Genomic DNA, 144179 nt, shown 5'->3' on the forward strand with positions numbered 1-144179 from the left:
TGATAGTCAAAGACAGTTTCTGAAACTTGTAACAAAAAGTGCCACGGAATTTTTTTTATTTTTTTAAGATCAGAAAAGAAACAACCCTAACCACATTTAGTGATGACACCAACCACTGCGCAGGGCTTCTATTCTACATATTGAGTAGGACATGAGGGCAATGCAGAATTCTTAATTAGGCCTTATCTTCTGGGGAGAACGAAAAGCCCAGGTTGAACGGGAAACCAGGTGTGAATACTCACACGTGCACCTGCTGTTATCTTGACAATGGCATCTTGTGGTTTGTGGGTGGAGGAATGTATTTATCTCTGTCGAAAACTGGTCCTGAGTCCCACATTTGTGCGGAGATATTCGGATGCTTAGGAATATGAATGAAGATCTCAGGACAGAGAGCCGTCCTGCTGTGCGGTTTAAAATGAACGGCAAGGAAACAAAACACTTGTGCAACTCATTTAGTGTTACATTTGTTATTTTATTCAGTTATCTGCGTTGCATGAATTTAAAATATAATGTTTAAGACCCGCAGGATTTTGTGACACAATTTATTTTGTGAAAGATACAACTATTAAAGGAGAAACAATGCCTTTCAGTGACCATATAATAACATTCGGTGTTTTGTAATTTCATACCATTATTTCACAAAACTTTTGGGTAATTTATCCATTCCTTTTCCTCACGGAAGTGACGTCACTGGTAGCCCGTCATTTTCACTAGGGTCGGGTACCTGGTGCGATGGGTCATGCACTTCTCCCTGTCAATGAACAGACTGTTCTCCTTGATCGCTATCTCCTTCACAAAAGACAGTCGTGTGTCTTCCATGTTCATCAGCGACTGCTCCGCCTCCTCCAGCTGCTGCTGCAGGCAGCGGATGGATTCCGTCAGCTCCTCGACTTCGTTGACCAATCTGAGTTTTGAAACACACAAAAAACATTTGAAAACGATCTAACAAATCCTTTATGACTCTGTATCAAAACAATGCATCAGTTCGCCCATGTGAAGCGTCCTCTCATCACTCCAAGACTTTACACACAACTACATTTACAGTTCTCCTACGAGGTATCTCCCTCCACTAGCCTTCAGTGATCCAGTGCCCAGTACACTGGCCGATGGGGCTGCCTTTATCACCATTTAAGGTGGATTACATTGGTGTAGAGTGATAAGGGCTAAATACTTGGCATTAGCACCTTTTCCATCTTCAATGTTACAGTTCTCATTTATTGAAGTGAATCTATTGCAAGGCAGCACTCATTTGTTTATAACCAGCCTTCCTAAAGCCCTCTCCTAATAGGAGGGTATCATTATTCTCACTCACTCCCCATGGCTGCCTAGTTTGTCTTTTCGGCACACTTAGCTATTTCTACGTCTTGAGTATTAAACAGCACATGCATTGACTGATGCATGATATATTGTCAGCTTACATTGGAATTAGAGTCCCCCCCAGCTTATCATTTGTTGGCTTCATTATTACTCTCATTTGTTTTATTCTTATTCATAAGCTTGTGAGAGTTTTACTTCATCTAAGTGCATTTGTCCCTCTCCTTGAGCATTGACACATTATCTGTTTCCTTCCACTACCCACTTTTCAGCCGCTACAACTTTCTAAGAACTCCCCATGAGTTTTTCAACCTGTCTCGATTGTGTACTCCTCCCCTCCATCGTATTTGTGCCACTCTTTCTCTGCCCGTAACTTCTCCCCACCCTCACTCTGTAATGCCCTTGTGTGCTTCTCTCTCACATTGCTTTCTCCTATGTGTGCTTCTCCCTACAACTCCACATTGTGCTTTCGCGTCCATTTGCTTAGCCCATACCACATTCCTCTGTTTGCTTCTCTTCCTCCACCCTCCATGTTGTTTGCCCTCCTACGCTACAGTGTTGCTTCATCCGCCCCTATATTGCTTCCCAACGTCTTCCTGTTGCTTCCCCACCCTTGGCCTCTATGATTCCAACCACCCCCTCCGTGCTGCTTCTCCGTACCTGTGTTGCTTTCCCAAACCCATTTGTGCTACCTTATTTTCTTTTTGTATTCCAATCAAACTGAGACAACCCTAAACAAGTTAATCTTTCAAGATTTCTAAGGAATGTGGTGATCTTAGGGCTCCATGAAGGATGAACGGTTTGCAGCTTTCCGAATCACTGTTGTAGAATTTCATAGATGTACCCCAGCCTAACAGTACAAGTTATTCGCAGGTGTGGCTACTCTATAGTAACATGATGTAGAAGAAATTGGTTATTGAGTGTTGGGGTAGAACCTGTTTAGGGATTCTCTGTTACTTTGAGTTTCCTTCTGGTTGGCTTACCGTGTAGAGTTACTGATTAATGCAGCGTTCTACACATTTCACACTCATTTCTCCATTAGAGAGAGAATGGGATCCATACTGATGCCGCAGACCATGAGGGACATTGTGATGGCAAAGGAAGATCATCCCTTATGCCTCCTAAGGGGAGAGCAAGTGATAACACTGACAAGTATCAGAACTAAGGCCACTGCACTTGTTCAAGAGGGTCATTTGGCCTCAAAAAAAGAAGGTTAGTTATTATTATTGATGGCTGGGAATGAACTTGGAAATTGATAATTCTGGGTCATATGTGCAAAGCACTTTTTTATGTAATATACGGGCCATTTCTCAGAATTGGGCCATTTACGACCTCAATTTTTTTTTTTAAATGTACAAACACCAAGCTGCAATTCAGTAACACATTACCAAATCGCAATTTGGGCTTCAGACCAAATATCGATTTGGTATTTGGAAAGCACTTGTTTAGGGCGTCCCTTCCAAATTTTCAATTAATTGTGAAAGAAATGCTGTTGCAAAACATTAATACTTTACTAACACCACAAAAGAGATGGTAACTCTTTTACAAACAGGAAGGGGACCCCAAGGACCTACTCCTAAAAACTTAAGGTCCAATGGACCACTTCCTACTCTTAAAAAATAAAAATGTATCTTTTTTTTTCTTTGAAAGCATCAAGTTTTCCTTTAAGACAAATGGGTTGCATTTAAAGAAAAACATACTTTATTTAAAAGCCACCGTAGACATGGTGGCCGACTTACCTCACTGATATTCATGAGGTAGGTTGAATGGGACCTACTACAAATAAGTAATTTGGAAACCAACCTCACATAGGTCACTTGGAAGATTATCAAACTGGTCGAAAAAATACTGGTCATAAGCTGCGACCAGTATTTTGTGAACAGTTGTACGTACATCTGACCCCCGTCATGTTTACCTGACTATAGTGCCACAAGTGAAGCTTGTTGAAATTCAAGATATTATTTGTGTTACACAAAATTTATGTTGGGTCTTGCGGATTATTCCTTGCATAAAGATGCTGTACGTTTTGCTAATGGGTTTAATACAATGTTCGATAACGAGTTGTTCTGAAGGTGCCCCCACCACACCCCTCTACCCCACCCCCTGATTTTAGTGGTGGACAATGGAATCCATTTTGTTGAGATGGAATTAAAGCAGGGCTTAATTTGTGCTTGTTGTTTCCGGTGCAGAATACCGGCACTTATTTTTGAGGGCCGGCACTTATTTTTCTGCCTCAAGCATTTACTGCGAGCAAAATACACTTATGGGAAAGACGGAAGAAGAGAACAACGAAAAAGCGTTACAAAGGGAGAAAGAAGAAAGCTGCCAGACTGAGCTGAAGGGGCAGGGAGTGGCTTTAAATGGTTGGAAGAGGCCCAAGATGGCTTCAGGATTACGCTGTCTCAGTATTCCTGTTCGCACATTGCAGCAGACGAGTGTTTAAGAGGAGAGCTTTGAGCACCGGCACCTTTTTATTTACAAATTAAGCACTGAATTAAAGATCTTGAAAAATATGACTTTGTGCATCATCATACTCTGTGGTGCAGATGCTGCGGTGGCACCAAAGCAGAGAGGCATGACGAGCCCCAGCGTGCCTTACACTGACAGTTCATTTCTGAGACACAGTATACTTTTTGTTTTTTGACAAGGGCCTGTCCGAGGCCCAGAATTATCTTTACACTGGCATGGGTAGTAAAGGAAAAGAAGAAGAAAGGAAATGGTGTCGTTAAGGACAGAAGTAAGGAGATGAGCCAGAGTTTGGGAGAAATCAGTGAAGAAGATCTGGATGGATATGGATGGGAAAGAGGAAAGGAGTGAGGGGGCAGAGAGCGCAAGGAGTTTAAACGGAGGTCTGAAGAAATAGTACGAGGCTGAGGAAGGAGGGAGAGGATGAGTTGGCAGTGGGAAGAAAGGGAAGGGGGAAAAGAAGGTAAAGAGCAGCAAAGAGATGAGACGAAAAGTTGAGGAAGGATACCAGGAAATAAGGACAAGTGAGAGAATGGGATCTAGAACACGTGGGCGGGATAGGGAAGAGAGAGTAAAAGCAAAAAAGGAGGGATGAGGAGAGACTGATGACGTCAGGCACAAGAGAGGAAAGACAAGTGGATTGCTGTCTTGTAAACCTGCCTTGGAATGTTAACTGGGTCCACTTTGTTCTTGCTTGCGTTAGGGCCCATTACACCCTAGGACCATGCACGCCAATTCACCGAAACAGGGGTAACGAAAGTGACATCACATGCCCTTTGACCTCCACTTTTACTCACACATGCTTACACATACAGACAAATTCACACTCGCATACACTCTCTCTCATGAGCACACTCTCATCCGCAATCACGCACACAACATACATTTAAAAGCATTTTTTGCTTACCGGATCTGCAATTGGATATCCCAGCTAATTGTACCCCAATTTGTTTTACACTGATATTGAATAATATATTATTATTCACTATTAATTTAATATAAAATTTGACAGAAAACAAAGAGAGTGGAGCCTCAACTGAAGTCCATAATGAAGCCACTGTGCTTCTGGCACTGAATTTGCCACCTCTGAGGCCAGTGGTTGCACAGGCAGTGCCATGGGTAGCAAAGGGCAAGCCAAGGGTCGCAGCTGGGACCCCTGGCAAACCCTTAATGTTGTCCATGGCCAGGACTAAAGTGATAAGTAACGCTTGCTTGCAGTTTGGATTGACAGGAAGTGGTCAACAAAATACTTTACGTGTGTCAACATCACTAAACCTTCAACCGTGGGAAAAATTCATTTGAAGTCATGCATGGGAGACTAATGGGTTCTCAGGTAGCTTTCTGCAGCTTGACTAAGAGGATCTAAGGGAAAGTAAGGAAGCCTTTTACCAAGAGCCAAGAACTCTGATACCTTGTAACCAGTACCAAGAGAATATTATAATATATTATTAATTGAGTTTGTTAACATTACACATTTTGGCCCAGATTTAAGAGGACCTAGTGCCTCCTTGCACCACATTAGCGTAATTTCTTATGACCTAATGCAGCCCAACAAGGCCAAATTCACCACACCACTTTGCAACCCCTTGCCCCACATTATGCCTGTGCCAGGCATAATGTACGCAAGGAGGGGGTGGGTCCCTCACCAAAATGTTGGTGCTAATCCTGCACAGTACATCAATAGCATCAAAAATTTTGACACTATTTGCCCCACCCTGCGCCATGGTGCACTGTATATTAAATACGGCGCACACATGGTGACATTAGGGGGGCGCTAAGGGGCGCAAGAAAAGTGGCACTGCATTGGATGCAGTGCTACTTTTCTTAAATCTGGTCCTTTATTTCACAGGGAAACCCCCAAACCACTGTCTCGCTACACAGGCCACATACCAGTGCCGACCATATCTTGGTCAATCCGCTCCCAAAAAACTATTGTACTTTTCTTGGTAATTGGTTTGAGATGATGTATTTCTTGTTATTTAGTATATGTTTTCACCCAATGCCAGACTGAAGAAGGGGTCATCTGGATGCTCATGTTTTGCTAGTCTTGACGAAGGAGAAAAGTGTGAAGGCCCTCATGGAAGTGTGGGTGATAATGGGGCAAGTGCCAGGAATTAGTGGATTCCCTGTGTGCCCACCTCTTGGTGCCCAGAACTCCTTTATTGGTGTAGGAACAGCTTAGTTTTCACATGTGGAACCTCTGCTCCCAGAAACTCCTTTGAGGCAGGTTAGATGCTGCAGGTGCACTGACTGAATAGCGCCACAGGCTATATTTATGGCTGGGCTTCTATCACAGTTTTTTCCCTGCCTTTTTCTGCCGCATATGGCATGGCAGGGACACTGGGAGAAAACTCATAAGAAAACTCTTAATGCAAATAGGCCATTAATTTCTTTTTAGAAACCAACCACTTCTTTGAGGGGAGATCCTTGAAAATGAAAAAAAATGCTGAACAGTCCATCATGCCACCATGACAAGGTGGAATGGTCAGCATTGACCTTTCTGCAAAACCCGTTTACTATACTGGCTGGAGTACTTTTGGCAATGAAATCCTCAGTAGCGCAGCAGGGATCTTCAGATGTGGTGGCTAGGCTTGGTTAGTCAACCTGTCAACATCTGAATGATCCTCTTAATCCTATTATGACAACAGGAAAAGGGGTAAAAGAGAAGGTGAATGTGCAAGGATGTGCTAAGATGCTGTATGGGTAGGTCGGTATTTTGAAAACCTGTAATTCTGTGAGAAAGCCTTGGTTGGTTTTGTAACATGATGGAAGGTAGGATCCATGTATGTGCAGTTGGTTGCCTTATTGATGCAGACTCCTTTTTTGACTCTGCTTAGGGCATAAGTCGGTGTTTAATTTGAGCCGGTGGTTTCCTGTGCATACCACCGGGGCGTAAGACAGTCTGCCACATGGTGGTGCTGCTTGTCTAATTTATAGCTGACAACAACAATTATTCATTCATTATATATTCATAAAATTGTACTGATACCTGATGGCCAACCCATTCTTATAGCTTTGGGGCATGGAATGGTCTGAATCATCACACCTGTAGGAGTCTGGTGGTTAATAGCCGGGTTGACACTGTCATTGGCAGCGATGTCAAAGGTAATAGGTGGTGCAAGCTGGAGTGACCTCCTGATGAGGGCCCTGGCACTTATTGTTTATGAATTAAACATTGGACACAGTTCCTAGAATATATTGGGATTAGCGCTATTGATTATGTGGGTTATGGCTTTTGTAATTACATATTTGTTGTCTCAGGTACATTTGTCATCTAGAGTATAGGTTTTAGCATAAGTGTTAGAGTGTGTTGGCTACCAACCTGCTTCTTGTCTATAGTGTTGAATGTATCGTTACAGGGGAGCAGACAGTAGGAATAAAATGGTGTGGCGGAACCTTGGGTGTCAATCAGCACTGGCCAATGCTACCATGGGGTTTGCTAATAATACATGTGGCATTCATATTTATGCCTCTGAGCCATTTGTCATGTATGAGCAACCACAACCCGATAAAGGAGACTGAAGCATTTTTCCAAAGTACAAAACATACTGTGAAGGGACTTTTTATCTTATCCGCTCTGTGCTGAAACTGGGTGAACTCCTGCAGATAAATTAGCAGTGCCATGCTAGCTATGATAACATTAAGTCCTTAAGAGCTGTACTTATTCGAGGGTGAAGCAGTGTCCAAGTGTCCACAAGGGTCACCAGGTACATGAAGATGTATTCTGCATTTACCTGAACTGTACTGCGTCCTTGCAGAGCTCCACATTGGGCCTGAAAGATCTCTGATACAGCCTGGTCTGGGCAACTTTTAGCGGGGCCTCCTTGTCCTTGATAGCCTGCTTCAACGATGCAATGTTCAGCTCCTGCTTGCCGATCTCTTCCAGGGTCTGCGGTAATAGTAAATATTAAGCACCATGTTTAGCAATCAGCAGTGAGCACAAGTCACAGAAATGTAGGTGCATTCCATGGTACATCCAAGCATGGGGAGGATAAAGAAGGATTAACAGACATCAAAGGACTATATAAATTGCTTCTTTTTCATAAACACATTTCTAATGATAACAGGTGAGCTATCAGCCTGTAAAATGCCCCTCCTGTTCGTCAGGCAAGATTTGAGCCTCATTCAGGGTACCCAAGTAAAGTGGGGAGGTAATACTGCTACTGGTAATACCAGTACTGCAGGGTGGTGCTGTGCTACTTCCCCATTATGAGTTCCAATGACCAGAGTGAGTCTGCACACAGGATCACCACAGACCTTCCCTGATTTGAGAAATTTCTCCCCATTCACAATGCACCGGGTTTTTCCTGACGAAATGTGAAGGGAGAAAAATTGCAAAGGTGCAGAATGAAGGATTCTTTTAATATGTTCTAACAGAAGGTAGATGAAAGGTTTGAGCCCTCTCAAGCCTTTCCCTCTACATTAAGTTCCACTCCTTTGTCCCCTGTCACCACAATGTCTAAAGCCAGCACATTATGGACATCATAGGTGAGTCCATAATCTCCTACCGCTCAGTTCGTGATGTGCAGTCATTCCTGAGCTAGTCATTTTTAAACTGTATTGTATCACTTATAAAGTGCTTACTACCATTACCTGGGGGGCCAAATCACTTTCATACGAGTAGTATCTTGCACCATGTAGCCTGTGTGTTTGGTAGAGTGCTGTCTTTATTTTGGTCTCGTGTGGGGAGTGTTTCCATGTTATGTAATATGAACACGTTGTAGGAGGCAGCGCTTAGCACTGAGATGGATGACATATAGATATACAGATGAAATATATGGCTGTCTATAGGCTGGCAGCTTTGAACAGCTCTGCAGACCCCTTTATAATATGTCTTTCGATCATTGTCCATTTAGTTGGTTACCGCACTGGGTTATCCATTCTGAGATTCTTGGCTGAAAGTTTATTGGCTGAGCAGGCAAAGAATGGAGGAAGAGCTGGTGGAGATATTTGCTTGTATGGATTGTGTTACCATCATCCCATATATGATTGTCACTGTGAGATGTCATGAAGTGGCTGTAGTATGTAGCTGTTTGGGATATGAGGTGGTGGACTAAATGAAGTCCTTTGCAGGCCGGCAATATGTGGCAGATCTTTTCATGTAATCTATACCTTTTCAGTTAGTGATGGGTGGTTAATTGCTGGGCATGAACACAGTACTGGGTGATGAATATGACCTGTAGGGGAGCAGTCTTTTGTGAATATAAGAATGTCAAGCAGAATAAGGGGATTATTTGAAGCTTTTTTGAATTGTAATTACTTTCCCAAATGCTGAGTTTTATGGTATTAGTGTGACCCAGGCGTGTTATATATATGAATTGACATTACTATGTAATGTCCAGGCTAGACATAGGTCAGCCCTTCATAATTTACCTAGACACAGAAAGTTGTGTGCAGGTTGGGCTATTCTATATCTGTGGATTGTAGACTGAAGATCGTACTTGAAAGAGCAATTGTTATTCCAGTATTCTGTCCCAGGGTTCTGGAATGAAGTAATTATCTTAGAAATGACCATGCTTTTACCTCTCTTTTGAAGTGTAAATGCTCCAGAATGCTTTAAATCTTGGCTTGCATGAGTTTCAGAGCTTGGAGGGATGTACTCAGAAATCCGTGCCTCCTATGTATTTCTTATAATAAGGTCACATGAGCTGCCAGCCTAGAGCGCAGTGTCCTATTTTGTATGTATTTTGGATGTGAGCTATATTTGTTTGATAAGGATGAGGCAGTGGCGGCCGGCAGTTTTAGGAGGGAGGGGAGCGGGCAGCACACTTGCACTCATTCTTTCACACACACGCATGCACGCATGCACATCCATTAACACCCATCAACATTCAAACATGCACGCATGCACCAAACATCCAGTTAAGAAGATTATACACACAAACACACACACACTTACCTTCAGCCTCGGTCCCAGGAGGGTTGGGACTGCTGCCTTCCCTCACTGGCTGACCTTAGGTCAGGCAGCAGTCCCAACTTCGTCACAGAGTGGGATGGGGTCAGTGAGACTGCTGACCCCACCCCACTCTGTGACGAGGTGTCACGATTGACACTAGCCCTGGGTGCTTCAGGGCTTAAACCTGAAGCGACCAGGTCGAAGTCAATGGGTGACGCTTTCCTCGTCACCTGGGGGAGGGCCTCGAGGCACCTTTGCTGAGCCGAGGAGGTCACGCCCACAGGAGCTGTGACTTCTTCAGTCCAGCAAAGTTCATCTCAAGCAGCCAGGAGTCTGCGCTAATCGCACATGTCTGCTCCTGGCTGCCAGACAAGAACATGAAGAGTGTCTGTCAGGCTGACCTTTGTTCAGCCTGACTGACACACTTCATAGGGGAAAAATGGGAGGGCCTGGCCCCTCCGCCCTAAAGGACGGGCTGCGCCTGGGATGAGGTCTAGCGTGATTTCTGAGAATAGTTGAAATATGCTGAAGCAGTTTTGTTCATGGCTTTTTCATAGAACAGAAAGCATTTTAGTTGTTGGATCTCTGTTCTCTTAACCTGATGGTGCTTTGTGGAGGTATATCTTAGTAAAGGAGGAGGAGCAAAGGCATATGGTGTATCGGTTGGGTGGGTTAGGGGTAGAATCTTACTTAGTTTGGGCAAGAAAATGAGATTAAGTTGTTTGGTTAGAGAAGTCTGGAATTTGAGAGTAGGGCGAAGGGGGGTGTTGTGGAAGGTGGAGGTGATTTACCTGCAGCATTGTATGGTGGTCTAATTGTAGTGTAGCGAGTTTAGAGGGAATGCAAAATCAGGTAACCAGGAGATCATTTGGTTGCACCTTTCCTTGATTTTGAAATTTCTCCTGTGAAGTTACCTTGTGTGTGTCAGTTGTTTCGGTTGTGGTCTTCAGTTAGTGTACTGTTTGTGATAGTCTGAGTAGTTTAGCTGTGGGTGGTTGGCTTCATTGTGGATGAAACTATACGGTTGGTGTGGGTATTGGATTTAGTTCCTTAAGTCCATGGGGAGTGTTGCTGATTATATCTGGGGGTGAATAATCTTGTTTTATGGAGCTGCCTGTTGGTACATGTGGCTGCTGCTGGTAACTGAATGGTGAGATAGTGGTCTGGGAGTAATTTTATGGAGTTGGATGTGGGTTGCTCCTGTGCTGAACTTCTGGTTAGTTAATGTATGGGGAATGTTAGCCAAGTTAGTAATATTTGTTTAGTGGTTAGGTGTGATAGTCACCTGTAGATCAGTATTAGTTACATTAACCCTGTGAGTGTATATGAGGGTTGGTACTTAGGATTTGGTAGCATTTAGGAAGTGGTTGTTGATACTGAATGTATTGATGAGTGTTTGCTTACCTTAAATTTGAGGATGGAGATGAACAGTTTCTGATCCTAGGACCTTTTTAGGGCCTAAAATTCTCAAATGTGCAGCACGCTCAACCCAAAGCACATCACCTGAACTTGGGAACTTATGCATCAACCAGTTTCCAAGGGTGATTTAGTCTGACTCATGGATCTTTTGTTCTAATGATAATAACCCCAAAGCGCTCCAGCCACTCAAATGACAATAACACTTACCTTTGCCAACTGATTTTCAAATTTGTGCCTGGCATCTTCCACCTCCTCACAGCGCTTGGCAAAGGCCCTGTCCACGGTGGCGCACTGCTGTCGCATGTCTTCCGCTGTGTCTTGGAGAATGTTGTCGATTAGGGTCCGGAGATTAATGGAGGCCATTCTCTCATGCTCTGCTTTACAGATGTTGTTGTGACTAAACTCGGACCAGGATTCTGGAGTAGAGGCACTGGATGAATGGAAGAGGGCAGATCAATATACAGTCTTGCGTGACTGTGAACAGGTATTTACCATCTATGTCCTGTTTCATCAAGAGGACTTTGAAATTTGAGAACACATCTGCTCCCTTATATGATCTTTAAGCTGCCTAGGGGGCTAATTTCATGATCCCAGGGTTTACATGTTAAAAAACATTCTAGTACAATTTGTTGGCTGAAAATTGGTATCTTAGTTAAAAATTTAGCATTGATTCATCATCTGTAAAATCTGCTCTTTTTCCATCTTTTTGATTCAAGAAGTCTCCCGCCAGCCTTTCCCCGTATTTAAATGTACGAGGCTGCTCTAGGTGCTAGGATCCCCCGTACATGTTAAAAACATCTGTAAGGACCTGCATTAAATGAGTTTTTCAAGCATGTGTTCTTAAAGTGCACAGGAAATTCTGCCCTCTTCAAAAAGGTGCACTGAAAATATTGGAGATGGTCTGTGTCTCTAAAAGATATAAGTAAAAGGGGTAAGACTGTGTGTGGCCAGAGTGCGGCAACAGACTGTTTCCCATCATGGAGTGTATCTCTGCTTGCAAAACAGTCCAGAAGAAAACAGGTCTGGAGTGTGTGGACGAGATGTAAAAAACAAATATGTCATTATAAAACTTTTTATATTATTATACAATCAAACAAGAAATGCACATTTAAGACATGCTTAAAATATATACATATGAATAATAGTAAAACAGCACAGGCATGCACAAAAATGGTTATGTATTTTTAACTTAGTAGCAAAGAATCTATGTATTATGTCTAAAAGTAGCCGTAAAACACGAAATGGCACATTGCCTTCCATGAAGATGCGCTGTTTCACTTCGTGGAGATCTGGCCCATTATGTACACTGTTTGATAATCCCAATATAGACTTTTTTACGTACTGGCGCTGGAATGTATAGGACACAGCGGAGATGTGATCCAGTATGAAAAAAATAATTGTGAAATAGAACCTGCCGAACCATTGTGCGCTGTGAGCTGCGGAACCTTTATTATTCCTTGCAGGAGTATTGAATCGAATGCAGGTCGCAGCTACAAAGGATTTCACGAATTATGAATATGTAAAAGGCAGCATACATCCCACGTTTTACTGCAATCTCCTCGGGCACAACAGCTATGAATTGAACAAAAGATACTACAACCGATGACACATAATTACACTTCTCGATTGGGATATTATTTTGAAAAACTGCTGTTCACTACAATTGATATCCGGAAATTAAACCGCCGCCCACATGTTGCATGAAGAAAAGAAATGGAAAACAGACAGGTAAGTAATGTTTTGAATATTTATTCAGAGTACAGGCGCCCACGCCAAGAGGATCCGCTCTGCCACAGAGCAACAGCTGGGTACCCGTCAGGTCTGAAATGCAGGAACCAAGCCGCCTTTCCAAACTGGCAGAGATAATCTGCGCTAGCCAGACCAAGGGAAACTGGCCATTGTGTTGAGGCCTGCAGCTGACTGTCCAGTAATGCTAATGGAAAGTGAATTGGGAACAGCTGCTAATATTTCAAAGAACTTCAGTGAAGCATTTGATGATAGAACAGGATGCGTGAAAGGGTTTGAGCAATGCCTTAAAGTTTATGTAAAGGTGCAGTACGTGATGAGCACAAAGTTTAGGGATGGGCTATTAAGTTCACATAAAGAGTTGGAAGATTTAGAGAAATAAATGAGTGCAGGTAAAATTATCCATCGGGTGAACCCATGTCAAAATAGGTTTTAGCAGTGGTGATTGTTTAAGTGGTGATCTTCACTCATTCATTAAAATATCATGATAAATGGTCGCCTTTTACCAAAGATCCAGAAAATGTTGGCCTAACTTGGTAATGCAAGTTTTTCTTTTTACCAATATTGGCTTGAAAGCGACCTACCACAAGGTAGTTGTGTCTTTCGACTCGCAAGCATACGTCAATTTTGTTGCACTGTTTGGGGCTTAATAATGTTGTGCTTCCATTTGGTCTTGATTCAGCTGCTAGTGTATTGCAGAAATTAACAGATGTTTTATTTAAGGATGTTCCTGGGCTTCACATATTATTTCTTCAAATATGCAGCAAGAGCATAATGTTAGGTTGAAAAGTTATAAACATTTCATTTGACTGCATGCATGGATTTGGAGTCCATCCTCATTATGAAAAGTTGCAGGTTGAAATGACAAGGGTTTAAATAAGCAAGTAATTTTTTTTAATGATTTATTGAGTGAACAAGCCCCCATGCCAAGACGATCCACTCAGTCGCAGTGCACCAGCCAACAACCTTCTGGTGTGGACACCGGATCCAAGCTATCATTCCATGCTAAAGATTCCAGAATGTGGCTCACATATACCAAGGCAAAAATTAAGCATTACTAAGAATACCACACTGTACACCCTCCATACCCAGCAACCCATGGTAGAAAGAAACCTGTTTCTGTGTAGTCAAGGTATTACCAATTCAACCTACGGACATACAATTAGTTGACTAAATATAGGCTTCTGCCTTGTGTTTTCAGTTCATAACGATCTACGATGGTTAGCCGGCTCTGGGTTAGCCCATGAAAATCTTGGTTCTCTTGAGTAGAGGTATGGGAACCACCTTGCTTCTGATGTTTGCCTAACACCATCCTCAGGGATACCCCAGTTTCTTGGCGGCTGGCTCAAGAAGGGCTAAATGAAGCCCTACAGATCCAGTCATTCGCCTGGGACCATGACTGCATCTACATTGATATTCTGTGCAGCTTAGAGGACAACTGAATCAACGAGGCTTGCCAATTTCAACTGCATAAAGCAACCTTTCTTGATTGTGGCTGTATGTTGGTGTTACCACAACTATACAAATATTGGTGTAGTTTCAGAACATGGATTATGCTCACTCTGTCATATGCATAGCTCAATATATCAACATAATTCAGCAGTTGAGAGGTTATATTGTCAAGTCATTCATTAAATGTGACATCATTAGCTGTATGAGCGTATTTGATGCTCATTCCAGAGATCCCATAGGAATGGTATTAGTGATAATGGACTGTGGAACCATTTGGTCATCGGGAATCCCAGAGAGCAGGATTTCATGTAAAGGAACATTGTCATCTGAAATCTAGTACTTGGTTAGGAGACTCTAAAGAGGTCATGTTCCCAAGAATTAACGTACACTTCCGAAATCAGCGAGCTTTCAAGTACAAGAATCTTCCATGTGTGTGCTCTAAGAGGACACAAATACAACACAGATTTTTGTCGTTCAAGTAGTAGCAATGACCCTATTCCTCTATACTGGCAAATTGGAAATTTTCATTGGGAGTCTCATATAAATGTCGCTGGGAGTCACACATGTTTACCTGTGGTCATGAGGAAGATGAAGCACTTTGTGTCAAGTAGAGTGTTCTCAATACATTTCAACTGTGATTCGGTGGAGAAACATAGCTAAAAGGCATTTTAAATGACAGTGGCAGGCCATTGGCTGTTGTCATTCACATTTTTCTTCCACCCACTACAACAATGCTGGGGCATAGGGAAGCCCACTACAGCCATTGGAGAACTACCCTGTGAGTGCCAGCATTCTGCTCTTTAACAGTGACTCCCCCCATCACACAATGTAGCTGCATTTGGCGCCACGGTCTACTTTGGCAGTGCATGCTTTTTGAAATCAAAAATACTTTTTTTGCTTTTAGCTAATGTTTTTTGTATTGCTGAGGCCCATTAGATCCACCTATAATAAAGTTTTACAAAAAACATGACAAGCATTGGTAAAATCAAAAAGTTAGCAACCAAAGCTAGACTAATTGGCTTTACCAATGTTTGTTTATTTTGGATAATCTGACAAAAGGCAAGAGTACAAAGGAGATTTTCTTTTTGTGTGATGAACCAAAATAGATTTGAAAGTTTTACTGTAAAGGGTAAACACCAGGGCCTACATCTTTCTTATCAAATAGCTTTGGGTTTTACAGTACTAATCCCTCATGGGACAACATTGAAATTGTAAGTTAAGGTGGACAGTTTCAAACAATACATATTTACTCAAGTCTCCAGTCAATCCTTTTTATGATAGAGAATTTAATCAGGGATCTAAAGGTTCTTAACAGATCCTAAATATGCCCATTCATAATGGACCATTAGTGTGCCACCTTTTTTTTTGCCTCCTTATGGGGCGCAGGCTTGAGGCCTTTTCAAGGCTTTGCACATATAAGAGCAAGAACAACCAACATTATAAAGATATTCATACCAAAATTCAGCAATAAGGGAAATAAAAGCCATTCCAGTAATCGAAATAAAATAAGATGAACAATAACACAAATAATAACTAATTACATAATAATAATTGTAAATATCAACAAGAAACAACAAGCACAAATAGTATTTAAGATCAACTAAAACAAGGGACAAATGAAAAAGACAAAACGCACCATTATTTTAATAGAAAATTGGAATTGTCGACATTTAGTGATTATTCCTATTTACTAAGTAACTTGCAAATCTTTTAGAAATTCAATTGTTGCTATATTTACTTTAACATTTAATGTAAAAGTCAGAGGGCCCTTATTGTGTGAAAAAGACTGCACTTCTTAGTGGGTATGACAAATAAATCATACATGTGCCTTGTATGAGGCTAAATGATAGGTGCGAAGGATAAAGGAAAATAATTTTGAGAGGTACCCAAAATTATTATGTATACCGTCCGGTACTATAATTGAATCTGTGAAAAATAAAGTGCGGTTTTAAGGAATCATAGAACTCGAGGCAATTCGGTGTAGGAAAGTAAATGCATGACTAATGAGGTCTTACAAGGCTAAAAAAGAGCATTAATCATCTGAAATGAGAAAACAAAGAGAACCGCAAGGGGAGATTTGCCTATGCATCAGCACTTAAAACGTATATTATCATGCCAAATTGAGACGTAGGACGGCAAATGTACCTCAGAATAATCAAGAACAGGTGTGACCTCTGAGGTCAGAGATGGCAACATTAACCAAGTGGTTCCTGTGGTACTCTGTGGGCAGCTCGGAAAAAAAAATTAGTTGTGTCCAAAAAACGTTAGCAAAGTCATATGACTTCGTGAAACAAACACAGCGGACCACACACACACACACACACACAGATATATATATATATATATATATATATATATATATATATATATACAGTCCAAACGAGTATTATAAGTTTCAAAATAGAAATCTAGTTGAATTTGAGACCCAAATGGATTAATATTGATACTATTTTTAATGTAAAAGGTCCTGATAGAACTAATTTAAGAAGAAAACTAAGGGAGCCGCTTTGATAAGACTGCCAACAAGAGGTCACGTGACTTCGCATAAGAAACACAACAGCCATCTTAGGATATGTATAATGTTCAATGAAATCCTAATGAAGGAAATAGTTTTTATCACATATTAGTCATCCAATGATTTGGTTATATCTTAATAGTCATTGTAGTACTATTAAAAGGATCTATTTACTGGCCAATACAATAAAAATAGCTAAATGACAAGGGTTGGTCATGCCTTGTCATATGCATCAGTCATGTGACCTTGCTACACCATGTAAGGGGTTGATAACGTAAAGTTAAAATAGAAATGTGGAGATGATGAGATAAGGATGAAAAACTACGGCAGCCATTTCTAAAAGTTTGTGTTTAATAAGTAGAAGAGAGAGACAATACGGTATCTGTCCATATTTTAAGTATATGGTAAAGCAGTAGAATGGGGAGATAAAACAAAAAGTATATGATTAGATTACTAAAACAAAGTAAATACTAGGTAGATAATGGAATTAATAGCAATAATTGAGCAAAGATAGCACTCAGCAGGCAAATTGGAAAGTGCCTAAGAAAATTTAATGGAAGATTGAAATAATGAAATGAGTGATGGTAAATACTACACTGAAAAATTATAGTAAGTAAGTGGCAGTATTAGTACGTGAGGTACCCTCTAGGAGAGGAAAAAAAAGAGAGAGGCACAGTGAAACAAAGACAGTGGGAACGTTTGTTTGAGAACCAGTGTTAGAAAAAAGTAATTCCATGAAGAGAATATAGTGAATGAAGTCTCATAACGTGATTAATATTATGTAGATCTATAGCATGTTTAAAAAGTATTAGTCAGAGTGTCTGGTTTAGGTTGTCACAATCACCTTTCACCTCAACAGGTTTGGAGTTTGGCTGAGGCACGGCAAGCTAGCCAGGAGTTAGGCCGACAGCTATCAAGCAATGTGGGCTGCACTCAGTCTTCCACACTCCGTGGAACTGCCGTCCTAAACATGCAGTCCTTATTACCAAAGTAAGAACCACATAACATGGCACCACAAACGTATCAAGGGCAGGTATTATTTAATGGATCTCCTGAGTAGTTCCCTTGAGTAGGCCTGTTAGAAATGGGGTTTCTGGTTGGCTAGGGTATGCATCTCAGCCAGGCAGAACTTACCCACTCTAGTCAGGGCAAGGGAGTTACACGTCCAAGATAACCCCTGCTCACCCCCTTGGTAGCTTGGCGCGAGCAGTCAAGCTTAACCTGGAGGCAATGTGTAAAGCGTTTGCACAACATACACAACACACGTGACGCAATATCCCCACCACAAAGGAAACACAACACCAGATTATATGAAAATATACTGTATTGTACACAAGGCAAGTATCAGACCAAACATCACATATCAGTACTATCCTGCTACCTTAGCAGTTGTCAGAACGTTACACATTAGTTACTCTGCAACCTAGCAGTAGTCACACATAACACACAGGTTACTCAGTATTCTGCAACATAAGCAGTAGTCAGGAAAACACGTTATTACATCACAGCACTTGTCATAAGAATATCTTAAAATGCCCATAGTAGGAACATTAGAAAACACATGGCAAGTTAGAAAAACATATTAGCAAGCATGTCCATAAAAGGAACATTTGCAAACACATATGTAAAAACATCAAACACAGGTAGGTAATATATGAATCAAACAAAAGTCTGTAGAAAGAACTTTGGATTGCAACTATATTGGTCCTTTAAACAGTACCTGGTTGGATGAAGGCACCTCCAGTGCCTAGAAGGCGAACAATGGGGCCCCCGGCGCTCCTATGCGCAAAACAGGGGCCTCCCTTATACTCTGGGGTCAGAGGAGGGCGACATGCACCTCCTCTCTTTTATAGACAGGCCCCTCTGGGGACCGTGATTGCTGGAGTTCCCCCAGGGCCTCAACCGGCCCTCACGAGGGGGGCCAAAGCCAGCAAAAACAACTTAGAGCAGGAGGGGGCACCACGCATCCCCTCCGGTTTAAGGACAGGCCCCTCCCGGGACACGCGATCTCTGGGGGCCCCCCCGGGCCTCCACTGGCCCTTCCACCAAGGGGGGGGGCACAATAATGCCCGTTTTTCCTAACAGCAGAAAAGGAGCGTCCTGCTCCTAACGCAGAGGCCAGGGGGAAGGGGGCACTCCCCGCGCCTTCCCCTGGTCCTGCCGTGAAGCCACAAGGAGATCGGACCCCTCCTGGGGCCCGAGCAGACACTCGCCTGCACCCGATGCGGTGCGTGAGTGTTCTTCCAGCTTCCCAAGCCGCTGAGGTGATCTTATTTAAAGGGGCACAATGCAGCAAGGAGCCTACGTGCTCCCAAGGCTCCATAAGCACGCTGCAATCAGTGCTATGGCAGCCGCAACCACGGAGAAGCACCCCTCGTGAAGAAATGGATGCAGGGGTCAGGGGCCACAGCACCCTGCCCCTGGGGAGCAGAATCTTAAGACAAGGTCCTCAGGTGGAGGGCCCAGCTACAGGCCAGCACAAGGGAAAGGCAGCAAGTGGCAAGTCCTTCACAGTGACCAGGCAGGTCACAGGTCAGAACAGCAGCAGCAGTCCATGGAAGTTCCTGGTGAGTCCTTTCAGCCTTTGGTGTCCAGTTCCAAGATGATTCCAAGAGTCTCCAAATTGTGGTGAAAATTCCCCTGTACTTATAGTCAGTTCTTACAATGTTTTACAATGGTAGGGAGAGGAGGTTCCAGCCAGTTACAACTGGTTCTGGGATTGCCCTCTCTCTCCTTTCAGCACAGGCTCCAAACATCAGTGGGGGGTTAACGACCCTATTGTGTGAGGCCAGGGCACAGTCTTTACAAATGCAGGTGTGCCCCGCCTCTCCCTTCTCTCAGCCCAGGAACACTATTCAGTATGCAGATGCACCTCTGTGAAACCTCCACCCTCCCTGTGTACAGGCTGTCTGAAAAGTATGCACAAAGCCCCAACTGTCACTCTGCCCAGACGTGGATTTGAGTCAAGCTGCAAAAAAACACCAGAGTCATAAGCACAGATAAATGCGCACTTTCTAGAAATGGCATTTCTGTGATAGTAGTAAAAAATACACCCACACCAGTAAGCAGTATTTATTATCACCATCACAACCATACCAAACATGCCTACGCTACCCCTCATAAATCAGACAATACCCTTTACACATAAGGCAGGGCATTTCTAATGCAATCCTATGAGAAGGCAGCACTCACAGCAGTGAGACACCAAGTTAGGCTGTTTGTCACTACCAGGACAGGCCATGTAATATGGCACATGTCCTGCCTTTCTACATACATGGCACCCTGCCATAAGGCTAGCTAGGGCGTACCTTAGGGGTGACTTACATGTAGTAAAAGGGGAGTCCTGGGCCTGGCAAGGAAGTTTAGATGCCAGGTCCCTGTGGCAGAAAACTGCACACACAGGCCCTGCGCTTGCAGGCCTGAGACAGGTTTTGAAAGTTTACTTCAGTGGGTGGCGCAAGCAGCGCTGCAGGCCCACTAGTAGTATTTAATTTAGAGGCTCTGGGTATAGAGATACCACTGTACAAGGGACTTATAGGTAAATTAAATATGCCAATTAGGTATAAGCCAATCATACCAACTTTAGACGGGAGAGCACCTGCACTTTAGCACTGGTCAGCAGTGATAAAGTGCTCGGAGTCCTAGAGCCAACAGCGAGAGGTCAGAAAAACCAGGAGGAAGGAGGCAAAAAGACTGGGGATGACCCTGCGTAAGGCAAAAAGTCCAACAAGGCCTAAGGTACCCTATTCACCTTTGTACAGAGACATCTGTGGTGTTAGGGAAAATCCTCCTCAGCTATAGGTAGCACCTATATTAGGCTGTGGGTCACTCAAGCTTGAACCTTAAAAGGATACCCCATTTGGTGTTTCTTCTCTGAATTCAATTTAAAATGGAACAACCAGTAGTAATTCCAGTAAATTATAGACATGCTGTCACACAACCTTTAATTGCTAATGGGGGTGGAGATGTTACATTTGCGGTTCTGACACATAATGCATACAGAACAGAAACATTTTATTCATGGTTCAATTATCCCGCATTTGATTCTAATACAAACACATTTCACACATACACAGTGGCTAACACACCAGCACAATACAGACCATACAATTACTTAGAAATACGATGAACATACCAGGAACATCAAAATAGGTTCCAAGGCACCCTTTCCACACGTTATTGAAAACGTTAGATTGGGTCCCCCCAGTAATGACGGGGTCTCGTGGCCAGTTCTGGCCATCTACACACTATATCCAAATACACAAAATTTACAGGCAACATACTTCCACCAATTATATAATTATTTAGTATGATTATACAGAAGCCTAATGAACAAGTTATTTACCTTCAGTAACAAATTATTTGGAAGAGACATATTCTAGTTGCAGATTCCTTATCTTAGAATTTCCCCCCGGAGTTATCTCAAGAAACTATACCTTGTGCCCTAAGGTAATTATAACTCACGACCCAACCATGCACTGGTTTGTCATCAATAATTTATTGGAAATGTTGCAGTGATATTATCAATGATGTCATAGAAGATGTCATGACTGATGTGGGGTAATTAGCAGTGCATTGTGAAGGTGCAACTTATACTTACCTGAGGGCATGAGTTATAGTTTCTTGAAATATGTATAACTAGTGTCTATGGGTTTGTGTGTGGAAAATCAGAACAAAACTATAATGCTCCTGTTACCTTTGTTTTTTTCAGTGAATTTCTACTTTTGTAATGCTATTTCCTAACTATTACGCCCCTATAATCTTTGTTTTTTTTCAGTGAATTTCTATGGTTTTTAATGTAAAATAATAGTTAATTACCAAATGTTAATCCTATCGCTGCCGCGCATGGCCTTTGAACAACTGCAGCATGCAGTCAACACCACACCGTTGACGGCAGGTAGTTGTCTGCAGGGCCTAGCCAGCATCCAGGCCCTGTGGCCAACCTCCACATGCAGCCAACCCTACACTGCACACAGTTGAAGGCCTTTATGGGTGTGGGTTTGACCACAGTGCTTGCGGCCAACCCCACGCATGCAGCCAACCCCACACTGTGGACAGCCTTAGGCAGTGTGTGGCAGGAAGCTGGCTGCAAGACCTGGCCAGGATCCAGGCCCTTTGGCCAATGCCCCGCATTCTGCCAACCCCATGCCAAACACGGTCAAAGGCCATGCACGCCGTGGGTTTGATCACAGTGCCTGCTGCAGCCCGACACATGCAGCCAACCCCATGCGGTGCATGGCCGGGGTGTTGGCCGCAGGGCCTGGCCTGTGGACAGGCCCTGTGGCCAGGTCAGCTTCCCACATGCAGGCAACCCGGGAGAGGGACAAATAGCCCCTGTCTACAGCCTTATTTTGTCCCTGGGTACCCCATTGCCCGGGGCCTAGCTGTAATCAGAAAAGGGGAGAGGAATATGCTGCCCTCATACCAGGCTCCTTTCAGCCCCAGGGTACCTATCAACCAGGATTAATCCATGTAAAAAAGGGAGATAGGGCATGCGGCCCCCATCCTGGGCCATCCCCTGGGGCCTAGCCATGTATGAATAGAGGAGGGGGCCTCTATCCCAGGGTTGGGTCATGTGCTATGTCCTGGGGTGCCCACACCCAAGACATAGCGGTTTCCCTGCCCACACTGGCGCAGACAGGGGAACCTGTGTTGCTCTTGTTTGGCAGGAGCAATTGCAATCCCACCAAGTGAGAGCAATCACAACGTTCACTCACAGGGGGGCGGGAGCTTGAAAAAATGAGAGATTATAAGATTGTTCCTGCCCATTGGGAGCAGCATTTTTAGCTGCCCCCTGTGGATGGGATCAATGCTGGCTCGCACTGGATGCAGGGAGCCAGCTGGAGCCTCAGGGGTTTTAGGGCTTCCCTTAGATCACACAATGAAAGTGTAGTGGGTGCCCTGGGTAGGCGTCCACCTTTTGTTGGCTGAGCTCCAGGTGATGGGTCCCTGGGAACAAAATTAGCCTGGGGAGTGTGGCCACGTGCCCTCTGCCCCTTATATATGTTGCCAGGTCCCTGAAGATGGGGTCCTCAGGGGCCAAAAGTGGCCCTTGGGGGTTAGCGTCCCCATCCTCCCAAAATGAGCCAAGCCCAGGTGGGCCGAAATCAGCCCCAGGAGAGGGTGCCACATATCCCCTCCCCTTAATTTTAATTAGTGGCTGGGGGGATGGAGTCCCCAAGGCTTTAATAGGTTTGAGGGGGGGGGCCATGTGGCCAACCTCCCCGCTGTACAAAGCGAACCCTTCACTGCACACGGAATTTGGCAGTGCACAATGGGAGTTTGACTGCATGCAAGTGGTTGGTCACAGGGCCTGGATGCATGCCGAGCGTTGGCTGCATACGAGGGTTGGATTATCTTAAGGTAATTAAATATTTCTTCATGGTAAAAAAAACCTAGAAATTCACTGAAAAAAAACAAAGGTTAAAGTAAAGTTATAGTTAGGTGAAATGTTCAGTTTTAAACTAAAAAACTGAAATTCACCAGTTATAGTTAGAGTTATCTAAAGTAACTATAAATTGTGCCCTAAGGTAATGATAACTTGTGCCTCGTCGTACACTGCTAATTACCCTAGATATTACATCACTCATGACATCTTCTTTGACCTCATTGATAATATCAATGCATGCATGTGCATGGGTTTGCATGAGTTATAGTTACTTTAGGGCACACGTTATAGTTATTTGAGATAACTCTAACTATAACTGGTTAATTTCAGTGGTTTTTAGAGTTTAAAACTGAAAATTTCACTTAACTATAACGTTACTTCAACCTTTATTTTTTTTCAGAAATATTTGCATGGCCCTCTGACACAACAGAGGTTCTAGACACATCAAGGTCTGCATCACAATTAGGATATTGCAGCATTTTGCATTTATTGGGGGATGGAGCTGTTAGACATGTAAACGTCACAAATATTTGTACTGCTGTGTTACACATTGCTCACTCATCCTCGTCCTTCCAATAGCTAAGGATGTAAAGTGAAAAATATATAAAAGATGTTGTGTCACAGATGGATGAAACAACATGACACACAAAACGCCGTGTTGTGAAAAGGATGACCGTAGATCAAGAGTGTCCAACACTTATTCCGGAAACCAGAATCCATGCAATATTTTCTGAATGTCCACATAAATTAAATAAACATACAATTAATGTAAACTGAAATTAATCCATAATCGTCTGTTGTCCTGAAAATAGGTATGAATCTGACCACAAAGTCCTATTGTGTACAGCTGCGCTACAGATTAAAAGGATAAGAATACAAAAAATGTGATGGATGGAATGCTTGAAATAATGTCTGGTAATCACTTAGAGCCGCATTCCAATCCATCATTATTTTGCATACCACGTCACCTCAGTTTGGACCCAACCATAAGCAAAATCACACTGTTCACCCTGCTCCAGAAAGGAACAGTCCAGTCCGAACTGCCAAGCCAGGTCCTCCCTCCTGAACCAGAACACAGGCATCCCAGGACCTGTTTCACCTTAGTTATTGGCTTATCAGCTGGGTACAGCTTAGTTCCAGTGACACAGTGTGCACAGGACCCACATCTGGGCATACCCGTCCCACTTAGGGTGACACAATACGTATACAAAAACAGTGATGGATGGAAGGCTTGAATTAATCTCAGCCACTGGTAATGGCCGCAACCCAATCTGACTGATTTGCATATGGCTGAGTCCAAACTGAGGTGGCACGGTGAGCCGAAAAACAATGGACTGGGATCGAGCCAGAGCAATTGCCAGTGGCTGAGATTAATTCAAGCAATTTATCCATCACCTTGTTGTTTTTGCACAGATTAAAAGGAAGCAATGATCTTTTCTATGGTTTTGGAGATATTTAGACAGAATAATGGAAAAAGAAATATTGTGAGCCATAATATTGTGTCAAGAATATCGGGAATACAAATATCATGAAGGTAAGATTCTACACGTAAGCAAAGTTTTGCTATATATAACTCCAAATATATGTGCATTGACTATATATATTTACCCATTTGCACTTACCTTCTCAATATTTTGGTCCTCAATATTTTTGACACAATATTATGGCCCTCATTCTGACCTTGGCGGTCTTTTCGCAAGACCGCCGAGTTACCGCCGCGGTGAAGACCGCCGACCGCGGCGGTGTGCCGCTGTGCGCATTCTGACCGCTGGGAGCGTTCCGCCGGAAAACCGCCAGCAGCCACACTGGCGGTCGGCGGGAAAGTGGAGACTGGTCAACCTCCACCGCCACGCCAGCAGAACACCGCCCACAGAATTACGACCCACATTTCTGTGTGGCGGTCTTCTGTTGGCGGTCTTCTGTTGGCGGTCACGTCCCTATGGCTCCCGTCGCCTCCCGGAGGACCAACGCACAAGGTAAGTTGATCGTCCGTGAGGGGAGGGGGTGGGGGGGTGTTGTGTGATGTGTGCATGCATGGGGGTGTGCGTGTGAGTGTGTAGAGGGGGTGTGTGAGTGCGTGTATGCGGGCGGGGGGTGCTGCTGTGTCTATGGGTAATGTGTGCTGTTCGGCAGGTGCGCATGTCGGCATGTATGTGTGCGGGTATGTGTCCCCGTTGTGTATGTGTGTGTAGGGGGTGTGTATATGTGCATGTTGGGGGTGTGTGCATGTCGGGGTACATGTATGTGCATGTCGGGGTGGGGGTGGGGAGGGGGTTCGTACCACCTCTGGGGGGTGGCAGGGGGGTGGAGGGTGTGGGGTGAGGACTCGGGTGGGTAGTGGGGGGTGGGGGAGACCCCTATCAGTGCCAGGGAAGGAATTCCCTGGCCCCGATAGTGCTTACCGCCATGGTTCGCACGGCGGTTCCCGCCCGCAAGAAACCGCGGCGGTAGGCAGGGTCATAATACCCTTGGCGGTCTTGGGACGACCGCCGGGCCGGAGTGCGCAAACTCCAGCCCCGCGGTCATGACCGCCGTGGCGGTCGGAGTGGAGAAGTAGCGGTCGGTCGCGGCGGGGACCGCCATGGTCAGAATGCCATTTTTAATACCGCCGGTCTGTTCGCGGTCCGACCGCCGTCTCTCCGCCGACCGCCAGGGTCAGAATGAGGGCCTATGTCCACTCAATTTTTCTGTTTCCGATAACCTGTCAGTGATCGGAGTTGGCAAAAATAACATCTTCCCTGAAGTCAGGACATTTTTAGATTTTGCCTGCACAGCGCTTGTGCTGTGCTTGTGAAGTCTCTTGTATTAAAAAAAAAATCTTAGAAGGGGCTTAGAACCCATCCCTTACTTCCTAAACTTACCATTTGTTTGTTCAAGCATTGCGCTATTTACATGCTTCTGATTGACCAGCACATCATCTGCTTTCACTTCCTGCTCCTCTTTGCTGTCCATGCTGTCTTGTGGAGCCTGGACCAAGTACAGCTTCTGCTCAAAGGACATTGGCTACTGGATAGTTTCCTTCCACTAGCTACTCACTGTGAAGGTACTTTTGTTCCATTTATGACAAGCAATCCGTATGCGTGCATTTGCAGGCTGTCTCTCTCTCTCTCTCTCCTCCTAGCTTGTTGTCACCTTCCCTACCCCGTGTGCCTGCAGAGGGACTTAATTTTTAATCATAATTTTTTGCACCTTCCCGTAAATCACCTTGGGCCAGATGTAGCAAACCATTTGCGACTCGCAAACGGCGAAAATCGCCGTTTGCGAGTCGCAAACGTGGGTTTGCCATGCAGAAATGCATATTGCGAGTCGTTACCGACTCGCAATATGCATTTCCGACTCGCAAATAGGAAGGGGTGTTCCCTTCCTATTTGCGAGTCGCAGTGGGATGCAATACCATTTGCGACCGCGTGCGCGGTCGCAAATGGCATCACAGTTACCATCCACTTCAAGTGGATGGTAACCCACTCGCAAATTGGAAGGGGTCCCCATGGGACCCCTTCCAGTTTGTGACTGGACCCAAAAATATTTTTTCAGAGCAGGGAGTGGTCCAAGGGACCACTCCCTGCCCTGAAAAAATACCGAAACTAAAGGTTTCGTTTTTTTTTTAAGTGCAGCTCGTTTTCCTGTAAGGAAAACGGGCTACACTTAAAAAAAAAAAAACTGCTTTATTTAAAAGCAGGTCACGAACATGGAGGTCTGCTGACGTCAGCAGGCCTCCATGTTAGCGAGTGCCTATACTCGCTATGGGGCCGCAATTTGCGACCCACCTCATGAATATTCATGAGGTGGGTCATTGCGACCCCATAGCAAGTCGCAGTCGGTGTCTGAGACACCGTACTGCATAGCAATTTGCGACTTGCAAATTGCGAGTCGCAGGGACTCGCAATTTGCAAGTCGCAAATTGCCGTTTTGCTACATCTGGCCCTTAGTCCCCCTCTGCTGTTACCCCACCAACACCTCCCGCCCATTGCTGCTTTCCCCTGCTAAAATCTTGTTACTGTATACAGATCCTCTACTTCCCCTCAGATTCCCTCCTCCCCCCTTGACCTTGCTTTGCCCCTTTTTCTAGCACTGTTAAACAGCACAAACACCACCCGGAGATATTGGAGGGCTTTACATTCTTATTGTTTGACTGAACATATTAAGGGTGGAAGTAGATTGTAGGGGGTAAAACATTTTAAAAAGAAATTCATGGTAGGTGCCAAGGTGGAGTAACCAAATTTGCAACACTGAATATGCCCAAGGCAGTAACTCATGGCATCACTTCCTGCTGAAGTGGCCATCTATCATGTAGAAGTGCTGTTGCAGCAGCTATCCCACATTACCTGCTTCACTGGCCAATACTATTAAAGTGGTATTAAAGCAGGTCGCCTATTGTCCATGCAGCAATGGCCAACCATTCTGTATAACAGCTCTGCTGAGGCAAGAGCAACCACCCTACTCAATGAACTTTGGCACCCCACGTGGGTCCAATGCACTGTTGTTTCCATGTGCACCCATTACACCCCGATGTAAATCTTGTTGGCATTCTCTCACTAGTGAGGTTGCTCTGCTGCACACAGAGTAAAAGAAATTTGGTAAAAAAAAGTAAGTGCTTGTAGCTGTCTGATGTAAGACCCTTAAACCATTCCAAGAGCATGTTGCTTCAGTAACAAAAGACTAACTCAAGTAACTCTGGCTTCTCTTATTAGACCAGTTTCTTCAGTAAAGGATAGGGGAGAGGTTGTGGCGTAACGACCAGTGCTGCCAACTTCGGAGCTGGGGAACCAGGTACGAGTCTTGGCGAGGGCTCAACATCCTGTGATTCTGGGCAAATCACTTAGTCTCCCTATGCCTACCAAAAAATGTATGTGTTCCTGTGTAACATAATTGGTACTAATCTAAAGCACTCCAATACCTTCAGGTTAAGTTCACGCAACATACAATTGCAAAAATAAATATATATATATGGTAGCCACACCACTTGATCAAGATCATTATGAAAAGATGTAACATACCCACTAGTGTGGCATTTTCCTTTGACAGCCAGAACAAGGGTTCTCTTTTTGCCTTCAGTTTTATGACGGTGTTAAGAGGACCTGTCAATCATAAATGCTTGGAAGGTTGATGCGCGTGCAACAGATCTTAATCCTGCTCAAGGCACTCATCTCCAGACTAATCGTTTTTCACTAAAACTGCCCTGCCTAGTTAAAAACTGACCTCATAATCCTTGCTTGCTCACACTTTGGGCCTTTTTCATATGAAAGTCTCAAATTAAAATGGAGGCCAAGTGGGGGCATTTTGTGTTTTTTACAACCGTTTTGTGTTCTGATTTGATATTTTACTAAAAAACTATGAATATTCCTTGAAACAAGCCTGTATATGGGTGCAAGAACAAAGACGACCTCCAGAGGTCAAAATGCTGTTTGTTAACATTCTACACTGCTCAACATCTGAAATACATTAGTATTTACCTGCAATAGTATCTCTAAGTAAAATCTGGCCTGCGGGTATCGAGCTGAGTTCCATGAGTTTGTTGACCTATGACGTTTGGTGCGTGGCTCATAGAGAGTCCCATGCATGCATCTGCCATACTCTTCAGGGACATGGTGGGCCAGATGACAGATGATTGCTTACCTTCATACCAGATACAGGAAAATAAATTAAGGGGCATATTTATGAGCCCCTAGCACCACCGGAGCATCATTTTTCGTGACGCTCCGGTGACGCAATGCCCTTAGCTGTATTTACAAGGTGGTGTTAAGCCTTGTAAATATGGCTCCTTCACATGCAACCCTTTGCGTAGAAGGGGCTTGCAATGGGTGTTGCTGTGGGCGTGCCACAGCAACACCCATTGCATTTTGACGCTGCCTCAGATTTACAAGTTTTTGTAAACCGGAGGCAGTGCCAAAATTTAACGGTGGTGTTAGTAAGGCGCAATGAGGAGAAATACTTTTATTCCTCCTCGTTTAAAGAGCAAAATGCCAGACAAGATTGTTTATGTGCAGGAAGAAGAACCTTCCTGCACATAAACAATCATTTCAAAATGATGCTTTGGCACTTCTGTGTGTGCTGCATTCTGCAGCACACATAGAAGTGCCAAATTGCCATTAGTGATTGTTTATGTGCAGGAAGGGACACCTACCCACACATAAACAATCAAACCCCTCAACGCAGACATCCTTGCACAATGGTCCAAGGATGCCTGCGTTGGTGCCTGGCAGCTCTATTTAGCGCCAGCCAAGGAGACAACACAGGTATGGGTTGTATTCAATTAAATACGGCGCATCCCTGTGTTCTGAAAATGACAGAGCACAGAACTGCCAATTTTGGCGCAGCGTCGTGCTGCATCATTTTTCTTTAAGTATGGGCCTAAGTAACACTTTTTCAGCAACTACAACGTATACTAATCACAGTGGAGCTGACCTTAGAAAAGTATACTGCACCACCCTAAAATCTGCAGCAAATGTTTACTTAGGAGACACATTGCTGGATATCATAATTTCTGGGAAAAAGAGACAAAGCCTGATTCTGAAATGTTTTTCATCTACGTGCACTGTTGCAGATCTGGGAAAAAACATATATTGTTCAAAAGCTAAGCGACAGAGAAAACTTGGCAAGTGCAAATGAGATGCTTGCACACAATCGATTTAAGCACAAATATCGTGCCCTCCTGCTGTCCATGAAAGGTGGGACATGCTTTCGCCCGACCCCCTCCCTCTGTTGCTTGCCCCGGGGCAGCTTTTACCGAGCCCATCCCTCCATTGCTTGCCCCATAAATTTCACTTGCCCCTTCCCTTGTCCTCTGCTCTTTTCACCCTCCACTCCCTCCGTTGGTTGCCCTTTGCTGCTTTTAACCACCCTGCCAAGATTCACTTCAAATTGGTGAACAGAGGAGACTGCCTAGCCACTTGGACTGCAAAGTAAAGAAAGTGCATATAATCACCCCTGCCCTCTCTGCACATAACATTCACCTGATCATCCCCATGGCAGAACTAATACGCGGATAACTCACTAACAGACTATGCAGCACTAATTCCAATCCTTGGATGTCAATGGTAGTAGCCTTGCTGTCTGGGGTCTGATTGCTAAGGTAACTGTACTTTGTTAACTTTTGAATTGAACTTTTAGACTGATTTAGTTGTTTGTGCATGCTGCACTTCAGTGGTTTCCCTCTGTTATGGCGGTGGCCACTTACACATCTGTCCCATGATGGACAAGGGTATTGCTTGTGCTCTGGTTTACACAGACAAGTTAATTGGTGCCTCCTCGACGGAACACGGACCTTGTGGAGAGTCACATGTGCTGGGACGTGGCACCTTGTGCTGGTCTCTGCTGGTAGTAGACACCTTCATTTATTTATTTATCTATCTAGTACAGGGGCCCCAATCCAGCCACAGTAATCCCAGAGGCGCTGCATATATTACACACAGGCGGAAACTATAGGCTTTGCCAATGCTTGTTCGAATATGATAACCTCCTGTACTGCCCGCAAGTATCAGGACATCGACAGCCCTTAGTGAGCTCTCAAATTCCACAGGTTCAATCGTGAGTAGCTCATCTAGTCCAGGGTTATGCTTGCCATTCTGAGAATTGTAGTCCCAGTTTACGCCTCATTAAATCAGAACTACAAGTCCCAAAATGTAATGGAAGAAAAACCTGGACTGGATGAGCTACTCACGTATGGACCTGAGGTACTCGAGTGCCCTGCCTTTACTGCTTTATGAGCCTACTACAATGGGCTATGGGTACAGCAGCTCCTTTCTCCCGGCAGCAAACACTCCTCCTCTGCAGACGAAGGCAAAAGCGGAGTCACTTGGCATTGCAGCCCTAGTGAGTAGAGATGTGCACAATGCTTCAGGGGAGGTTAAATGGTTCCCACTCTCTGTGTTCACTTTTTCTGCAGTGCGCACAAACCCCTCACACATGAACTCCCAAAACCGGATCAATCACAGAATATCGAAACAGAAATATTGTGTGAACATATCGTGTCAAAAATATTGAGGCCCTCACGAGCGCAAAACAGCCCTACCTTGCGTAGAGAGAGTGTTTTTTAGATTATTGCAAGCACTAACTAGATTCGTCAGTAATCTGTGGGAAAATGCATTTCTTGCTTTTTGTTTTTATATTATTTTTAACTTTTTAATGAGCTGTTTACGTTGGTGCAGCTAGGAGAGTTGAACCACAGTAATGCTGCATTTGTTGTCATTCCGCAGAATGACTATAAATTACTAATATCGACCAGTCTGCGCTTTGTACGTGCACATTTTAATACAGAAAACGTTTCAAATTGGGTCCGCTGTCTTTTCAGGATGAAAGGGGAGATAATCACATCTATTTTGTGGTAAGTGTTCTGTCCTTGCTTCTTCTCTGTACATCTGAGTCACCGCGTAGTCTTGGATGTGAATGCAACGAGGCTATGTAGTATTATTCTGCCACCTACTGGAACTGCATGTTGTCTTTGTTTGCAACACTTACTGCTCTAACAGGAAAACACACATACATACATATATTTGTGTATATATATATATATATATATATATATATATATATATATATTTTATTTTTTTATTTTTTCACTGAAAAAACTAAAGGTTACAGGGACGTTATAGCTAGGAAATAGAATTTTTTTAAAACAGAGAAATTCACTTAAAAAAAAAAAATTACAGGGACGTTATAGTTAGGCTCACATTTTAAACGCACAAAACCATAGAAATTCACCAGTTATAATTAGAGTTACCTCAAGTAACTGCAACTGGAGCCTTAGGTTAACTATAACTCGTGCCCGCCGCCATGCAGTTTTTTCATCAAAAATCTTGCTTTCTATAGTTTTCTATAGTTTTGTACATTTGAAAGGTGAGCCTAACTATAATGTTCCTGTAGCCATTGTTTTTTAAGTGAATTTCTATGTTTTTTAAATTCTGTTTCCTAACTATAACGTCCCTGTAACCTTTGTTTTTTTCAGTGAGTGCATGAAGGTGTCAGTGGATCTGTAAGTGGGTGCGTGAGTGGGAGAAATTGATTGAAAAAGAGACAGAAAGAGAGAAAGAAAATGAGAGGGAAGTTAGAGTTTTTTAAGGCCCGTGCTCAAAATTCAGTGCAACCCCGGGGGTAGTGGTCCCCGGGGCGCAGAGAGGCCACAGGCCCCCCGCATTAAGTAGATTTATCACCCCCCAGCATGTTTAAGATTTGCCCTGCAGAGGTGGTGGTCCCCAGGGCAGCAGGGGGGGCTTGCCACCGCATAAAACTCATAAGCCCCAGGGAGGTGGCGGTTCCCAGGGATTTAGCCCACCCGGGGGCATTATAGTAACGAACCATGGGAGCCTGTGCTTAATTTGTTTTTTAAACTTTTAAAGCGGACCCGCTGATCCACCACGACTCTGTCCGTAAAATAAAAAAAAAGCCTTTTAGCCCGGAGGGGAGTGGGGGGGGGGGTGCCTTTGGGACCCCACTACCAGAACTAAGAGGTCAGGGGGTTTGTGCCCTGGTCTCTGTTCTTTATTTTTCACTTTTTTGGGGCACTCTGCTTCAGCTGAGTCCCAAGATGGCTGACAACACTGCAACAACTTCTGTTGTTGGAAGTGTTATCAGCCAATCAGCTCTCTGCTCGAGATCGGGAGTGATCACAAATCCATCATCTTCCTAGATATACAAATTTGGATTTTCTTCAATTTCTCTGAAACTACTGAACGGAATTACACCCAAACAAAAAGCACTCCTTCTGGACCAGGACCTACCTTCCTGCCAAATTTGGTGTAATTCCATCCAGTAGTTTTTGCTCTCTGTACAAAATCCCTTTGGAAAATGTAATGGGAAAACGTGTTTTGGAACCCCTCTTTTTCTCTGCCCCTCTGGATGGATCACCCCAAAATGTTCCAGGCAGAAGCTGACGGGAGTGGCACCTTTTTATGGACAGTTTAGCGAAGATTCGTCAAGTGGAGCCAAAGATATAGGCAAGTAAAAAAACGCTTTTTATATAGAAACTAAGCTAGGTCCTAACTATAACTACTTAGTGGTGACAGCTACTAGGTATAAATATATATATATATATATATATATATATATATATATATATATATATATATATATATATTATATTACTATCTTACCAAGTAGCGGTCACCACTAAGTAGTTATAGTTAGGACCTAGCTTAGTTTCTATATAATAAGTGTTTTTTATATAGTTATACACATTCAGTGTATATCACACTCCAGGAACTAAGACACATTGTAAATCCTTAGAGTTACCAACAAGCAACAAACACGTTTTGCTTCTCCTGGTCTTTTTTTAGGTAAGTAACTCCTTTTTTACTCTCATTTTAGTACTCATATCCATTCTGCATGTCATGGTGCATTGTAGGACTTGTAATTTTTAACACATATATTAACAAAATTTACTATAAAACCAACTGTTTGTTATTAGCATTCATATTCAACCTCAGTGATTTAATTCTATATCCCCTCAAAGTCATTGATCCATTTAATAAGGGATCAATTTTTGTTCTTCGACTGAGGACACTCATTATTAGTTTCAGCATCATCATGTTACCCATCTCTCAAATCATAAACGACTTCAGTGTTGTATCTTACAACGTTTTTGGAAAGATCATAGTCCCTAAGAGATTGGCCTCAGTGGCTGCTTATTTTTCTCATTTTCCAAAACATAAGTGGTGTATTAAATACTGCAGAGTACCCATATAGCTTCAAAGGTCACCCTAATTATATTGATTAATTACATTTGATCTGTTGACCTTTCTAAATGTACCCAAAGCTTGTCATCATTGTTAAGTTATGCAGAGTCTTTGTCCTTAATCTGATAATGTATTTGGATTCAGGTTGGCAAAGGTTTTGTGTTCTGTCTCTGCCTCTTTTACTTTTCCAGACCAAATGATCATAGTTCTCTAGTCGCAAATGTTGTACCTAATAGAGTTTTCAGTGATGGCGTAGCTCCCATGTTTTCTTTGGACTGCTCTTACATGCTCAAGGGGCTAAAGAGAAAAAATCTACAGAACCATTGATAACAAAAAGAGAACAATGTTTAGAAAACAAATGGGTAATGTACAAGACAAATCCTCACATACAGCATGCAAAGAGGTGAGATTCGAAAAATCTTGAAGAAACACTGGAACATAATAAGTCAAGATCCAGACATGGGGAAAAGTTTGGGAAATCAACCTCCCAGGTATCAGTTAAGAAGGGCCTCTGCCCAGAACTGGCAGTCCCATTGCATTCTCCAAGCAGAAGTGTTTCCTACTGGAGTCAGGCATAATAAATGAAGGTAACACCCCTGTTGGCACAGCGCTACAGACAGTGTTTGACCCACTTTGAGGAAGGCATACCGCCACTGTCCCCCAAGCATTATGAGGATTTGGAAACTTCATGTCATATAAGGAAGCTACATTTTTAAAAAAGTAAAACTTATTCCTATTAGGTGTTTATTGAGAATACTCTTAATGGTCATAAAAAGGCTGGCTTTAGGTAACTATTTATACTTAACAGGGATTCAACTCTAGCATCTTTGTGAACATCAAAGCTTCACTCCAAAAGCACTCTGAGATCACATGTTGTATAATGATTGGGAAATAAAATGCTTTTAATTTTTGAAAGACAACTCAAATTTTGAAATCTTGAAAACTGTAAACTTTTAAAAAATAGCAGTGAATAAAAGAAAGCACCATTCAGTGTGTACACTTTAAATTCAATATGAATCAATATGAATACGTTTTTTTTAAATTCTAAATATCCTCACAATTTTAAGGGAGAAACATCAAAAGACACTGGACTTTTAGGAAAAACAAGTACCCCTATTAATAAAAGCCACGATATGCATTGCCTGCTACAATAGTGATGTCTTCAGGTACGGCCTGAAAGGGACAACTGTAAAGAAGGCCTGATGAATCTCATCAAGCCCATGAGTGAAACACAATCTGATACATGGTAGAAAGCTTGCATCACGACATAATTGAATTTAGGAAGGAATGGTTTTAAACCCTAAGGTTATTCAAGCGTACTCACTGTGAACATGCAATAGACAACGTATATATCTTACTAGTCCTCAAACTTTGAAGAGTTATGATGAAACTGGATTTCAGTGCTTTGATTATTGTATCTGCCACACTTGTCATCGATGTCATAGGCTTCGACCTTATCCGACCAGTCCATCTCAAGAGTTTGCTTGGCATCCCGGTTCAACCTGAAAAACAAAATAATTGTAGATTCAGTGGTAATAATTAGTTTTGAGGCATGTTTTATGAAGTTAAGAAGCGCCTAATGCCACTGTGGGTAGCTTCATGATGGTCAGAAGTAGACAACAGGAACAGAATAGCGAGATAAAAATACAAAGATCTAAATAAATATTGATAGTGATTAGGTAGCATGAAAGATAAGGAAAACCTAAAATATTACAGTATATAATTCTTATTTGTGAGTGTTGCCAATGAAGCTTCAGGTGTGTCCTGAAGAGCATAGGGATCACACAAACTGATCCTGTGTGGGGTGATTGAAATTAAGATCATCTGGTTTCATATTCTTTATACTCCTTATCAGACTACATCTGTATCAGGAACTTAGTAATACAAATCCACATTCTTCATAACACAGTGCATAAGTTTAGAACTGTTTGAAACTTCAAATGAACAATAACTTCAAAGTATGACACTGCAATTCTTTTATTTGTAAATGTCTTCATATTGATATGCAACTTTTTTATTTGTGCATTTCTTCCCATTGATATTCTGTTCAAAACACAGCTTTCCACAATAATTACTTTTCACTATTTGTTTTAGAAGAGTTTACTCTTTTATTCTTCACCTGTGTATTTAGAACATGTTTCATCAAGCATCTTCAGCTGATCAGAACTGTATACGGTGGGTCCAGGTGGCGCTTTCACAAGTGGAAAGACTGGGGGGGAACGGATTGTCGCTCCTCCTGGTGGTCTTTCACAAGGCTTTTGACACCCTGGCTTGGAACTTTCTGGAGGAGGTCCTGGTGCAAATGGGCTTCGGCCCGCAGTTTAGGAACATGGTCCATCTTCTGTACCACAACCCTTCGGCGCAGGTGCGGGTCAATGGTATTCTATCAGATCCCTTCCCGATCAGGCGGGAAACACGTCAGGGTTTGTCCTAGCCATCAAGCTGCTGGCTTGCCTCCTCCACTGTGACCTACTTATTAGCGGTTGGAGGTTGAGGATTGGCCAGGAGGACAGAGTGTCCCTATACACGGATGATGTCTTGGTGTTTCTGGGGCGGCCCCAAAGCTCCGGTCTTTATTGGCTTGAGCTCCTGAAATTGTATGGTGAAGGCTCAGAGCTGCGCTTGAACCCCAGGAAGTCACTGTTGGTGGAGGTGCCAGGAGCCGTGGGGAGAGAGGAATGGTGCCCAGATATCCCGGTAAAGGGAAATTCCTTCAAATACTTGGGGGGGGTCATCTCTCCCCGCTCCTGGTCCTGGCATATCAATTGAACTTCCAGCCCCTATCCCGTGCTCGGATGGGTGACCTGACCCACTGGAGTCAATTGCCCCTGAACCCATTGGGTCACAACGCCCTCTTCAAAATGATTTGCCTCCCCCGCTACTTGTATGTCCTGACAAACTTTCCCTATTTGGTGACCCGTGCCTGGTTCTGAATCCTCACTTCCAAGCTTACCTCCTTTATATGGGGGGAGGGCACAACTGTGTAGCTTTCTGCTCCACATGGAAATCTCCCTATAAGGTTGGATCGGGAGTGCCAGACCTTTACTTCTATTACTTTGTGGCCCAGTTGGTTCCAGTCAACAAGTGGTTTACTGGGGGATGGGATGACCCGGCCTATCGCTTAGAGCTCTGCCATCTCGTATTCAAGGGCCTGTTGGGATTGCTGATTGCACACCGGTGGTGATGCGGTGTTCGTGGGCAGCCCTGCGGTTGACAGCTGGGACCCGCACCTCAGCAAGTTGACGCCCTTGTGGCAGGGTGCGTGGTTGCAGCAGGTGTCCCAGTTGGAGGGTTTTAGGCAATGGGATGCCATTGGAATTACTTAGCTGGGGGATGTTTGCACTGGTGACAGTCTGATGTCCTTTCAGCAGCTGAGGGAGCATTATGCCCTATCCAACTCCCAGGTTTTTTGCTTCCTCCATAGGCGCCATGCCCTGCGGGCCTATCTGTCACCAAATTTCTCCCTCCCTGATCATAGCCCGCTCGAGGCAAAACTGTTGATGGGGTGCTTGAGGAAGGGTGCCATTACCCAGTTCTATCATTCCTTGCTTACTAACGCAACGGATGGCTTTGCCAGGATGCGGGACAGGTGGGCAACCTGAGTAGGAGAGCAGGATGAGGATGATTGGAGGGAGGCCTGCCTTTCATCCAGGGATCTTGCTATATCTACCAGGTTAAGGATGATCCAAACAAATTACTTTCATATAAAATACCTGTCCCTGCGGCGATTGTGACACATACACCCGGCGACCCCCCCCGCTGCCTGAGATGTGGTAATTTGGAGGCGCACCTACTGCACGTAGCACGGGAGTGTCCGGGGATGCGTCCCTTCTGGGTGGGGTGGAGAGGGAGATCTCTGAGGTCCTTGGGCATTCCTTCGGGTTGAATGTGAGGGTGGTGCTGTTGGGCCTTCTGGAGGAGCTGGGGGAACCAAGAGCTGACTGAATATTTGTGGGGATTGCCTGCCTGGTGGCCAAAAGAGGCCTTGCACAGCTTTGGAGAAGCCCGATGGTGCTGTCAATTTCGAAATGGCCAGCCGGAGTGGACTGGTGTTCTCAACTAGAAAAGCCAATTTATGAGGCGCGTGGCTGCCCACAAAATATGAGAAAATCGGGGGGAAATGGCAGGCACACCGGGGGTTGCCTTTTTGAGTAGTGTTGCTATGATCTGGTTGGAGAGAAGGAGAGTGTTATCAATCGTAAGAACTGTATTGACCTGTCTCAATCAATGGTGCTATCATGTACTCACTGTTATGTCTTTGTTTTTCCTTTCTTTTTTTCCCCACGTTTAAATAAACTAAAATTGGTCATAAAAAAAAAAAAATCAAAGTTACTGCGTTATTCGGAAGACTGGAATGCTGAAGATGTAACTTTAAAAACACCTACGTTACCTGTTGTTAGAATAATTCAGAATAAATGGTGAGTGGTGTTCTGTTTTTCAAAAAGTGATAGAAAGTATATTCCACAAAGTGTGTATTTACTATTCATTCATTACAATTTGTTCATTACAATTTTAAAAAAAACCCACTTCAAAACAGATCTACAAGAAAGTGGCATATCGGTCCTGATGCACCACTTTTCTTGCGTCTCCCTACCAGCAACTAACAACACCATGGTTGCACCATATACGGCGCAACATGGTGTTGTTAGCACAATAGCGTCACAATTTATGATGCTATTGTGGCGCTTTTGCTGCACTAGCATCAAAACTTTTAAAGCTAGTGCAGCAAAGCAAAGGGAGGCCGATAGGTTAATATGGGTGTGTCATTTTAACACCTGCTTTGAGCAGGCGCTATAAATTGACAGAAACACTGGTGCAGTGAAATCTTAAAAATTTTACTGTGCCATTTATTTGGGACTCCCTGCGTGGGAATGCCCCCCTTGCATGCATAATGTGGCGCAAGGAGTTACACCACTTTCTAAATATGGCGTGGAAGTATGGCCTACTTAGTGCCACCTTAGAGTAAAAAAATTACGCTAAGAGGCGTTAGGGGCTTGTAAATCTGCCCCTAAATTCAAAAATGCAAATTGAGAATCAGTCCCCATTTTGCATTTTGTCTTTACAAATAAGGTATTTGTCTGCTTTATGTAGACCAGTGGTTCTTAATGTAGTCCAGTGACACCTGGGGGCCTGTAAAGTCTACTCAGGGGGCCGGCAACTGCTTAGAAAATCAAATAATATTGGCAGGTTAATAAAATATATATAACTAAAAATGCAACGTGTATAACTGAAAAATTCAAAACATTCTGTAAATGTGAAGAAGTTTGAAATTGAAGGCTCAAGATTGTTCAGTTTGATTCAGGGGAGCAGTGCAAGTGGATCTGTAATATGTATCATAATTTAATATGGACGAGGTGCTATCTGAAACGGATTTAGAGAAGATCCAACCTTCCCATTAAAATATATTTTCAATTTTTTATATTTGATTGTAAATGAAATAAAATGTAATCATTTCTAAATGCATTTGCTGAATGCTTCCAGTAAGTACTCAGCATGGGGTCCCCAGATTCCAATAATGATTCAGTGGCAGTCCCCGGTTCCAGTAATGATTAAGTGGGTGTCCACAGAAGTCAAAAGGTTAAGACCCACTGATTTAGACACTATCATCAGAATGAGGACAGTTCCTGTCTCCCTGGGCTAAAAACATAAAGAAACACACACAATTTCCTCTCTCTCTCTTTCATACACACACACACACACTCATGTGAGGCCTGCCACGTGAGGGTTCTCATGAAATCTTGTATAAATAGTTCCTCTGGACCAACTAATAGGGTCCCAGCATGGAGCTGAACGTTAGCAGAAGAGGCGACTCTGGAAGGCCCCATCTCTAGGCTGCCATTGTGGTGTGGCCTGCTTCAAGTCATGAACAAAATGTGGTATCTACTGTCATTGAGGCATATGTCTGATTCTCTGTCTGAGGTTTGGAGTGCATAAGAGTGTGTATGAGAGAACGGATGCACAGGTAGCGTAAATGCACATATTCATTGGGTTACTCATCATGCAATAAACGTAGAAGGAATTAAAAGGATTGAGGTGTAAATGTGCTAAACCACAAGCCAGGAAAGTTCTGTTGCCACAGATGATGGGGGATCTCTTGAGTGAGTTCAGGAGGACCGCTAAAAGTTCAAACACTGCATTGATTTAGGTGATAACTTAAAGGTTGTGTTACTGTTAGGCCAGGCTTTCACCAACAGCAAAAACTAGACGATTGAAGACAGAATTAAAGTAGCATAAGATACAGCCTGTTTTTGAGAGCAAATAAAGATGTTCCAATAATTTGGCTTTGGACTTTGTTATAATAATCACATTGCCATTATGTGTTTAATCTTTAAATTGTAGTCAAACCTGGGGACTTATTTGAAGCAGTGTTCCTGAAATCTAAATATGGAGGTCTTAACGTGGTTAAGTTAGGATCCCTTTCCAGGACCCAAAGTGCAAGAATTCCTGACATCCTGGCATATGCTATATATTGCTCAGTAAACCGCAATATATATATTTGCAAGGTCCTTGGCCCTTTATCTAAGGCTCGGTCTGTGGAAAGGAGAGAAGGCCTGGTAAGGTGTTCATGTGACCTCTCCATGGGTAGGAGACTCCCTAAGATTTATATACTGTAAGAGTGAAGGTTTTCCTTCCTGTGGTGTATTCCATTTTCCTGATTCCAAGATCTCTGAGTCTTCTCAAATTCATTCTACCTGTGCCTCGTTGAACTGTTTTATGAGCACACTACTGCAGTCCCAAGTGTGGCATCCATTTCCGGGTCCTTTCCTTAATGTTTCAATGTTTCCAATCAAAAGTGTTTGCAGAGAGCTCACCACAGTCTCCATCCATTTGTCCTCCAAACGTAGGCCCAGATATACCAGGATATGGTGCAGGGCAGCGCAACAAGTTACCCTGCTGCGCTGCCCTGCGCCAAAATGAAAGGGCAGGAATGCGTTGTATCTATGGCATACGTCACATTCCTGTCTTTTCCCCCTGTGTTGGTGCCGTTTTAGCAGCCTATGGCCAATGCACGCACCCCTGCACCATGGGGCAAGGGTGCCTGCATTACATGCAGGATTGTTTTTGTGCAGGAAGGGGCACCTTCCTGCACAAAAGAGATCTTAGGAGGCTTTTTCCTCTTTTCCATGTGTGCTGCAAAGTACAGAGAAAGAGAAAAAAAACAAGGCAAAATAAAGATATTTCTCTTCGCTGCGCCTCGCCTGGGGAGACATAAGGGTTACATGAAATCTGGGGATGCATCAAAATACATAGGTGTTGCGTGGGAACACTCACCGCAACACCCATGGAACACCTACCTAACGCAGAGTATGGCAGCGCAGCAATTTGCGCTGCCTCGCCTTACTCCATATCTCTGAGGTCATTCAAAGCAAAGCAAAGTGGCTTTGCATGGTCTCATAAATATGGTTGAATAGTTTGCACCGCTGCTGAGTCACTAAAAGTGACGCAACGGTGTTGCAAGCCTCTCATAAATATGCCCCTTGTTGCCCCCTGGATTTGATTCAGTCACACAGCTCCTTGTACATCTTGCACTGCCAACTACATATATCTCCATCCTCTGATACTCATGATTCTCTTCCACGGCTTTGAGCAGCTGTTTGCGATCTCCTCTGTTTCTCTTATATTACCCCAGTCCCTGTGCTCTTTCCCTCTGAATGTGTCTCACTCCCAGTCTGTAACCTGTGGCCTTCTAAAACACAACTGCCGTGCTTAAATGCTATGCTTCAAGTAGTTTCAGTTTAGACAACCTAATCTGGTGGCAGGGCAAATAATGCACACAATTACAATCAGAAATGGGTTTAATTAGCTTTATAGGCGTAGTGAACAAGGAACAAGGCCTTAAACCTACACAGCTTTGCCACTTGAAGGTAGTGCAAAGCTAACACAGTATATGCCTTATACAATAAACTCTCATCCAGAGATTAGCAGACACATCCTGGAATCGTTGGAAGGAGGTCAAATGAAGGTTAAGTAGAGGTTTGTTAAGATTAATCAAGTCAGGACAAGGCAAAGTCACACCATCCCCGCTGGTGGGAAAACATCAGGAAGTGGATGACATTCCAGAGGGTTGGTTACTAGTCAAAAAAATACATTCGTATATCAGTGTCAATCTGTTTGACAAAAGGGATCTACCTCTTCCCACGAAAGATCAGGAACAGAAAACACTATCCAGTTACCAAACGCTGGAGAATCTCCTGCTTGGAAAAATATATGGGGCGGGGACGGAATCCCAGACTCTGTATGTTGCATGCACACAAAGTAACAGAATCCAGCAGAACTGCACAAATGGAAAGTGGTTTTATTTGGCGCAAGGCATATACACACATATATATATATATATATATATATATATATATATATATATATATATATATATATCAGTCTTCTTTGGAGAAGACTCAGGAACGCACTCTCATTGGTTGATTGATGTATTTATTCTTCTGTGACTGATCGCATTTCGGTCTTGCAACCTTTATCACAGGATACCTTGGATACTGAACTACCATTATTTTTGTTTACAGTCTTTTTTCTGTTTCTTTACGTGAAACGCCCATTTCTCCAATGAGCTTTCCAAAAGTCCACCTTGTGTGTTCACCCCGAGGTGCAAATTACTATTTGAAAGTTCTTCAATGTGCTATGTCAATTTATATGGGAAAATTGTGGTTTGCTAAAGTTATAAGCAAAAAAGTAAAACAGCAGTTTATTACACCAACTTGGCAGTTCCTTCTCGTTTCCTTATTTTAGTTTTTCATGCCACATTAACCCATTCAACATGCATTGTGGGTCTTGTAGTCCAAAAGCCATTATCATTTTTATGGTACCGAATACTTTACCATGTTTGAATTTTATCATTATTATATCCACACTAGAGTTTGTCCAATTCACTTTCTTATCACCCTGGCATGATCAAATATTGTTTTTTAATATCACAGTATACCTTATCCTTTTTCAATTCATTGTGTATCATTAACCCATTATGCATGCCTTGTGGGTCTTGTAGTCCAATTGGTCTGTATCATTTATTTGACCATTACGATTACTGTTTAGATGAGACCAGTTCTCTGGCTAGCTCGTGCTGTGTTCAGGCACCAGTGGAATATTAATAACCAATATGATTTATTGCTGTTTGTGTGGCTTGCGTTGCCATGATTCCCTTGTAGGTGCACATGGAGTTCTTCATCTTGATTCTTTCCCCGAGGGACAATAGTTCAAAGTGACAAGATGTATTTAGATTCCTTTTGTCTCAATCTTTTAACTCTGTCCCCCCTCTCTCTGTTTTCTTCACCCGATCAAGGGTATAGTATGTCATTTCTATCCGTTTACTTTCATGTTTTGCTCCATATGTTTCGCCACAACATTCCTGCGGTGTTTATGAGTTGTAGTCATTATGTGTTCCATTATTCTCTTTTTAGTTTCCACATATTGTACTTCCAACATATTTTAATTTGCATGGACATTCAATGACGTACACTGTGAATTAACTTTTACATGTAATATGTTGTTGTATTTTATGCTGCTGGCCATCTTTTGTATTATATGTGTGTTTATTGGTTGCTATTTTCCAGGCCTTGCATTGATGGGATTTGTGAAAAACAGATTTTTTAAACCATTCATCTTTTTTTGTGACATAATGACTGTGTACCGATCTGTCTCTTAGATTGGCCACTCGTCTGTAAGTCACTGGTGGATAGTCTAAAATTATTGAATTCAGAGTTGAGTGCAATTTTAATATTCCCCAATGTTTTTCCAGGGTCCTACGTATTTTCTTACTTTCATTAGAATATGTCAGAATACACTTTTTAAGTTACTCTCTTTGTTGTCTTTCATTTTTTTCATTTTTTCATTATTCTTCAGATTTGTCAGGAAATTATTAAAATTTAAGAAATTGTTTGCTGAAAAAGAAAATGTCGGCAGCAGACAAAGTCATGGTATACCAACACCAAGCACTGACGTCACAGGAGAAGACAGGGAAACACTTGTAACACTATTGACCTTGAATCAAGAAGAAGAAGAGATTTCTATAGATGAAGAAGAAATGTTACCAGCATTAGGGGCAGGCGTAAGTGATATGAAACCCAAGTCCAATTTCTGTCCAAATCTTCCAGTTCAAGAAGTTCATTTTTCATGTTGTCATGTGACGTGCAAAGTTATTTGAAGTGCAAGTTGGTTCTTTTGCTCTCCGAATTAAGAGACTTGTTTAATCAATAGCTACAAATACGTGCGAGTCTACAAGAAATAGGTGGTTAAGCATGGTTTCATATGATCTCCCAATGCAGACATCTTAATGTCTGCTTCGACTAAATATAGTGATTTTTGTGGGCTATAACGATATCAAGGCCATGCTCATATCCGACAATAAACACTTTGGACATTCATATGAACTGTTTATTTTCAGAAATGTGCATGTGTGCCTTAATAGTTCCCATACTTTGAAGACAGGTTGCTGAATACATTTTGTAAAGCATCTTATGGCACCATTCATTATATTTAGTGCAAGTATTCAAACACTCAGTTAAGTCAAATTAAGCGTCAGCAACTTGTGTGCACGCAACTTAGGCACTTCTAAGATGTCTCTTAAGAGCAGTGCTTAATTTATAAATAAAAACGTGGCGGTGGCCAAAGCTCTCCTCTGAAACACGCAACTGCTGCTATTAAATGTGCGAGCACATAATCTTGAAGCCATCTCGAGTATCTTTTATCCATTGGCAGCCACTCTCTGCCCCTTCCGCTTACTCTTGTAGCTTTCCGCTTTCTCCCTTGGTGATGCCTTTTCGTTTTTCTCTTCCTCTGTCTTTCCCATGTGTCTTTTGCTTGCAGTAAATGCTTGAGACAGAAAAATAAGTGCCAGCCTTCAAAAATAAGTGCCGGAACCACTGGCTCAAATTAAGCAGTGCTTAAGAGTCACTTTTAAAAAATCTCTAGGGGTGAGTAAGGGCCCTGTTTAAGGAAATTCCAGACAAAGAAGACACCCACACAGGTGAAACATTTTTGGGATTTACAATTTTGATTACACTGTCCACACTTAGCTACACACTTAATTAATTGTGCAAGATACAGGCGAACTGCTGCAGCAGGTGTAGGAAGGAGCGCAAATTACCCCAGTACTCAAATGGGAGGGGACAGTGTTAAGTAAAAAAAAAGGACACAAGCAATGATATTTTAAAGTGAGAGTAGGAAGGATTTACAAAGTTAATTTTAAAATGTGGAAATTTCCCAATCCTGATCAAGAAATACACAATTGTAGGACTATGAAAAGTCATCCATATCTACTTTTATTGAATTATATACATGTTGGACCATCCCTCAAGATAGACAAAAGTTACGCCTGCAAGGAAGAGAAATTTAGTAAATAGGATCAACGTAATAAGAGGCTTTGCTGTAGCTTCATAGATACAACTGATATTTATTAAGATTTAATGGTTTTAATGTACTTTCTATAAAGAAATCTGACAAGTTACACCTTCTGCCCTGCTGCTAGTAGGCCCTTTTTGATGCCAAGGTTTTTCTATCAATTGTTTGATGAATCTCTATGGGATTAAAGCAATACCTTCAGCTGGGATGTTGTTTTATGGTACCTACTATGATAACAGGACTGCCAATTAGGAAAACGGAACTTCGGATTGTGGGTGACTAAAAGCCTAATTTAGATTTTGGCAAAGGGATTACTCCATCACAACGGTGGTGGATATCTGTACACCAAGATCTAAATTCCATTGCATCCTATGGGGTTTAAATTTCAGCGGATGGGATATCTGCCACCTTTGTGACAGAGAATCCCCTACGCCAACATTTGAATCAGCCCCTAAGTCTGGCCACACCATCAGAGACTGTTGGCCTAATTCCTGGCTAGCTCACAGTGCCTCAGCTGAACCCCAAACCAACCGGAGGGGAAGGTGATTGTCTCAACCTGAACATGACACTCTGCCTCCCCAGGGAAGTCATGGAAACTGATTTTACGCTTTGTTGTATTACTCATGCATGGCCAGGCGAGACACAAAAGAGGGATACGTTTTCAATACCTTTATTGAAACAATCGCAATCTAGCATAAAGCATATGAGCTCTGATAATTAAGCAGATGAAACAAAGCAAGGTAATCAGCATTATAGACCTGGTAAAGAAAATAAACAATCCAACCATGGTGAATGTGATTCTAGATGTTCTAGAGGATCTAGAAGTTCCTACCTAACCCTAAGACAATACTTGAGAGCATAGTGGGTGTACCCTTCTGCCTGGCCCAGTCTAAGGGACTAGCCCCAAACCCATACCTGAGGATCGTGTCAAGAGTCAGGCTACGGTATACGGGGAAGTCTTTTAGGGGGCTGGTAGATTATCAGGCTGGAGCATCCCAAACAGCATTTATCCAAGGACAATTGTGACCGAAATGTCCTCTGCCTCTCCTGGATCAGTGCATCACTTATATAATAAAACCATACTGTATTGTAGCACAGTCCTGATGTAATGCTGTATCTAGGTGTTAGAAGCTGTCACATGAACGGGCTATACAAACTAGTATATCATGTACAGTGTTCTTAGCCTTGGACAGAAATTACTGATTACATTTCATACAGAGGCTAACTAAACAAGCAGCTGTAGTGAAATGTGTGCTTTGACCACTGACTTGGTGTTGCACCACTTTGCACCTGCTTAGCTGTCCAGTGTTCACCAGTTACAGACAAAATTTTGTATTCAGTTTAGCCTTAGCTTCATTCTGCCAATTGAATTTATCGTAGCATTAGACACTGCCATGTTAAAGGCTGCCAGTGATTTTCCATGTTGTCTGTCTGTTTTCATGCTTTTTTATAACACAGATACATATATTTGCTGTGTATATTGCAGTAGAGAATCATTCATGTATGTTTTCATTTAATTGCTGTGACTATTTTTAAACCTGTGATTTCAACATGCTAATCTCCCTTTAGGAACCTTGCATAGTGAAATAATAAATGTCTTCTTTGGACTAAGAAGTGCATTCCAGAGATTTTTTTTTAGTGCATGAGTATTTCAGCTCGGTCATTAGTGAAAAGCAAAACAGCAGCGTGTTCTCCATATTCCTAGAATAAAAGCAAGCTGATAAAATACGTAAAAGGTCATTGCTAAAAGCAGTCTTACTGAAACGAATGAAGTATGAAATGTAAAGTGAATCAAAATGGAGCTTCCACAAGGGGAACCAACACTGATTCAAGAGGTCCTCACAACAAAGTAAGACCTTGTTCTTATTGGTACAGAGAGACCGAAGTGAGTGGGATCTACATAGAACAGTGTGCTCAAACTTTTTTTTTAGTGTTATGAAAACGGTTCCCATACTTTTTGTTAAAAAATAACATCACTGGAAGGTTAATGGTGAACTAGAGGTGTCTCTGGCTGAAAGTGACAGGAAGAGAAGTCACCTGTGCGGTCAACGGAGGTACAGAGAGCTAGGGAAGAAACAACAATCCTTCTTGTCAGAATGCCTGCTACCTCAAAATATGTAAATGTGTTCAGTTGGTTAATCAGCAAATGCAAAGTTTGCTGGGGTGTCAGAATAGAATTTAATTAACCGATGGAGTCACTTGAAGCTTCATGGAGACAAAGATTGTCTCTTTTTTGAAAGGTAATGTAAGTGGGGAAACAGGCTTCTCAATGCAGTCTTTACCACACGATGCCTTTACCATGCAGATAGGTACCACACAGGCAACTATTTGTACCTTTACCATGCATGCCTTTACCACATAGGTAAGTATTTTTAAGTAACATAATTATTATGTTATTTAAAAAAACTTTTAGTTGTGGAGAGGGGTAAATGGAGGTAAGGATAGTTTTATGGGGTGGGTAGTGGTATATGGAGGAAAGAGTAATGTTAGGGTTTAGGGGTCAGTAGAGGAAAAGGGGTAAAGCTAATTTTAGGGTTTAGGGGTGGGCAGTAGTAAAGGGAAGTAAGGGTAATTTTAGGGATTGTGCTGGATAGAGGTAAAGGAGTTAAAGGTAATTTTAGGATTAAATGGTGGGTAGAGGTAAAGCGAGGAAAGGGTAATTTTAGGGTTTAGGGGGTTAAGTGATAAAAAGAAGTAGAGGTAATCTTAGGATTTAGGGATAAGTAGAGGTAAAGGGTGTAAGGGTAACTTTAGGGTTCACTGTGAATAGTGGTAAAGGGTGGTAAGGAGTAAATGAAGAACATGGAGGATTTGGGGGTCCCCCAAAAATAAACAATTAAAATAATTGCATGCATGTTAAAGTGATTTTTCCATGGAAAGTGTTACTAATTGATTTCTGGAGTGTGTCCTTTTTATGAACAGCTATAAAAATGTTTGCACAGTGTTCCAGTCTGACTGTACTAACATATATATTTTGAAAGCATTTATTTTATCTTAAATATTGACTCTTTTTCCATACTTTTTGGCAGCCTATCTTATATTGTGTGTAATACATGAATACAATAATGACTTATATATGTACAGTGCTTTCTGATGCAGGATTGGACCTCATAGCACTATAAATAAACAAGTGATTATTTCCCACTGCACCAATCGGGATTGCATTCCGTGACTCGGACATATGCTGTGATAGAATTAACGGAGTTTCATAGCTTAAAAGAGTGTTTTTCCCACTGGTTAGTTTAACTCATGACTCAATTCACCAAAATGTTAGGAGTAGCGAAAGTGACATCACACCCCCTTTGACCTTCAATTTCACACTCACATTCTTACAGATACACATTTACACTTATAAACATACTCTCTCACACATGAACACAAACTCTCCTGCAAGCATGCACACAACATACATTTGAAACCATGTGCTTAACTTAGCTGCCAGGGAAGGATACATTCCCGCTAAGTGTACTCCATTTTTTATTACTCTAACAGTGAATAATGAAACATTATTCCTTATTAGTGTGTTATAAAAAACATTGTGAGAAAATAGAATGGAGCCCCAACCGACGTCGATAAGGACGAGCTGCCACCAGCACTTAATATGAGCAGGTGGTTTGCGGTGCGGGGCACTGGCACTTATTTTTGAGGGCCAGCACTTGATTTTCTGCATCAGACATTTAGGCCCATATTTATACTTTTTTTGCGCCGCATTTGTGTCGTTTTTTGACGCAAAAACGGCGCAAACTTGCAAAATGCCATTGTATTTTGTAGGTTTGCGCCGTTTTGCGTCAAAAAGCGGCGCAAATGCGGCGCTAAAAAAAGTATAAATATGGGCCTTACTGTGAGCAAAAGAGATATGGGAAAGGCAGGCGAAGAGAAAAGCGAAAAAGGGATGCAAAGGGAGGAAGCTGCAAGAGTGAGCTGAAGGGCAGGGAGTGGCTGTAAATGCATTAAAGAGGCCCGAGATGGCTCGCACATTTAAATGCAGCAGCCCCGTGTTTCAAAAGAGAGCTTTGGGCACGGCACGTCTTTATTTACAAATTAAGCACTGGCTACCACTGTGTTCCTGGCACTGCTTTTGCCACCTCTGCAGCCAGGGGTCGCAACTGCAACCCCTGGCGACCCCTACATGACGTTCATTGTTTAACTTTATTACATTTTTCATTTAAGTCATGCTACCTTAACCAAATCTTCTTGATGCGATAGCTCTGCCCTCTTAAACAAATTGTTCAGACTACATGAGCTTTTGCATACTTACATAATATACAATCAGTTAATAAGGACAGAAAGTCTTGAGCACCGCTTAAAAGGAGATTGTCCTGATCGTCTTTCGCCACTGAGAGGCAGCATAACATAAGGAATGATACAGTGTCACTCCTATGAGAATGCAATTTGTAATATCTTAATAGTAGGAACGAAAAACAGAATTGATTTTGAAGTGTGCAGTAGTAGAGTCGACATGGTGAGACGTCTATGGCTCGTCAGTGGAGACGCCAACCTTCCAATGGCAGGAAGTGTGGGTCAGGCATGTAGGACGAGGCGACACGAAGTGAGTCTATGGAAAGCAGCAAATAGGCAGCCAAAATCACGAAACGGATCCTCAAACTACGTGCAGAGAATGCAATCTCCGACAGAGCGTCCTTTCATGGTTCCCGAAACTCGCTTATTCTAATAGAAGTGCGCCTAGAAAGCTGCGCAAGGCTACACCTGCGAGTGCTGAAGTAATTTCCCTTTGGGAGTCATATTCCCCCTCTACACAGCACAGCATAGAATTGCCGTGCATCTTGTAAAGAGCTTCTCTTGGCGGGAATAACTGTATGGCCGTTTCTAGGGTGGGAAAGGGTTGGATCAGGGCTTGAGAAACTAGACCTGTGAACAGTGGTACTGGGACAATTTTCCACATGAGAGTGCTGGCCTTTGGCGACACCACACACATGCCAAAGGAGCTAGCAAAACCGATGTCACGGCGGAGCCCCTAAGCCTTTCCAAGGCGCTAGATAGATTTTCAGGATCTGAAAAGTAATCCTTAGCAGGACCTTCAAAAGTATTTATGTGCTCATTGGACACATTTTGTGCTGCCTTGAGTCTGTAACCTTCCACACTAGGCCTCAATGCGCTCTGCGTGAATTTCACCCAGTTTCTTCAGTTTGTAAGAATGGAGAAAGAAAGCAGCTGTCTGCAGGAAGGTCATGGAGGGTGAAGCTGGACCAGCTCGTCCGCAGTTCAGCCCAAGCAGCTATTTCTGGTTAGGGAACCACCGGGCTGGTATCTTAGCTTGATGTGAGGCATTTCTATGTTCAGGTCAGATAAAGAAAAATGGGAAAAAGCTGCAAAAAGTAGTATGTTTTGCTTTCAAATGTAAACATAAATACAGGACATTTACATATGTTTAAAATCCTAGATTAGTTAGGAGCTACTACTTTTATAGGATTTATGTAAAATCTTTTATACTCATTCCTAGCTGTTAGTTCTGCTTCTGTTTACATTACTGGTCGTTTACAACTCTTGTAAACATATGTAAAATGCTGTTAAAGTGGTCTTATCTCACATTGTATATTTATGTTTACATTTCAGAGCAAAACATACTAACCCTGCCTTTGATGTATAGGGAAGCGTTACAGCTCTTTCAGTTTTAATTGAAAATGATTATCAGCAAAAAAGCGAACACGAAGGTTTGTTTTTAGTCGCAACATATTTAACCTTTCTTTCAATGAAGGATATCAGCTTGAACCAACAGTGATTAAGAAACCAAATCAAAAAAGTCCTTAAAAAATTATTTACTTTTTCTACGTGAGAAATGCCCCTTTTTTATTTAATTAAACAGCCATGTATTCAGCTGGAAGAATACAGCTGACCATAAATAAATGTTCAGCTCCTGATCAGATGGATTACGTTTCTACAGTGAAAATGGCCATTGAAAGCACTGCCGGTGCCTCTCTTCTAAAGATAATAATTATCATTTTAAAAAGTGTGCAACAGAGTTGAATGGGGCTGTAACACCTGCTGCACCCCACCTTCCAGCATCACTGCCTTGGAAATCCCCCTTTCCACCTCCACAGTGGGATGTGTGACTGCAGATCCTTCCACATTTGTGGTGAAGAACTGTTCAGTAGTGATCCCATTTACACCTGCCGGAAATCCATTTGTGAAATGTTAGCAGGTGTAAACAAAGGTTTTTTCGTTCATGAAAGTTAGCCCTGAAAGCCTTAGAGTGCTCAACCCCCAACTTTTTGCCTGCCTCCCTCCGTTTTTTCTGATACTCTTTTTGCTGGTTTTAGGTCTCTGCACACTTTACCACTGCCGTCCAGTGCTAAAGTGCATATGTTCTCTCCCCTAAACATGGCAACATTGGTTCCGACCCAATTGGTATCATTAATTTACTTGTAAGTCTCTAGTAAAGTGCACTACATGTGCCCAGGCCCTGTAAATTAAATGCTATTAGTGGGGCTGCAGCAATGATTGTGCCACCCACATAAGTAGTCCCTTAACCATGTCTCTGGCCTGCCATTGCAAGGCATGTGTGTAAGGAAATGCCTCCTTGGCATGGTTACCCCCTGACTTTTTGCCTTTGCTGATGCTAAGTTTTGATTTGAAAGTGTGCTGAGGCCTGCTAACCAGGCCCCAGCACCAGTGTTCTTTCCCTAACCTGTACTTTTGTTTCCACAATTGGCACACCCTGGCATCCAGGTAAGTGTCCCTTGTAACTGGTACCCCTGGTACCAAGGGCCCTGATGCCAGGGAAGGTCTCTAAGGGCTGCAGCATATGTTATGCCACCCTGGGGACCCCTCACTCAGCACAGACACACTGCTTGCCAGCTTGTGTGTGCTGGTGAGGACAAAACGAGTAAGTCGACATGGCACTCCCCACAGGGTGCCATGCCAACCTCACACTGCCTATGCAGTATAGATAAGTCACCCCTCTAGCAGGCCTTACAGCCCTAAGGCAGGGTGCACTATACCATAGGTGAGGGCACCAGTGCATGAGCACTGTGCCCCTACAGTGTCTAAGCAAGACCTTAGACATTGTAAGTGCAGGGTAGCCATAAGAGTATATGGTCTGGGAGTCTGTCAAACACGAACTCCACAGCACCATAATGGCTACACTGAAAACTGGGAAGTTTGGTATCAAACTTCTCAGCACAATAAATGCACACTGATGCCAGTGTACATTTTATTGTAACCTACACCCCAGAGGGCACCTTAGAGGTGCCCCCTGAAACCTTAACCAACTACCCGTGTAGGCTGACTGGTTTTAGCAGCCTGCCACACTCGAGACATGTTGCTGGCCTCATGGGGAGAGTGCCTTTGTCACTCTGTGGCTAGTAACAAAGCCTGTACTGGGTGGAGATGCTTATCACCTCCCCCTTGCAGGAACTGTAACACCTGGCGGTGAGCCTCAAAGGCTCACCCCCTTTGTTACAGCTCCCCAGGGCATTCCAGCTAGTGGAGTTGCCCGCCCCCTCCGGCCACGGCCCTACTTTTGGCGGCAAGGCCGGAGGAGATAATGAGAAAAACAAGGAGGAGTCACTGGCCAGTCAGGACAGCCCCTAAGGCAACCTGAGCTGAGGTGACTCTGACTTTTAGAAATCCTCCATCTTGCAGATGCATGATTCCCCCAATAGGGATAGGAATGTGACCCCCCTCCCCTTGGGAGGAGGCAAAAAGAGGGTGTAGCCACCCTCAGGGCTAGTAGCCATTGGCTACTGCCCTCCCAGACCTAAACACACCCCTAAATTCTGTATTTAGGGGCTCCCCTGAACCTAGGAACTCAGATTCCTGCCACCTAAGAAGAAGAGGACTGCAAAGCTGAAAAACCCTGCAGAGAAGACGGAGACACCAACTGCTTTGGCCCCAGCTCTACCGGCGTGTCTCCCCACTTCTAAAGACACTGCTCCAGCGACACTTTCCCCAGGGACCAGCGACCTCTGAACTGAATCCTCAGAGGACTGCCCTGCTCTAGAAGGACCAAGAAACTCCCGAGGACAGCGGCCCTGTTCACCCAAGACTGCAACTTTGTTTCAAGAGAGCAACTTTAAAACAACTTGCGTTTCCCGCCGGAAGCGTGAGACTTGCTACTCTGCACCCGACGCCCCCGGCTCGACTTGTGGAGAAACAAAACTTCAGGGAGGACTCCCCGGCAACTGCAAGACCGTGAGTAGCCAGAGTGGCCCCCCCCAAGCCCCCACAGCGACGCCTGCAGATGGAATCCCGAGGATCCCCCTGACCGCGACTGCCTGCTTCCCAGATCCCGACGCCTGGTAAAGACTCTGCACCGCAGCCCCCAGGACCTGAAAGATCGGAACTCCAGTGCAGGAGTAACCCCCAGAAGGCCCTCTCCCTTGCCCAGGTGGTGGCTACCCCGAGGAGCCCCCCCCCCTTGCCTGCCTGCATTGCTGAAGAGACCCCTTGGTCTCCCATTGATTTCTATTGGAAACTCGACGCGTGTTTGCACACTGCACCCGGCCGCTCCCGTGCTGCTGAGGGTGTACTTTCTGTGCTGACTTGTGTCCCCCCCGGTGCCCTACAAAATCCCCCTGGTCTGCCCTCCGAAGACGCGGGTACTTACCTGCTGGCAGACTGGAACCGGGGCACCCCCTTCTCCATTGAAGCCTAGGCGTTTTGGGCACCACTTTGACCTCTGCACCTGACCGGCCCTGAGCTGCTGGTGTGGTAACTTTGGGGTTGCTCTGAACCCCCAACGTTGGGCTACCTTGGACCCAAACTTGAACCCCGTAGGTGGTTTACTTACCTGCAAAAACTAACTAACTCTTACTCCCCCCGGGAACTGTTGAAAATTGCACTATGTCTAGTTTTAAAATAGCTATATGTGATTTATTTGAAAACTGTGTATGCTATTTTGATTATTCAAAGTTCCTAAAGTACCTACCTGCAATACCTTTCATTTGAAGTATTACATGTAAAATCTGAACCTGTGGTTCTTAAAATAAACTAAGAAAATATATTTTTCTATACAAAAACCTATTGGCCTGGAATTGTCTCAGAGTGTGTGTTCCTCATTTGTTGCTTGTGTGTGTACAACAAATGCTTAACACTACTCCTTGGATAAGCCTACTGCTCGACCACACTACCACAAAATAGAGCATTAGTATTATCTCTTTTTGCAACTATCTTACCTCTAAGGGGAACCCTTGGACTCTGTGCATACTATTCCTTACTTTGAAATAGTGCATACAGAGCCAACTTCCTACATTGGTGGATCAGCGGTGGGGTACAAGACTTTGCATTTGCTGGACTCCTCAGCCAATACCTGATCACACGACTAAATTCCAAAAATTGTCGTTAGAAACTGATTTTTGAAATTTGAGCTATTTTTCTAAATTTTTTAAAGTCCTGCTAGGGCCTTGTGTTAGTCCCTGTTAGCATTTCTTTTAGAGTTAAAAAGTTTTGTGAAAGTTTGAATTAAGTTCTAGAGATAGTTTTAGATTCTTAAAAAGTATTCCAACTTTTAGAAACATAGGGGCTCATTCACCGCCGGGGATGCGGGAGCACCGCCAACAGGTTGGCAGTGCCCCGCAGGGCATTCTGACCGCGGCGGTTTGGCCGCGGTCAGAACAGGAAAACCGGCGGTCTCCCGCCGGTTTTCCGATGCCCTGAGGAATCCTCCATGGCGGCGCAGCTTGCTGCGCCGCCATAGGGATTCCGACACCCCATACCGTCATCCTGTTCCTGGCGGTTCGCCCGCCAGGAACAGGATGGCGGTATGGGGTGTCGTGGGGCCCCCATAAGAGGGCCCCACAAAGAATTTCAGTGTCTGCTCAGCAGACACTGAAATTCGCGACGGGTGCAACTGCACCCGTCGCACCTTCCCACTCCGCCGGCTCCATTCGGAGCCGGCTTCCTCGTGGGGAGGGGTTTCCCGCTGGGCTGGCGGGCGGCCTTCTGGCGGTCGCCCGCCAGCCCAGCGGGAAAGCCAGAATGGCCTCCGCGGTCTTTTGACCGCGGAGCGGCCATATGGTGGCTCCCTCCAGGCGGGCGGCTCCCGCCGCCCGCCGGGGTCAGAATGAACCCCATAATGTCTGGTGCAGAAGAGAATGTGTTGGAACTCGACCTCACACCTTACCTCTATCTTAAGATGAGGGAGCTATGGTCTCTCTGCAAAATAAAGAAAATCCCAGTTGGCTTAAGACCCTCCAAACAACAGCTCCAGGAGCTGCTGGCAGAGTTTGAAAAAGCCAACCCCTCTGAGGATGACCTCCCAGAGGATGAAGTTAGTGACGTGGAGGAGCCCCCCCCCTCCAGTCCTAATTAGGGAGATCAGGGCCCCTCAAGCCCTGTCTCCAACTATAATAGTCAGAGATGCTGCTTCCCTCACAGGAGGGTCCAGCACCTCTGTAATCACTGAGGAGAGCCTCAGTGAAGATGACCTCCTGTTAGCCAGGATGGCCAAAAGATTGGCTTTAGAGAGACAGCTCCTAGCCATAGAAAGGGAAAGACAAGAGATGGGTTTTGGTCCCATCCATGGTGGCAGCAACATAAATAGGGTCAGAGATTCTCCTGACATGTTGAAAATCCCTAAAGGGATTGTAACTAAATATGAAGATGGTGCTGACATCACCAAATGGTTCACAGCTTTTGAGAGGGCTTGTGCAACCAGAAAAGTAAACAGATCTCACTGGGGTGCTCTCCTTTGGGAAATGTTCACTGGAAAGTGTAGGGATAGACTCCTCACACTCTCTGGAAAAGATGCAGAATCTTATGACCTCATGAAGGGCACCCTGATTGAGGGCTTTGGATTCTCCACTGAGGAGTATAGAATTAGATTCAGGGGGGCTCAAAAAACCTCGAGCCAGACCTGGGTTGATTTTGTGGACTACTCAGTGAAAACACTGGATGGTTGGATTCAAGTCAGTGGTGTAAATGATTATGATGGGCTGTACAATTTATTTGTGAAAGAACACCTATTAAGTAATTGTTCAAATGATAAACTGCATCAGCATCTGGTAGACCTAGGACCAATTTCTCCCCAAGAATTGAGAAAGAAGGCGGACCATTGGGTCAAGACTAGGGTGACCAAGACTTCCACAGGGGGTGACCAAAAGAAAGGGGTCACAAAGCCTCCCCACGGGAAGAGTGTTGAGACATCCAAAAACAAAAATAGTAAAGAGTCTTCTACAGGCCCCCAAAAACCTGCACAGGAGGGTGGGCCCAGAGCCTCTTCACAAAACAATTTTGGGTACAAGGGTAAAAACTTTGATCCCAAAAAGGCCTAGTGTTGTAGCTGTAATCAGCCTGGACACCAAACTGGAGACAAGGCCTGTCCCAAGAAAAGTACCACTTCTAACTCCACTCCAGCTAAAACTGGAATGGCTAGTCTCCAAGTGGGATCAACAGTGTGCCCAGAGCAAATCAGGTGTCACACTGACGCTACATTAGTCTCTGAGGGTGGGGTGGATTTAGCCACACTGGCTGCCTGGCCTCCTAACATGCAAAAATACTGGCAGCAGCTCTTAATTAATGGGACAAGTGTAGAAGGCCTGAGGGATACAGGTGCCAGTGTCACTATGGTGACAGAGAAACTGGTTTCCCCTGGTCAATACCTGGCTGGACAAATTTATCCAGTCACCAACGCTGACAATCAGACTAAAGTACATCCCATGGCTATGGTAACTTTAGAGTGGGGAGGGGTCAATGGCCTGAAACAGGTGGTGGTCTCCTCAAATATCCCAGTAGACTGATTGCTTGGAAATTACCTGGAGTCCTCAGAATGGGCTGAGGTAGAATTGAAAACCCATGCAGCCATGCTGGGTATCCCTGAACTGGTGTGTGTCAAGACAAGGGCACAGTGCAAGGCTCAGGGTGAAAAAGTAGAGTTGGAGCCTGGAAAAAGGGCCCAGCCTACCAAGAGAAAAGGAAAGACAACTGGGAAACCAGCTGCAACACAACAACAAAAAGAGAACCTCTCTTCCCAGGAAGAAGTTCTGCCCTCTGAGGGAACTGAGCCTATGGAGTTAGAACCTTATCAGGTTGAGCTCCTAGGCCCAGGGGGACCCTCAAGGGAGAAGTTGTGTAAGGGGCAAGAAACCTGTCCCTCTCTTGAAGGCCTTAGGCAGCAAGCTGCTGAAGAGTCCAACGGCAAGAAAACTGGAACACATAGGGTCTATTGGGAAGATGGACTCCTTTACACTGAGGCAAGAGATCCCAAACCTGGTGCCACTAGGAGAGTGGTAGTGCCTCAGGAGTTTAGGGAGTTCATACTGACCTTAGCCCATAATATTCCTCTAGCTGGGCATTTGGGACAAACCAAGACGTGGGAGAGACTAGTCAACCACTTCTACTGGCCCAACATGTCCCAGAAAGTCAAGGAGGTTTGTGTCTCCTGTACCACCTGTCAAGCCAGTGGTAAGACAGGTGGACACCCAAAGGCCCCCCTCATTCCACTTCCAGTGGTGGGGGTTCCCTTTGAAAGAGTGGGTGTGGACATAGTGGGTCCACTTGAACCTCCCACAGCCTCAGGGAACATGTACATACTAGTAGTAGTGGATCATGCTACTAGATACCCTGACGCTATTCCCCTTAGGTCGACTACTGCCCCTGCAGTAGCCAAGGCCCTCATTGGTATTTTTACCAGAGTGGGTTTTCCTAAGGAGGTAGTGTCTGACAGAGGTACCAACTTCATGTCAGCATACCTGAAACACATGTGGAATGAGTGTGGAGTGACTTATAAATTCACTACACCATACCATCCACAAACTAATGGCCTTGTTGAGAGATTCAACAAGACATTAAAAGGCATGATCATGGGGCTCCCTGAAAAACTCAAAAGCATGTCCTCTTGCCATGTCTGCTTTTCGCTTACATAGAGGTGTCTCAGAAGGGAGTAGGGTTCTCACCCTTTGAACTTCTGTTTGGCCACCCTGTAAGGGGACCACTAGCTCTTGTGAAAGAAGGCTGGGAGAGACCTCTTCATGAGCCTAAACAAGACATAGTGGACTATGTACTTGGCCTACGTTCAAGGATGGCAGAGTACATGGAAAAGGCAAGTAAAAACCTTGAGGCCAGCCAACAGCTCCAGAAGTTTTGGTATGACCAAAAGGCTGCAATGGTTGAATTTCAACCAGGGCAGAAAGTCTGGGTTATGGAGCCTGTGGCTCCCAGGGCACTTCAGGACAAATGGAGTGGCCCTTACCCAGTACTAGAAAAGAAGAGTCAGGTCACCTACCTGGTGGACCTAGGCACTAGCAGGAGCCCCAAGAGGGTGATCCATGTGAACCGCCTTAAGCTCTTCCATGACAGGGCTGATGTGAATCTGTTGATGGTAACAGATGAGGACCAGGAAGCTGAGAGTGAACCTCTCCCTGATCTCCTCTCCACAAACCCTAAAGATGGCTCAGTTGATGGAGTGATCTACTCAGACACCCTCTCTAGCCAACAGCAATCTGACTGTAGGAAGGCCCTGCAACAGTTTGCTGAGCTCTTTTCCCTAACCCCTGGTCAGACACACCTGTGTACCCATGATGTGGACACAGGAGACAGCATGCCTGTCAAAAACAAAATATTCAGACAGTCTGACCAAGTTAAGGAAAGCATCAAGGTGGAAGTCCACAAGATGCTGGAATTGGGAGTCATTGAGCACTCTGACAGCCCCTGGGCCAGCCCAGTGGTCTCAGTCCCCAAACCTCACACCAAAGATGGAAAAAGAGAGATGAGGTTTTGTGTGGACTACAGAGGACTTAATTCTGTCACCAAGACAGATGCCCATCCCGTTCCAAGGGCCGATGAACTGATTGATAAATTAGGTGCTGCCAAATTCTTAAGTACCTTTGACTTAACAGCAGGGTACTGGCAAATCGAAATGGCACCAGGAGCAAAAGAAAAGACAGCATTCTCCACACCTGATGGGCATTATCAGTTTACTGTTATGCCCTTTGGTGTAAAGAATGCCCCTGCCACCTTCCAAAGGTTGGTGAATCAAGTCCTTGCTGGTTTGGAGTCCTTTAGTGCAGCTTATCTTGACGATATTGCTGTCTTTAGCTCCAGCTGGCAGGATCACCTGGTCCACCTGAAGAAGGTTTTGAAGGCTCTGCAATCGGCAGGCCTCTCTATCAAGGCATCCAAATGCCAGATAGGGCAGGGAACTGTGGTTTACTTGCGACACCTTGTAGGCCAAGTTCAGCCACTCCAGCCTAAGATCCAGAGTATTCTGGACTGGGCAGCTCCAAAAACCCAGACTCAAGTCAGGGCATTCCTTGGCTTGACTGGGTACTACAGGAGGTTTGTGAAGGGATATGGATCAATAGTGACAGCCCTCACAGAACTTACCTCCAAGAAGATGCCCAAGAAAGTAAACTGGACTGTAGAATGCCAACAGGCCTTTGACACCCTGAAACAAGCAATGTGCACAGCACCAGTTGTAAAAGCTCCAGATTACTCCAAGCAGTTCATTGTGCAGACAGATGCCTCTGAACATGGGATAGGGGCAGTTTTGTCCCAAACAAATGATGATGGCCTTGACCAGCCTGTTGCTTTCATTAGCAGGAGGTTACTCCCCAGGGAGCAGCGTTGGAGTGCCATTGAGAGGGAGGCCTTTGCTGTGGTTTGGTCCCTGAAGAAGCTGAGACCATACCTCTTTGGTACTCACTTTGTAGTTCAAACTGACCACAGACCTCTCAAATGGCGGATGCAAATGAAAGGTGAAAATCCAAAACTGTTGAGGTGGTCCATCTCCCTACAGGGAATGGAATTTATAGTGGAACACAGACCTGGGACTGCCCATGCCAATGCAGATGGCCTTTCCAGGTTCTTCCACTTAGAAAATTAAGACTCTCTTGGGAAAGGTTAGTCTCATCCTCTTTCGTTTGGGGGGGGGGTGTAAGGAAATGCCTCCTTGGCATGGTTACCCCCTGACTTTTTGCCTTTGCTGATGCTAAGTTTTGATTTGAAAGTGTGCTGAGGCCTGCTAACCAGGCCCCAGCACCAGTGTTCTTTCCCTAACCTGTACTTTTGTTTCCACAATTGGCACACCCTGGCATCCAGGTAAGTCCCTTGTAACTGGTACCCCTGGTACCAAGGGCCCTGATGCCAGGGAAGGTCTCTAAGGGCTGCAGCATATGTTATGCCACCCTGGGGACCCCTCACTCAGCACAGACACACTGCTTGCCAGCTTGTGTGTACTGGTGAGGACAAAACAAGTAAGTCGACATGGCACTCCCCACAGGGTGCCATGCCAACCTCACACTGCCTATGCTGTATAGATAAGTCACCCCTCTAGCAGGCCTTACAGCCCTAAGGCAGGGTGCACTATACCATAGGTGAGGGCACCAGTGCATGAGCACTGTGCCCCTACAGTGTCTAAGCAAGACCTTAGACATTGTAAGTACAGGGTAGCCATAAGAGTATATGGTCTGGGAGTCTGTCAAACACGAACTCCACAGCACCATAATGGCTACACTGAAAACTGGGAAGTTTGGCATCAAACTTCTCAGCACAATAAATGCACACTGATGCCAGTGTACATTTTATTGTAACCTACACCCCAGAGGGCACCTTAGAGGTGCCCCCTGAAACCTTAACCAACTACCCGTGTAGGCTGACTGGTTTTAGCAGCCTGCCACACTCGAGACATGTTGCTGGCCACATGGGGAGAGTGTCTTTGTCACTCTGTGGCTAGTAACAAAGCCTGTACTGGGTGGAGATGCTTATCACCTCCGCCTTGCAGGAACTGTAACACCTGGTGGTGAGCCTCAAAGGCTCACCCCCTTTGTTACAGCACCCCAGGGCATTCCAGCTAGTGGAGCTGCCCGCCCCCTCCGGCCACGGCCCTACTTTTGGCGGCAAGGCCAAAGGAGATAATGAGAAAAACAAGGAGGAGTCACTGGCCAGTCAGGACAGCCCCTAAGGCAACCTGAGCTGAGGTGACTCTGACTTTTAGAAATCCTCCATCTTGCAGATGGAGGATTCCCCCAATAGGGATAGGAATGTGACCCCCTCCCCTTGGGAGGAGGCACAAAGAGGGTGTAGCCACCCTCAGGGCTAGTAGCCATTGGCTACTGCCCTCTCAGATCTAAACACACCCCTAAATTCTGTATTTAGGGGCTCCCCTGAACCTAGGAACTCAGATTCCTACAACTTAAGAAGAAGAGGACTGCAAAGCTGAAAAACCCTGCAGAGAAGACGGAGACACCAACTGCTTTGGCCCCAGCTCTACCGGCCTGTCTCCCCACTTCTAAAGACACTGCTCCAGCGACGCTTTCCCCAGGGTCCAGCGACCTCTGAATCCTCAGAGGACTGCCCTGCTCTAGAAGGACCAAGAAACTCCCAAGGACAGCGGCCCAGTTCACCCAAGACTGCAACTTTGTTTCAAAGGAGCAACTTTAAAACAACTTGCGTTTCCCGCCGGAAGCGTGAGACTTGCTACTCTGCACCCGACGCCCCCGGCTCGACTTGTGAAACAACACTTCAGGGATGACTCCCCGGCGACTGCGAGACCGTGAGTAGCCAGAGTGCCCCCCCCCCCCTGAGCCCCCACAGCGACGCCTGAAGAAGGAATCCCGAGGCCCCCCCTGACCGTGACTGCCTGCTTCCCAGATCCCGACGCCTGGTAAATGACTCTGCACCCGCAGCCCTCAGGACCTGAAAGATCTGAACTCCAGTGCAGGAGTAACCCCCAAGAGGCCCTCTCCCTTGCCCAGGTGGTGGCTACCCCGAGGAGCCCCCCACTTGCCTGCCTGCATCTCTGAAGAGACCCCTTGGTCTCCCATTGATTTCCATTGGAAACCCGACATGTGTTTGCACACTGCACCCGGCCGCCCCGTGCTGCTGAGGGTGTACTTTCTGTGCTAACTTGTGTCCCCCCCGGTGCCCTACAAAACCCCTCTTGTCTGCCCTCCGAAGACACGGGTACTTACCTGCTGGCAGACTGGAACCGGGGCACCCCCTTCTCCATTGAAGCCTATGCATTTTGGGCACCACTTTGACCTCTGCACCTGACCGGCCCTGAGCTGCTGGTGTGGTAACTTTGGGGTTGCTCTGAACCCCCAACGGTGGGCTACCTTGGACCCAAACTTGAACCCCGTAGGTGGTTTACTTACCTGCAAAAACTAACTAACTCTTACTCCCCCCAGGAACTGTTGAAAATTGCAGTGTCTAGTTTTAAAATAGCTATATGTCATTTATTTGAAAACTGTGTATGCTATTTTGATTATTCAAAGTTCCTAAAGTACCTACCTGCAATACCTTTCATTTGAAGTATTACATGTAAAATCTGAACCTGTGGTTCTTAAATCTTAAAATAAACTAAGAAAAGATATTTTTCTATACAAAAACCTATTGGCCTGGAATTGTCTCTGATTGTGTGTTCCTCATTTATTGCTTGTGTGTGTACAACAAATGCTTAACACTACTCCTTGGATAAGCCTACTGCTCGACCACACTACCACAAAATAGAGCATTAGTATTATCTCTTTTTGCCACTATCTTACCTCTAAGGGGAACCCTTGGACTCTGTGCATACTATTCCTTACTTTGAAATAGTGCATACAGAGCCAACTTCCTACAATGTGTGTGCAGTTTCACTGCCACTTCGACTTAGCATTTAAAACTACTTGCCAAGCCTTAACCCACGCTGCCTTTTATACATATTAGTTACCCCTAAGGTAGGCCCTAGGTAACTCACAGGGTCCTGGCAGACAGGACTGGGTAGAAAGGGGAACTATTGCACTTCAAACCCACTCTTTGAAATTTCCCCCACTTCAAAGGCATTTTTTAGTATATAAACTGGGTCTCTGAGCCCATCAAATAAGACACATCTGGACCTACAACTGCACTCTGTCAGAGGAACTGCCTGGCTGACCAAAGGCCTCAACTGGATTGCTTTGCTGAGAAGCACTGCTCTCCTACTTGTTGCCCTGCTGTCTTGCTGGCATTTGACTCTTCTGGAAGGACTCTGCCTTCCACCTGAAGTGCTCTCCAAGGGCTTGGATTGATCTTGCCTCCTGTTTCTGAAGTCTTAGGGCCAACAGAGACTTCACCCCTTCAAGAAACTCCTTGTGCATTGAAAATTGACACAACACCTGCAGAAATCAACGCAAAGTCTGCATCACGGCTAGGAAATCACCGCACCGCTGACCAGAACGACACAGCCCCGACCCCCAAAGGGAAATTCGACGCAGCGCCTGCCTTGCGATGGAAAATTAGACGCATCGTCTACCGGATCGACGAAGGGCCTGCTCCTTCTACCAGCATGTCAACGATTTTAAACGCGTCGTCACTGGGCGTCAAAATATCTCCGCATTGCAGTGAGGAACCAAGCCTCAAAAACAATGCAACCCCTTGCCACGTGGAAAGAATTGATGCATCATCTATGCCGCGCCAGAAAATCCGACACGACACCTTATTTTTCCATGCATCTCCTCCTCTGTGGTCTCCATGCTTTGTTATTTTTTACGCATCCCAGGAACTGTGTGTTACAAAGAGACAACTATTGGTTTCTAAGGACAGAGACTCTTTTAAACATTTTAAAAGTGATATTTCAACTGGTGCTTATTGGATCTTTGTCATTTTGACCTTGTTTCATTCAGATAAATATTATCTATTTTTCTTAACCTGTGTGGTATATTTTTGTGGTGTTTTCACTGTGTTACTGTATAATTTATTGCACAAATACTTTACACATTGCCTTCTAAGTTAAGCCTGACTGCTCAGTGCCAAGCTACCAGAGGGTGAGCACAGGATGATTTGGATTGTGTTGTGACTTACCCTGACTATGATTGTGGTCCCTGCTTGGACAAGGGTGTATACCTCTGCCAACTAGAGGCCCAATTTCTAACAATGAACCTGCATTTACACCTGAAAATTCCTTTGTGACTAGAACCAAACTCTGACCCACCAATGCTGAAGCAAATAGTGGTTGTCACTGATATTGCTGTGAATACATTATTCAAATTACACTTTGTCTACAGTCATGTGTCAACATTACATTAGCTTACTTATTACACTGGCAATCAGGCAGAGCCTAGGACCATGCATGCACCCAACTGTTGACCAGCTGAAGGGGTCTTGTTCCTAGGGTGCCTGATACTGCTAAGGAGTGATATCTTACTCCAGTGATTCAGTGAGAGAGAGACTGGACTGGACCCAAGGCAACATTCAACATTCACATTCCTGTTCCGGCTACAACTATGATGATGGCATGATGGGTCTCCAGTATACTGTGCTGGTCCTGACACCAATACTTAGTATTTGAATTCCAGTGAGACACTGATAATTAAGGGGGCTTGAAGACAACCTCATGGAGTACTTAAAAATATAGGCTATGAAAGGTACCTCAGATACCCTTTGCATCATGAGTCCATGAGTGCTCCTGTTGTAAGCTTGAACTCCCTTGTCAAGGACTCTTATTTTGGCACACACAATGCCAGTGAGGCTCTGAAGTTGGAAACCATTGTTAGCTGTGAATCCCCTGTGTTCTAGAAGAAGCTTTTACAGAACCTCACACAACTTGAGGACATTCCCACAATGGCAAGCGGTATGCATACTGGAGCATGTAAGGAATAATTGCAGAGACTGACTAATCATGTGATTAACTATGTTGCATAAGGAGAGAAGCACCTCTCTGGATGCAAGGAGGTAAATGTGTCACACTGTGCATATCAACTCCCCTATTATTTTATGTTATGTTAATATTGCTTATACAACGCTCAACTCACCCCAAGAGGGGTATCTCAATGCCAAAATGATCACAAACCTGACTACAAGCAGTTACACTCTAAACAGCACAGTTTTCAAAAGCTTCTTAAATTTAAGGTGGTCCTTCCATTGCCCCTTATGGAGAGGAAGTTCATTCCGATATCGAGGAACCAGAAATGAAATGGCTCTTCTACCTGATCTAGCCTTCCTAATCTGTGGAACTGAGAGCAACTCTCTACTGAACGAGCAAGGTGGTTTTGTAGTCCGGGCCTTTTCAATTCAGCGCTTTATGGGTCAAACAGCATACTTAGAAAACAATTCTCTTGCGTATAGGCAACCAATGGAGGGCACTCAAGAGGGGAGAAGATGCTGATCCAGATGGTAAATTATAAATAAGCTGTGACCAAGTATTCTGTATAACTTGAAGTTTGTTCAGTACAGTGTCATTAGCAGATGCCAGTAAGGCATTGCGATAATCAAGGAGGTTAACCACCAACGCGTGAGTCAAAGTTTCCTAGCCAAAAAAGGGAGCAAGGGAAAAACTTTCCCTAATAACTGAAGCATGTGAAAACAATTTCCAGTCATGGTCCCAACCTGGTCCATCATTGATAGAGCTTGATCTAGACGGACACCCAGGTTTTTAGTAATAGACTTGAGGCTCAGGGCTGGGGCACAATCTGAAGGCCACCAGTCGAGCGTCCAAAGCTGTTGTGCATTGCCAAACAGCATGGTCACTGTTTTAATCACATTCAGCTGAAAACAATTATCTGTCCCCTTTGTGGATAAGTGGTGTGTGGGGCCCTCTCTCACTTCTTTTTGAGACAATGATCTGTCATCCATGCTGCAATGGCTGTCATGCTTGCAGCAAAATGGAATTTAGCCTCATCTGGCTCATTTTCCAGAGTGCGAAGGCTGCCCATCCCTACCCTGGGAGTACCCGAAATCCTTGTGGAATAGAGGATTATTTGTGGAAAGTATACAAAGACTTGAAGAAGACTCCGTCCTCTTCTCCAGCATTCCCAAAGTGCCCACGGGTGTCCCAAGACAGCATACACAAATCGCAACATAGAGCTCGATTGGTCAGTCTACTACCACAACATAAGAGCTCGATATACATACCGAAAAGCATAAGGACGGAAATGGCATTCCAGTCTGGTTCCCTACTCATCCTTAATGTGGGGGATAGTAACAGTACTCATGTTTAAGCGAGCAAAAGGCATACGCATAAAGCCTGTATGATTGACGGAAATGGCATTCCAGTCTGGTTCCCCACTCATCCTTAATGTGGGGGATAGTAACAGTACTCATGTTTAAGTGAGCAAAAGGCATACGCATAAAGCCTGTATGATTGACGGAAGTGGCATTCCAGTCTGGTTCCCCACTCATCCTTAATGTGGAGGATAGTAACAGTACTCATGTTTAAGTGAGCAAAAGGCATACGCATAAAGCCTGTATGATTGACGGAAATGGTATTCCAGTCTGGTTCCCCACTCATCCTTAATGTGGGGGATAGTAACAGTGCTCATGTTTAAGTAAGCAAAAGGCATACGCATTAAGCCTGTATGATTTCAATGCAATCATGGAAATCCCCACTTTCTGTATCATTGTTGCGAGAATTCAGCAATGTACCTTGTTAAAAGTCTTCCCACATTTGAAATAAGTAACTTTTGAATAATTTCCAAATCCGGTAGTAATGTTCACAGCTTTCAACAGGCCCTAATAATTTTGGACATCAGAGGCAGACATAAAGTCATGTTGTTTATGCTGATTATATGAGCCCGAAGGGATTATCGTTTGTTTTATGCAGAAAGAGGATTAAATGGGGCTGTTTGGTTCGCAAAGCTCTGGGGGCAGAGTTATCATTATTTCACTCAGCGCAGCAAGGCACCTCGCTGCACCGCGAGAAATGGAAAGAGCAGGAATGTGCTGGATTTAACATAACACAGTGCATTCCTATCCTTTCTTTGCATTGGTGCACCATGTGCTGCCTTGCTCCAATGCAGGGGCCCTTGGACCTGTTTCACCAACCCACCACTCTTTGTCCTCAGACATGTGTTTAAGGAAGTCAACGCTCTGTTATATGATCTTATTTTGAATGCAGGGTGACACAGAGTAGCATTGAGGAAGCTCAAATGTCAAGGTGGTTGTGGGCATTTCATATCCCTGATTTTGAGTTGTACTACGTTGCAACTCAGACCAGATGGATAGCTAGATATCCAGGTGGGTGTAATGTACAAGAACTCAGTGAAAAGCTACGAGATAATGGTGGATTCATGTTGCAGAGATGGCTTCTCTCCACTGCCATGCCTCTCCTCTCCCTCCCTGTTTAGAATTTAAGGCCCAACACTGTTATCAGCAGGCACAGCAGAGACTCAGGCAAGGTTTTATGTCCCTGACGTACTACGGAATAGTGTAATGGTGCATCCGGAGCTTCAAAACAGCAAAGGACTAAGGTGCTGGGGGCAGGCAGGATTAGACTGGGTAGGAGATCTGTTTGACAATAACCCTTAACATCATTTCAATCCCCAATGGAGGGGTCTGGACTCCCACCTGGTCAATTCTTGGGACATAGGATCCTGACTGAAGGAATCCACTCTTTGTGGAGGATTACAGATACAGAGCAGCCGACTCATGAGTGCAATTAGGTCATCATCATGATGGGCTGTGGCAGGAGGCCAATCATCTGAATACACAAGGCTCTTATGGGCACGGGAGGTGCACAGGTGGGCATCTTAAATGATGAAAGGGAAGCTGACTTTAGCAGACCCTTCCAGGAAAAAGAATGGGACAAGGTATTGGAATATCACAGAAAGTATCTTTCAGTGCTAGACTTCAATATATTCAATATAAATAGCTGCACAGGGCCTATTTGCCCCCCAAAACACTAAGTAAAATGTACCCCCACAGGGTCCTGGAACTGCCTGTTGTCACGTGGATCAAGCAGGTTTTGTCTACATGGAATGGGAGTGTTCAAGAGAGGAATAATTTAATCAGGCTGTTAGTACATACAATGATAAAATAATGGAAAGAAGCTATATTAAAATACGTTGGAGGTCTGTATACTGGGCCTAGCTCCTATCACACAATAGACAAGGCTAAGAGACTTGCTGATCTCCTACTAATGCAAAACCTACTATTGTCATGATATGGACGGCCATTTCAGACCTTTCCATAAATCAGTAGTGCAATGTTGTTACATGATTTACAGCATGTAGGAAGTTGGCTCTGTATGTGCTATTTCAAAGTAAGGAATAGCATGCACAGAGTCCAAGGGTTCCCCTTAGAGGTAAAATAGTGGTAAAAAGAGATAATACTAATGCTCTATTTTGTGGTAGTGTGGTCGAGCAGTAGGCTTATCCAAGGAGTAGTGTTAAGCATTTGTTGTACATACACATAGACAATAAATGAGGTACACACACTCAGAGACAAATCCAGCCAATAGGTTTTGTTATAGAAAAATTTATTTTCTTAGTTTATTTTAAGAACCACAGGTTCAAATTTAACATGTAATATCTTGTTTGAAAGGTATTGCAGGTAAGTACATTAGGAACTTTGAATCATTTCAATTGCATGTATACTTTTCAAGTTATTCACAAATAGCTATTTCAAAAGTGGACACGGTGCAATTTTCACAGTTCCTGGGGGAGGTAAGTTTTTGTTAGTTTTACCAGGTAAGTAAGACACTTACAGGGTTCAGTTCTTGGTCCAAGGTAGCCCACCGTTGGGGGTTCAGAGCAACCCCAAAGTTACCACACCAGCAGCTCAGGGCCGGTCAGGTGCAGAGTTCAAAGTGGTGCCCAAAACGCATAGGCTTCAATGGAGAGAAGGGGGTGCCCCGGTTCCAGTCTGCCAGCAGGTAAGTACCCGCGTCTTCGGAGGGCAGACCAGGGGGGTTTTGTAGGGCACCGGTGGGGACACAAGCCCACACAGAAATTTCACCCTCAGCGGCGCGGGGGCGGCCGGGTGCAGTGTTAGAACAAGCGTCGGGTTTGCAATGGAAGTCAATGAGAGATCAAGGGATCTCTTCAGCGCTGCAGGCAGGCAAGGGGGGGCTTCCTCGGGGAAACCTCCACTTGGGCAAGGGAGAGGGACTCCTGGGGGTCACTTCTGCAGTGAAAGTCCGGTCCTTCAGGTCCTGGGGGCTGCGGGTGCAGGGTCTTTTCCAGGCATCGGGACTTAGGTTTCAGAGAGTCGCGGTCAGGGGAAGCCTCGGGATTCCCTCTGCAGGCGGCGCTGTGGGGGCTCAGGGGGGACAGGTTTTGGTACTCACAGTCGTAGAGTAGTCCGGGGGTCCTCCCTGAGGTGTTGGTTCTCCACCAGCCGAGTCGGGGTCGCCGGGTGCAGTGTTGCAAGTCTCACGCTTCTTGCGGGGAGATTGCAGGGTTCTTTAAAGCTGCTTCTTTGGATAAAGTTGCAGTCTTTTTGGAGCAGGTCCGCTGTCCTCGGGAGTTTCTTGTCGTCGTCGAAGCAGGGCAGTCCTCAGAGGATTCAGAGGTCGCTGGTCCCTTTGGAAGGCGTCGCTGTAGCAGAGTTCTTTGGAAGGCAGGAGACAGGCCGGTGAGTTTCTGGAGCCAAGGCAGTTGTTGTCTTCTGGTCTTCCTCTGCAGGGGTTTTCAGCTAGGCAGTCCTTCTTCTTGTTGTCGCAGGAATCTAATTTTCTAGGGTTCAGGGTAGCCCTTAAATACTAAATTTAAGGGCGTGTTTAGGTCTGGGGGGTTAGTAGCCAATGGCTACTAGCCCTGAGGGTGGGTACACCCTCTTTGTGCCTCCTCCCAAGGGGAGGGGGTCACAATCCTAACCCTATTGGGGGAATCCTCCATCTGCAAGATGGAGGATTTCTAAAAGTTAGAGTCACCTCAGCTCAGGACACCTTAGGGGCTGTCCTGACTGGCCAGTGACTCCTCCTTGTTATTCTCATTATTTTCCTCCGGCCTTGCCGCCAAAAGTGGGGGCCGGGGCCGGAGGGGGCGGGCAACTCCACTAGCTGGAGTGTCCTGCGGTGCTGTCACAAAGGGGTGAGCCTTTGAGGCTCACCGCCAGGTGTTACAGCTCCTGCCTGGGGGAGGTGTTAGCATCTCCACCCAGTGCAGGCTTTGTTACTGGCCTCAGAGTGACAAAGGCACTCTCCCCATGGGGCCAGCAACATGTCTCTAGTGTGGCAGGCTGCTGGAACTAGTCAGCCTACACAGACAGTCGGTTAAGTTTCAGGGGGCACCTCTAAGGTGCCCTCTGGGGTGTATTTTGCAATAAAATTTACACTGGCATCAGTGTGCATTTATTGTGCTGAGAAGTTTGATACCAAACTTCCCAGTTTTCAGTGTAGCCATTATGGTGCTGTGGAGTTCGTGTAAAACAGACTCCCAGACCATATACTCTTATGGCTACCCTGCACTTACAATGTCTAAGGTTTTGCTTAGACACTGTAGGGGTACAGTGCTCATGCACTGGTACCCTCACCTATGGTATAGTGCACCCTGCCTTGGGGCTGTAAGGCCTGCTAGAGGGGTGTCTTACCTATACTGCATAGGCAGTGAGAGGCTGGCATGGCACCCTGAGGGGAGTGCCATGTCGACTTACTCATTTTGTTCTCACTAGCACACACAGGCTTGTAAGCAGTGTGTCTGTGCTGAGTGAGGGGTCTCTAGGGTGGCATAATACATGCAGCAGCCCTTAGAGACCTTCCCTGGCATCAGGGCCCTTGGTACCAGAGGTACCAGTTACAAGGGACTTATCTGGATGCCAGGGTGTGCCAATTGTGGAAACAATGGTACATTTTAGGTGAAAGAACACTGGTGCTGGGGCCTGGTTAGCAGGGTCCCAGCACACTTCTCAGTCAAGTCAGCATCAGTATCAGGCAAAAAGTGGGGGGTAACTGCAACAGGAAGCCATTTCTTTACACAGCATGTAAGAGTATGGCACTAAATACAGAATAAGGTCGAAGCCTCAGGGTTTTTTTTCCAATTACCTGTGACTGGCATGAGCTGATGGTTTCATTCTCCCAGATGGTGAAAAGTGATGACAGACCTCCCTAGAGATGCTTACCAGCATACCTATTGATCAAGAGAAACTCTAACACTTCCTGGTAATGCATCTATACCAAGTGGCTTACATAATACAAGCCTCACAAACTCACTGTTAGGGCCAACATCTCTCACCTGTATAAGGGACCATGTTAGGAGGAGCCTATCTGCTGCTCCCCTTTCTCTGGTCCCTGCCCTACAATCCCCTCATTTTTACAGACTTGCACTTGACCGCTGTAAGAAACTAGGCTCTTTAGGATGCCGTACCACACTTTTTGCCCCCATTTAGACTACTGAGACTGTTGTTTTTTATCTGAATGTGCACTGAGGCCTGTTAATCAAACCTCAGTGCCAGTGCTCTCTCCATTAAGTGGTACTGTGATTTGGTAAACCCAATTGGCAAGGACTTTAACACCCCTATAAGGCGCTAGTAAATGGTACCAGTGGTACCCAGGGCATGGATGTAAAGGGGTCACCAGGGCTGCAGCACTGACTGTGCCACCCTGCTTGGGATGAGTAAAAGCAAAGGCCACAGAGCTGCCATGTCAGCCTGCACAAGCAGCTTGTCTGCTCGGGTTTGACTCTGCCCACACTAGGTGCAGGCAGAGTCCCCTCACCGCCCATAGCACAGGTCCGACACACTAAGGCAGGCCTCCTATAGCCAGAAGGAAGGGTGCACTGTGTTATGAGTCCTGACATATATGCATGAGCATATATGACCCTGTGATAGCATTTTAAACAATGCTACCACAAGTGACCGACTGTCCATATGATTACATGGGCTGGCACTCAGGAAAATCCCAGATGTCCACTCCATGATGGCCTGACCAATTTCCCCCATGTTTGGAGTCAAACACCATGCTTTTTAACCCTGAGCACGAATCTAATGCCCAGGGTTACCTACTATGTACCCTGGTGGCATCCCTAGCAGATGCCCACCACGGTGCCAGCTTTTCCTTGACTTGGCAGGCTCCCCCGAGATGTTTGCCTCCATGACAAGAGTCTGCCTTCCTATTGGTTGTGCTAACACTTTCCCCAGGACAGAAACAGAAGACCTGGGCAGGAAGGAGGTCACACCTCCGCCCTCCCAGGATGGCTAGTGCTTACAGTAATCAAGGCGGTGAGTCTCAAAGGCTTTCATCGCCCTTGATATGTAATCTCTCGTCCCCCAATCGAGGACAATGCCCTTCCTGCCCTGTCCAGGGAAAATTTGTTATTCAGGAGACGTACACCTCCAAGATGCTAACCACACCTTTAGGGTGGGCTAGAAAGTCTTACAGCCGGTGAAAGGTTCTGCCATGTGGACAAACCTTGGAATTAGAGGGTTCTGGGTAGAAAAGTGACGTACTTTCACAGAAAGTCGTCACCTCGGGCAGACTAGATGCAGGGACCAGTAGCCCATTGGCCACTGTCCGTCACATCTTAACTTCCCCATAACTAGGATTTAAGGGGCTCCCATTGCACCAGAACCTCAGTTTCTGACTTTGAATCTGAGAAGAGGCAGAGAGAATATGCCATCACAGACAACAGGACTTAGGACTCCACCGCAGTGCAAAGAAAGAATACTTAAGTGCCCTGAGGAGACCATATACTGGAATTCTGTGTATGAAGTGTGCTCATGACAAAAACTTGTTGCTTCCAGCAAGAGGGACTCCAGTGGATACCAAAAACTGAAGCAGACTCCCCTGACTGGTGGAACCAGTCACCTGCAACCTGCAGAAGAATTGGCATGCTCTTTCACAAGACGTCCAAATCATTGGGGCCCTTTTGAGTGAGCCCAAAGAAAAGTGGTGACCTGCACCCAGGTGTTCAAGTGAGGCTCACCCCAAGTTTCTTCTAGCCGCTATACCTCTACGGTTGACCTCCAGTCCTTGAAGTACCCATGGATTACTTTTGCCGCTGCCAAGGCTTGTTGGTCACTAGCCCAATAACCGACCCATCCCTGGGTGTCACCAACTCCTGAGCGCCTCCCAGCAATAGTGACTGACATCGGCAATGTCCCCACTGCTGAAATCCTGCATCCTGAAGAAGGTGACATCTACTAAGTTGCAAAGCATCTTTGATGCAACCCTCCCGTGATTGACAGCTGCAAGTCCACCTCTGCACGAGGAGCTGCCGAAGGTGACCGATTGTACATTGTTCTTTTCCCCCATTCAGTTCTACGGTAACCGTTTGTTAAATAAAAGAGCTTCTATTTTCAAACTCCACAACTCTGGTTGTAAGTAAAATGCAAAGTTTGTTTTGGTGTCTAAATTAAGATAAAATTCTGCTCTATTTTTCTAAATTGGTGTAGTATTTCTTTAAAGTTGTGTCAATTACTTATCATCCATGTTGATGTTGTGTAATGCTTTACACATGTTCCTTTAAGTAGCCTGACTGCTCTTTGCCACACTACCAGGATTGAGCTAAGGTTTACGGGTGTGAACCTGAGGTCCACCTCTGGGTAAAGTGCTAGTATTACATGGTAAGACCCCACAGTCATACCACCTAATTACTGCCACTTTGCTACAAACACGATTCTTGCTGCCTGCGCCTCTCACTTACTCAGCACCTTGCTTTCCAATTCGAATGAAATATGTCACAAAGTTGGTTCTCAGTCGATCTCCAGACTATTGGGAGGGTAATGTAGAGTTGCACATTTAGTTACAAAGCTAAAATGCCATATACCTCTTGCTCAGATATGTAACCACATACATTTGTTGGCACAGTCGAGAATAGGGGTCATGCTCCTTCTATGTATAACCCAGAGTGGTGCAGAAGACTCATTATCATACTTATGGGCAGTTATGCCAGAGAATACATTCTTTAATAATAGTTAAGATACTGTTTGTTTAGGGATAACAACTCATCTATCATGCAATCTATAAATGTCTGTTGTATCAGAAATGCCAATAAACAATTGTTTAAAAAAACTATGCTCAATGTGCTCTCCATTGATCACGGTTTTAGCTGCAAGCACACTTTTAAAGATTTTTGTGCATGCATGTTTCTTGTCTGTTGTTAATAACATACAGAATTATGTGGTTTTACCATTCATTATACATGTGAACACTGATATGGTAAAATTGTCTTTAAAGCAAATTTCCTATGTGTAAAATTGTGTTTTCCTACCCCTTGTAAACCAGGCTTCAATTTGGGCCTAGCAACCATGTTTTACAAAATTGATTTTTCCCTTGCTTTTCCTCCTGCACATTTCACGGTTTGTTATTTCTGCAGCACAGTCAAGCTGAATCATGTTTGTTTGTTTCCACTGTCATTGCTCATACTGTTCTCGATGAATCTTCCCTGGCCCAGTCACAAAACTGTCAATTTACTTTACGGTCCTTCCACTAAATCACTGCACTATATTCATTCATTATAGCTTTCTGTTTTCATGTGTTTACTTTGTTCCACCATCTCTGGGTGACATTATCATAGAGTGAACAGAATAAATATTCATGTAGTGGGATAGTGGTTAGGGGCCAGATGTATCAAGCAGTTTTGCCCATTCTGTGTCTATGAGAAAATGTGTTCGGACATATGGCCCTAGGTGCTGAAGCGATATGACACTTAATAAAATTGTGCTCTGACATGCCGAGAATGTAAAACATTTGATCATAGTTACAGTGATCAAGCTTTCCTCGTGAATCTCAAGAGCTGCAGTGTTTTATTGATGTAATATGGACTACAGCTCATGTGATTAATATTAGGCTTTGATAAGGGCTTCTTGCATTTTGTCGAAAAAATGTTTATCTCAATGATACATACATATAAATGTGGGGCCTCTAATATGCAAACTACTGTGACTGACTTTCTTCTACGTCTGCGGTCAAGGATAAGTTGGTGGTCACAAGGTGACTTATTAAGTCACATATAAGTATACATAAAGGCTGTATTAAGAATTGCAGGGGACTAGTCAATTTTTATTCACTAGTCATTTTTTTTTGTATCTAATGTATTAATTCTGTTTGATTTTGTGAATTGGAATTATAGTTGGTAATAATTAACTCACAGGAAACTATTTGAAACTACAACACCTTCCATGTCACATTCTTGACTTTCTTGAGTGGTTGCATAAAGATTAAATCAAATGCAGTGTCAACAGGCCATCCGGGTTGCTGTAGTGTGTCATGTTCCTGTAGATTCAAAAGCTCTCTCTTTGCTTAACTCACTGGAAAGAGCAGTCATGTTCCTGTGTTTAAACCAATAATGTTTGGGGATCTTGTATGAACATTACCTACTTTATATCTATACATTTTAAAATACTTTCAATGCTTTCTTAATATTTATTTTAAAAGTAATTCCTATCTCTAAATTCATAACATAGAGCCTTCCTCTGGTAGGCCCTTTTGTTTCCTTTTCATGTGGACATGTGTGCTAAGCACTAACTACCGCACATCGGCCAAACATGGAGTCTGGATGCTGCCTACTCACACTAGAGCCCTTACTCTCTGTCCGTTGGTCACCTTAGCCAAAGGCTGATGTTAACACCGGCGATGGGCTTTAAACTCGATGGGAAGTACAGGCTTTAATGGCGCCCTTTACTCTGCAAAGAGTAACAGTGAAGTTTGTCTGGCCCCTAAATAACCTACATTATGGGGCTGTATGGCACACAATATGGAATGAGACTTTCACATACGTTTTTGTTTATTTATGTATTTATTTATAGATTATGCAGCACTGACATTTCTGACAGAAATGTTGTACAGTATGCCATTGTTATTATTACGCAGTATGGTCGGAAAAATTGCTGAATAACCTATATCAAATGAATAGCTGTGGTAGTAAACGAAAATGGCACTGTCTGTCATGAGAACAGCAAATGCACATTGTGGGGTGACACATATGGAATTGCATAATGACCATATTCACTGTTTGGTCTGATGAGTGGAATTACTTTTTTGTTTCTAATCACATGAGGTGGCGCCTACGGTTACTTTTAAACTTACTGAGTAAGAGGTAGGATATATGTATGATGTCCATGGGCTACTATGCCAAGGTGGCCATCGTGGAAAATGGTCACCATGCACAGTTTCTGAGACAGTCACACATATCATGGAGTCAGCAACAGTGACATCCTATGGAAGGTAAAAAAAACGGATGTTTCACCTGACAAATGATGTATTAAGGAGAAACAACTCTGGGCCTCCAAAGTAAAAAAATGTGGCTGACAGTTTTATTGAAAAAAATAGGAAGGGTCTGTTTCTGTGAAAGGGAGGTGAGTCGGAGGTAGGTCCGTAAATGTCCTTTTCAACTTAACATTCTATTGGTCATTTATTTCACAATTTCTTAAAGGCTGTTGAGCTATAGCTTTCCAAATAAGGTAGTTAGGTCAAATGATGCATTTTTAGTTAGGTCTACAAACTCCTGATAGGGTTGATGGATCCGGTCAGAGTTGGCTTCTGGCTGAATGAGTAAAATCCTGTAGCCGCTGCAGCGGTAGAGTGGTCACAGATTTTGACTGAAATTCTGGTTTTGTGTACAGTTTCGAGGCAGTGATGGGTGAAAAGCAGGCCAGCCACAGTAGTGCTCTTAACTTCAGCGCCACTCTCTGGAAATGGAAGCCCTTGCGAGGGAGGACCATAGATTCGAGGTTGATTAAGAGGAACACTCATGCAGCCTGAAAGCACAAGGGCCAAATACTGCCCCTCTACAGGTCAGGAAGGTGAAGTATAGAGGCCAGGATTCAACTTTCTACCCAAGAGTTGCTTCTCACCTATTTTCACACATACAAATAACACCAGACTAGCCTTATGTTAGATGCCCGGGTCTACAAATATACAAGGAATCCACTGCGTCCATGTAGTCATTTAATTAACCTCATAACGCTCCTAAAACTAATGTATAAACTGCTCTCTATGTCTGGCAGTGATCAATCCTTGGTAACAGAGCTCTTGAAAGATAAACATTTAAATAATGCATGTGGACGACAAAAGATCCCTCCCAGAGTACCTTACCGTATCTGCATGACGGTCTGCTCTAAAGTTCTCTTCAGAAGTTCCTGCACGTTTCGGATCAGTTCCATTTCCTGCACAGAAAAGCAGATTGTCCCAATTACACAAAGAGTATGCTCTTTCAGTAACTTCATGTTTTTTGTTGTAATATTGAAGAAGGAAACAAATTTGACAGTTGTGATATATGAAAGGCCTGTGGAAGGCCTAATTGACTTTTGCAGCAATTAATTTAAGGTACTGAAATGCAGTGTAACTCATGAGAGATAACCCTTTCCAAACTTGCAGGTTAAGCAGATACCACACCCACACACTCATACTACACTCTTCAGATGTTCCACTAGTGCAGGGGGTATTTGGAAAGAGGATGTCTGCCGGACTATTGTGGTTATGGTAGGGAATGGCTTTCTCTGGCTATGTATCTGTTGGACAGTGGTGTTGACAGGAGGTCATAGGCTCGCCCTAGCGCAGGGTAGGAAATGTCCTCCATGACTGCTGATTGAGCTGTGAAATACACCAATATTCCAGGTTTAGTGGAACTCCTCAAGGCGCTGGGCCCGGGTGCCACTGCCTGGGTGCGACTGGGTGCTACGCCCCTGCCATGGGTGCTAACACTGTCCTTGGCAGCAGTAGACCGCGACACTGTCGTTACCCGGGGGACTGGCCACGTGCCTCCCCATTCTCTTTTTCTGCAAACGGGTTCTGAGGAAAAGGGGGTAAGGATCAGGAGGAGCAGAATTAGGGTGATATGACAGATAGTAAAACAATTACTAGAGGTGTTGGCTGCCAGCCTTTTGGCTTTGTCGATGTTTGTTGTTCATGGTAGTTGCAGAACTCAGTTGACGGAGGACAAAGGTCAACAAAAGCAAAAATATTTTCGGGTTCAAAAAGCACGGACTGCCATAGCAGTTCATCCAAAGGCGAGAACGACTTTGTGTACTGATGTGCTTCTTGTAAAAATTCAGATTTCCAGTGACTCACAATGAGTGGCTCGTTCGCCCCATACGCCATACCGCATGATGTAGTGGCGGAAGAAAAATGTGAATGACGCAACAACAGACGAATGAATGAAGAGAGGTGGCTGCATCCTCTATAAGTAATTATATCATGTTATAATTTAAGTAAGATCAAAGGGCGTTAATAATGACAAACCTAAAAAAGGAATTAAAATGGTGCTTATCAGGTAGATCTGACGATTATAATGTCACTGCGGGGAAAGCGTGGCCACGTATTCCACCCTCAGGGACGGTTCTTGAGCAGATGCTGTATGTCGTAAATGAGAGATCATTATCACGTCACAACTTAGCTTTCAAGGCGTCATTCCATGGCGCCACTATTCAGGCATCACACAGAGATAAGTCATTCTTCGATATGTAGGTGGGATAAAGTATAACGTTATGGTTTCTTGATCAGTTGTATAGTGCCTTATTTTGCTCTAAGGTGCTGTCATTATTTTCGTACAGATGAAAATATCGATTTCTAAACAATGGGGTGCTAATTATGTTACTGCAGCAAGTGAAGCACTTAGATGTCAATACGTGGCAAGTACCAGAGACCGATGTCAGTGTTAGTAAGGAGTGATAAGGACCAGTGCTTGAAATGGAAAAATTAAAGTGCCGGTACTCTGTGCCAGAGTACCTGCTTGTTCCTGAGAAGTGCCGGTACTCTCCTATTAAAAGTATTACGTTTTTCTTGAAATGTGCCGGTACTCTCCCTCTCAAAATAAAAAAGTACCGGTACTCAGTACCGGACAGTACCGGCCCATTTAAAGCACTGATAAGGACAAGATGTGAACAATGATTTGGGAGTGATTGAGATATGACAAAAATCGAGAGGTTAAGAATTATGATGTCACCAGAGAATTGTAATTTTAACGGAAGGGGGATTTATTAGGTCAAATGATTGTAGAAGTCTCGCATTGTTCTAACTAAGGCTGTTTTGAGAAATAAGTAACGAGCTTTGAGCTGAATTTGCATCTAACAAGGTATCTATGACAGGTAGCCTTTTCCTTTCCTGCATCACTGATGAAGTAAATAGTCAACACCCTTCCTGGCGCTCTTTTCCCACCATACTACGCACTGCCCGTCAATGAATCTGGACTTGTGTCTCCCCTCTTTATAGAAATCAATGAACTTACCCTAATCAGCTCCACCTCCACCTCATCTCGCACCAGGTCGGGCCCCAGCCGCCGCTCCCGGCACTGTAAGTTGTCGCTGACGATGCTTGCCGGGGTCTCAGTGGCGTCCAGGGCCCGCTCCAGCCGCCGCTTCTGGGCCAGTAGCAAGTCGGTCTCGGCTGTCAGGTCCCCGATCTCGCGACACAGCTCGGAGCGCCAGAAGTGCAGGTCCTGCAGCCGCTCGCCCAGGCCCTTCGTCACTCCGGCCTGGCTGCGCTGAGACCTCGCCTCGGTCTCTGCCGCCAGCAGCTTGGACTCCTGCCGCCCGCGTTCCGAGGTGTCTCGGTCAGCGAAGGACTGCGCGAAGCCGGCCTGGCACCGCACCGCCCACTCGCTCGGAAGGTACTTAGCGGTGCGAAAGCCGGCGGTGGCCAGGCCAGAGGAGGGCAGCGGCAGGGCGGGCTCGCATGGTCCCGGGGGTGGGATGGAGCACGGCGGGACGCTCTGGGGGACCGGTGGGCGAGAGATGAGCACCGGCCGCGGAGGGACGGGGCACGGAGCGCTAGGGGGCGGCACACAGCACACCGACATGGCTACGAGGCAAGACCGGCTCTCAGGACTCGGAAGCCGGCGGAGAGAAACAAGGGAGCCCGCAGCTCGGCTGCAGGACAAAGCGTCTCTGCGGTGTCAAGGAGACGGCTGTCAATGGAACCGCGTCCGTCGCGTTGCTAGGCAGCAGCCAATTAACGCCTGAGCGACAGAGGGGTAACGAGCGAGGACGCAAAATGCTGAAACTCAGTAGAAGAATGTATAGTCTTGTAGAACTTTCTAACATATCGGGATTGCTGAACGGAGAAAAACTAGTCAGGAAAAGTATATGATTTTTTTCTGAGCTTAACTTTTACGTATAAAATTAAAACGATTTATGTGCCTTTACCGTTTAAGCCAATTAGTGAACAGGTGTCATTTTGTTCACATTCATTTAAAGTGCACGCTCGGCGCAGTGCACTCTCTTGAAGCAGTATTGAGCACCTAGGGCCAGATGTAGCAAAGTTCTGTGAGTCGCAAATGGCCTGAATCGCAATTTGCAACCTCGCAAAATCCGAAATGGGATGCAAAAATCCCATTTCCGAAATGCAAATAGCGATGCGACACAACAGCGACTCGCAAAAATTGTGACCTGATTTTATAACCCGAAAATAGGAAGTCACAAATTGCGAGTCGCAAACCATATGCAAAAGCCAGTCGCAAATTGCGACTAGTCGCAAAAAGCCCATTTTGCACATCAAGATTACCACTGATTCAGAGCAGGTGGTAGCCAGAACCAAAGTATAAAAAGAGACCCAGAAGACATCTGGGTGACTCAAAATGGCTGAACTGTACGTGATAACATGGAAGAGGAGAGTCTAGGCCGCCCCGCAGAGGAGCAGGAGGAGGAGGAGGCAGAGACAGGAGAGGATATACCGAACCAGGCAGACACTATTACAACAAACTGAGGAGGAGATATATGACAAATATAGACTGAGCAGTGCTGTAATCTTAGAATTAATTGAACTACTGAATCCTCAGCTTGAATGACAGACAATGTGCAGCAGCGCCATCCCTACACATGTGCAAGCGCTATGCTCACTGCGCCTCTTGGCCTCGGGTAGCTATCAGGGGGTGATTGCTGTGGCAGGTGGGGTATCTCAAAGTGCACTCTCACGATTCTTCAGATGTTTCCTAGATGCCATAGTCACACACATGTCCAAATATATATACCTACCCAAGAATGAGGCAGAAATTAACAGCACCAAGTTGGACGTCTACAGAATTGCCAACTTCCCCCATGTAATAGGGTGTGTGGACGGGACACATATACAAATTTGCCCTCCTGCAAATCTGGAATATGTGTTCCGCAATAGGAAATGTACCCACTCACTAAACGTCCAGGTGGTATGTGACCCACATAATGTCATTACTGACATTGTAGCTAAATATCCAGGGAGTACACATGACTCATACATATTCAGACACAGTGGGATGCACCAACGCCTAGAGCGTGGGGAGTTTGGAGACGGATATCTATTAGGTATTGCTGACTACACCCTGAAGCCATACATACAGGTCACTGTGTAACCCTGTGATGCCCTGCTAAATTTGCCTTTTTTGTCAAACAGGTGACAGTGCATATGCCCTGAAACCATGGATACTCACCCCGTACCTAACACCTGGCAATCAGAACAAGAGGCGATACAACATTGCACATCGGCGGACCAGAACGTTAGTGGAGAGGACCTTTGGCTTGTTAAAGGCAAGATTCAGATGCCTCCACAAAAGTTGAGGTGCACTCCAGTATGCCCCAGAAACAGCATGCAAGATAGTTGCCGCCTGTGCCATCCTACACAACATTGCCACCAGACGTGGGCTACATCTCACCCCTGAAGACACAGACATGGAGGAAGAGGAGCAAGAGCTACCGCACCGACAGCCTGGGGATAGAAGCATCGCAAATGAGGGCAGACAGAGACGGAACCACATTGCAACCCAATACTTTGGCAGGTACGTGGCAACTGTGACCACACTTACTACTGTCAGACACACATAGCCCAGTTGTGTAGTCACACAAACAAAACCTTTTTATTTCAAAACTATGAAAAATATAGAATTGTGCTGTATGCCACAGTCTTGAATTGTCCATTGTCATTTAAGACACATTAATTGTACGTGCCTTATTCAGAGTACAGTTTGGTGGCTCACACCCTCCTCCTTCCATGGCCACCATGGCTCATTCCTGGTGGGTCCCCTGACCCCTGCTGTGCACTGCTACTCCGCAGCACACGGGAATCGCTGGCAGATATACTGCTTATGGTCGACCCCTCCTCGCGGTCCTGCGCGGTATCCCCTGTGCCCCTTGCAGCCTGCCTGGTCTCCATTAGGTCTACCGCATGGCTGATGCGGCCAAGTCCCCGTGCCACATCCCCTGCGAAATGACCTAGTTCAACCTGCAGGCTGACAGTACGCCTTGGCAGGCATGTGGTTTAGTAGCAAGGCGCCCAATGGATGCTGCCAGTCTGTCAAAGCGGGCGGCAGTGTTGCGCCTTGTCTGTGCCCTGTCTGCCACAAGTTCAGTGACCAAATGTTCAATGGCCTGTGCCAAGTTCCCCAGATGTTGGTTCATGTGTTGGAACTGGCTGTCCACATTTGCCATCCCATGGGTCAAGGTGGTCTGCAGTCTATTAAGATTCCTATTTATTGACCGCAATTGTCTGTTTTGCAGGCGCTGACCCTGAACCAGTGATGCCTCGAGTCCCGCAAACTCTATGTCTGCAACATCATCCCGGGGCACAGACTGCACTCTGCCGCCGGCGTCTGCGCACTGCTCCAGCTGCTGGCTCTGTGCGTCTCTCTGTAGGGCTGGGCCCTGGTGCTATCCCTGCTGCCTCCATGTCCCGCGTTGGATCTTCCATGGACTCTGGTGGTGTTCTGCTGTGTCACTGGCAGGCTCCTGCTGTGGGTCTGGCCCAGGTACCTCTCCCTGTGTGTGTTCGCTGCTGGGGGTGCCTTGTGGGAGACCTGTGGGACATAGAAGATACACTGTCAGTCTTGCACATCTGTTTTATGCCTCATAATAAACATTTGCCTATATTTGAACCACTGTACTACATTGCCCATAATGCACTATTCTAGAGGTTGCTAGACTGTAATGGAGCTAGTCTGGTGGTGCCTGCTGCTGTGTACTGGGATAGTGCGTATACTGCATTTGTGGGTGTCAAAGCATATCTCATGGTACTCACTTTTTGATGTCCCAGGCGCTGAACTGTCCAATTCACCCATGCCCACTACAGCCTCTGGCTCCAGTATCTGCTCCTCCATGCTTTCCAAGGCTGTGGGTGGTGGTACAGTGGATGGGCCTCCACCTGTGCCCCTCATCTCCCTCATGCGCTCCGCAACCCTCTCCTTGGTCCTGGAGCGCTGGTCATTCCACCTTTTGCGGATTTCCTCTAGGGTGCGGTGGTGTACCCCAATGGCATTGATTTTTTCTTGTATTTGTTGCCATATTCTTTTCTTCTGAGTGTCAGGGACACTCATTGCTGCCTTTCCGAAGAGTTTGTTATGGTGCAGGCAGCACTCTTCTGTAGAGACCTCCAACTCCTTGTCTGAGAATTTCATTTTTCTCCTTCTGCCAGCACTGCCTGTCTCCTCCATGGTTGCTGCAGCTCCTCTCCCCTGGGTGTGGCTCAGCAGTTTGGGATGGGTGTGGTCCTCCCTCCTCCCAGTTCTATTTGGTGACTTCCTGGTTCTGATGTCATCACCAAGAGCCAGGAAGTGGGTTTCCCAACTGTTATGTTGCACCTGCAGGCAATTTGCGATGCAGTCACAATTTGTGAAAAATCGGACCTCACCCTTCGTGCAAATTGCGAGCTCGCTTTTAGCGAGGTCGCAAATTGCGACCTTGCTAAAAACGGGAGTCGTAAAATGCGGTGCGACACCTCTGCGACTCGCAATCTGGTATCGCGAATCTTTCTTGCATTTGGTTTTGCGAGTCGGAAATAGCGATTCGCATGGAGTCGCTATTTCTGATTCGCACAATTTTACCTACCTACATCTGGCCCCTAGTGAGGTCATCAGAAGGCTGTCAGCTGTGTCACCGGGACTCTGCTCTGTGGCTTGTATTCGATTCAGGTGGAGCTGGCTGATCCACTGAAAGCTCGAGCCAGGCGCATCGATCTGGCTCAGCGCGAAGGCCTTTTGAAGCCTCTAGCCCAAAACGAGACAAGCTTTCATGTGGCTTCTGCCTGCCGCCCCCACTCTTACCCCACGCACAAAGATTTAAAGCTAGAGCAAGCATTACACTTCTATATCAATAGAGAGAGAGAGATGCCCACCTAGTGCAAAATGTCAAACCAGTAAACCTGGGATTAATCTTGAGCTCCCTTGTTGATCAATCTGTGTGATGCTAGGCAATTATGAGCCTCCTTTTTCTTCATTATGACATAATTTCCAAATATGTGACTTTCAGGACGTACGATGTACAAACACCTCTTGTGTTTGATTAAGCTCCATGCATAATAGCAATATGGACCACATACTGTACAAGAGGAAAACAAAATTCTCCCCAATGCTATACTTTCTCACCCCATACCTATCTAAATCTATCCTCTGACTCATCCCACACCTAATTCTACTACTACTATCTCCAAAATAATCCTCTCTAGACTCTTCCCCTTTCTATCCCTCCTGGCTCACCTAAACCTCAGTTTACTACTATGATCTGCAAAATAACTCTACCAAATTCTTCCCTCGTGTCTCTCTCCTTTGACTCATCCCAAACCTCATTTTATTACTATGCTCTCCCTAACCCTTTTCTACAGACTCTTCCCTCCTCTATATCTCCTTTAACTCATCCCAAACCTCTCCCAATTAAAACTTTCTAGATTCTTTCCTCTACTTTCTCTCCATTATTCTATTCAATCCAATTAACAGACTCACATGTCCCCTGCTCAAATTAAATCATATTTCCCTATTGTAAGGAAATGCCTCCTTGGCATGGTTACCCCCTGACTTTTTGCCTTTGCTGATGCTAAGTTTTGATTTGAAAGTGTGCTGAAGCCTGCTAACCAGGCCCCAGCACCAGTGTTCTTTCCCTAACCTGTACTTTTGTTTTCACAATTGGCACACCCTGGCATCCAGGTAAGTCCCTTGTAACTGGTACCCCTGGTACCAAGGGCCCTGATGCCAGGGAAGGTCTCTAAGGGCTGCAGCATGTCTTATGCCACCCTGGGGACCCATCACTCAGCACAGACACACTGCTTGCCAGCTTGTGTGTGCTGGTGAGGACAAAACGAGTAAGTCGACATGGCACTCCCCTCAGGGTGCCATGCCAACCTCACACTACCTATGCAGTATAGATAAGTCACCCCTCTAGCAGGCCTTACAGCCCTAAGGAAGGGTGCACTATACCATAGGTGAGGGCACAAGTGCATGAGCACTGTGCCCCTACAGTGTCTAAGTCAAACCTTTGACATTGTAAGTGCAGGGTAGCCATAAGAGTATATGGTCTGGGAGTCTGTCAAACACGAACTCAACAGCACCATAATGGCTACACTGAAAACTGGGAAGTTTGGTATCAAACTTCTCAGCACAATAAAAGCACACTGATGCCAGTGTGCATTTTATTGTAACATACACCCCAGAGGGCACCTTAGAGGTGCCCCCTGAAACCTTAACCAACTACCCGTGTAGGCTGACTGGTTTTAGCAGCCTGACACACTCGAGACATGTTGCTGGCCACATGGGGAGAGTGCCTTTGTCACTCTGTGGCTAGTAACAAAGCCTGTACTGGGTGGAGGTGCTTCACACCTCCCCCTGCAGGAAATGTAACACCTGGCGGTGAGCCTCAAAGGTTCACCCCCTTTGTTACAGCACCACAGGGCACTCCAGCTAGTGGAGTTGCCCGCCCCCTCCAGCCACGGCCCCACTTTTGGCAGCAAGGCCGGAGGAGATAATGAGAATAACAAGGAGGAGTCACTGGCCAGTCAGGACAGCCCCTAAGGTGTCCTGAGCTGAGGTGACTCTGACTTTTAGAAATCCTCCATCTTGCAGATGGAGGATTCCCCCAATAGGGATAGGAATGTGACCTCCTCCCCTTGGGAGGAGGCACAAAGAGGGTGTACCCACCCTCAGGGCTAGTAGCCATTGGCTACTAACCCCCCAGACCTAAACACACCCTTAAATTTAGTATTTAAGGGCTCCTCAGAACCTGGGAACTGAGATTCCTGCAACCTAAGAAGAAGAGGACTGCTAAGCTGAAAAACCCTGCAGAGAAGACGGAGACACCAACTGCTTTGGCCCCAGCTCTACCGGCCTGTCCCCCCACTTCTAAAGACACTGCTCCAGCGACGCTTTCCCCAGGGACCAGCGACCTCTGAATTCTCAGAGGACTGCCCTGCTCTAAAAGGACCAAGAACTCCAGAGGACAGCGGCTCTGTTCACCCAAGACTGCAACTTTGTTTCCAAAGGAGCAACTTTAAAACAACTGTGTTTCCCGCCGGAAGCGTGAGACTTGCTACTCTGCACCCGACGCCCCGGCTCGACTTGTGGAGAAACAACACTTCAGGGAGGACTCCCCGGTGACTACGAGACCGTGAGTAGCCAGAGTTGCTCCCCCTGAGCCCCCACAGCGACGCCTGCAGAGGGAATCCCGAGGCTCCCCCTGACCGCGACTGCCTGTTCCTCAGATCTCGACGCCTGGAAAAGACTCTGCACCCACAGCCCCCAGGACCTGAAGGATCCGAACTCCAGTGCAGGAGTGACCCCCAGGAGGCCCACTCCCTTGCCCGGGTGGTGGCTACCCTGAGGAGCCCCCCCCCTTGCCTGCCTGCATCGCTGAAGAGACCCCTTGGTCTCCCATTGATTTCCATTGGAAACCTGACATGTGTTGCACACTGCACCCGGCCGCCCCCGTGCTGCTGAGGGTGTTCTGTCTGTGCTAACTTGTGTCCCCCCTGGTGCCCTACAAAACCCCCCTGGTCTGCCCTCCGAAGACGCAGGTACTTACCTGCTGGCAGACTGGAACTGGGGCACCCCCTTCTCTATTGAAGCCTATGCGTTTTGGGCACCACTTTGAACTCTGCACCTGACCGGCCCTGAGCTGCTGGTGTGGTAACTTTGGGGTTGCTCTGAACCCCCAATGGTGGGCTACTTTGGACCCAAACTTGAACCCCATAGGTGGTCTACTTACCTGCAAAAACTAACTAACTCTTACTCCCCCCAGGAACTGTTGAAAATTGCACTGTCTAGTTTTAAAATAGCTATATGTGATTTATCTGAAAACTGTGTATGCTATTTTGATTATTCAAAGTTCCTAAAGTACCTACCTGCAATACCTTTCATTTAAAGTATTACATGTAAAATTTGATCCCGTGGTTCTTAAAATAAACTAAGAAAATATATTTTTCTATACAAAAACCTATTGGCTTGGAATTGTCTTTGAGTGTGTGTTCCTCATTTATTGCCTGTGTGTGTACAACAAATGCTTAACACTGCTCCTTTGATAAGCCTACTGCTCGACCACACTACCACAAAAAATAGCATTAGTATTATCTCTTTTTGCCACTATCTTACCTCTAAGGGGAACCCTTGGACTCTGTGCATACTATTCCTTACTTTGAAATAGTGCATACAGAGCCAACTTCCTACACCTGTATTAATCCATCACAAATCCTTTTGGGTTCCGAGCAGAGTTCTACCTGCTGAAAAACGCTTTGATGCCGCATCATCAATACTAAGTGCTATACAAATACATTTACAAAATAGGCCATATATAGGGTGCACATGATGAATGACTTGCCCCTTAGTTCACTACGGTTACTGTCCTCGTGGAGTGTGGGTGACCTTGATTGTTTCTAAATTCATATTTAAAAACTATCTCAATGAAGCAATTTAATCTGATGCACTAAGGTAAAACGCTTCCTCCTGCTAAACACATATGCATTTTTTGATTTTTAAGATACTTTATCATATTTTTACATGATGTTTGTTCCATGATTAACATGCCAAATATGTCATGTCTCGGTTCATGCATGGGCTGCTAATGCCAAGCCAATCCATTGGCTCCATTCTGGCTCAGCTCTCTCTGCCTGTTGGCTTGCTCCCCTCTAGGTTCAGGTGACAAAGCCATTTGGTATGGATTTAGTATGGTAATGTATGCTAACATCCTATGTACAAGCCTTTTGTTGTGTTTGTATGTGTTAGTACATTACGGTAAAACCCTCTGCATTATTTTTAAACATTGAAACAACCTCTCCCGGCTACTTAAATACTGTAGGACTAGTGTAGACAGCTCTAAAACATTTTCTTCAGTGATCTCTTACTATATTTGTTGTTTTAACTGTATGTTTCAAGTGGTGGAAATACAGGGTTTTGCTGATATAAAATAATTGTTCCAGCCTGCACAACAAAATACCAGCCTTACTGGTAAAATACTGGCCTGGTGGAAGTTCTAAAACATGATGCAATTTGCTCTTCAGAGGATTGTTCTGATTTTTCACTGATTGTTCCAGTCACTGTCAGTGTAGCGTCAGCAGAGCAGAAAATGGCACCCACATTCATGAAGCCAGAGCATGTTGAGAAACAAGCAGTAGAAAGTATAGGTTAGACCTGTCAGCCTTAGGGTGGTCAGCCCTAACTTTGTGCCTGCCTCCCTCCTCTTTTGGGACACTGTTTTTGCTGGTTTTAGGACTCTATGCACTTTACCACTGCTACCCAGTGCTGAAGTGCATATGCTCTCTCCCTTCAAACATGGTAACATTGGTTCACACCCAACTGGCTTATTTAATGTACTTTTAAGTCCCTAGTACAGTGCACTACATGTGCCCAGGGCCTGTAGATTAAATGCTACTAGTGGGCCTGCAGCACTGATTGTGCCACCCATTTACGTAGTCCCTTAACCATGCCTCAGGCCTGCAATTGCAAGGCCTGTGAGTGCAGTTACACTGACACTTCGACTTGGCATTTAAAAGTACATGCCAAGCCTTAAACTCCCCTTTTTCTACATATAAGACACCCCTAAGGTATGTCCTAAATAACCCATAGGGCAGGGTGCTGTATAGACAAAAGGCAGGACATGTACCTGTGTAGTTTACATATCCTGGTAGTGTAAAACTCCTAAATTCGTTTTTGCACTACTGTGAGGCCTGCTCCTTTCCTAGGCTAACATTAGGGCTACCCTCATATATTGTTTGAGTGGTAACTTCTGATCTAAATGTAGCAGAAAGGTCATATTTAGTATGGTCAGAATGGTAATACAAAATCCTGCTGACTTGTGAAGTAGGATTTAATATTACTATTTTTGAAATGCCACTTTAAGAAAGTGGGCATTTCTCTGCACTTAAATCCTTCTGTGCCTTACAATCCATGTCTGGCTAGGTTCAGTGACAGCTCCCTTGTGCATTCACTCAGACACACCCCAAACACAGGGTACTCAGCCTCACTTGCATACATCTGCATTTTGAATGGGTCTTCCAGGGATGGGAGGGTGGTGGGCCTGACACTTGCATGTCAAAGGACAGTAGCCTGCTCTCACACAAAGGACTGCCACACCACCTACTGGGACCCTGGCAGACAGGATTGAACTGAAAGGGGACCTTGTGCACTTCTAAGCCACTCTTTGAAGTCTCCCCACTTCAAAGGCACATTTGGGTATTTAAACAGGGCCTCTGCCCCTGCCAACTCAGACACTTCCTGGAGAAGAGAACCTGAACCAGAACCTGCATGCTGCCAAGAAGACCTGCCTGGCTGCTCAAATGACTCACCGGTCTGCTTTCTGTGGAGGACTACTGCCTAGCTGTTGCCCTGCTGCCTTGCTGCTTTCTGGCTGTGGTGAAGAAGTGTTCTCCAAGGGCTTGGATAGAGCTTGCCTCCTGTTCCCTGAAGTCTCAGGACCAAAAAGACTTAGGCGGTCATTCTGACCGCGGCGGTCACCGTCATATGGCCGCTCCGTGGTCAAAAGACCGCGGCGGCCATTCTGGCTTTCCTGCTGGGCTGGCGGGCGCCCGCCAAAGGAGCGCCCGCCGGCCCAGCGGGAAAGCCCCTGCAACATAGAAGCCGGCTCCGAATGGAGCCGGCGGTGTTGCAGGGGTGCGACGGGTGCAGTTGCACCCGTCGCGATTTTCACTGTCTGCTAAGCAGACAGTGAAAATCATGCTGGGGCCCTGTTAGGGGGCCCCTGCACTGCCCATGCCAGTGGCATGGGCAGTGCAGGGGCCCCCAGGGGCCCCACGACACCCGTTCCCGTCATCCTGTTCCTGGCGGTAAAAACCGCCAGAAACAGGGTGGCGGGAAGGGGGTTGGAATCCCCATGGCGGCGCTGCTTGCAGCGCCGCCATGGAGGTTCAGCCCTGCCAGGGGTATTCCGGCGGGAAACCGCCGGATCCCCTTTTCTGACCGCGGCTTTACCGCCGCGGTCAGAATGGGCACTGAAGCACCGCCAGCCTGTTGGCGGTGCTTCCGTTGCCCGCGGCCCTGGCGGTTTAGGACCGCCAGGGTCAGAATGAGGCCCTTAATCTCTACAAGAAGGACTCCTTGTACGGTGAAATTCGATGCACAACCTGCACTGCAGTGAAACTTTCACCACACGCCGAACCGGAACGACACAGCCCGACTTCGCAATGAGAAGATCGCTGCAGCACCAGTGAAGCGACTTGAAATTCGACGCACGGCCTCACCAGATCGACGCACAGCCGAGCCGAAACGATGCAGCCCGACTTCCAGTGAGGAATCGATGCAGCACTTGCCATACGGTAGAAAATTAGACACAACGCCTACCGGTCCGACGCAGCTCCTGTGACTTCATCCTGCCAGCGCCTTAAATCCATGCATCTTCCCCAGGGCGTCTGAAAACCCCGCAACCTGAAGAGGATCCACGACCGAGTGCCAGAAATCGACGCACAATCATCCCTGCCGTGAAAACTAAATGATGCACTGCCGTGTGCGGCCCGAGAAATCGACGCACACCCCTTTGTTTCCACGCATCTCCTCCTCTGCGGTTCTTTGCATAGATTTTTCCCGCTAACCAGGTACTGTGTGGTTGAAAGAGTCTTTGTTTTGCTTTTAAAAGACTTAAGACACTTTAAATCACTTTTCAGTGGTATTTCAACATGTACTTATTGCATTTTAATCGTTTTGACATGCATCTTATCAGATAAATAATATATATTTTTATTAACACTGTGTGGTGTATTTTTGTGGTGCTATATTGTGTTAATGTATGATTTATTGCACAAATACTTTACACATTGCCTTCTAAGTTTTAGCCTGACTGCTCAGTGCCAAGCTACCAGGGGTTGGGCACAGGATAATTTGGATTGTGTGTGACTTACCCTGACTAGAGTGAGGATCCTTGCTTGGACAGGGGGTAACCTGACTGCCAACCAAAGACCCCATTTCTAACAGTATGCAACTAAATGCCACAGTAGTACCACAGGTCCAAAGGTCTGCTATTAAACCATCACAAGGTGTTGCAGTGGGGACAAGGGAGAAAGTGCTGCAACTGCCACCATTGCAGCTCTCTCAGTTTCACTGGTCTTGTCAGTGGCATAATGAAACTTAAGGGGGCCCGTCTGCAAAGTACCCTCCTACCTGGACTAAGTCAGAAGCCTGCCGCCCTTGCACAGTGTACTCTGTTGAGGGGGCCCCCTGGAGCTCAGGCCCCCACGCTGCAGGGGCTGTGGGTGGTCTTTGTTACACCACTGGTTCTTGTATTGTTTTTCTCCCTTCAAGAATTATTCCTGCCGCTCGCCTATTCTCCATATCTGTGATAGGCATTGACAAGCCGGGCAGTGACTAACAAGTGGGCTTTGGGGAACATTTGAAAACTCCAATTTGGGAGAATGAAGGGAGTATCAGGGTGAGGTTATCACCATAACAATCCACCAAACTCAACAGAAGGCCCTCAGTGTTAGAATCAGAGGCACTGGAATTATGCTGTTGTGGAGGACCAAATTATGCAAAAGGATTTGATTAAATGACAAAATTAGGCACCAAAAAGGCAAATTATGTAGTGTAATGCAGAATATATTGTGATGCTGTTACTTCATTATTTCGTCATTTTTACGCATGGTAACATTGCAACGTCAAATACTTTGCCTCAGTACTACTTAAAAACCAAGTACTGCAATAAGAAACTGAAAGATAAGAAGTCAATCTTCGTTAAGGGCCTTTCTCCTCTGTGTGGACAAATATTGCCATATTTTAGTAACTCATGTTCCAATTGAGCTAGAAACAACATTTTTGTCGGTAAACTCTGCTGATTAAACAGGAGATTTCGCAAATGTTGCAAATCCATAATTATTTGGAAAGTACCACAGCATCAGGTTAGCATAATTCCAGTGGCCGTGCATATAATCTGATGAATTTGGGACATATCAGACGTGAAAGATTAGACTTTGTACTTAGGATATCTTTTTGATATGTCGGCAATATTTAGAAAACATGCATATACACACAGTGGGCAAAGCGGTGTCTGTAAGCATGCCAAACTGGCATTACGTATGCAACATGCAGTCGACATGACAGATGAATTAATGCACCTATACTGAATGAAATGAATCACAAGGGTGAAAAACATACTACATAATGTTTGAATAAACTTACATTTTGTTTGACAGCAGTGTGTCCCCTGCATAATGTACATGGCCACCACATGTCCAGCACCTACAAATGCAAGGTGTATACAAACACTGTTTATGTCATTTTTTTAACCTAGCCTCACAACAAACCCATGTGTGTGTGGAGGCTTAGGTCTGTTTTGGGAAAAGAGTGTAGACATGCACCTACCCAGGACCTGGATGTCCACTATAAGCGTGCCCTCAAGTACTGGCTATAGAATATTGTTCTTGTATTACACAATGGTGGTAGCACATCGTGTTTTTCAGAGATCTGAGCGGGGGCAAGACTTTTCGCCAGCACCACATAACTGCCAGCCTATTGGCCCACCAAATTACATTTGTGCTGATATTGATGAACTTGCAATCCTAGTGCAAAGCAAGAGTACACATGTCGGTGTGCAGTGTTTGATGAGGGAATCACACAATGTATGTTGATATAAGTGAATCAAGAGTGTAATTTGCCAGTGGTTTTGATTTTGGATACCAAGGCCTGCCCCTATGCACAAGTTGAAGTAGAAGTTGCTTACAGACACAGGGAAATGTATTGCTAACAATCATGAAGCTAGAGGGAGGAAACTTGTAAACTGAGTGAGGGAAAAAGAAGACAGACTCCCCCTTAGCAATTAAGGGCGATCTTTACACTTTGGTGGATAGGAGATTCAGTCAAAGCATAGTGGATAGCCAGTCCTCCATATTTCAACTGCAAAGCATCCAATGCACTTATAATAATGTGGACTGAGTATCTGCCACGTTTTGATAGTGTTTCCTGTCTGCCAATCTCTAAAGAAGGTACATAAGCCTATTACAATTACAGTTACAGTTACAGTTACTCAATGTAACCCAACAAACTATAAGAAAGTTATTGTTTTGGCAGATACCTGTGCATAATGTATTAGTACATTTATTAAAATAGGAACATGTTAGCATGCAAAGTTGCATGCAGATAATAAGTTAAGCATTGTTAATCGTGACACGGAAACGTTTGTCCCAACTCACACCAAACATCAATTGTTATAAAGTGGATCCAACACATTCCCGTGGCCTTCAGCTCCCCAACCAAGTCGGGGTAAGTGCATGAAGAATGCGGTGCATCATGGGGTTCAGCATCCGCCACACCTCCTTTTTCTGCTCAGAAGACCTTCCCAGTTGCTTTAATGCAATGAGGTGGATCCACCATCGATTGTCCTCCCAGAGTTTGAGGCAGTGTATACCACAGCAATTATAGACCCCTTCCCTGCAGAGCACACTCCAGGCAATGGCCTATCAGATTTTCTTTTTTTTTAATGTGGGCTGACCTATACAGAGGGAAACAAGAACAAAAAAAGAAATCCAGTTAATAAGTAATGGGAAACATCACAAATTTAAACATACAATAATGAAAACAAAAGTGAACTAAACAATTGGCTGATGATTCAAATTTCTTTTCAAGGATTGCACTGAAACATTTGTTGTGGCACATGGGGCCTTAGAGTCTTCCAGATGGGCTGCTCCCTCACAAATGTGGCAGACATCCTGTCTATCATATTACAAGTATATTAGAACCGACTGTCCTTGTGAGACAGTGGACATGCTGTCCACTACTATCCCATTCACTAAACTCTAAATAAGCCCCTAGGTAACAAGCTAATTAGTTATCTTATACATAAATCAGATCGCTCTTCTTTTGTATAATGAAATATTTTACAAAAATCCATATTTTTTAGACGATTGTAAATAAAATGCTTCTTTGTATACAATATTCGTTACTCGAGTGAGCCTTGGCCTAAACCCAAAACTAATTGTTGGCAATAATCAATTAAACATATGCATGTGTTAGTTCCATCACAACCAGAAATCAGACTGTGCACAGGTCACGGGTCAATGGCGTCTTAAATTTGTAATTTACAAATGTTTCTTCACTATAAAGTTCTACCATGTGTATAGCATTATCTTCAAGTAATTGCACTTCTATTTTTCAGATACGTCCATGTAATGAAATTTAGTCCCATTTAGTCTACCCAGATATTTCACTTTTTGATCATCCATTTTTGGACCTTTACTCTGGGTGAGCCTCACTCTTAAAGTCTCACCGACGTAATCACATGGTAGCTGGACTAAACATGTGTACCGCCGGGGTCCACCTTTTGGGATAAGCTAGGGTAGGGGACACCAGACTGGTTACATGTGAACACATGAACATGTGTATGTGTGCCCACCAATATTATAAGGCTTACCTCAGGTCAACATCTATCCTTGCAGAGTCCCTTCTGTGCCAGACTACTTGTGCACAGTTACCAGGCTGCACACACCTTTAATCTCACATATGTAGCCCGCATATAGGCCCTTATAAGTGGAACTAAAATGAGTAATCCAGGATGTGGCCTGAGGAAAGAGAGGTTGATTCCAATTCGGGAAAATGTTGAAAGATTCCAATCAGCACACACAGTGGGCGATGTTTATGTGGCCAACACTTTGTGTGCTGATAGGAATCTTCCAACATTTTTCATTGCAGTCACCCCTGACGAAGGGAATTCTCCTTAAATGCTTTGGGTACATGTGACAGTGGATGGCATTTACTTCGGCATATGTTGTAGAAATTAGCCTGAAGCAACTCTGTACAGTTTCTGTGTATGCCTTTATTCGTGAATAAAACACGGAAGATCTGGAAATATTAATCTCATATGTAATAATGATAAAGACTTTGATAAAACTATTTAGGATGTTCAAAAATGTTTACAGATACATGAAAATGATGGAGCGGCGTAGTTGTGGCTGTGTGTGCTGGCCTGATGCACCATTTAGATCTCCAGTTTAAAAAAAAAGATATGTGTGTTTGGACGGAACACGATCAAACCTTGCACGTCAGAGCGTTTGACTAAATGTTAAACTTTCCCCTTTGAGCGTTTACGTTAAGATTGGTGTGCATTCTGTCACATATATATAAATAAGTATTTTCACCTCTGTCACCAGCAGTTTGCACCCTATGACTGTTTAAACAAACCATATGTACCTTAACATATTGAGGATTTGCCATCATCATTGTAATCATAACCTTTTGTGATCATTAATTGATAGTGAGGTCACACAGCACACAAGCAGCCAGCATTGCATTCATATTTCATTTCATTTTTCAAGCCTTATTTTATTTCATTTATGTGAACTTTTATATGTAGCACATTATAATACATATGGTAACTCATGTTTTAATATTGTTTGCAAAGTGTATGTTTGCAGTTAAGCACTAACTTAATTCACGGCGTTCACTGTGGGCTTAGTGTTTTGTTTGTTTTCTTTACAAGCACAGGTCCGGTCTGGGGCTAATCAGGTTCGTTTCACCTGGTTTCCTCATGGAGCAGTCGTTGGAGGTCCACGCGCCAGCGACCAATTCATGGAATCTTTGTTTATTCCAATAAGATGTGTTTAAATACATTTGGTTCCAGCAGTTGGCTCGGTATACTTTTTATCGGCTGGAAATATATATGTCATTAAGTTAGACTATTGCAAAAGTAATATATTGCAAACACATTATGTTATGTCCCTTTAACCTTTCATTATCTTTTCTTCATCCCATTCCCTTTAACTTTTCACTTTCATTGTGGTTTCCATTCATTTCTGTCGATGTTAGCGCTGGTTTAACGGTTTTAAACTCGCCAATTCAACTTTGTTTTTGAGGGCGTTCAGCGTTCATTATGACGTGTTAGGTTTGATTTGGGTTGATGCATTGTTTATTATTTGAGGTGATTGTGAGCAGGGATTTTTGGGTGGGTTATTTAACAGCTGTTCTTAAATTTTCGTCATGCGTATATGATTTGATGCAATTGTTTTTATAATTTTTGGCCGCATAAACATCGCCACCTTTGTGTGCTCATAGGAATCTTTCAACATTTTGAGGGTGGAGCCTGCCAGTGCATGCACTGCAGATGCGTCTCGTATGCGAGACGTTGTTGTGTTCAGTAAAGGGCTTGGATCCCGCCTGTCACTCACCATTTGGTGGTTTGCGTGGCACTCTTCTTTTCAGCCTTGTAATTCGTCAAGGCATGTCTGGCATCATTTCCGTTCCTCTGTGTGGAGCAGGGATCATGCACTAATTGATTTCAACTTAATGAGTGCCCGTCACCTGCTGCCGACGTGATTGAGGTACTATTTTGTTCTAACTTCCAGTGCCTCACAAACATAAGGCTTGTGACAGGTAAAAACGTGCCCAGCCGGACAAACAAAACTGCAAAGTTTTATTTTTTAAAGCTAACTTTATTTTATTTTGTTGAGTCATCGTTTCTCAGTTTCCACTCATGTTTTTTTTCGTTTTTGCTCGTGGGCACTATTGTCAAAAGTTGACAATTAACTTGTTCGAAATAAGCGAGATCTACTGCATTGCAAATGCTTGTTCATTGCAGTCAACCCTGGTGAAGGAAATTCTCCTGAAATGCATTGGGTACATGTCAAAATGGATGGCATTTACATCAGCATATGTTGTAGAACTAAGCATGAAGCGGCTCTGTGCAGGTTCTGTGTATACCGCCATTCATGAATAAAACATGGAACATCTGAAAATCCTCATCTCGCATAGTTCGAATAATAAAGACTTTAATATAACTGGTTGAGATGTTAAAAAATGTTTAAAGAAAGGTGAAAATGATGGAGCAACATAGTTATGGCTGTGCATTCTGGGCCTGATGCACCATTTCGGCACCAGCTTTTGCACAAGATATGCCTGTTTGGGCGGAACACGATCCAGGGTTGCACATCAGAAGTATTGGCCTTTGAGTGTTTGATTAAATGTTAAACATTTGCCTTTGAACGTTTATGTTAAGATTGGTGTGCATTCTAGCATATATATATATATATATATATATATATATGTATATATATATATATATATATATATATATATACATATATATTAACCCCTTTGCCAGGTCAGGTATTTAATATTATAAAGAGGGATAAGTTACTTTTATGTTTAACATGCCCTGACAATGAAAACATGAAATTGCTGTTTTCACAGTAGCAAAGCTGGTGGTCACATTGGCTAACATGGAGTTTCAGTAGCCACCACCAAAACTACTCATTTCCATTTAAGACCACAAAAGATATTACTCCAAGGTATTAAATTATTAGTTACACTAAACTTGACTCATAGCTGAGATCATATTTAAGGTAACTTATTAGAAAGGAAACTTTAGAAAGTATACAAAACAACAATCACGGGTATACTACACCTGGTTAGTGGTTGCCACTCAGAAAAGATTGTTTTGTTTTATATATAACTCTCACCCACTCTAGAAGTGGCATGCTTTATCATCAGGTTCACCTCGGCCCCTAAAAGCCAGGGTAGGCTCAACCGTGTTCCAGGGAGCCTTTTAAATATTATGTTGACCTGGGAACCGAAGTGAAATAAAAATGTCTCATCCACACCCAGGTATCCCTTTATTAACAGGGTGGATGGGCACAGATTAAAATCATTAACAAGGGGCAATGAAGGATGCTATTGGTCCTATGATCCTAACAACAACAACATGTTTCTGCTGTACACCATGGTCTAATAACAGGTTGGGCATTTGTCCAAACGAGTTAAAAAAAGTCTCACCCCTGTGACAAACAGTGACCAGCTCTTCGCAGCTGTATGCTGTTCCTTGAGCATGCAAGGTGAGTACTATATCACCTGATCACAGTGTAATACTCAAATAACTGACTAGTAGTACCTAAGGAGGAAAACTAACAAGTCACTAATGATCAGAGTGCATTGGTTAAGACCAACCAAACTAGTGATCCTGCAGAAAACCACCACCTTTGTGTTCCTCAATTACGCTTTACCAGAGCTGGAATATTCTCCTCGGTCTGGACGCCAGACCTGTGATACTCTTATGAGCCTGTGCACCTCATCACCACGATCAGGGAAAATAGGTGTGACCACCAAAAAGATACATGCTCTCTATAATCATCGTGCCTGTGAAAGCTACCAACAACCCCACACTGTATACCCTGTTGTGATTGGTGAGCCGTAAAAACACTATTAGCAATTCAGATAGGATGGCATGCTAAATAAAAGATAATAGATAAATGAAAAGTGAAACAGAACTTAAAGTAACCATTATAAATGTGCCTTACCAAAAAGTGCAAACTGTCAGGCCACAATGGGAAGCAGGAGGAGGTTTGTCCTGTAGTCAAATACTGTGTCGTCTATATGCAAATAGCAATCAATGTGAATTGCACCACATACAGATCGCAAACATAAATAAACACACACTTAAAAATAAAATCATGTCCGAGGACTTCATAAGTTCTTTCATCCTAAAGTACTGTGAGACAAGCCTCTCTATAGTCCTTTTTGTCTTTTATGACCTAAAAGATAAAAGACAATTAATATATTTATTATAGCTTTCAGTTGTTTGTTGATATGTTACATGACAGTTTAAATTACACACACAGCATCTTCAGAAAATAATGTAAAATTACATTATGAAATGTAAAAAAAAAATATGAATTGCACATGAAATATACCAAATTTCAGCACAACACAATAGAGTAGAGAAATCTAAGAAAAAACATTCAAAGGCCTAACAAGGTAATGAGCGGAGAGTTAAACAACTTTGTAGAGAAATAGCATTAGTCATCATATGATCATTGCAAAGTACATTAATTTTTTTCTAAAACTTATATTCAGCTTACAAAATAACATAAATTTAAAGATAACAAACTTTGATAAGTGAGACAGAAACCATCAAATCAAATAAGTATCATATAAATGAAAATATAAAAAATTAAAGAACATCACATTTCCCAACATAGCTTAACATGGAGACTGATAAATACATTACACTTATACCTATGTGTTAATATGTAAGATAAGAGAGATTGACCAAAGTAACATTTCAATATTATTTGAACAAACAAAAAATAAGGCATCATTGTAGTTGTAGTCATCTCAATTAAACTTTAACAACACTTGCAAAATTGTAAGTGATACATACGTAGTAAAGATATGCAGTAGAAAAAAACTGACATTTCTAATATGGTACACATTTAAGAAATTTGTTCAGAGGTGTAGAAGCACTCACTTGCACCATTACATATGGTACAAATTGATGGAGTTTGAAACATGTAACCCAAAATTAAACAGAATACATTCATACAAACAACGGAAAATAAATATGAAACATGGAGAAAAATTCCAGTATTGAAAAAACATTTTCAGTATTAGTTAAACAAGAAAAACAAAAACAATACTACAAATTTCCACTAAAAGGCAATATTCTATTTTAAAATATAGGTTGATGTTTATGAAAAAGGCGGAAAAACATTATCAACAGCTAAAATAAAAGCAAAAATTACATTTAGGTTTAGTGACACATTCAAAAGAATAACTTACGATTCTCCACTCCACCAGGGATTCCTGTCAAGCCTTCAGGATGTAGGATCTGCAAGACCGTCTCCTCCCAAGGATATAGTTGTAAATGGGGCTAGGAGAACCACCACTACTCCTCTGAGCCTCCTGGTGATGCTTAGAGGCCAGGAAATGTGCTCTCCCCACAGGTTGTTCCACTTCTTCTTAATTTCCACCTGTGTGCACAGCTTGTTTGCTACAGCATTCACTCTGTCAACTATAATGGTCACATTTGCCTTTTCCCATGCTATAGTTGTATTTTGTGCTTGAGCTCCAAGGTATTGTGGCTCTTCTCTAATGATTTCATCCACCATGACTGACAATTTTCCCTCTGTGCAACAGGGATTTCTTCTCCCTGTTATTATGAGGAGAATTAATTAAATTAAATTTGGAAACCACACGTTAATGCAAAAAACTATAAGACAAAAGAACAAGAAACAGAGGGAACAAACAGACCTGAATTCTGTGAAACAAATTTGGTGGGAAACTGTTGTGCTATGGTAGAATGTCTGAGATGAAGTGTGTTTCATAGTGTGAATGCTGGTGAAAACAATTTGCCAGAACATTTTATGTGGGTGATACTAGCATCCATCCAATAGCCAAAGGCATTGTACTATCTTGAACACGTCCTGAGATGGAATCCTGCCATCAGGAATTCGCCGCTAAGACAACACCAGCATAACTATGAAATCTAAATATGGTCAGCGCAATCCTACCACCCTGATAGTGATGGAGTAATGTTAGCCAGCAGAGGTGTCCACTGCGTTGTCAGGGGTGCATCCCTTACGTGAAGAAAAGCACTCTGTCAACATGGACAGAGGTTCATCCAGCAGACATCTAAATAGGGTGGGTGGGAATTTGTCCGCTTGATGGAGTTCTTGTAAACGCCACCTGTAAACGCCACCATGGAGGGAAGACTGGAGTCTCGCCAAGATCTAAATCAGGCCCTTTGTTTTCCTTCTGTGACCTGACCTGCTTAGATGGCCGGTCCATGTGTCTTCAAAGTAATTTAGAAGTGGGGCCAATTTTTCATCATTTTGTGTAAAATATTCTGATGGTATAGTTGAAGTGTTGAAGTCAGCTACACACGAAGTACAAAACACAATGCAGTTCGTTTTTTCAGTTCATATTGAAGTTTACTATTTGACATATAATTCTTAGCTAAGGATGTTTTCTGAATTTGTCGCCAATATGTCTGGGGAAAGTGAAAAAAAACCTTGAATTTGGGTGCTAGGATAAATTTTAATAATCGTTTTAATTATTTGTAATTCAAAGTCAGTTTCAATTTTCTTAGGACTTTTATTCACTGTTTTAGATTTTGCAATCGATAAAAACCCAGGGCCTGATTACAAGTTTGGTGGTCCGTGGACTGCCATGGCTTTGATGGTTGTCAAACTGCATTCGGCTTGGTGGTTGGACCACTGTATTACGATGCATGCCGTTCCATAGAGGAAAGACCGCCACAGTCCAGCTGGCACCGCCAGGCAGCGCAGACTGCAGCGGTGGCGAGACAGGCCAGTCAGGCCGATGGAGCCAGTGTTTCTGCCGAATAAAGGAAGGAACTCACCTGCAGGCAGCATTACATGTCCTGTGCTGCCATGGAGCCCATCACACACGTCCTGCCGCTGCTCCTGCTCATCGATGGAGCCAAAAATCAATGCAGCCGTGGACGCAACCAATAGTAAGAACACACACCTTCCAGCTTCATTAACCTCAACAACAGATCGTCCCACCGTCATCCACATGATATGGGGGTCACATTACATGGACCAAGTACCTTTGTCATTGTATCGTGGGTCAGAGTCATTCACAAAGAATGACAAATTCAAAGCTATTAAATCCCTCCCCCCCTTGGGCAGGCACTGACACTGCAACTGCCCAATAAGTATGGGGGCATCAATAGCACTCCTGGAGGGATGCTGCCCTGGGAAATATTTCACTTTGCACATGCCCTAAAACACCATTTGCCCAGGAACTGGCCCTACATGTATCTCAGGGACAAACAATAGTTGGGCCAAGTGTTATGCCTATCTGCCAAATGTGTAAGTGCAAGTCAAGCAAGCAAATACACCAGCAATAGCATGGGCCATACATCTTGATGAAGTAGCTGCAAGGTACACACATCAAAATGGACATGTGATCAATCAAATGTAAAGGAAGTCAGCACAACTGGACACCCTCCATGTATGGACAAACAAAACTCTAGCTTCCACACATGAGACAAACATACAATCCATATCAGGGGGACAATTCTAGCACCATACATGCGGACATTGGCCAACCTAAGATGAAATACTTACCATTGCAAGCATAACATAATGCAATGACACCCCATTTGGATTAACAAACACATATCCATACAATGAACATCTACCCTTGTACTGGGTGACACCAGCAGTGCCCACAAAATCAGATTTTACAAACAATAGCAAATGGATCAGCAATCAGGGTGAAACACACACAACCGTAGGCATACAACTCAAGTTACTCCGTAACAACAAAAAGGTACAAAAGTAATGGCAGGACAAATGTGTACCCAACAAAACAACAACTTGGGATTATTAACGCCAAAAGACGTACTTTAAAGGCCGTTGGCCAGTCCATATTAGTCCATGCACACTACTGTGCTCAAACGTGACTCCAATCACTGCTCGGGAACCTCTAGAGGAAGGGTCATCAAGTGGGCATGCATGCACCTCAGGGATCTTGCTTGGGTGGGGTGCGGTCGCATTTGGGATGGGTGAATTTGTGTTTCGGAGGGGGCCTTTTTCTTCGGCGGGTGGGCTTCTTCTTTGGGAGGAGGGGGGTGCTTGCAGGAGGGGCAGGTGTGACACAGTGGACTTTGATGTGGAAGGGTTGGGATGTGGGTGGGGGCCTTGTGGGTTTGGGAGTGGGTGGAAGGAACCGGGGAACGGGCAAGCTCAAAAAGGAAACATTCCTTGGGAAAATGGGTAGGGTCACCAGAAGGGATTGGGGATTTAAGGGTTGAGTGAGTGGTGGTCTTGTCTGTAGATGTTGATGCCTTGGGTGTGTATGTGTGTGTGAGGTATGCTTTTGTTTGGGTGGTGTCTTTTGTGTGTGTGAGTGTGGGAGTTTGGGTGTCTTGGGGCAGTGAGGTGGAGGTGCTGTGTGATGTGGGAGTGGTGGATGTGTGTGTGCCTGTTGGGGTGGTGTCTGTGGGTATGGAGGATGAGTTGGAGGTGTCTGTGTGTGTTGGGGTGGTATATGGGGTACGGTTAATGTGGTGGATGTGTCTGTGGGTGCTTTGGTGGTGTCTGTCAGTATGGTGTCACAGGTGAGTGGATCTGTGAGGTGTTGTCTGAGTGTCTGGTGGGTGTGGTGGATGTGTCACTGGCTGTTGTGGTGGTGTCTGTACGTATGGTGGTTGTGGTGTGTGGGTCAGTGGGGGCAGTGTCAGGGTCTGTGGAAATGGTGGCTGTTGTGGTGTCTGTGGGTGACTGTTGAGTGCCTGTGTGCCAGTGTATCTTGTGGTGCTTGTGTCTATGTGTGCTGCTTATGTGTGTTGAGGTGGGTGCGTGCTGATGTGTCTGTGTGCTTGGGACAGGAAGGGGAATAGGGAATTTGGATTGGGAAGAGGTAGGTGTTGGGGAGAGGATTGTGGGGGTGGATGGCTGCTGTCAGTGAGGAGGCTAGGGCCTGAGAAGATCTCTGTAGGCAAGACCTGCCACTATGAGTGCCTTCCAGGTACGCATTTGTCTTCTGAAGTTGGCTTGCAAAACCCTGGATGGCATTCACAATGGCAGTCTGCCCCACAGAGATACTCCTCAGGCGGTCAATAGCCTACTCACTCAGGGCAGTAGGGGTAACAGGGGTGGGGGGTGAGGTGCCAGAGGCAAAGGAGACACCCACCCTCATAGATGAGCTGGCATGGCCAAGTGGGTGGGGAGCAAGAGGGAGGGTGGCGATAGAACTGTGGGTGGTGGACAAGGATGGTACAGGAGCAGGTCCTGATGAGTCTACCACCATTAGGAAGTGGCCACTGGATGTAGAATCTGAAGATGAGGAGGTTGATCCTGTGTCCTCTGTGGCACTCCTCTCACACTCCAGACAACTGGTTCCCTCCATATTGGTGGTGTCATGACTGGAGTTACCGTGGCCAGACGCTTCTCCACTTTGTTTTGCCCTGTCTCCTTTGCTTGCTTGGGATGGTGCTCCAAAGGCAAAGAAGAGAAATAGGGTCGCCACATGTTCCTGATCACACTTGAATAACAGCAGTGAGTAGCAAACATTACCATAACGTCAAGTAGGCCCGAGCAACAAACTACCCCGAAGTGGCTCCTATATGTACCACAGCATATGCATGCATGCCACATGAACTGTCAACAGTTTCCACAGGAAAATCATAATCTCAGACAACTCAAATTACATGGGTGAAGTTGTGTAACCATTGGAGGACAGCTCCAGGCGGATCTCAGCAATCTTTCGTGCCTAGCATCTCAGGTTCTACCACCTCTTCAGTGGGCGTTCTGCCTGCTATGGACCCCCCAGGGTCTGCACCTTCTGGGCGATGGCTCTCCACATCCCCTTCTTCTGATGGGTGATGACCTGTATGGATGCAAGGGACAAATCAAAAGATTACAAACACACGTTTTTGCATCAATGGTTGTGTCACACACGTCAGAAACACCAAGCACAAAATGGGCAATGTGTCAACACACCACAGGTGTAAAGCACACATGCCAATAAGTACAGGGACATGACTACACACTTTTGGAGTTATCTGAGGGCTAACCCACTACCCTTCTCATGGCCCACAATGACTATCAAGCCTACTGACATCAGGTAGCCCAGGCTCCAGCAACATGTACTATGATGTGAACCAGAATGAAACACTACACACCAATGCAGCTTCTGAAGAGTAAGCTCCTTAAGCATGAATGGACCAACATATTTACCCTCTGCAACATTGACTCAATGCATACAGTCCCTACAGGCAGCTACCATAGTACAGACTTCACCCTAAGACTTGAGTGACATTGAAAGGGCTGGCATGGTGTGTACAGAAAGTCTCTTTCCTGTGCATGTGTGGACGTGTGGCCTACCCAGTGCAGACTCATGCCACTTCAGGGGGGGGGGGTCTGTGGCATGTACCTGTACCACAGCACACATCATTGAACATATGTTGCAAAACTCAGAGATGGCATCCAACATACAAATATATGTTTGGTTCAGTTTCTGTTATGTAACCAAGCTACTGAGTCACATGTCATGGGCTCCCTAGAAGCTACGCACTATCTGCACGGTGGGGGTTGTCATTTGTGCAATTATATGATGGTGGAAACAGAATGCACATATAGACTAGTTTATGGACCAGTTTATGGATTTACCTCAGTACCCATTCCTAATCTAGTCAATGGACTGAGGCATTTAGGGCAAGTTTTGCCACTAGAGCCTCATATTGGCCACATGACAGGATCTGCAGGTCTACAGGGAGTGGGCAAAGTGCCACAGTTGCATAACCACAGTGACTCTCCCACAGCCTGGAGTATGTCACATACTAGGAGATACATTTGACAGGCCCGGGTCTCTGCAAGCTGGCCATACGGAACCTACATAACACTCATATTTCATTTCCATCACTTCCATGCATGACAATACATCATGTGGCCATCAGCAATGTGGCCTGACGCTTGTGTGGGGTGTAAGATCTGTGGCACTATACACATTGCTTACAAGATCCTCAAATGACTCAGACAAGATGCAAACACAGCTCATGCTGTCATGCACATACATGTTGTCTAACATTTACAACTATCATAAACAAAGAAATGTCATTGTGTGGCAGTAAAGTCTCCTTGCCTAATTATGTGCATCCAACACAAGGAGGATCCAGGGCACCCAAAACATCACACAACACAATGTGAATGACCACAAAATACTGGTCTCCAATACCTGCACTATGTAGATCCCATTGATGCCACACAAACTGCAACAATGGGCACACAAGAAGTCTAACTGGCACACAGTAGCTCATTATTGCCTGTGAGAAGGGAAAGGATGGTGTTGAATAGAGTCAATTGTGCCTATGATGTACTTACCTGCTCCTCTGGTGAGCCTTAGAGCTGCCCATACAGGGGAAGGACCTAACCAGCTCCTCTGGAGAGAAGGCAGGTGTCCTTTCCCCTGCTGAATATGACATGATTGCTTCAAGGGGCGGCACACAACAACTGAAGTGGTGCAGGCATTGCTGCCAGCAGTGTCAGGAGTCAAGTGACTGATTTTGTAAAATGCGGCTACACGTGCACAACATAAGCGGTCATCTCAACTGATGGATACAGCCATTGGCCTGCAACCGCCACAGGCAACAACATTGGCCTATGGCTGTGTCCGCTGCAGTTGGTTCTGAAGAACCAGAACCTTATGGGCCTGGCGGCGCAGGGTACGCCTGAAATCTCCTTGGATTCACCTGCCTCAACTAACAGAGACACGGGACACTCTGTCAGGCGTAAAAGATCAGATTTATTAGCTGCAGCTAGTACAGTTGTCCAAGAAGTACACAAGGTATGTTCTCAGGAGACTGCCACTTTACTTTGTGGCGCACAATCTTATATACCGTATAAAAACATTTATTAACTACATACACTCCCAGAACACATAGAAAGGAGCCAGTAAGAATGATGTAAAGATAGAACAGAGTCAATAGAAATGTCGGAAAACAAGACAGAGCAAAGTATCAAGTGACTTAAGGTTGCCTCCCCTCCAGCTGTGTTTGTCACCCCTCCCTTGAACTTAATTCATTAACCGATCCACAACGAAGTTTGCATGTGGTGCGATAAGTTTGTGTGCGTTTGGAAGACAGTTGTGAAATGAGAGAATACTAGCAAAGGACAGCGAAGGCCAGACGATAAGATAAGATCGGCGGAGATTAGTGTACTCGGTCAGACCTTAATACCAGCCTTGTAAAGATAGAGGCAGAAAGCTGTTTTGAACACCATGTTGCAGAATAAGCAGAAAAGGCAGAATGGACTTCGTTCGCTGTGCTGCCTGAGTGAAGGCAACATAAAATGGCGGCGGGCCACAAAATGGCGGGTCGATACGATCGTATTAAAAATCGAATTTCCTCAGACCCTCCTTTTGCCAGAACTCAGGCAAGATACACAAACTCATGTTAGTCTGAGTCGATGTCTATGGCCATGAGGTCATCAAGCTGTTGCTGTACCATCATTTTGATATTCTCTGCTCTTTGTGACTTGGGTTTGGGAATACATGCAGTAGTACATAGGTTGCAGATGGCAGGACCGCAGTGCATACAAAGACAACAAGAGAATATAAAAGCTAAAATTACTCCAAAGAATGTCAATACCTTCCAACCCCATTTGGACAGTAATCCCCAAAACCACTCTGAAAAGGACCAATCTCCTTCGTCCTGATGAATCGACTCGGAGATTATGTGTAACTTAGAGATAGCTTGGTATACTGTCGGAGCGTCATTAGGTATGAAAATACAGCAACTTGATCCGATCAATTTGCATACTCCACCACGGTCCGCAAGAACAAAGTCTAAGGCAACACGGTTCTGCAAGGTCATAAGACGATCAGCCTGTAGTTCAGCTGTAATGTTACTTAAAGCTCCTACAGTGATGTCTATGGTGGTTTCTACGACACGAACCAATTGCCTTATATTTCTGCTGTTGGCCATTGGACCCCAGAAGGGAAGAAATCCTTTGAGGAAATCTCCTCCCTCTTGTCCTGCTGTGTCTTTCGAATCCACAATCCCTCTGCCATATCTATTTTTATGATGGTTCGCAGGAGCGGTGTATGTAGGGGGAAGAAGAAAGGCTATATAACAAGTACCAGAAAAATCAGCTGGCAACCATGTATAAGCCCTATCGTGGCAAACAAAGTATGTACCTTGAGATGGTACTAACGGCGGTGAATTCAGGGCTGAATAAACATATGTATGGGAACATAAACTTTCTCTTTGTCTGGTGTTTGGAGTTCTTCCATTTATTTGCAGACAGAAATTTCCTTGTTGGGGTATGACCCGTATCGGAGGAGATTTTCCTTGCTCAATCTTATCATTGAGGCTGGAAATGTAATTAGTTATGTTCCAATTGGTATATGCTTTTCTTTCATCTATGGAAGCTTCACTTTTTTTCATGATTTTAGCCATAGCTACCATTCCCTTTATCAATAAACTATGACTGAAATCTGAACCAACACTATGTGAACTGACAGGTTGTTTAATTTTACTTTGATATGCATTATTGAAAATGACAAAATAAGCCCAAGCGGAACCTTCATAGGAGAATGGAAGAACTAAATATGGCATTCCATTTTCTACTGTATGTGGTATGAGTCCACACACCCAACAGTCAGTTGTATTGATCACTAACTGATGTTGATGTAACAACTGGACGAAGGAATTGTTAAAGTATTCAGTTCTTCTGATGAGTTCATGCTGGGGAAGAGTGTGAAATAGGTGCGGAGAGATAGTAGAAGAAGATGTAGAGGTAGGAGAAGAGACAACTTTTTGCTGCAGAGTAATAATGATCCAGTTTACAGATGCCAAAAGAATACACGACAATATAATGACGCATAGAGCAATACTACAACGACTACATATTTCTTTACAATTATTCTTTACATTTTTACTTTCTCTTTTATTTAATGTAGCCTCCATCTTTCTAAGTGGATGCTCACGGCAATCTTCCTCAATCACTGTAGTCACGATTATCTACCGTCCTATGACACTGTGAGGTCCTGCAGGCCTATTGCCACTTACTCAGGTCGTGACTAAGACTCCTACCGTGACCCTGCAACCGGGATAGAGTACTACATAGGAGAGAAAGTTACAAGTTCTTTGGTCTTGGTCTCAAATTATAGCGTTCCTGTCCAGAGGCAGTCTGGTTTTGAAACAATGTTCCTGGATTTGTCGTGTTCAAGCGTCGATGCGATGGTATTGCTTCTTGAAGGATGTCGTCGTCCTCTTTCTCAGAAAGTGTTCCAATTAGACGCGCATCACTGAATGGTACAAATTGCGGAACTTTCTCACTTTCAGAGTCACTGATGCCTCTACGGACCCACTGATCGAAAGGCAAAGGCAAAGGCACTTTCTTGCAGTGCACGGCATGCACCCAGTTTTTCTTTCCTTCGACTTTAACTGCTGTTCTTGTGGTCAAAAGAACCAGGCGTGGCTCTCTCCATCTGGGCTCCAAATTTCTCTGTCGTTGGAAATTTTTCGTGCAGACCCAGTCACCTGGTCGGATGGAATGACCTGGGTCTGTGGAAGCCTCTGGTAGAGCACTCTGAACCTGTTGATGAAGAACACGCAATTTAGTTGTAAGGTCATGCAAGTAGTCAATCAACATCGGGTATGGCAAGTCTGAGTATTTCTTAGGGCGAGGAACTCCCCATACATTAGCTGGGCGACCAAATATCACGTCGTAAGGGCTAAGCCCCAAACGAGAGTGTACGGCTGTTCTGATGGACAGAAGAGCCAATGGTAAAGCATCAGGCCAATTAAGTCCTGTGCTAGCTTGCACCTTAGCAATTTTAAGCTTCAAGGTTCCATTGTAGCATTCTACTAAACCAGCCGACTGTGGGTGATTCGCCGCGTGGAACTTCTGTTTTATGCCAAGACCTGCACAAACTTTTTGCATGACTTGACCCACAAATTCGCTCCCATTGTCACTCCAGACAATGCGCGGCAAACCAAACCTAGGGAAGAATTCTTTCAAAAGTATTTTGGCAGTTGATAAAGTAGTATTGTCCTTCAGAGGGTAGGCTTCTACCCATCTTGAAAAAGCACATACTACCACCAGAACATATTTGAGGTTGTTGCATCGTTCCATGTGAATATAATCGATCTGCAACACCTCAAATGGATATGTCGGAGGAGCAAAATGACCTGCTGGAGTTGGGGTTCCCTTTCCCGGATTGTACATCAAGCAAACAATACAATGTTTTACTACATTATTTGCACACTTTGGGATCCCCTCATTTTGCCACACTGGAGCCAGAAGTTTACATATTCCTTTTGCACTTAGGTGAGCTGGACCATGTGCCATAGTAACTACAGGTAGTACATAAGCATCTGGTAACAGCCAACGTTGATGTTCTGATAATTCAACCCAACATCCCATCTCATCTAACATTCCTGTACTTTCCTTCCACTTTCTCAACTCATTCTCCGTAGCCTCTCCTTGAATTGATTTCACACTCTCTACTGTATCTTCACACATTCCCTTTTCTCTTACGCAGTTTGCGGGACCTGCAACATACATTCGACTTGTGTTGTCTCTGGCTGTCTTTTTCGCTACCTCATCTGCAAATGCATTTCCTCGACCAACATCGTCCACAATCTTTTTGTGTGCACTACACTTCACAATCGCTATCTGAGTAGGCATTGTAAGTGACTCAAGAAGTTCAGTCACTAATTGACCATGTTGTATCTTAGTACCATGGGAAGTAAAGAATCCTCTTTCCTTCCATAAGCGCCCAAAGTTAAACGCTACACCAAAAGCGTATTGGCTATCAGTGTACACGTTTACTCTTTTTCCTTCGGATAACACACACGCTCTAGTTAAGGCTATCAATTCAGCTGCCTGAGCTGAATTATGTCTAATGCGTGCTGTCTCCACAATCGTATGCAAAGTAGTAATAGCGTAGGCTGAAACTGTATCTCCATTCGGGAGCTTGAAACAAGAACCATCTACCCATAGTGTTCCATCTGGATTCACCAATGGCGTGTCTTTTAGGTCAATTCTACCCTTAGTCTCTTCTTCAGTACGGAGAAAACAATCATGCTGTTCAGAGACATCTCTCTCTTCTGGAAGAGGCAACAAAGTAGCTGGATTCAGGGTATTACATCGTTTGATGTGTATGTAACTAGCCAAAAGCGTCAGCTCATATCCGGACAACCGAGCACTCGTAAGATGCTGCGTTTTTGTCCTATTTAGTAAAATATCCACTGCATGTGGCACCATAACAATGAGAGTATTATCTAGCACTACTCCAGCAGACTGTCGGATAGAAATTGCTGCTGCCGCTGTCGCCTTAAGACAACTAGGCAATGCTTTAGCTACTGGATCTAACGTAGCTGAGAAATATGCGCATGGTCGCTGTTGATCTCCAAAACGCTGCGTTAAGACTGACAATGCACAACCCTCTCTTTCGTGGACATAGAGCGTAAAGGACTTACTGTAATCAGGAGTACCCAATACAGGAGCAGAACACAAAGCAATACGCAAATCAGTAAAACTCTTCTGACACTCGTCAGTCCACGGAAGAGGCTGAGGCGTATCTTTTAAAGTTAGCGCCAACAGCGGTTTAGCCAATAAAGAGAAACTCGGAATCCACTGTCTACAATAAGAAGTAATGCCCAAAAAGGCACGTACCTCTCTTTGTGTGGATGGCACTGACATTTGTGCAATTGCCTGAATTCGTTCGGGGGTCAATCGTCGTCCCTCCTTTGACAAGAGATGACCCAAATAAGTCACCTCGCGACAGACATATTGTAATTTAGAAGGAGAAACCTTGTGATTCAGATCAAACAAATGACGCAACAGTGCAACGGTCACGTTTTTGCAAATCTCCTCTGAATCAGCGGCAACTAATAAGTCATCCATGTACTGAATGAGAGCGGCACCGGACGGTAAGGAAAAGGCATCAAGATGACATTTTAGAGCTTGACTGTAAACAGAGGGACTTTCACAATAACCTTGAGGTGCGCGTTTAAACCGGAAGCTTCGGCCTCCGAGGGAAAAACCAAAAATATCTCTACTCTCTTCGGCGATGGGAATACTAAAGAAAGCATTCTTTAAATCGATAACTGAAAACCAAGTCGCTGTAGAAGGTATCATCGTCAACAGAGCAGTGATATCTGGGACTACAGGAAACTGCGGTACGACAATCTTGTTTACCTCCCGAAGATCAATTACAAAACGATAAACAGGAGGCTGAGAAGGATCAGTGCGTTTAAGAACCGGAAGAACAGGACTGTTACATGTATTTCCTCTCGTTTCCTCAACCACACCCTTTTGAATCAAATCATGGACAATTTCCAGAAGTGCTTTCTCACCTTCAGTAGAGATTCTGTATTGCGGAATACGTGGCATTTCAGCATTGGGTTTAAGAGTAACAACATAAGGTGGGATCTCAAGACAACCAACGTCATTCGGACCCGTAGCCCAAAGCGTTTCGGGAAGAGAAAGCAATTCAGGTGGGAATTGATCTTTTGATAAGTACATTGGACTAGTCATTTTCTGTCCTAGAGTGAGGTATACACCAGAAGGTGAACAATATATCGTAGCATGCATTCTTTTTAATAGATCTAAACCCAACAGATTTTCACCACAACCATTCGTCAGAAGAAGCGGAGCTTCTAAATCATAAGGGCCTATTGAAACAGGTAAAGGGCAAGAAACTGGATTGCGAACAGGGGCGCCAGAAAATCCTACAGATACATTCGTTAAGCCAGACAAAGGTGCGCCAGGGAGTTTAGAATGAATGATAGAGCTTCTCATGGCACCAGTATCTAAAAGAAATGGCTCTGAAACACCCATTGTAGTGACATTAACATAAGGTCCATTCTGATCCACTGGAATTGACGTAACCCTCTTACTTTGTCCATGGCTGTCCTATTCAAAATGAAGACTTTCATTCTCTCCTTCAATATACTGATCCTCACTGTAATACTGTGTAGACCTAACATTTTGCTGGTCAAAGTAATTTCCGGAATTTGGAGGAACAAAAGAACGCTGCCCTTGGGTTAACACACCTCGACCTCTACCTCTATTTGCTGACTGAAGACCACCACGACCTCGTGAAGCAGATGTTGCTCCATTACGCTGCAACAATGCCGGACAATTGTTCTTAAAATGACCTTCCTCCCTACAATAAGCACATTGATTGGGACCTAGCAAAGGTCTTGGAATGAATGGTTCAGGCTTTTGATACAACCTCTGAAACTGCGGAGGCTGTTGAAACTGAGGCTGAACATAACGAGGAGGATAACCCTGTTGCAAGAGAACTTTAGTTTTTAATTCTTTCGTCTTTTTCTCTTGTTTTTCCCTTTCTTCTTTGTCTCTATTTTCATAATATTGTGCAGTAGCCAATATCTGGGCGGAAGAAGAAACTGCCCATGAACTCTCGGAGTCTTTTAGCTTGTGTGATAGTTCAGGAAGCAAGTTATATACGAACTTATCCACAAATAATCGCTGTCCCCCTTCTGTAGCCATATCTTGACCACTGTGATCAATGAATGTCTCCTCAAATCGGGTAAAGAAATCGGAAACACTTTCATCTTTCTTTTGTTTACATGCTGCTAGCTTATCCCAATTAACTCTCAAAGCAGGCATCATTGTTTTCATTAATGTAATAATCCTACCAGGGAGTTCTGAGATCAAAGCGTCGGGTTTTGCACCACCTACTTGACCTCTATCTGCGGCAATAATAGCGTTCCAATCGCCGCCTAATTCTTGAGCGTGATCCTCTCTACGAATTTTAGCCCATATTGTCTGTGGAACTACATTTCCCATCAACATGTCAATATCTGCTAAATTCATAGTACATGCATCAACTGTTTGCGACAACTCTTTATAGTAACCAGCAGGATTTTTGCGTGAATCTGGTAGTGACTGTTTAAGTGCTAAAACTTCAGACCTTTTCCAGGGGACATGTATCCATATGCGCTGAAAATGCGCAGGAATAGCTGGATTAGCACCTGCTGCTGCAACTTCTTCCTTCCATATTGGAGAAACCTCTCTCATGGGATAGTTTTTCAGTGCTGTCCTAACTGAAGGATCAGAATCAGGAAAAGTCTGTGAGAACAATAGGGATCTGAAAGAAATAAGTGTTCTGACAGCGTTTTCAACCTTAGGACCCACAATAAGTCCTTTGTCAAAGTCAGCCTGAACATCTAACAGATCCTGTGGGACCGAACCCAAATTCATATCCTCCCATTCTTTAGCGAGAGTATCGCACATAACTTTAAAAACATATCTCTGCGTAGGTGCATTCCATTGCAGAAAGGTGGACATAATATCAGACGTACTATATTGGGGACCCTTCTTGATCCATCTACAAGCAAGTGAGTCCAATTTTTCTCGCTCTTCGGAGTCTGGGAATTGACTACGAGACTGTCTTCGAGAAAAAGCTGGAGACACATTTAAAGCTTCAAAGAAAGGTGATAAGAGACCAGAGACAGTATCTGCAAATCGCTTACGCGTAGATGGAGAATTTGACATAAGGATAGGGGACAAGGTATTAGGTGAATTAACTAAAGGAGCATTAGGAATTGCCAAAGGAGCAGAAGGCAAAGGAGTTAAAGGCAAAGCTGGCATAGGCAATACTTGAGGAGGCAAATGTGGAAAAGCTGGAGCAGGCGGAAGCACAACTGGCGGCTGAACAGGCTGTAACATCGGGGGTGCATTAGCACCTTGTACATAGGGCGGAGGCAATTTCAATAAGTGGGACATTAAGGAATCTTCCTCAAAATCTTTTCTTTTATCAAGGGAAGAGATAGGCAACGTCGGATAGCATTTATCTATTGCCATTCGATGCTGTCTGTCTGAAATTTCCATTGCATTATCTATTTCATCATCTTTGAATTGCTGAGCAGCCTGTATAATCGTCATTCCCTGTGTTTTCCTATCTCGTTTCGCTTGTTTAATTTCTCTCTGTTTGGCTTCCTTACGCCAAAGGCGAAAAGAGTCAAACATTGCCGGCCGGGCTTTTCTTTTAAATAACGTTGCTTCTAAATTATCTAGCACATCAGTTTCGAAACTACCATTTTCTGGCCATTTTAAAACACCATCTTTCTTTGTATATCGGGTCCATGTCTTATTAAAGGCAATAGGACCAACACCATGTTTAGAATAGAGCTCATATGTGGGAGTTCCAACCGAAGGAATCGGACAGGAGTCCTCAAGCTGGGAGTCCCTATTACAACCAAAGCAACAAAGTTTTCCAAACTTAGTCAGACCAGACATCTCACGATTTTTACTGGCTGTTCACAAACATCAAGGGGGTAAAACTTTCAGTTTACACAGCACAAATGCACTTACCCCTCGGCTTTGGCCACTGCAATGGCCAAATCTAAGAACCTAAGGACAAAACAAAGACCAAAATTTGTGGGCGCGACCCACCAAATACTTAACTAAGGATGTCTTCTTACACCAACAGAGGCCCGTCTATCGTCTCGCTTTACCATACATCATCAAAGAAAGGGCCAAGGCAGGGCGGCAGTCAGGGCAGCAGTCGTCAGTAGCCGTCAGGAAGGAGTAACCGCGCTGAAAAAGACCTTCGGACCACTTCGACATACAGGGGTCGCTTGACGTGGCTCGCGATTCCTCCAGAATTTTCCTGCGGGGTCCCTCACGACCTTCAGGCAGAACCGGTACCGCTGAAGCCGCCCCACGTTGGGCGCCAGTTGAAGAACCAGAACCTTATGGGCCTGGCGGCGCAGGGTACGCCTGAAATCTCCTTGGATTCACCTGCCTCAACTAACAGAGACACGGGACACTCTGTCAGGCGTAAAAGATCAGATTTATTAGCTGCAGCTAGTACAGTTGTCCAAGAAGTACACAAGGTATGTTCTCAGGAGACTGCCACTTTACTTTGTGGCGCACAATCTTATATACCGTATAAAAACATTTATTAACTACATACACTCCCAGAACACATAGAAAGGAGCCAGTAAGAATGATGTAAAGATAGAACAGAGTCAATAGAAATGTCGGAAAACAAGACAGAACAAAGTATCAAGTGACTTAAGGTTGCCTCCCCTGCAGCTGTGTTTGTCACCCCTCCCTTGAACTTAATTCATTAACCGATCCACAACGAAGTTTGCATGTGGTGCGATAAGTTTGTGTGCGTTTGGAAGACAGTTGTGAAATGAGAGAATACTAGCAAAGGACAGCGAAGGCCAGACGATAAGATAAGATCGGCGGAGATTAGTGTACTCGGTCAGACCTTAATACCAGCCTTGTAAAGATAGAGGCAGAAAGCTGTTTTGAACACCATGTTGCAGAATAAGCAGAAAAGGCAGAATGGACTTCGTTCGCTGTGCTGCCTGAGTGAAGGCAACATAAAATGGCGGCGGGCCACAAAATGGCGGGTCGATACGATCGTATTAAAAATCGAATTTCCTCAGTTCCAACTACCACATGGGAGACTTCCACCAGTGGACGCACACGGTTCCTGATGTCCAGTGGAGTAGGCCAGGCATCCGTATTTTGGTGTTTGAAATACTGTCTATGGCCTGGTTAAATGCATCACAAATACAGTATATGTGTAGAATCATCACAAATATCCTAAATCTGTCTTGTTAGCTTGGATTATGTGATTTTAGATTACTTTGGTGTGGTATGTGATAAGGCTCAAGCTGGTGACATCAACCACTTCAATGTTTGCCTATTGTACAAAACAATGTCTGGAAAATCTTTTCCTTCAGTGGTCTGGGGGTCTGTACCTGTAAATATGTTCATTTACTTAGTATGAGTCAATCATTTATGATTTCCAGTAGTTCAGACATATTCACAGCCTATGTGCTGAACACTGAAATAACATTTTTAGTTTGACCAGACACTTGTATGCATGTGTTTGTGTGGTATGGTTGTAATTCTGAGCTGGCCACTGTCTACACGCAACATTCCCATCTTGAACAAGTACCTTGGATCATCACTGTATGGTTCACATGATCTGACATATCTATATGGCTAAATATGAAATCAAAACTAGCAGACAATGGTGGTCATTATGCTTTTGGCCAATACCTGACCGCCATGGCGGCAGTGGTGGTCAGTCTGCCATATTACGACTTCAGCATAGACAAACCACTGAAAAGCCGGCCGTACCGCCAGAGCGGTCGGACCACAGGCTGGAGGTGAGCACCTCCCGCCAGGCAGTAGTTGCAATACCACCATCGGTATTACGACTCTGTACTCCACCAGAATTTTCGTGGCAGTCGTACCGCCATGAAAATGGTGGCAGTCATGCACCTGGTGCCAGGAATCTCCATTCCTGTCGCCGGCACCCCCCCACGACCACACACCTACATACATGCACCCCCACTCACCCACTCATTCACTTACATACACCCCCACACACTCGAACCCAAACACTCACTCAGATACACCCATTCACTCGCATGCACGCACTCAGACATACACATTTACTCACATGCACGCACTCAGACATACACATTCACTCACATGCACGCACTCATGCACTCTTTCCGCCCACATTCACAGAAACATATAGGCACTCACACACAGACACCCATTTCCCCCACGTTCACACAAACATACAGACACTAACAAACAGACAAAGACATCCCCTCTGCCCCTGCATTCATACACACACGCAGACACCACCCACATTCACACAACATCGCCCCACCCTCCCACCACCCCTCTTCGGACGATCAACTTAGCTTTTCAAGCAAGGTGGTCATCAGTGAGGGGATGGATCCTGGCATTTTCCACCGCCAGCACCACACCGCCAACAGTACTATGCCACACCGTATCATATATCATAATACAGCAGGCAGAGTCTTGTTGCTGGTGGTGGAACCACCTCTCTTCCTTTGTTGGCCAGGCCGACGGGGTCGGATTTCAGCCCGTGAACGGGCAGAAATCCTACCTAAGTCAAAATATGGCAGTCTGCGGACTGCCAGCACTGGCGGTCTGATGACGGCAGCAGCTTCAGCGGTCTTGGAAAAAGACCGCCAAAGTCGTAATGACCACCAATGAGTTAGTGATAGGTGATTTTATTGTGAAGCTATGAGTAACAGAAAATGTATGTGACATGGCTCAACAAAAAAAGAAATGTCAAGGGGTCAGTTATGATGAATGAAATCATTGGAGTAGATGCCAAACCACTGGAAGTCCAGAGTCCACAGTTCTCCTCCCATTGGAAATGGAAGAGGATTATTGATGGCACTGGTGGATGTCTTGCCATCTGCACCTCCTGGATTTTTTGCTGGATGTCCCTGCTTGCAGGGGTAGGGGTCAGCTGCTACTGAGGCAGGGGTGTCTGTGGCTGGTTGTTCCTCTGACAGGGCCTCCCTTCCTGCGGCTGGCACTGATGTACATGGGCTTGATGTTGATGAGCAAAAGGAAGGGGAAGATTGGTTTTCAAAAGCCCTGCTCAGGGTTGTGTGAATGTCCATCAGCACTCCTGTTAGAGGGACCATGTTTCGATTGTGGGCGTCCATTTATTCACGAATGTCCCTTTGCATGTTCCTCGGTAGCTGCTTGGTTTCCCAGAGTTCATTCAACACCTGGCCCATCCCGCCTTGGGACTCCTGATAGAACCCCAAAGACGTGGCTGATGGTGTCATGGTCAACAGCAGCCCCAGTGGCCTTATTCTGCTGGCTCACAGCCCAGAGTTCTCCTCCCATTGGAAATTAAAGGTGGTTCAAGATCAGTCCACAGAGTGAATGTGAGACACACAAAGGAGGACCTTAGGAAGAGGATTATTGCTGGCACTGGTGGGTGTCTTGCCATCTGCACGTCCTGGATTCTTTGCTGGATGTCCCCACTTGGGGGGGTATGGGTCATCTCTTACAAAGGCAAAGGTGTCTGTGGCTGGTTGTTCCTCTGACCGGGCCTCCCTTCCTGTGGCTGGCACTGATGTACATGGACTTGATGTTGATGAGCAAAAGGAAGGGAAAGATTGGTTTTGAAAAGCCCTGCTCAGGGTTGTGAGAATGTCCGTCAGCTCTCCTTTTAGAGGGGCCATGTTTGAATTGTGGGCCTCCATTTATTCACATGTGTCCCTTTGCATGTTCCTCTGTAGCTGCTTGATTTCCCAGAGTTCATTCAACACCGGTCCCATCACGCATTGTGAATCCTGATAGACCCCCAAGATGTGGCTGATGGTGTCACGGCCAGCAGCAGCCCCAGTGGCCTCATTCTGTTGGCTCACAGCACAGAGTTCTTCTCCCATTGAAAATGGAGGGTGCATCAGGATCAGTCCACAGAGTGAATGTGAGACACACAAAAGAGGACCTTAAGGAAGAGGATTATTGCTGGCAGTGGTGGGTGTATTGCCATCCACACCTTCTGGATTCTTTGCTGAATGGCCCCGCTTGGGGGGGGTAGGGGTCATCTGCTACAGAGGTAGAGGTGTCTGTGGCTTGTTGTTCCTCTGACAGGACCTCCCTTCCTGTGGCTGGTGCTGCTGTACATGGGCTTGATGTTGAGGAGCCAAACGAAGGGGAAAATTGGTTTTGAAAAGTCCTGCTCAGGGTTGTGTGAATGTCATTCAGCACTCCTGTTAGAGGGGCCATGTTTGAATTGTGGGCCTCCATTTATTCACATATGTCCCTTTGCATGTTTCTCTGTAGCTGCTTGATTTCCCAGAGTTTATTTAACATTTGGCCCATCACACCTTGGGACTCCTGATAGACCCCCAAGACGAGGCTAATGGCATCATGGTCAACAGCAGCCCCAGTGGCTACATTCCGCTAGCTCACAGCCCAGAGTTCTCCTCCCATTGGAAGTGGAAGGTGGTTCGGGATCAGTCCACAGAGTGAATGTGAGACACACAAAGGAGGAACTTAAGGAAGAGGATTATTGCTGGCAGTGGTGGGTGTCTTGCCATCCGCACCTTGTGGATTCTTTGCTGGATGTCCCCGCTTGGCGGGGTAGCGGTCAGCTGCTACTGAGGCAGGGGTGTCTGTGGATGGGTGTTCCTCTGGCAGGGCCTTCCTTCCTGTGGTTGGCACTGATGTACATGGGCTTGATGTTAATGAGCAAAAGGAAGGGGAAGATTGGTTTTGAAAAGCCCTGCTCAGGGTTGTGTGAATGTCCATCAGCACTCCTGTTTGAGAGGCCATATTTGAATTGTGGGCCTCCATTTATTCACATATGTCCCTTTGCATGTTCCTCTGTAGCTGCTTGATTTCCCAGAGTTTATTTAACATTTGGCCCATCACACCTTGGGACTCCTGATAGACCCCCAAGACGAGGCTAATGGCATCATGGCCAACAGCAGCCCCAGTGGCTACATTCCGCTAGCTCACAGCCCAGAGTTCTCCTCCCATTGGAAGTGGAAGGTGGTTCGGGATCAGTCCACAGAGTGAATGTGAGACACACAAAGGAGGAACTTAAGGAAGAGGATTATTGCTGGCAGTGGTGGGTGCCTTGCCATCCGCACCTTCTGGAGTCTTTGCTGGATGTCCCCGCTTGGGAGAGTAGCAGTCAGCTGCTACTGAGGTAGGGGTGTCTGTGGTTGGTTGTTCCTCTGGCAGGGCCTCCCTTCCTGTGGCTGGCACTGATGTACAAGGGCTTGATGTTAATGAGCAAAAGGAAGGGGAAGATTGGTTTTGAAAAGCCCTGCTCAGGGTTGAGAGAATGTCCGTCAGCACTCCTGTTAGAGGGGCAATGTTTGAATTGTGGGCCTCCATTTATTCACATATGTCCTTTTGCATGTTCCTCTGTAGCTGCATGATTTCCCAGAGTTCATTCAACACCTGGCCCATCACTGCTTGGGACTTCTGATAGACCCCTTAGAAGTGGCTGATGGTGTCTTGGCCAGCAGCAGCCCTAGTGACCTGTTTCCATTGGCTCACAGCCCAGAGTTCTCCTCCCATTGGAAATGGAAGGTGGTTCAGGATCATTCCAGAGTGAATGTGATTACACAAAGAAGGGCCTTAAGGAACAGGATTATTGCTGGCAGTGGTGGGTGTCTTGCCATCCGCACCTTCTGGTTTCTTTGCTGGATGTCCCCGCTTGGAGGGGTTGCGGTCAGCTGCTACAGAGGCAGGGGTGTCTGTGGCTGGTTGTTCCTCCGCAAGGGTCTCCCTTCCTGTGGCTGGCACTGATATACATGGGCTTGATGTTGATGAGCAAAAGGAAGGGGAAGATTGTTTTTGAAAAGCCCTGCTCAGGGTTGTGTGAATGTCCGTCAGCACTCCTGTTAGAGGGGCCATATTTGAATTGTGGGCCTCCGTTTATTCACATATGTCCCTCTGCATGTTCCTCTGTAGCTGCTTGATTTACCAGAGTTCATTCAACACCTGGTCCATCACGCCTTGGGACTCCTGATAGACTCCCAAGACGTGGCTGATGGTGTCATGTCAACAGCAGCCCAGTGGCCTCACTCCGCTGGCTCACAGCCCTGAGTTTTCCTCCCATTGGAAATGGAAGGTGTTTCAGGATCAGTCCACAGAGTGAATGTGAGACACACAAAGGAGGACCTTAAGAAAGAGGATTATTGCTGGCAGTGGTGGGTGTCTTGCCATCCGCACCTCCTGGATTGTTTGCTGGATGTCCCCACTTGGGGGGTTGGGGGTCAGCTGCTAAAGAAGCAAAGGTGCCTATGGCTGGTTGTTCCTCTGACTGGGCCCCCCTTCGTGTGGCTGGCACTGATGTACATGGGCTTGATGTTGATGAGCAAAAGGAAGGGAAAGATTGGTTTTCAAAAGCCCTGCTCAGGGTTGAGAGAATGTCCATCAGCACTCCTGTTAGAGGGTCCATGTTTGAATTGTGGGCCTCCATTTATTCACAAATGTCCCTTTGCATGTTCCTCGGTAGCTGCTTTATTTCCCAGAGTTCATTCAACACCTGGGCCATCACGCGTTGGGACTCCTGATAGACCCCCAAACGTGGCTGATGGTGTCATGGCCAACAGCAGCCCAAGTGGCCTCATTCCGCTGGCTCACAGCCCAGAGTTCTCCTCCCATTGGAAATGGAAGGTGGTTTGGGATCAGTCCACAGATTGAAAATGAGACACACAAAGGAGGACCTTAAGGAAGAGGATTATCGCTGGCAGTGGTGGGTGTCTTATCATCCGCACCTCCTGGATTCTTTGCTGGAAGTCCCCGCTTGGGAGGGTAGGGGTCAGCTGCTACGGAGGCAGATGCGTCTGTGGCTGGTTGGTCCTCTGACAGGGCCTCCCTTCCTGTGGCTGGCACTGATGTACATGGGCTTGATGTTGATGAGCAAAAGGAAGGGGAATATTGGTTTTGAAAAGCCCCGCTCAGGGTTCTGTGGAAATCCGTCAACACTCCTGTTAGAGGGGCCATGTTTGAATTATGGACCTCTATTTATTCACATATGTCCCTTTGCATGTTCCTCTGTAGCTGCTTGATTTTACAGAGTTCATTTAACAGCTGGCCCATCACGCCTTGGGATTCCTGATAGACCCCCAAGACATGGCTGATGGTGTCATGGGCAGCAGCATCCCCAGCGGCCTCATTCTGTTGGCTCACAGCCCAGACTTTTCCTCCCATTGGAAATGGAAGGCAGTTCAGGATCAGTCCACTGAGTGAATGTGAGACGCACAAAGGAGGACCTTAAGGGAGAGGATTATTGCTGGTAGTAGTGGGTTTCTTGCCATTCACACCTCCTGGATTCTTTGTTCGATGTCCCCATTTGGTGGGGTGTACGGGTCAGCTGCTACAGAGGCAGGGGTATCTGTGGCTGGTTGTTCCTCTGACAAGGTCTGCCTTCCTGTGGCTGGCACTGATGTTCATGGGTTTGATGTTGATGAGCAAAAGGAAGGGGAAGATTGGTTTTCAAAAGCCCTGCTCAGGGTTGTGTGAATGTCCATCAGCACTCCTTTTAGAAGGGCCATGTTTGAATTATGGGCCTCCATTTATTCACATATGTCCCTTTTCATGTTCCTCTGTAGCTGCTTGATTTCCCAGAGTTCATTCAACACCTGGCCCATCACGCCGTGGGTCAGGTCACTCCCTTAATTACACATATTATACATATGTATGATACATATGACATCCTCATAGGTGAGTATACTTCAATTGAGAGTGAAGACACAGGGGTAATTGGGCAAGTGTACACTTGGCTGGTGTTTAGAGTTATAGTAACAGGGCCTATTGGGCTTAGCAGTCATGCCCCACCCTCTACTTCCCAACACTTGATAAATGGTATAATCCCAGGTGAGGAAACTTCATTTGAGAGTTCACAAACAGTTATATTTGGGCAAGTGAACACTGGGCTGGTGGCTGGAGTTAGAGAAACAGGGTCTCCTGGGAGTTGCTTTCAGGTCACTTCCTCTATTACACACTCTATACATATGGTATATGGGATCCTCCCAGGTGAGTACACTTCAAATGAGAGTGAAGACACAGGGTAATTGTGCAAGTGTACACTAGGCTATGGTTTGGAGTTACTGAAACAGGGTCTATTGGGCTTTGCAGTCAGGTCACTCCCTCTACTTCCCAACACTTGTCAAATGGTATAGTCCCAGGTGAGTAAAGTTCATTTGAGAGTTCACAATCAGGTGTATTTGGGCAAGTGAACATTGGGTTGATGTTTGGAGTTAGAGAAACAGGGTCTTCTGGCAGTTGGAATCTCTCTACTACAAAGACTTTACAAATGGTATCCTCCCAGGTGAGTACACCTCCTGTGGGAGATCACTAACAGATGTATTGGGGCACGTGAAAACTGGGCTTGTTGTTGGAGTTAGAGAAACAGAGCCTTCTGGTAGTGGCAATCAGGTCACTCTCTCCACTACACACACTATACAAATGATATCCTCCCAGGTGAGTACACCTTGTGGGAGTTCACTAACAGATGTCTTCCTACATCTGGCCCCTGGTTATTATTTTACATTTATATGTCATGTTAAAAATTTTACCTGTTTAATTGTTGCTTGTTCTTTTGTAATCAGGGCTGATAAGATGGTATTCTTGGATTTGTATAGGTTCTTAGATCCAGTCTACTAAAGTGAATAAGAGATTTAAAAAATGTCGGTTCATGAAATTCTTTGATTACATTTAAAAAATTGAAAATATACATGTATTTTATCTTACGTTATTATCAAATTTGAGAAGGGTCACAATTGGCATTGTTTTTGTGTTTTTGAAATTCCACTGAATGAATGTCTGAAAATGTAAAGCAAAATGTTTCTTTTCTGTCTTTATCATATACTTTGATATTTGTACAGTTATAAATTGTGTAAGTTATACTTACAGTGATAGTGTTTCAAAGAGAGTCTCATAAACAGTCCTCTGCACTCTGGTTTGTATGGTCACTTCAGTCTGCAGTGTACCACTGAATACAAAATGGTAGATGCTTTAATTTTTGTGTGTGTTACAGGTTAACCATCATTTTCAGTAAAATAAGTGTTGTAACTATGGGCCAGATGTAGGAAGCCTTTTGCGCCTCGCAAACGGCGAAAAACGCAGTTTGCGAGGCGCAAAAGGCCTTACGCGATGCAGAGTCACATTTGGCGAGTCGGTACCGACTCGCAAAATGTTATTCCGACTCGCAAATAGGAAAGGGTGATCCCTTCCTATTTGCGACCTCATCGCAATGTTGAGTTGCTTTGTGACCGCGAAAGCGGTCGCAAACCAACACGCAGTTACCATCCACTTGAAGTGGATGGTAACTCATTCGCAAAAGGGAAGGGGTCCCTATGGGACCCCTTCCCCTTTGTGAATGCCACAAAAAAGTATTTTTCAGAGCAGGCAGTGATCCTATGGACCACTGCCTACTCTGAAAAAAATGAAACTAAATGGTTTCCTTATTTTTTCTTTTTGCAGCTCGTTTTCCTTTAAGGAAAAAGGGCTCCAAAAATAAAAAAGAAAACTGCTTTATTTAAAAGCAGTCACAGACATGGTGGTCTGCTGTCTCCAGCAGGCCACCATCCCTGTGAGTGCCTAGACTCGCTATGGGGTCGCAAACTGCGACCCACCTCATTTGATATTCATGAGGTGGGTCTTTGCGACCCCATAGCGAGTCGCAGAAGGTGTCTGAGACACCTTTCTGCATTTCATTTTGCAAGTTGCAAATTGCGAGTCGCTAGTACTCGCAATTTGCAACTCACAAAATGAAACCTACCTACATCTGGCCCTATGGTCCCCATCACAAGTTTGGCGGTCCGTGGACTGCCATGGTGGCGTTGGCAGTTCGACCACCGTCGGGTTGGCGTTCGGACCACCGTATTACGAGTCATGCTGGCCTATAGAACAAAGGCTGCTGCAGTCCTGCCAGCACCTCAGGTAGCAGAGACCACCACGGTCACGAGGCTGCACAAACAGGCCGGCTGAGCTTGTGTTTTCACCTTACACATTATGGGGTTGCAGACTGCAATTGTGACTGTGGCAGTCCAACCACCACATCTCAGCCGGCGGAAACGGGGAGTATAAAGGGAGACACTCACCTGCAGGCAGCCTTACATGTCCAGTGCCACATGGAGCCCATCACACATGTCATGCCGCTGTTGCTGATCATCGATGGAGCACAAAATCCACATCACCATGGGCACAACCGACCCTAAGTACTCACAGCTACCTGTGTCATTAAGCTCAACAACAGTTTGTCGTGCCGTCAGCCACATAATATGGGGTTCAAGCTATGGGCACTAAGTACACGTCTCAGAACCAGACACAAAGGACACATGCACAGTCACAATAGGCAGATCACTTACACTGCACCGCAACACTACACATAAAGACATGTCTGTTCACCTCAGGCAAAGGGATAGTGAAGTGAAGTGTACACAACATTGTCCCACACAACACCAAAAATACAACAACATCACTTCTACAAATACAACTCACACACCCACATGTCATGGACTGTCATCACATTCAACACACATATGTATGAATGTGGCATGGAACGCAATCAACACTCCCAGTAAACAGCCCTGCAATAGACACACACATAAGCCTCATTGCAACACAATGGAAGGACAATGGGATGCACAATAGTCAGAGAGACAAATATCCCAAGCTCACTTTGCAAACAATACCTGCACAATAGGGATGGGGTCAGCAGGAACACTCAGGGAAGGAGGCTGCACTGGACACATATCATTTTGCACATATCCCTTAAAGAATATTTTCACAGGAACTTGCCCTTCGTGTATTTCAGGGACAGACAGCACTGTACCCAAAGACATGCCTAACTGCACATTGTGGTAGTGCAAGTCAACAAAGCACATGCAACTCCAACTGCATGGGACATACCTCTACATGAAATAGCTGCAAGGGACACACAGCTAAATGGATGCATGCACAGTCAAAGTTAGCACAATTGAACACCTACCATGTCTGCACAAGCAAAACACAAGCTGTCACACATTAGATGAAGCTATAATCCATATCATGGGGACAAGTCTAACACCATACATGCTCATATTGAACAACACAAGATGAAATACTTACCACACATACCAAACAGAACACAATGCTATGACACAACCATTGCATTTACACCCACACATCCATACAGTTAACATATACCCTTGTCTTGGGGGACACCAGCACTGCCCACAAAGTCAGATACTGCAAACAACAGCAAATGGAGCAGCAAGCAGGCTGAAACACATCGAACTGAAAGGAATTGTGGGACAAATGTATACACCGAAGAAACAACTGTTTGGGTTTATTTTCAAACAACTTTCGATAGTCCAAGGCCATTGGCCAGTCTGTATGTTTTGGTATAGGCACATCATGGTGCCGTCACTTGACTCCTAACTTCCAGGGAATCTCCACAGGAAGCAGCATCAAGTGGGCAGACAGGCACCTCAGGGGTCATCTTTGGGGTTTTGTGGTCTGTTTTGGGATGGGTGGGTTTCGGCTTGGGTTTGGCAGGGGTGGACTGCTTCTTGGGAGCGGTGGGCTTCTTCTTGTGGGGGAGGGCTATATGTGCTTGCAGAGGGTAGGGGAGAACTTGGAGGTGGAAGGGAGGGACTGGGAGGTGGGTCGGGCCTCTTGGGTTTGGGACGGGGGTGGAGGGAACAGGGGAAATGTCAAAAACGTTTTTAGGGGCCTGGGGGTGGTCAGCAGAAGGGGGAGGGGATTTTGTGGTTGAAGGAGTAGTTGTCTGCTGTGTTGGTATGGATGTTTTGGGGGCATGCATGTGGGAGGTATGCTTGTGTTTTAGTGGTGTCTGTGTCTGTTGCATTGGTGAGTGTGTACGTTTGTGTGTCTTGGGGGTCTGAAAGTTAGAGGTCCTGATGCATGGAGTGGTGGATGTGTGTGGGTGTCTGTTGAGGTGGTGACTCCGGGTATGCTGAATGTGGTGAATGTCTGTGAGTCTCTTTGGGTGGTGTCTGTGGGTATGGTGCTTGTGGTGGATATCTGTGTGTCCTTGGGGTGGTGTCTGTGGGTGTGGCGGGTGTGTCACTGACTGTTGTGGTGGTGCTTGTGGATATGCTTGATGTTGTGTGTGGTACACTGGGGTGGTGGGGGTGTCTTGGGAAGTGGTGACTGATGTGTCTGTGAGTGTCTGTTGTTTGCTTGTGTGACAGTGTATTTTGTGGTGCTTGTGTCTGTGTGTGCTGCTCTTGTGAGTTGAGGTGAGTGCATGTGGATCGGTCTGCGTGCTTGAGGTAGGTAGGGGAAGGAGGGATTTGGATTGGGAAGAGGGAGGGGGAGAGTGGATGGAAGGTGGGGTTGACAGGCTGCCATCAGTGTGGAGGTGAGAGCCTGAAAAGATCTCTTTATGCCAGACATTGCACCATGAATGCCTTCTAGGAATGCATTTGTTTGCTGGAGTTGAGTTGCCAATCCCTGGGCGGCATTCACAATGGTTGTCTAACCCACAGAGATACTTCTCAGTAGGTCAACAGCCTCCTCACTGAGAGCAGCAGCAATAATAGAGGCTGGCGCAGAGGTGCCTGCAGCACAGGAGACGCCCACCCTTTTGGGTGAGCGGGTACGTCCAACTTGGTGGGGAGCTACAAGGTGATAGAATAGGGGGTGGTGGACAAAGATGGTACAAGGGGTGCCTCAATGGGTCCACCACCACTAGGGAGTGTGCACTGGAGGAAGATTCCGATCATGAAGAAGATGTTCTGGTCTCCCCCATGGCATTCCCCTTGCCCTCTGGGCCACTGGGTTCTTCTGTGACTGTGGTGTCTTCACCCAAAATCCCATGGCCAGATGCTTCCCCACTCGGCTGTGCCCTGTCTCTTTCATGCTAATGCTGCATATACAAAGATAAATAGGGTCATCACATGCCCATGATCACACTTGAACAGAAGTTGTGATTAGCAAACATTACCATGATGTCAAGTAGGCCCCAGCTGCACCTAAGTGGCCCATACATGTGCCATTCAATATGCATGCAAGCCATCTGAATTATCAACATCTGCCCACAGGAAATTCATGATATCAGACAGCTACAATTGCATGGCTAAAGTTGTGCAATCAAAGTCACCATTCAACAAGTAGGAGACCTCATCACCCTCAAAGCTTTGCCCCTTGGAGAAGACCTCAGTTACCTGTTGGCATACAATAGTAGGCCAATGCCAAATGCATCCCCATATAGCCCACACAAGGTCATGCACACATCTATGTGTCACATAGATAATGACCCAACAATAAGAAATGATGCTCCAAAACCCTGCCATGTTGATGACAAAAGTACAATGCCCTGGAGAAGGCGACATGGAAATACTCATGTCACACTGGAATCATATCAACAATGCACACTTCACCAAGTGATATTTGCCCCAATAAAGTCATGGAGGTAGTACTCTTTTGCTCAGATAGGCCACATATGTGTCATGGAAATGGAAACTGCAGACATCATGTGCAATATGTCAGGGAAAGATTTCCCCCAAATCAACAACACAATGAATCAGCAAGCCCCAGGATAATCACCACTGAAGTCTAGCACCCATGACAATGACATATTTTGAGTGCATAAGTAGGCACTATTAGCCCCCTGGATGTTGGAGAGGCCCTGAAATGTTAAATTACTTGTTGAAGGCCATCAACATGTGTCTCAATTGGAATCTACATCATTGTCTCCAATATGGTCATGCAGACCCAGATGTCTGTCTGTGGATGAATGCTTGTACCCAAACACATGTGATTTCAACATAACTGCAAATCACTCCGTGATCCATGCAAACAGCAAGCTGCAAGGTCACAAATGTTACCCATTACACATTTGCAGTGCACTTTTCTACATGCTGCCATACCAATGGTTTAGCAATGCATATTGTGACTCAAAACCATAGGCCGACCTGTCATGTCCCTTATTGCTACTGCAGTTGTACATGCCTAATGACATGCTATGATGCATGAGGGAATGTGTCAGCCAATAAACAATGGTGACACACTTCTGTATGTGGCACAACATGAGATGTAACCCCATTGTAAACGGCTTATTCCCCACACAGGTCACCATGCACATATATGTGAGGGAATACAGACATCATCCTATCAACATAGGTAGACCGTGCATGGAACAGCAGTTTACAAATGTTTTCCAAGCGAGAAAGAGACACATGCTGACATGTAGGCACAGTGAATGTTGGCAACAGTGATGGCACATAAATGAAGTCAATGGACATTCCCCACTTACAAGGGAAAGTATTGATCTATAGCTGTACCCAAAGTAGAATGTAGGCTCTGTCACATATATGATGGCCATCTTCACATTACAGACTGCAGTGAGGGACCACTACCCATCATCCGCTGAATACAACTAGCCTCTGGGAGGCAGATGCCAATATACTCATTTACCCAGACACATTGACACATATATATGGCTGCGGTCTTCCTACCTTTATTCACTTGTCACTCTGGGCACCCACAATGAAAGAACTATGGATAGGAACACAACAAATATGGCACCGGCCTGAAACAGTGGTATCGCGACGAGGGATTCATCCCCGGACTCAGATCCTTTGACATTTTCACCTATGAATGGGTAAGTGGTCTGACACCAAGGGCCCAGAATGAGATCTTCTCAGTAAGCTCCTCATTTCTCTATGCATAGAATTATAAGCCTGCCTTTCTGACACTGCCACACGCTGCTTTGCATTTTACTTTACATTTTTCTTAGATCAGTAAACAATTGACCAACATGTGATTTCCCTTCAAGCGAGCTACAATTCCATTTTATGTGGCTGCCCTATAACATAACATGTTTACAACTATTGTTCATGTATATAACTATTTGTACAAACATTCTTTACAATGATTAACTTTAGCCCATTTACTTAACCAAAAGCCAGTCTAAGCTTTACTTGAGAGATAAGATTGTTTGTGAACTAGATGAGATGTATGGTTCTTTATTTTACTATATTTTATACAACACTATCTTTTTCTTAACAGATTAATTATAATGATCTACTAATAAGTGTTCCTAGATAATGGAGTTACTATGATAACGTTTACTATGTATGTGTTGTCTCTTCATATCACCCACTGGTTCTACAACAACGATATACTAATCTGGTGATATTACAACTATAAGAGGACAGGTTACTAATCACTCATCTCTAGCATCTGTTTTACTAACCAATAGCACATTCAGACGTGCATGACCTACCTATAACTGATAAAGAGAATCATCATTTTTTATCTGAATCTTTCACATCTAACTCACCAATAACATTGGATTTCTTTTCATCTCTTCTCCTGGATTTCACTTATACTTCTATCCACACAGAGATGCCCTTAATCACATCTTCTTGTATCTGCACCGAATTCACTAAATACCCCTTAGGACTCTCCTCTCTTAGACACAAAAACGGATACACATGACACAAAGCTTTTAGTCATTTTAATAGCCTTTTCACTTTTTTAACCTTTACCATCTATATCTTTGAAAAAGCCCCAGGTAGAACCTCCAAAAGGGGTGAAACACGTGTCGGCTCTCTGTCTTTTCATCTCAAACATCTACGACCTTTGCTTATAATGAACACTAATAAATAAGTTTGGACCTTCAGATTCTTGGATCATATGTTCAAAGAACTATATCTGAACTGGAATAACTTGAATTCACTCATTGGGTTTTCAATCCTTCATAACTTCAAGACTTCTGACCAGGGGAATAATTGGCTCACAGCCCACCTGATTACCCACTATATCACAGAAAAGGGCATTCAGATAGGAAGAGAGAGTTGGGCCATGGCAACTTGATATCTGGAATCACTCCTTTGGGTATACGTGTCCATCCTACAAAGATGGTATGCAACAAACAAAGGCATGCATTGTACAGTTTCTGCTATGTGACCAAGCTACTGAGTCACATATCATGGCTTCCCAGGAATCAATACACTGTCTGCACTGATTATGCAATACGCCTGTACAGGACAAATATGACCTGCGGGAAGGTGACAAAAGAGCTGTGGGAGTAAGGGATCTGTCAAGGGTGTAAAACACACACTGATGATGCTAAGTGCACATATGGACTAGATTCATGATTTACCTCTGTACCTAATCCTAATCTAGTCAAAGCTCTGAGGCATTCAAGGCAGGTTTTGCACCAGAGCCTCATATTGGTCACCTGACAGGAACTGCTGGGGTAGAGGGAGTGGGCACAGTCCACAGTTGCACAGCCACAGTGATTCTCCCACAGCCTAAACTAGATTCCATACTGGCTGACACGTTTGACGGGCCCTGGTCTCTGCAGGCTGAGCTGATAGAACCTACCTTACACTCCATTCCCATCACGTCCATGCATGACAGTACATCATGTAGCCAACAGCAATTTGGCATGTGGTTTGTCTGGCAACCTGAAGGGCAGAGTGAGTCATGATAAGCCTTCCTCACAACAGTTTAGGTGTGTTTTGAAAGATCTGTGGCACTATACTCATGACTCTCAACTGACTCATACAACATGCATACTCCATTCATGCTGTCATGCACATACATGTTGTCTGAAATTTACAACAATCATGAGGAAAGAGATGTCATTGGATGGCAGTAATGTTGCTTTACCTAGGTATGTGCATCCAAAACAAGGCTGATCTAGGACCTAAAAACCTCACACAATACAATGTGACTGAACTTAACATATGGCGCCGGTCACCAATACCTGTACATTGTACATCCCATTGATGCCACACAGACTGTAACAACAGGCACACGAGTAGTCAAACTGGCACACATGGGCACATCCTAGCCTGTGAGGAGGGAAAGGATGGTGAAGTACAGGGAAAATTGTGCACTTGAGGTGCCTACCTGCTCCTCTGGTGAGCCATAGAGCTGTCCGTACAGGTGTAGGACCTCAATCACTAGCCTCTCCAGTTTCTCTGGCGAGTAGGCAAGGGCCCTATCACCTGCTGGACATGGTATGATTGCTCCCACAGGCAGCACACAGCAGCTCAGGTCATGGAGGTGTTTCTGGCAGCAGTGTCAGGAGTCAAGTGAGTAAATCTGCAGAACATGGCGGTCACGTCTGCCACGTATGTGTTCGTCACCGCCGCTGGATACAGCCATTGGCCTGGGGCTGCCACTGACAGCAATGGTAAACTATGGCTGTGTCTTCTGCAATCACAACCACTTACTGCTATGATGACTTCTGCCAGCGGTCGCAGTTGGTTCCTAATGTCCAGTGGGATAGGTCAGGCAGCCACCATTTTGACAGCCTGAAATGCTGTACTGGGCTACATAACCTGCGTCACACCTGTGAAAATGGGGTTTGACCTTACAAACAGGATTATACTATCTTGTCATGTAGGTCCTACTACTCAAACACCATTTTAGTATGTTGCAAGGCACAGATGACATTTAACAGTGGGGCACAGTCCACCACTGCTGTTGGTCATTTTGGGGGTAGGGATATCCAGTCACAATTCAAGGGAAAATCATTTTGCACATCTTTGAGTTTGGTTCATATACATGTTGTGACCACATGTGTGGAAAACCATGGTGGTCACATGTGACCGTTGTGTTATTTGCAGCTGTGATGTGTCCTGGTTGCCATGTCTATCCATTCAGAAATGCCTTGTCAAATGATATCATTGACATGCATCACATATTTTGCTGCGGTCTCACTGACTAATGTTAGAAATCATATCTTGTCATACATAGGTACCCAGGGAAAGGGAGGATGCGACAAACTCCTGTCTACCCTTCACTGCCAGACCTTCAGACCATGGAAGAATGCTACATCATCCTGCTGTACCATCTGAAAACGCACAAAATAGTGGGCTTATGTTATCAGTTGGAGCCAGATCTGATGCCAGCTATTAGTTATCCAACCAGCATACCACCCATAGTACAAGTCATGTCAGTATTGCACTTCCTAGCCACAGGGTCCTTCCAACAGATAGTGGCCCTAGCTGCTGGCATAACCCAACCTATGTTCAGTCTGGTGTTGAAGGATTTCCTCTCAGCAATGTTGAAACACCTGGACAGCTATATCCAGTTCCCCCAAAGTGAAGATTTAGCCCTTATGAAGGCAGATTTTTTTGGTTTTGCACGCATTCCACATGTGGTGGGGGCCATTGATGGCACACATGTTGGCTTGGTCCCACCGCAGGCCAATTAAAAAGTATACAGCAACAGAAAGAAGTTACATTCCATCAACATGCAAGTTTTCTGTTTGGTGGATCTCTACATTTCACAGGTCTGTGCCCCTTACCCAGGTTCAGCCCATGATTCCTTCATTATGCAAAACAGCACCATACCCGAGCTGATGTCACAACTGTACCCAGAGAGGGCCTGGCTGGTTGGTAAGTAACATCTGTCCTGTTTGTGGGTGTGCAATGTCTAGTGCTACATCATGAAGTGAGTGACTCATTGTTGCACATGTGTCCTAGTCCTTAAGAGGAGACTCTGGTTATCCAAACTGTCCTTGGTTGTTGACGCCATTAAGGAATCCAACTATGCCAGGGGAAGTCAGCATCAACGAAGCCTATGGAAGAACAAGGCGGGTAGTGGAGTGGGCTTTTGGGCTCCTGGAGGCCAGATTTAGGTGTCTTGGTTGTATTGGTGGAGCCCTCCACTATGCACCTAGAAAAATGTGTCATAGCACTGTGGCATGCTCCACAACATTGCCCTGTGGAGCAATATCCTGTATATCCCAGAGGAGGGAGATCTGCAATGCCACCAAGTGAACTCCCTATAATGACAAGTGAGAGTGACAGTGGTGAAGAGAAAGGGTATGATTTGCGGGAAGATCTCATCAACAGCTACTTTTAATGAGTGTAAGTATGTGATGTGATGTAATGACTGACTGTACAATGAACTGTAGTTGTGAGAACGTGTGGAGTTAAGTGTTTTAACAACATCTAGGGAGCTGATACTCTGCAATATTCAGCCAAAGGCTGCTTGAAGAGTCAGCCTTTGACATATCCCCACCTTGATGATACTACTTTGTTTGTGTCAGTCTCATTGCAATGCGATTTGCGTAATAGGTATGTTTTCAAGCCTATGCTCCTTGTTTTGTGTTTGTACAGATACCTTCACCATGACATGCTCATTTGGGCATTTCAGAGTTATGACATTGGCAGGTGTCTGATACCATTCTGACATACAAAGTGGACATGGATTGTGCCAGGTAATGTAGGTCACAGATCTGGGGTGTATGAGACCTGTGCCAAAGGAGCTTGAACAGTGTTTGGGTGAAAGTTCTGAAGTGCACATTGGACCTGTTTAGTGTGCTATGTTGGGCCGATTGCATCATGGGTGTCATCATGTGGGCATGAAATATGCAGTCATCAATTGCAAGCAAGATATTCACCTTTCACATATGCTAAACACTCTTCTTGTATGACCTGAATGTAGCCGTACCTGTGTTCCATCACTGCAGGCCACAGTGCCTGTGCCACAACACTGATATATGTTTGTGTCATACCACCAGATGCATGGTCATTGTATAATGATTGACGTGTGATCAGGGACTGTTGTACTGCCATCTGTCTGTGTCTTGGATTATGTGATGTTGGATTACTTTGGTGCAGTATGAGATAAGGTTCAAGCTACTGATATCAACCAATTTAATGTTTGGCTATTCTACAGGACAATATCTGACAAATACCTCCCTTAGTGGTCTGGGAGGGCTATACCCTGGAATGTGTACTTAGACTCAGTATGAGTCACACATTCTTATGTTATGTTAGTTAATTTGTTGGAGAAGTTATAAAGTGCATGGCTGCTCAGAAATAGGACTTCCCAGTGCTAGCCCCAACACACATCCAACATGACCAACTGAAAGAGGCAGAGAATAGAAATGCCCCAAGCATTCAAGACCAGAAAAGCTAGGTCTTCAAGGCATTCCTAAAAGGCAGATGATTCTGGAGATTCCTGATAGCAAGGGGAAGACAATTCCATAGATAAGGGGCTTTGACCTGAAACGAGCAGCCTCCAGCGTGTACTCACTCAAAGCGAGGAACAGCCACCTGCCTCAGACTAGTTGAGCGCAGAGGATGAGTCAGATGGTAGAAGGTCATCAAACTTGCCAGAATGGGTGCCCCTGAGATAACAGGATTTTATGGGCAGTGCGCAGGGCTTTGAACTGTACAAACTTCTCCACGGGAAGCCAGTGTAGTTCATAAAGCAAGTCAGAGGCAGTGAAAAACTTTGGGACAGAAAATAGCACCCTGGCTGCAGCGTTTTGGACGTGCTGAAATCTACGGACTATAGATTTACTGGCTCCCAGGTATAACATGTAGTATTCCAAGTACGATAAAATGGCTGCCTGCACAATGATCAGATGGACGTCTGGGGCAAAAAAAAGCTAAGTATAGGTTTGAGACTATGCAAGAGACCAAAACATGCACCTGATACTGCTTTTGCCTTTGCTTCAAACATTAGATTACAGTCCATCCAAACACCAAGATTTTGTACTGTGGACTTGGGTAAGAGATGAGCCCCCAAAGAGGAGGGCCAACAGTTTCTGTCCCAAAGAAGGGGGTCTGTGCTGAGTCTCATTTCCGTTTTATTGGCATTCAGGCATAAGTAGTTGGAGTTCATCCACTCCGCTACAGCAAGCATGCCTCCACGAAGGAGAGCCAAGTCAGAGCTAGAATTATTCGAGAAAGAAAGCACAATCTGGGTGTCATCTGCATAGGACACCATCGTGAGACCCAAGGCTTTTATCTCTGGCACCAGCGGTTGAATGTAGATATTAAATAGAGTTGGGCTTAATGCAGAGCCCTGCTTCACACCATGAGGTAAAGTATGAGTTTGAGAACTGTAGGGGGAACAATGACCTGGAAAGGACGCTCAGCAATAAACAAGGCAAACCAGTCCAAAGCAGAACCACCTATGCCAATCTCACTTAGGCGCTGAAGTAAGATTTTATGAAACACAGTATCAAATGTGGCACTTAGATTGAGCAGGAGTAGGGCCTCAGGCCTACCCTCATCTAGCGTGCCTCTAAGATGTTCAGTGACAGCATGGAGGGCGGATTCAGTGCTATGACCAGGCCTAAAGTCATTTTGTGAGCTATATAATAACTGATTCCCTTCTAAATACTTAATTAGAATAGAGTTCACAAATGTTTCTGTCAATTTAGCCAAAAAAGGCAGCGACGGTATGGGATGAAAATATGTCACAAAGGTCCAGACATATAGACATATAGATGGCCTATGTGCTGTACACTGGAATAACATGTTTGTTGTGACCAGACACTTGTACTGATGTGTTTGTGTTTAATGGTTGTAATCCTGAGCATGACACAGTGCACCTGTGACATATACCTCCTTGCACAAGTAAGTCATGTCTTCATCATATGGTTCTCATGGTCTTACATCTCTACATATCAAAATGTTGAAATTAAGCAAGCAGCCAATGAGTTTGTGATGGGTGAGTTTATTACAGTGCAGATGCATGAAAACGAATTTGGACAGTAAAAAGAAAACTAATAAAGTGAATTGTTTAGTCATGGTGAATGAAATAATTGGAGTAGATACCACACCACTGGGAGTCCAAAGTCCAGAATACTCCTCTCATTGTCACTGGTGGGGAGTTCAGGATCAGTCAAAAGAGTGAATTTGTGGCACACAAAGGAGTTCCATTAGGAAGAGGTCACTTTCTGGCAGTGGTGGGTGTCTTGCCATCTGCACCTCCTGGATTCTTCGCCGGACATCCCTGTTTGCATGGTGGGGGTGATCTGCTGCTAGAAAGGGAGGGGGGCCTGGATCTAATTTCTCTGGCAGGGTCTCTTTTGCAGTGGCTGGCACAGATGAAGAAGGGCCTGGAGTTGATAGGCCAAAGGAAGGGGTAGAGTGGTGTTGTAGAACCTTGCTCAGGGTAATGTTAATGTCCCTCATCACCTTTGTGAGTGAGGGCATGTTGGTATTGTGAGATTCCTACTGTTCACGCATGTCTCTATGGATGTCCCTCTGTAGCTGCTTGATTTCTAAGTCAAGACCTGGCCCATAATGCCTTGCAGCTCCCTGATGGTGTACTGACAAGAGCATCCCCAGTGGGCTCACCCTGCTGGCCCACATCATCCCTCTTATGCACTCTACCCCCACGGCTCTGTGCACTTGCTACAAGGTTCCATCTCCCACTGGGTCCTGGACCCTCATTGTTGGAAGGTTTGCAATGCAACTCAGGATCCAGGACTGGGGGTAGGAGATGGTGGACAGTGTGCTCGGAACACAGACTGGGGGGAGAATGGTTGCCTGTGATGTAGAGGCAACCGGGCTGGTGGGTGTTGATGTGGACACAGTGAGACTCACTAGTGGTGTCTGACCAGTGGGCCATAACTGTCCGACACATACAGATGTCCAGGAGTGTCTTCTTCACTGAGGGCTTCATTCATGGGGGTAGTGGCAGTCTCTTCTGTGGCCTCTGTGTGCCCAGTGGCAGCTCGACCTGTTGATGTGAAAGATACAATTTTTCTGGTTGTATTGTGACACCTACTTTCTACAATTTAGTGTTACATTAAGCATGGATTGTGTCCAAAGTTATTTGGCAGTTAATCTTATTGTGGCAAGTAGCCATGACATTGGTTGTATTGACATGACATTTGTGGAGTACGCCAGATTTTTGTTTGAACGAAGCAGCTGCTGATATGTGCAGATCATTAGCCCTTGGGAGGATGGTCTAAGAATGTCATCTTGCCACCAGTGCAGGCAAAACAGTGGCTAGGCAAGATATGTATTTGGCCATTTTGAGACCTAGTTGTTTGTTATGCAGGCAGACCCAGAATTTTATTTTATATGTGACTGGAATCGTTATGTGGTCAGTGCACTGTGAATGTGTCTGCTGCCAATACCAATCTGATGATGCAGCTTGAGGACTTTTGTACAAACTGGGTAAGGTGTTCTTCCTATCCTCAATAGTTTCATCTTGGTTTAGCTGGGCAAGATGGTGCTAGGTGGACAGACACATCTCAGATGAGCATGATCTGTATCTTGGTCCCTCCATGGGTGAGTAAACTTCAATTGAGAGTTAACACACAAGGCTATTTGGGCATGAGAACACTGGGCTTGTGTTTAGAGTTGAAGAGACAGAGCCTTCTGGCCTTGGCAGTCATGTCACTGCTTCTACTTCATACACTTGATAAACGTCACCCCCCAGGTAAGTGCACTTCATGTGTGATTTCCCAAACATTAATCTTTGGGGATGAGGACACTGGACTGTTGTTTGGAGTTACAGAAACGGGGCCTGCTGGGAGTTGCAGTCATGTAACTCCCAATACTACACACACTGTACATATATCATCCTCCCAGGTGAGTAGACTTAAATTGAGAGTTACCAAACAAGAGTATTTGGACAAGTGAACACTGGTCATGTGGTTTGAATCTAAGAAACAGTGCCTTCTGGGAGTTGCAGTCAGGTCACTCTCTGTAGTACACACACTTTTGACCTACGTTATCCCCAACAGTGAGTAAACTTAATGTTAGAGCTCACCAACAGATGTACTGCGGCATGTGACCACTGGTCTGGTGTTTGGAGTTAGAGAAGCAGTGCCTCCTGGGAGTTGCAGACAGGTCACTCTCACTACTCCCCAATACTTGACAAATGGTATCCCCCCAGGTGAGTACACTTCATTTGTGAGTTAACAAACAAGGTATTTGGAGAAGAGAAAACTGTGCTGCAGTTTGTAGTTACAGAAACAGTGACTCGTGGGAGGTGAAGTCAGGCCGCTCTAACTACTCCTCAATACCTGGCAAATGGTATCCCTCCAGGTAAGTACAACCAATTTGGGAATTGACAAACCAGGGTATTTGGAGAAGAGAACACTGGGCTGGTATTTGGAGTTAGAGAAACAGTGACTCATGGGAGTTGCAGGTCGGTAACTATCTGTAGTACACACACTTCACCAATGTTATCCCTCCAGGTGAGTAAACTTCATTTTAGAGTTCAACAACAGATGTATTGGGGCATGTGACCACTGGTCTGGTGTTTGGAGTTAGAGAAACAGTAGCTCTTGGAAGTTGTAGTCAGCTCACTCTCACTACTCCCCAATACCTGACAAATGGTAACCCGCCCAGGTGAGTACACTTCATTTGGGAATTGACAAACAAGGGCATGTGGAGAATAGACCACTGGGCTGGTGTTTGGAGTTAGACAAACAGTGTCTCCTGGGGAGTTGCAGTCAGGTCCCTCTCACTACTCCCCAATACCTGCCAAATGGTAACCCCCCCCCCCCAGTGAGTACACTTTATTTGTGAGTTAACAAACAAGAGTATTTGGAGAAGAGAACACTGGGCTGGTGTTTGTAGCTGCAGAAACAGGGCCTCCTGGGATTTGCAGTCAGGTTACTCTCCCTACTCCCCAATATCTGACAAATGATATCCCCCTAGGTGAGTAAACTTCATTTGGAAATTGACAAACAGTGGTCTTTGGACAAGTGACCACTGGACTGCTGTTTGGAATTATTAAAACAGGGCCTCCTGGGAGCTGGAGTTATGTCAGTCCCTGGACTATGCACACTATACAAAAATCATCCTCCCAGGTGAGTATACTTCAATTGAGAGTTAGGACACAGGGGTCTTTGGACAAGAGAATACTGTGCTGGTGTTTGGAGTTATATATACAGGGCCTGCTGTGAGTTGCAGTCTGGTCACCCCCTGTCCTACACACACTACATAAGTGTTATCCTCCCAGGTCAGTCCACTTCAATTGAGAGTTCACAAACAATGGCATTTGGATAAGAGTACACTCGGCTGATGGTTGGTTTTACAGACACAGGGCCTTGCTGGCCTTAGTAGTCATGTCACTCTCTCTCTACTTACCACATTTGACACATGGGGCCTGATTCTAACTTTGGAGGACGGTGTTAAACCGTCCCAAAAGTGGCGGATATACCACCTACCGTATTACGAGTTCCATAGGATATAATGGACTCGTAATACGGTAGGTGGTATATCCGCCACTTTTGGGACGGTTTAACACCGTCCTCCAAAGTTAGAATCAGGCCCATGGTGTCCTCCTAGCTTGATATACTTAACTTGTGAGTTGGCAGACAGTGGACTTTAGACAAGTGATCACCGCTCTGGTGTTTGGAGTTGCTGAAACAGTGCCTCATGTGACTCACAGTCATGTCACTCTCTATAGTACACACACTTGACCAATGTTCTCTCCCCAGGTGAGTCCCCTTCAATTGAGAGTTCATTAACAGATGTATTGTAGCATGTGACCACTGTGCTAGTGTTTGTAGCTATGGGAATAGTCCCTCCTGGGAGTTGCAGTAATGTCACTCTGTCTAGTACACACACTGGACCAATGTTCTCCCCTCAGGTGAGTCCTCTTCAATTGAGAGTTCACTAACAGGTGTATTGTAGCATGTGACAACTGTGCTAGTGTTTGTAGTTACATGAATAGTGCCTCCTGGGGGTTGCAGTCAAGTCACTCTCTCTACTTCCCACACTTGACAAATGGTATCCTCCCAGGTGAGTGAAGTTAATTTGCGAGTTCCCAAGCTGAGGTATGCGGACAAGTGATCACTGGTCTGGTGTTTGGAGCTGTAGAACATTTCCTGCTGGGAGCTGTAGTCATGTCAGTCGACGTACTACACAGACTATACAAATGTAATCTACCCAAGGGAGTACAATTCAAATGTGGATTACCAAATAGAGGTCTTTGGACAGGTGGACACAAGGCTGGTGAGTGGAGTGACAGTAAAAGTTGGCAAAAGGTGAGCTGTGCACATGCATGACATAGCATTTTTGTGACATTGTTAGTGTTGTGACTCCCCCCCCCCAGGTATTCCTGTCAAGCCCTCAGGATGCAGGATGACCAAGACATTCTCCTCCCATGGAAAGAGATGTAATGTGGCGCTGGGAGGGCCACTGCCAGTCTTCTTGGCCTGCAGTTGGTGCCTGGAGACCAGGAAACAGACGTTGCCCCTGAGGTAATTCCACCTCTTCCTAATGTCCTCTTTTGTGTGCAGGGTGGTGCCTACAGCAGTGACTCTGTCGACTATCCTGTCCGACATTTCAATTTTCCTACTGAGAGGAGTATGCTGGACTTGTGCTCCCAACAGTTGTCGCTTTACTCCTATGATTTCATCCACCATTACTTTTAACTCATCCTCAGAAAAATGGGGATTGTTTGAACGTGACATGGTGGTATAAAATGTGTGACAATTACTTACTAAAGAGGGGAAGTGCAAAAGGACAAAAGTGTGTGCTGGGTGTGAAAAGAGATGGTGAGAAAAAAGTGGTGCCTAATATCTGTCCTGTGTACAAAGGTAGCTCTGGGCTCAGTGGTTTGCATTGGAGATGCAAAGGATTGTGGAGTGGGAAGTGATGTATTTTATAGTGTCCTTTTGCAGGTCTGTCCAATGTGGCAATGTGTGTCAGATGTGTTGTTTTCAAATTCATCCAATATGCAGTTGTGTTGACCGCGGACAGCTGTGGTTTGGACTGCCATTGGCTGACCATCATGCAGGTCCTCCATGGCGACTGTGTGCTTGTTATATGGTCAGTGGTTGGTCGCGGTGCTGTGGTTGCTAGAGGTCAGACCACCTATTTCCAGCCGTCTGCCCTTTTGTTTGGGGGTCAGCGGTCCTGCCTTTATACCTCGGAAGAGGATGGTCTGAAAGACTGCCAAACTTGTAATGAGACCCTAAGGGCCTGATTCTGACAATGGCGGGCGGCCGAGGCCGCCCGCCAAAGTCCCGCCGACAAATGACCGCACCGCGGTCAAAAGACCGCGGCGGCCATTCTTACATTTCCGCTGGGCCGGCGGGCGCTCTCCAAAAGAGCGCCCGCCGGCCCAGCGGAAATGCCCCTGCAACGAGGATGCCGTCTCCGAATGGAGCCGGCGGAGTTGCAGGGGTGCGACGGGTGCAGTGGCACCCGTCGCGTATTTCAGTGTCTGCATGGCAAACACTGAAATACTTTGTGGGGCCCTCTTACGGGGGCCCCTGCAGTGCCCATGCCATGGGCACTGCAGGGGCCCCCAGGGGCCCCGCGGCACCCCCTACCGCCATCCTGTTCCTGGCGGGAGACCCGCCAGGAACAGGATGGCGGTAGGGGGTGTCAGAATCCCCATGGCGGCGGAGCGCACTCCGCCGCCATGGGGGATTCTGCAGGGCAGCGGGAAACCGGCGGGAGACCGCCGGTTTCCCGCATCTGACCGCGGCCGAACCGCCGCGGTCAGAATGCCCTGCGGGGCACCGCCGGTCTGTCGGCGGTGCTCCCGCCGACCCTGGCCCCAGCGGTCTCAGACCGCCGGGGTCAGAATGACCCCCTATGTTTTTTCTGAAGCAAAACATGACTAGGTCTATAATTTTTTTATGGTGAATTTCAATGTGTTTGTAACCTTCTTTACAGTGTTTGTCCACCATGTTTGTTGGGGACAGGGGCATTGGTTGTGTAGAAATGGAAATGGTCAAGCTTTTATTTCTGCATTGTGTTTTACTGTTGCTGAAAACATTTGTGATGTCTTTTCATATATTGTATTTTATTGTAATATTTTATTGTCCCTGGTCAGCACCAGGGACAAACGCTGAAGGAACCTTCACCAGAGAAAGCCCAGCTGCCAGATATGCTTTCTGCCTCTGGACAACGAAGTGCCTGTTGGGTGACTGGGACCGGACCATCCTGAGGTGTCCCTAAGCCTGTACATACTCATAGTCGAAGTGGACTCTGGTAACCCCCAAAAAAGGATTTTCTCACCTGTAAGAAATAGCTGGACCTGCTATACCCAGGAGAATAGCTGACCAGTAGCAAATGGACCTGCACTGGACTCCCATGCTGCAACAAGGATATCAAGAACCTAACTGGACCTGAAAGAGATTGTGACGTTATTGCTTAGTGAGGCAGCGCCACATGGTAACCCATTTTCCTACATTGACCGATTAATTGCGCAGACCTCACATTCTGCACTACTTATAACCCAATTACCTACAGTTCATTAACCTCCTCAGACAAGATAGAATAGGAAACATCAGTATAAAGCACGTGTGCACAGACCACATCCATATCTATAGACGGTGCAGGATAAAATGTCATTAAGAAGTACGTACTTCAACATAAACATTGAGACTTTGGATCAGCAATATCAATCTGAACAGTTACCAGCCATCAGAATTCAGACTGCCATCCCACCTTTTGTGAAAATCATGGCAGTGCTACATTTTAGTGCAACTGGTTAACTTCAGAAACTTCCATTACAAAATCTGACGTAAAATAATTACGACTAACCAAAATATTGTCAAAATATTACTGATTACAAAAATATTACCATTCCACACTTAATAAAAAAACCCACAATATCGTGCACACAAATATCAAAACACTGCCTACTGTTTTATTATATAGACAATAGCAAAAATATAAAAACACAATAACAACTGCAAAAATATTGCCAAATATAAGGAAGAAATAATATTTTAAATCATGAACTCATTTTTAATTAAATAAATACACAAATACCAAACAAACCACACAAAATAATATAATACATTAAAACAACAAACAGAAAAATTATTCACATATATCGATCTCTATTCACAATACATATACTATTAAAAATAAACATATCTATAAAAACAAACATCACTACAGTATATTAGTAAATATTACAAATTTAACAAAAATAAAATTTTAACCTTCAAAATATATCAATAATGCAACAAATGCACATATTTTAAATTAAAATAGAAACACTCTTTAGGTTCCACTAAAAAGGTAATAACAGAACAAAGCACACACAAAGTGGCCAACAAAATGTACCATAAAAGAAACAAACCAATAGCAATACAAACATAATTAAGTGAACAGTACACACAGAGAACACACCCTCACTAGTTTTCACAGGAAAAACCTAACAACTGCAAGAAGATGACTCTCTGCTGGACTGCACAAACAAAAGCCAGAAGGAAGGTAAATTTCAACAACAATTAAGAAGCCACCTTATTATATAAGTTTAAAAATTGTACAGCCTACAATGTAAACTGACATCACTTTAAAACATAAATATATAAATAAATTACTAACATCTCTTTATTGTTATCTATATTCCTTATACACCAAAGAAGCAGTCCAGGAAAAATGAAGCTCTGCCAACTGAAAAATCCAAATCCATACTAATAAATCTGAACAAAGGCACTTCCCGAGTAAATGCAGTATACACAGTTAAAAAAAAAACCAATCCTTATACTTTAAACTTAAAACTGAAACCCTTCCACCCCCAAAACTAACCAAAACTCTATTTTAACATGTAAATAAAACACACATTTTTACACCAACAGAAAGGGAAAGATCACCTGACCCAAATCTTGACTACAACAAAAAACATTACAAAAAGCTGCAAATTAGGTGCAAATGTTGCACCCTGACGTTCTAACTGTAAATAAATAAAATACCCACCCGCACTATGCTCTATATAACTAAAAACACTACCTCACCAAATAAAATTAACACCATAACCCACACTAGCTAGATTTACCCACATCCTGCTAACCCTAAAACCCTAAATATTTTTTTTTTACTTCTTACCTTGCCATTGAACAGCAACAGTTAAGTGTGACTGACACAAACAAAATCCTGCTCAAAATGACACTAATAGAATCCAAGATACAGGCAGCAGTAAAACAAATGCCGTTACATGAAAATTAAAAAAGGACTATTTTCCTATAGACATCAATATTATAGAAATCAATATAAATATTTAAAAGACTCATAAAAGTATTAGAAATA

At 44.8% G+C, this 144179-nt stretch overlaps 1 protein-coding gene across 1 annotated transcript; it reads right to left on the reverse strand.

Annotated features, from left to right (window-relative positions):
* Positions 1-454: 454 nt before the first annotated feature.
* TEKT4 (tektin 4) lies at positions 455-79611 on the reverse strand. Its single transcript, XM_069209827.1, has 6 exons — positions 78947-79611; positions 76816-76886; positions 35225-35368; positions 11303-11525; positions 7515-7669; positions 455-904 (listed from the first exon to the last, which is right to left on the reverse strand). Exons 1-6 carry the CDS (start codon positions 79514-79516, stop codon positions 688-690), a joined length of 1380 nt encoding a protein of 459 aa, XP_069065928.1. The 5' UTR covers positions 79517-79611; the 3' UTR covers positions 455-687.
* Positions 79612-144179: the final 64568 nt, after the last annotated feature.

The sequence above is a fragment of the Pleurodeles waltl genome, chromosome 10 (genome assembly GCF_031143425.1).
Source record: "Pleurodeles waltl isolate 20211129_DDA chromosome 10, aPleWal1.hap1.20221129, whole genome shotgun sequence".
Lineage (NCBI taxonomy): Eukaryota > Metazoa > Chordata > Amphibia > Caudata > Salamandridae > Pleurodeles > Pleurodeles waltl.

Excerpts from the sequence above, each read along its gene's own strand:
- TEKT4 (XM_069209827.1), bottom strand. The coding sequence starts at position 79,516 with ATGTCGGTGTGCTGTGTGCCGCCCCCTAGCGCTCCGTGCCCCGTCCCT. Across the intron at positions 11,526-35,224 it reads TCTTCAAAGTTTGAGGACTA|TGCCTCTACTCCAGAATCCT; the intron begins GTAAGATATATA and ends CCATTCATCCAG. Across the intron at positions 7,670-11,302 it reads TTGAAAATCAGTTGGCAAAG|ACCCTGGAAGAGATCGGCAA; the intron begins GTAAGTGTTATT and ends CTATTACCGCAG.